General features: G+C 37.2%; 2 protein-coding genes and 1 long non-coding RNA gene across 3 annotated transcripts; all 3 read left to right on the top strand.

Annotated features, from left to right (window-relative positions):
- The first annotated feature begins 24838 nt into the window (after positions 1–24838).
- LOC114263228 (putative disease resistance protein At5g63020) lies at positions 24839–79899 on the top strand. The gene is made up of 5 exons (XM_082883898.1): positions 24839–25082; positions 48561–48613; positions 58023–60317; positions 60403–60741; positions 79720–79899. The coding sequence occupies exon 3, from the start codon at positions 58058–58060 to the stop codon at positions 60287–60289; it is 2232 nt and encodes a 743-aa protein (XP_082740024.1). The 5' UTR covers positions 24839–25082; positions 48561–48613; positions 58023–58057; the 3' UTR covers positions 60290–60317; positions 60403–60741; positions 79720–79899.
- A 16112-nt stretch (positions 79900–96011) lies between these two features.
- On the top strand, positions 96012–103470 carry LOC145797244 (uncharacterized). The gene is made up of 3 exons (XR_014338533.1): positions 96012–96176; positions 101948–102416; positions 103168–103470. It is a non-coding gene; the product is annotated as an uncharacterized LOC145797244 (long non-coding RNA).
- Positions 103471–120274: 16804 nt separating this feature from the next.
- LOC145798216 (high mobility group B protein 3-like) lies at positions 120275–121508 on the top strand. Its single transcript, XM_082885712.1, has 4 exons — positions 120275–120378; positions 120512–120569; positions 121201–121281; positions 121422–121508. The coding sequence occupies exons 1-4, from the start codon at positions 120275–120277 to the stop codon at positions 121506–121508; spliced, it is 330 nt and encodes a 109-aa protein (XP_082741838.1).
- The last annotated feature ends 22671 nt before the right edge of the window (positions 121509–144179 follow it).

Here is a 144179-nt window from a genome sequence, read left to right as displayed (position 1 = left end):
ATATACATATATAATGTAATTGCAACTTGTTATTTAAACAAAAAATTTATATTTGTGTCACGACCCAAACCCACCCCTATGGGTTTAGCGCCGTAATCGACCAGTAATCCTTAGATTACCAAAGGCCTCTGAACAGAATAACGTATAATTAGGGACTGTAGAAGCAAATATAGAAACATACATAGTCTATTGAGCTGTTGAGACATATATGAGACAGAAATTTAAAACTTCATACACATATACGCAACGTCATAATGTAGTCTTATGTCACATTCATTATTTATGTAGCCAAAAAGGGACTTAGCTCAATATACACATAACAGAAAACTTGTTCATAATTCAAAGAAGTCAAGGTCTTAAACGTGTGCCATTTAGACTTGACTTGCTCACAAAAGGAAACCTTTTTGAAAGCACAATGGCTGGCTGACAAAACAGAATCTTAAGCCATCAACTCTAAGCCTGGTCACGTGCCTGCTCACCTGCATACATAATAATAAATAGTGAGCTAGTGCCCAGTGAATAATAATAGAGTAAAGATTTTACTGAATGATGTCCATAAAGAAACAGAGTCTTATACATGATCAATCGTCAAAGCAGAAACAGATTCATATACGTAGTTGCATTCCGATGACCTATAAAGGGACCTGAAATACCACAAGATGCTATGGATGCCACAAGTACATTTCAGAAACTTGGACAATCATTCATTCATATAAAACATAGCATTTCAGAAAACTGATCATTTCATATCATCAGAAAATAATTAAAGTTAAACATAACTTTGCAGAGTTATTACTCACAGATAAACAGATGGCTCTAATTAGACGAACATAGGGCAATTCAGATATCTTGTGGCGCATGACCTATACAGATACAAAGCGAATACGTACTAAATTACACATCTGGAATCATTAACTTGGTTCTTTCTTGTCTTGGTGTGTTTCTACTTCTTATCCTCATTATGGTGTCTTAATCTTGGCCTAGGAATGCTTAGGATGCAATGAGGATGTTAAAATGCACTTGAAAAACACTTAACAAAATTTGCTAAAAATAAGGGTCTCGCTCAAGCGCAACCTTCTTCGCTCGAACGGACAAGAAAAATGTGAGTGGTCACTTGAGCGCAACTTCCTTCACTCGAGCGATCTGTAAATTTTGAAAAAGTACTAGTTGTGTGATTTTTAGGCTCGACGGTCGCTCGAGCGTGAGACTCAAGTTCTCACTCGAGCACAACTCTTGCCGCTCGAGCGGTCTGCGAAACATATGAACTTCTGAGCTCAAACTTGAGGAAACACATATAAACTTGTAAAATATGAAGTATTAAAGATCATTTCATGAAATCAAGGCCAAAAATTATGTCAATTGTGCAATATTCAACTTGAAATGTAAGAACATGATGTAAACATAACATGCATGTAGTCATTTGAGTTCATAGCTTCCACAACATGATAAAATGAGGTCCAATGGTGAGAAATGTCATGAATTCTTCAAACCATGCTAGAATTACAACATGCATGTGAGAAAAGCTTTGAAGACAACTTCAAAATGCTATGAAATATGTATGCATGTATGGAATGACTTAACTTCCTTCAATTCTAGCTCAATTCCCATATGAATTCACCTAATTCACTTGTTTTCATACATTAGTCAACTACATTACAAAGTCAAAGACCAAAATTCTTACCTGGAGTCTAAATTGCACAAGTGAAAAAGCTTCAACTCCCAAATTCTTTGTAAATCTCCAACAATTCTAAGCAATTCTCCCTATTCCTAGCTTTTGATCTCAATCTTCTTCTATTTCTCTCTTTCTCACGTTTTTCTTGTGTGTATGAGCTCAAATGTGTTGAGATGTAAAGAAAAGAATGAGTGTAGGCACATATGGGAGCCTTTATATAGGCTTGGCTAATGGCTTTTTTAAAGCTAATCATATGGGCATTAAATTAATCTAATTTAATTGTTCCGAATCGAATTTTAATTAAACCTACCATAAAATTCTAAAAATTCTAATTACCACAAAAATCAAGTCAATTTCTGAATCGGATGCCGATAAGGCCTTCAATTCGCAAACCGAAACGAAAACACGAACAGATTTTTCTACGTTAAACAAATATAAACACAAATAAGGCAACATATGATACAAAATTTCACTTAATTACTTATTAGACATGATTAAGCATGGATTAACGTTAAGCATGGGTTGGGGTTGTTACAGTCTTCCCCCCTTAAAGAGTTTGGTCCTCCAAACTCGAGTTACCTTCATTTTGGAAGAACACTAGATTCAAAGGAAACAATTTAGGGTATCTTCTTATCATATCTTCCTCCGTTTCCCAAGTTGCATTGGTCCCTCCGTGGTTTTGCCAATCAACTTTTACCAACGGTATTTCTTTGTTCCTTAGCTTTTTAATTTGGCAATTTACAATCTGTATTGGCTTTCTTTGTACGTGTAGTCATCCTTTAAAAGCACATGTGTCGGCTCGATAACATGGTACAAATCTCGTAAGTAATCACATAACATTGAGACATGAAAAACATTATGCATATGTTCCATAACTGGCGGGAAGGCTACTCGATACGTCACCGGGTTGATTTTCTCCAGAACCTTATATGGCCTAACATATCTTGGTGCTAACTTGCCCCTAACACCAAACTGTGTTTGTCCTTTCATTGGAGTCACTTTGTGCAGTTTTCAAGCATTGTTGGATCAATTTCACATTTTTTTCAAGCGTTGTTGGATCAATTTCCAATTTTCTGTTGTTTCTTGCACAAGTCCTGGTCCCAACAATGGTTTGTCGCCTACTTCAGCCCAACAGATCGGTGATCGACACTTTCTTCCATACAAAGCTTCGTACAGAGCCATTCCAATACTTGAATGATAGCTGTTGTTGTAAACAAATTCAGCCAATGGCAAGTAAGTCTCCCAATTTCCTTGGAAATCTAGCACACACATTCATAACATATCTTCAATAGTCTGATTTGTTCGTTCAGTTTGGCTGTCTGTCTGTGAGTGGTAGGCACTACTCAATTGCAATTCAATTCCCAAAGCCTGTTATAAACTCTGCCAAAACCTTGACGTGAATTTCGAATCTCGGTCAGATACAATAGATACTGGCACACCATGTAATCTCACAATCTCATTCATATAAATGTTAGCCACCTTGTTCGCATTATACATAGTTTTAACTGGTAGAAAATGTGCAGATTTAGTCAAACGATCAACTATGACCCAGATAGAATCCATACCTCGAGAAGAGCGAGGAAAACTCACAATGAAGTCCATGGTGATATACTTCCATTTCCACTCCTGCATTGGGAGCGGCTGAAGTAATCTAACAGGTCGTTGATGTTCAACTTTAACTTGTTGGCAGTGCAAACATCTAGCTACAAAGTCAGCAATACTCTTCTTTATTCCAGGCCACTAGAAATTCTGCTTCGTATCATGGTACATCTTTGTATTCCCGGGATGCATAGCAAATTTTACATTGTGAGTTTCGGTCATAACACGTTTTCTTAAATCAGAACAATCCGGTACACAAAGTCTATTCTGAATTCTAACACATCACTTTCAATTACGAACCTGGGCCTCGATTTTGAGTTATTTTCATCGAAAATTTTCTTTAAGTATTCATCTTCATGTTGTTTCTCTTCAATCTCTGCAATGATTGTAGGTTGAGCAGAAATGGCTGCTAAGATCCCACTTTGTTCATGTAACACAATTTCAATCTCATTCCTTTCCAAGTCACATAGCAATTCTTTCTGACCGGTGAGCAAACATGATAAATTTCCAATTGACTTTCGACTTAAGGCATCTGCCACAGTATTAGCCTTCCCTGGATGATATAAAATGGTGAAGAAATATTTCAGGCTTTTATGGTTAGTATACACTTCACAAGTTACTCCATATAGATAATGGCACCAAATTTTCAAAGCAAACACCACAGCTGCCAGTTCAAGATCATGAGTCAGGTAATTCTTTTCATGAGGATGAAGTTGCCAAAAGGCGTAAGCAATTACCTTCCCATTTTGCATCAACACATATCCCAAACCTTTGTAGAAGGCATCATTGTAAATTTGAAACCCACTAATACCATTAGGTAAAATCAAAATTAGTGCAGTTACTAACCTGGTCTTTAACTCTTGGAAAGCAGTTTCTCTTTGATCAGTCCAATCAAATGGTGTAGCTTTCTGTGTCAATTGAGTGAGTGGCAAAGCAAGTTTGGAAAAATCCTTTGCAAATCTGTGATAATAGCCTGTAAGTCCTAGAAAACTTCGAACTTCTGATACATTTGTTGGTCTTGGCTAGTCGACAATGGCTTCAATTTTCTGTGGGTCCACTGATACACCATCTTTGTTAATCACATGTCCCAAAAATGCTACACTGTTGAGCCAGAATTCACATTTGGACAATTTGGCATATAACTTCTTTTCTCTCAAAATTCGTAGACCAATTCTAAGGTGGTTCTCATGTTCTTCCCAGTTTTTAGAATAAATCAAGATGTCATCAATAAACACCACTATAAATTCATCGAGAAATTGTTTGAAAACCCTGTTCATTAGGTCCATAAAAGTTGCTAGTGCATTTGTTACCCCAAATGGCATGACTAAGAATTCATAATGTCCATATTTAGTTCTGAATGCAGTTTTCTCTACGTCTTCTGCCTTGACCTTTAGCTGGTGATGCCCAGATCTAAGGTCAATTTTAGAAAACACTTAGGCTCTTTGGAGTTGGTCAAATAGGTCATCCATTCGGGGTAGTGAGTACTTGTTCTTGACAGTTACTTTGTTCAACTCACGGTAGTCAATACATAGTGTAGCTCGACTTTTTTGAGCTCCTTTCGGAAGACGAATAAGCCCTACAATTTGGACTCTACTTGTGGTTCTAAATCTGATCTCACAAGTGCAATGTGAAATAGATAAGCACAAAAAGAGTCCAAATTCGACAATTCTTTTTGGAAAATCGATGTTTGAATCAAATGCCAAAAATAGGCTACTTCGCCAAATTTCAGAGTCACCACCTAAATATTTTTAGAAAATTTAGGAAACCCGAGACTCGTGCCAAAGGCCATTAGTCCGTCATCACCAAAGTGTCTCGGCTCGGGAACTTAGTTATGAGAGGGAAAGGTCATGAATTGAGCACCCTACTCACCCAATCAAAGATCGGCTTCTACTAATCATGATGTGTTTCTTATCTACATTATATGTTCTTGTTCCAATTTATTTAGCTATTTTTACTATGTGACGCACATACAAATATAGACTAGTTTACAAGAATTGAAACATTTGATTTCAATGTTTTGTTTTGAAATTGTTTTGTGAATTTGCCACTTGAAAAAGTGGGCTTAAAATGGAACATTTAATCAAACAATCCCAGTTCAAACAACTAGCCTTCATCCATACGCATTCAAACAATTATATCATTTAAGCACTTAGCCTCATGGCAAGCATGTTTAGACATGGCAACACTCACGCTCATATGATATGCTAAAGTGAATAAAGGCTCACCTAGTACTCCAAGCCAAACAACAACAAGCTAATTAGAAAACATGCATGTCCCTAATCAATGCACCATGACTAATGTAATACATGTGATATGCAACTGATAGGCTCGGCTACTAATTTATGACATGTGAATCAATTTGCTAACATGCGGTCTACGCACGTATTCAAAGAATTATTTAAATGATAATGCAAGTTTGAATGATGAACCGAGTCTCGGTGCATACAATACAAGTGGATGCAAGGCATGAGAATGCTAATGAAATGTGATGCTCTATACTAACCATCGTAAGCGAATAAATAAAAAGGAGAAAGATGTGGGATTGGAAGACATGCACATTATTACAACGTTTAATCCCTCACGCAGGAGGGTGCGAATCAATGTCCGAAAGTCCGAATTAAACTAACTATTACAAAATCGAATGAATGAATAAAATAGGCTAAGCTTATTAACTAATTAATTAGGCTATTTATGCTATTACAACGAATAACCAAGATTAATAAACTAACTCTCTAAGCTAAGTAATTATAATAATTATAAAAAGGACAATAATAATTATAACATGTTAATGATCAGATTAATTACAATAAACAATAATTAATTAATTAATTACAATAATCATAACATAAGCGAGGAAGCGCAAGAATTGCATGCATGCTCATGCATGGTGCTTAAGAACAGCTCTGTCTGCCCCAAGCTTGCCCTGTTTCACCTCAGCCACTTCCTTCTATTTTCTGCAAAAAACACTACTGACCAAACTTTGAGAGCTGACCAGCCCTTAATGCAGCCCGACCGGGCATAGAGAAGGCCGGCCATGCCTCAGTTTTGTGCAACTCTCTATTTTGTGTTCTAAAGTGGAATAAGTGAAGACAAAGTTGTTCAAGCTCTGTTTGTCCCTTTTTTCCTTGTCTGTCATGGGAAAGCCTTGAGAAAAGGTTGAAATTGATTCCAAAGCCATCAATGAGCAAATTGATTGCTTGATGATCTTGGATACAATCTTGGACCAAAATCAATGAATGCAATAAATAAGACCACCCATCCCTCTTGTCATGGAGTGAACTCAAAGAGAGTGGTAGAGACACTTCAAGAATCATCAAAATCCCATGAATTAGCGCATGATCACTCTTGACTCGATAAACTTGGCATAACGTCCGGCCAAGTCTAAGCAATATAAAGCCATTTTCTTTATGTGCGTTGATCCAATTTTAAACCAATTTGTTTAGTCATTGCCATTCATTAGTCCATTTGTCCAAAGTGATAATTAAGTCCTCTAAAAGGAGAGAAGCGTCAAACGGGAAGTAATTCTCAACATGAAAGAGAGATTATACCGTTGACAATGAATCTCCGTAGAGATTAAGCCATTAAGCGTGAATCTCTAGTTCATGTTTTGAACAACCATCAACCGGTTGAAACAACTCTCAAATTAAAGAAATGAATGATAGGTTACTTATTAAAATGAGGCTCTTCAACAAGGAAATTACTTAAAGAAAAGCTAGAACAAACATGCAATAACCTATGTATGTGAACATATGAGACAACAAGCAAGCTAATCAAAGCATACGCTATTTAAATAAATTAAAAAAGCCCTAAAACAGCCCCTAACATGCAAAATAACAGTAGCTAAAACCATGCTAAAAGAGCATAAAACATAGCCAAAAGCAAGAAGGTACAAAACTAGTAAGCATGACAAATGAGAGGTGACTAACCCCTCCACTTTTGAGACTTTTAAACCATGTTTTTTTCAGCCCTTTGAACCTCTGAAATCAGTTTGTAAACTAAGAAAAATAGTGATAAAACAAAGGGAATGAGCTATGGAGTAAGGTGCAAGAAAGGATGTCAACCCTCTCTATCTTTGGTAGCTTATTCAAACCCAAGTTTCAACACTTGAAATGGGCCCAAAACAGCACAAGAACACAAGAAATAGATTGAAATAAAAGCAAAAAAAAAGTGACAAGCTTATGCCTCTTGAAGAGAGTAAGCTTTGGTTGTTGATCAAACTTGATTCCAAACACCCTCAAGTTTATGAAATATGGTTTGAAACTCTAGCAAAAAGCTTCAAGAACAACCTCTAATGGTGTATGCATTGTGTATGTATAACTAAAGAAGGTTGAATATCAAAGGAAGCAAGAAGGATGGTTTTAGCTCTCAAAGCTTTTGGAAAATTTTGCTAACCTTGAATTCTGAAGGAAGAGGTTCTATTTATAGAATTTGAGCCAAAAAGGTCAAAAATATTTTCAAACAAAGATATTTGTTCAATTCCTACCAGTTGTCTGTTTGGCGCCACCGAGACCCAGCCAGGCCTCGAAACCCACGGCCAGGCCTCAATAATGCACGGCCGGCCTAAAAACCAACTCGGGAAAAGTTTTCAATAAGGCCCGGCCGGCCCTCAAAATCTACATTCAGGCCCAACTTCAAACGGGCATATCCCTCATCTGGACTCGGTTTTAGGTTATTCTTGAGTCTAAATTGAATCCTCGGAAGTCTACTTTTCAATGGTAGTGGCCTCACATCCAAATTCTAAGTGTGCAAATAAATATGCCTATTTTAGTGAAAGCTGCTCATTTTTAACTTAACCGGATCAATGCCTAACTTCTCCGAACTAGTTTTCTTCCCTCCCTTCCTATTTTCTTTAACTCCAAACCTATAAATAAGATGTTTTAAATATTTTTCAAAGAGTTCACCTCCCTTCTATTTATTTCCACTTTGTTCTTACTCGGTTTATCGAAAAGTGAAATGTTTTAAACAAAATGCAAAAATATTTTGAAAATGAGGGTTTTGAGGTCTAAAAATAGTTTGTCAAAATAGTTTTGGTCCAAAATGGGGTGTAAGGTTGGGATCAGAGCTTGAATCCAAATTTCTTCGCTGAGAATTCAAAAGATTGCACAGCGTAACTTTCATCATCAGGTGTTCGGAATAAAGCGTCTAAGTCTTAAGGGAGGTCAAAAATGGGGTGCCTACACATAGCCTCAAAGACCTATCCTTCTTTTTGACAAATAACATTGGAGCACCCCAAGGTGAAGTACTTGGGCGGATAAACTTCTTGTCTAATAGTTCCTGGAGTTGAGTTTTTAATTCCTTCAGTTTAGAAGTGGACATTCTGTATGGGGTTTTCAAGATTGGTTGCGTCCTGGGTACTAAATCAATGGTGAACTAAATCTCCCTATCAATTAACTCCCTAGGTAGGCCATTAGCAAATACATTAAGAAATTCACAGACCACAGGAATGTTTTCCACACTAACAATGCCCAATGACACAGTCAACACACTACACAAGTGACCCTTACAACCTTTCCTTAACAATATTCTGGCTTTTATAAATGAAATCAAGTATGGCGGAGGAAATACCCCATTTCTAGGAAAAACAAACTCAGACATACCGGGTGGTTGAAACACAATGGTTTTATTCACACAGTCAATAGTCGCACAATACTTTGTCAACCAATCCATGCCCAATATACAATCAAAATGGTCTGTGCTCAAAGGTAACAAGTCAACATATAATGTCAATTCACTAATCATAATATCACATACCAAATAAACATAAACACATTTCATAAAACCCCCAGACAGTATAGACACAGATAGTAAACAATTCATGGGTTCCAAAGGTCTAGTTAATTTTCGAGAAAAAGCACGCGATATGAATGAATGTGTGGAACCAGAATCAATCAGCACATAGGCATTCTGAGTAGGTATCATCACTTTTTGTATTTTCCATTGCTATAGGAAAAGAGGAGAACAATAAACACAGGCAAGTAGTTCTTTTTACAGTGTTTGGAACATTCAATCCTTGTTCATTCGTTCTAATTTCAATTTCATGTGTTCATGTTCAGGTGTAGTTTTCTCATAGACAGAAATTAACTCACACACTCACACATGCACATGAATGTCCCTACTTCTTTTCTAGGACATCCTATAGCTCATATGGACTCGTGTGTGCGGTATAACATGTGCTCTGATACCACTCTCTCATTACCCAAACCCGCCCTATGGGTTTAGCGTCGTAGCCGGCCAGTAATCCTTGGATTACCAAAGGCCTCTGAACAGAATAATGTATAATTAGGGGCTGCTAAAGCAAATATAGAAACATACATAGTCCATTGAACTGTGGAGACATATATGGGATAGAAATTTAAATCTTTATACACATATACGCGACGTCATAATGTAGTCTTATGTCACATTTATTACTTATGTAGCCAAAAAGGGACTTAGCCCAATATACACATAACCGAAAACTTGTTCATAATTCAAAGAAGACAAGGTCTTAAACGTATGCCATTTAGACTTGACTTGCTTACAAAAGGGAACCTCCTTGGAGGCACAATGGCTGGCTAACAAAACAGAATCTTAGGCCATCAACTCTGGGCCTGGTCATGTGCCTACTCACCTACATACATACCAATAAATAGTGAGCTAGTGCCCAGTGAATAATAACAGAGTAAAGATTTTACTGAATGATGTCCATAAAGAAACAGAGTCTTATACATGATCAGTCGTCAAAGCAGAAATAGATTCATATACGTAGTTGCATTCGTATTCAAGTTCGTGTATTTCACATCATAGTACGTGGCACATCCATTAGCATTAACAAATCCGATGACCCATATTTGAGATGACCATAAAGGCATTTTGTTGACTCATGTGCGCAGAGACGTTTCCGATGACCCATAAAGGGACGGCCATAAAGGCATTCCGATGGCTCATATGCACAGAGACATTTTCGATGACCCATAAAGGGACAACTATAAAGGCATTCTGATGACCCATAAAGGGACGCAAAGTATCACAGGATGCTATGGATGCCACGAGTACATTTCAGAAACTTAGACAATCATTCATTCATATAAAACATAGCATTTAAGAAAGCTGATCATTTCATATCATCAGAAAATAATTAAAGTCAAACATAACTTTACATAGTTATTATTCATAGATAAACAAATGGCTCCAATTCGACGGACAGAGGGCAATTCAGATATTTTGTGGCGCGTGCCCTATACAAATACAGAGCGAATACGTACTGAATTACATACCTGGAATCATTAACTTAGTTCTTTCGTGTCTTGGTGTGTTTCTACTTCTTATCCTCATTATGGTGTCTTAATCTTAGCCTATGAAAGCCTAGAATGCAATGAGGATGCTAAAATGCACTTGAAAAACACTTAACAAAATTTGCTGAAAAGAGGGGTCTCGTTCGAGCGCAATTTTCTTCATTTGAGCAAACATGAAAAATGTGAGTGGTTGCTCGAGTGCAACTTCTTTCGCTCGAGCGATCTATAAACTTTGAAAAAGTACTGATTGTGTGATTTTTACGTTCGACGGTCGCTCAAGCGTGACACTCAGGTCCTCGCATGAGCGCAACTTCTGTCGCTCGAGCGGTCTGCAAAACATATGAACTTCTGGAAGCATGCATTTCACGCTCGATTGAACTTCTGGTCACTCGAACGGAAGTGCAAGATCACAGAGTGGTCGCTCGAGCGGAGAATCTGTCGCTCAAGCAGAAAGGCAGAATCTGGGATTTCTAGAATTTGCTTTTCACAGCTTAAAACTCAAATCCAAGGCTAAAATTCATATCCTTTTGGGCTCAAATTTGAGGAAACACATGTAAACTTGTAAAATGTGAAGGATTAAAGATCATTTCATGAAATCAAGGTCCAAAAGTATGTCAATTGTGCAATATTTAACTTGAAATGTAAGAACGTGATGTAAACATAATATGCATGTATTCATTTGAGTTCATAGCTTCCAAAACATGATCAAATGAGGTCCAATGGTGAGAAATGTCATGAATTCTTCAAACCATGCTAGAATTACAACATGCATGTGAGGAAAGCTTTGAAGACAATTTCAAAATGCTATGAAATATGTATGCTTGTATAGAATGCCTTAACTTCCTTCAATTCTAGCTCAATTCCCATATGAATTCACCTAATTCACTTGTTTTCATACATTAATCAACTACATTACAAAGTCAAAGACCAAAATTCTTACCTAGAGTCTAAATTGCACAAGTGAAGAAGCTTCAACTCCCAAATTCTTTGTAAATCTCTAACAATTCTAAGCAATTCTCCTTATTCCTAGCTTTTGATCTCAATCTTCTTCTATCTCTCTCTCCCCCACGTTTTGCTTGTGTGTATGAGCTTAAATGTGTTGAGATGTAAAGAAAAGAATGAGCATAGGCACATATGGGAGCCTTATATAGGCTTGGCTAATGGCTTATTTAAAGCTAATCAAATGGGCATTAAATTAATCTAATTTAATCGTTCTGAACCGAATTTTAATTAAACCTACTATAAAATTCTAAAAATTCTAATTAACACAAAAATCAAGTTAATTTCTGATTCCAAAGGTTACCCAAACACAATTTGCGAAAGTGCCATTAATTGTTAGTTGTTAGCGATAATTTGAAAAAATCATCACAGAAAACATTACTAATTATCATTTTTTAACTATAGATTTAGAAAATCAACATTAATTGTCAATTTTTAGTGACAGAATCATAAAATCGTCACAAAAAGTTTTGAAGTAAGGTGTTGTTTGATAAAACTGAAAACTGAAGATTGGAAATTAAATATTAAAAAATGAATGCTGAATTTATGAAACTAAAAAATTATTTGATAAAAATTTAAGTGTTGAATTAAAAATAAATTGTTTGATAAGTAAAAGATCAAATACGAAATTTATTATTTTCAAATTATACATTTTGATTTTTATATTGTGATGGTTGTGGTGGTGGTTGTGGTGGTGGTAGTGGTAGTGGTGGCGGTGACATAGTGATGGTAGCGATGGTAGTAATCGTAAAATCATTGTGGTGTTTATGGCAATAATGATGAAAGTGATGGTAGTCGTAGTGGTAGCAGCGGTAGCATGATGGTGGTGGTGGCAGGGACGGTAGTGGTGGCGGTGGAGGTAATAGTGGTGGTAACGGCATGATGGAGGTGGTTGTGGTGGTGATAGTAGTAGCGATGGCAATGGTGGTGGTGTAAAAAGTTTATAATAATATATATCGATACTTATGTTTAATATTTATAAATTCAATCAAAATAAAATAAGTTTTATATGATTAAAAAATTTCTTCAATTTTAGTTTATATTTTAAGAAGCACTTAAATTTTTGAGTGATATCAATTGTGATTATCAAACGAACTTAATTGATTATCACTTACTCAATTTAGTTTTAAGTATTGAATCATGTTATCAAACACTCTTAACTATTAGGATTTTTTAATCTATACAAACACTTGTGAGATTTACTTGTGTACATGTCTTTACAACAGGACCAATGAGTAAATAACCCTTAATAAAATTTAGTTAAATTATCTCTATATATGTATATATAAACAAATATAAAATTATTTTTAAAAAATATGTTGTAACATATATGATGCGGAAGACTAATCTTAACCCTAATTATCCAGCTATAAAAGTATAAATTAAATAAATATATGTGATATTTAATTAAATTATTTATTTTAAAAAGTATACCAATATAGCTAGTGTAACTTGAATATATAATTTTATGTCAAATAATTATGTATAAAAGCTTCATATAATATTAAATTATAATAGAAAAATAAAAATGTATTAACTTATATGTAATTGATTAGTTAATTATTAACATTCATATTTAAACAAAAATTAAATATATAAAGAGTGTGAATATGGGCAAGGACTTTGGTCTATTGATTATATAACACTATTTTGCGATGTGAGGTTTTCAAGTTCTATTATTTTAGATAGTAATTTGATATCCTTTGACTTAATGATTGTGTAACGTCATTTTACGATGTGAGATTTTAATGATATTATTGGATGCAACTTATTATAAATTGAAAGTAAATCAACAAATAACCCCGATATATAAGACTATTTACAGTGTGACAAAAGAGATAAGAATTTGAGATAAATATTATTTTTAGTACCATATATTGAAAACCTTCCCCAAAATTCCTTAAAATCATTTGTTAGATTGATTTTTCTTTTTCCTATTCCCTAACCTTGGATCTCTATTGTAACATTACTGAAGCGGATTTGAAAAAAATTTAATATACTGTAAGTTTTTAAAATATTTACAAATAAGTGATAAATTTTATATACTTTCATAATTAAAATCATATATATATTTTTTATAAATTTATACTAATCTACATAGCTATAAAATGCTAACTTACATGACCGTGTACCATGGCTGACTCTAAAATTTTCAAAACTCAAAAGCGAAAATTTGAAATTGAGATATTTTACGTTTAAAAAAAAAATTATTCATAATTTTATCCCGAAAAAGTGTACTATGTATATTAAATTAATATAATATGATCTATGTTTAGAATAGATGTGATCCATAAATACATTTTTTGAATTAATTTAAGAGTATATAATATTATTATATATAATTATACACGTGAGTAAAATGGTAAATACATATAATTTTCTTGTATTAATTGTCACACAAATTATGCTTTCTTATATAGTTATTAAATTATATATTAAAATTTACTTACACAGATTAAAATATGAAAAAAAAATCATTATAAACTAAAAATATAAATAAAAAAAAAAATTTGTCAATCGTGTGACAAATAAGACAAAAACAGCTTAGGTACACGGAAGAAAACTAAATTTATTTATTTTTTTATTTTTTTCAATGAGACAATAAAAAGAACAAAAATATTTATTTATTGTTTTATCAATTGTGTGAGAAAAGAATCAAAACAGCCTGACCCACACAGTAGAAAACTAAAAATATTAATTTATTTTTCGTTAATCAAACAAAAATAGCCTGACCCACACGATAGGTAGATGAGCAAAAATATTTACTTATTTTATTTTTTTTGTCAATTGTGTGGCGAATAAGGCCAAGTTTGGCATCTACTAAATAATACAAAAAGTCAAAAAGTCACTATCTTATTTAAGTCACATCATCTTATTTAAATCACATCACCTCTCTAACACATCACATCAAACTCAACCCATATAAGCCAATAAATTAAAAAGTGCACTCTTTTAGACAAAAACAGCTTAGGTACACGGTAGAAAACTAAAAGTATTTATTTGTTTTTGTCAATTGTGAGACAAATAAATCAAAAACCGTCTGACCCACACGGTATGGTCTTATTTATTATTATTATTATTATTTTTTTTTGTTAATTGATTAGAAATTACGTATGAATTTTATCAATGACAGTTTTAAGGATTGTCAATAATAAATCCTAAATATCAAGATTTTATAATCTCAATACACTCTTACCTATCTTAAAATATTTTTACATATTTCAATAATATTTTTTACATATTTTTTCAAAACTAATGACAGCCTTTAAGACTGTTTTTAATGTTCCCAATATTTATAGCCAAAAAATAATTACAAATTTAAATAATCATATTCCAATAATTATAAAATCTTAGCAACCAACCACCTTTATAATAGTAAAAACAAAATAATTCATCCGACAATCAATCAAATGAAAAGTCTTATTAGAAAATAAACAATGCAAAACATAACTTAAGAAGAAATTATCAGTTTTCATAAATGGATTGATTTTTAATTTGTTATATCGAAATCTACACAGGTAATGAAATTAATAATCTGTGCAAGAAAGAAAAGAGAGAGGGAATTATTTGATAACAAAAGATGGAAAAACTATTTATAAAAAGTGGAAAGTGTAATTTTTTCTGTAAAAAAATTCATAAAAAAAGTTACATCCCCCCTCCTTATAATTACTTCTGGTAACCAGCCTTAAAAAATAAATAATTCCTGCTTTGTTTTCTTGTACAAGTTTCGCAGCCAGAAAAAAAAAAAAAAAAAAAGGGTTGTATTTTTATGTACACGATAGTCACTCATTATATCCTTTTCATATTTTTACTTTTATTTTTAAGAAAAATTATAAATAGAATTATTTAAATTTATTAAAAATACAGATTCCTTCATTATATTTGAGAAATTACATCCATTCTTTGATATTTCATATCACATAACAAATGGCTCTATGTTTATAGTTAAGTCAATTAAAATATGTTTCTCATATGTGGTAAAATTTTCTTAAAAAATACATATATTAATTTTTGTTCAGTTAAAAATTTTATTTATTTTATTTTTTATTTTTTACTATTTCTCTTTTCTTATTTTTTTGTTTTCTCTCAATTAGTAATATTACTCTACTTAACCATAGTACCACTCTTTATCAACACCATTGTTATTATTGTTTACAAGTATTTGGTCTATCACTGAGGAGGATTGAAAAATATTATGGTTCCGTCGCCCCTCGGTGTGGCACCCTTACTTTGCCTAAAACGGCTATAAGTTTCATTATATTTACCAAAGCCTCTAATGTAAACAAGTTACAAGAAAAATTAGAAATATTCTTTGATCTATAATCACTCACATCTATTCTTTAAAAAATTCTCTGAGAAGTGTTCTTCAATTTTTGTTTACACCCTCCCTCAGAAATTATACACTGAGCCTTATAGTATTAAGCTCATCTTTCCTGTGTGAGATTTACAGAAAAATCAAAGTTTCATTTTATATATCTATCTTTGAGAGATATTTATTGTAAGCTTTCTTTGAAAGCAAAAATACCATTTCATCTTGTAAAAATGTTGCAAACACTGTGTTCTTGAAATCTTGAAAGTGATTGTGAATCACTTAAGATTTGCAAGGGTTTGGGCTTGTGAAATTTATGTAAGATCCGTAGAGGATTGCTCCATTTGTAAAGAGGTTGCTAGCACCCCTGTGAAGTTAGAAGATAGTGAAAAATCTCAAGTGAAGCTTGAGAAGTGGATGTAAGCTTGGTTGAAGCCGAATCACTATAAATCTGTTTGTTTCCTCTTCCCTAATCTCTGTACTTTCCTACTACTGCTATAGCTATCTAATATTCATGTGTTAATCATTTGATTTACACTGTATGTTAGTTATACCTGATTGTTATTTTGCTTGATCATTTACTGCTAAGTTCATCATTGTGCTTGTTAATAATTTGTTGTACTAGTAGTTAATTTTATTAGAGTATTATTAATTTTAATTTGTAAAAATCTAATTCACCCCCTCTTAGGTTGCTTGATTATTTTTGAAACAAGGGGAAGAATTTAAACTTGATTATTTTTTAAAATCCCTTCAGTTTCTATTCTGTTTTTTATATCAAACTTATGGGCTTGCACCTTCACATGTTACTATTTTTTTTTGCCCATTATTGTCAAATGGTATGAGCTTCAATTGTATGATCATTATGTGCTATCATTTTTTTGGTATCATAGAGCTACCTTGATATGGATGATTATTTGTCTTATAATTAGACTTACATTCTTTCATCATATATGTTGTACCATACTCCCTCATTGTGCTTGATTTTGTTGAAAATGTCATCGAGGGGAGAAAAAGAGACTTGATTGTTTTAGTGTCTCTGCTTATTTTGGTATCTCTATGCTTTTGGTATCTTAATTCTTACAACATGACCTTTGAGCTAATTAGTTGTTGATAATATAAGAGGAAGATCGTTTTCCTCAAGGAACAGTGACTTGAACTTTAGCTCCATATTTATGCTCTTACTTAGCAACCTTGTTTGATCTATGCACTGTTATGTCTATTATAGTCTTGAGATTGGTATGCTCTTGCTAAGAAATTGAGAATTAGATCTTGCTCAAATGCTTCTCATATACTCATTAACATTTTGGTCTCTTATTATTATTTTTTGTTTGGGCTTAATTTTCTTTCTTTTTTTTCTCTGCTTTTTAATTTCATTTTTCAATACTTAAACATAAACACGACAACAAATCAAAATACAAATATTTACATAACAAAAAAAAAACACCCTTCATTTTTTTTTACGGCCACACACCGATCAAAATAAACATTAAAAAAAACTCTTCATTTTTTTCCGGCCATACGTCGATCTTACTTACTCGTCTCTTCCATCGTTTTCTTCTTCTTTTTATCACCTTGGGCGACCCTTGACGCCCCTGCCCCCGTACTTTCGTCGAGAGCGATGACTTCCCGATGACTATCAAAAGCAAAGAACGACGTTGCTCCAAATCGGGCCATGGAGGTGGTCTTCCGTTTAAGCTCTTTACTTTTGGCCTTCAGTGCGCCTATTTCTGCTCGCGCATCCTTGTGTATGTGCTGGAGCAGAGAGAGTTGGGCGTTGACCTGATGGAGCTCACTCGTCCTATTCTACAATCGGTGAGCCAATTTTGTGACTACCGTCACCGTCTCCATACAGGACGTCTGTGTGAAATGATTGGCTTCTATGTCAGATTGAGCTGCCATGATTTGCTCAATCGACATCATAGAAAGGTTAGGAAGAGGAATGATAGAAAGAGTAGGAGTAGGAGCACTCGGTCCAACAGAGCTTATGGGATCGTTCAGGTCCAGAAATAGAGTAAGGAGACGGGATGAGGAAACCATGGTTTAGAGGTGAGAGGTGTAAAAGAAATGAGCTGCAAAGAAATAGAAGAGAATAGACTGAGGTTTGGCCTCCTCCGTTCAGTTTCTTTTTTTTGTCTCTCGATGAGGAAGAAAAAACAGAAGAGAATGGTGAAGAAGAAAATAGAAGAGTGTGTGATTAAGAAGAAGGAAAAAGATAAGAAGACAAGGAGGGAGAGGGAGTCTAGGCACGTACAAATCGAGGCCTGCTTTTATCGGCCAATGACGCAAAAGTGAGGCCGCGTGTCAAACGCGTTTATCGAAGGCAAAAGAGAGGCACGAGAGAGTTGTATGTGTAAGCATATATGTATATATATGTTTTGAATTGTATAGATGCCATTTATCCCTATCATTTTCTTCCTCCTCCTCTAGATTCTGACCCATGATTTCCTTTTGATAATGTCACAGGGGGAGAAATTATATAATGTTATGTATTATGGTATTATTTGAAAACTAATATGATAATTATGTATTTATGGTTTGATATCTTAATCTCATATCATGTCTCTAATTAAAGCTTATTTATTACACATGTGCTAATCTATGTTTTTAGAAATGAATTCAGGGAGCATGACTTGAAGGAGAACTTTTCTTACTCTTAAATCAAACAAAATCAAATCAAAACATCATTGTATGACATCATCAAAAATGGGGAGATTATTAGACTTATTTATTTTGATGATTTATTTAATTATGTTTTTAATTTATTTGGAAGAGAAAAATAGAATCAAAATTTATTTTGATGATTTATTTGAAAGAGAAAGATAGAATCAACATTTATTTTGCCCCATTATTTCTCACCTAAACCTTTATCCTAAATGTTGTTAGAATATATTTAATATTTAATTAAATCAGGAGTTCAAATAGCCCAAAATAGAGGTTCAAACAGCCCAGTATAGCATTAGTTCAAAAGGTTCAAGTGGAAGATATTCAAATTTGTAATGGTGGAGTGAAAGATATTCAAATTAGTAATGATGGAGTACAACGGCTATAAACGGTTATAAATTCAACGGTTATAAATTCAAATGAATACAACTGTTATGAATTCAAATGAATACAACGACTATAAACGGCTATAAGTTTCATTATATATACCAAAGCCTCTAATGTAAACAAATTACAAGAAAAAACAGAAAATATTCTTTGATCTATAATCACTCATATCTATTCTCTGAAAAAACTCTCTGAGAAGTATTCTTTAATTTTTGTTTACATCCTCTCTCAGAAATTATACACTGAGCTTTATAGCATTAAGCTCATCTTTCCTGTGTATTTCACTACAACAAAATGGTTCTTTAATGACAAAATCACTTCGTCACCAATACTGAAATTTTCGTCACCAAATTTATCTGTGATGAAATAATTTCGTCACCACGTTCGTCATTAATTCGTCGTCACTAAAAGTACCTGATGACGAAAATTTATTTTGTCACCTATTATTGGTATTTGGTGACGAAATATTTCGTCACTAAATGTTAAATATTTTGTCACCTATAACGTTCATTTCGTCACTAAAATTAAATAAAATTTTATTATATTTGTTTTGGGTGACAAGATATTTCGTCGTTAAAAATAGCGATAGAATTTTTAGTGACAAAAATATCGTCACCAAAAGATGGGAAAAAAAAGACAGTTCAGTGACGAAAACTTTTGTCAACAAATATTTTAATTTAGTGATGAAATAGTGAATATGTGTGACGAAATTATTTGTTGGGATTAGAAAGTTTTAGTGTCAATTTTTTTTTGTCACCAATAATAAATAAATTTTAAAAATTGGGGGGAGGGTAATATTTGCAATTTATATATTTTTTTCAATAGACAATACCTGTACATTTTAATAATCTATTAAATAAAATATCTAATACAAATCAATACAAAATTAAACTGTTCATTATCATAAAACAACCCAAGCAAAATACATGTCTCATAGTATTAAGAAATTAATATATAACATCCAAACCATAACATCTATTCTAGTAAAATCAAGAACTACAACACAATCAAAATAACTTGTGCTTTTAATAACCTGCTGAATATAATACCCATTACAAATCATTACAAAAACCTGTTCATTTGGTAATATCAACAAAAACTTGTTCTTTTAATCTATTCAATAAAATATCAACAAAAAGATAAAATTCATCACAATATAATCATGACCCACAATAACATAGTCAAAATACATGTTTAGTAATATCAACAAAAAGTACAACTACACTGTGATGGATGTGTCTGGTAATATCAACAAAAAAACTCTCGCTATGTAGGTTACCAAATTCGTTCATCTCCAATCTGCCATTTAATTTTATATATCTATTTTTTAGAGATATTTATTGTAAGTTTTCTTTGAAAGCAAAAATACATTTCATCTTGTAAAAATGTTGCAAACACTGTGTTCTTGAAATCTTGAGAGTGATTGTGAATCACCTAAGATTTGTAAGGGTTTGGGCTTGTGAAATCTATGTAAAATTCGTGGAGGATTGCTCCATTTGTAAAGAGGTTGCTAGCACCCCTGCGAAGCTAGAAGATATTGAAAAATCTAAAGTGAAGCTTGAGTAGTGGATGTAGACTTGGTTGAACCCGAACCACTATAAATCTGTTTGTCTCATCTTCCCTAATCTCTTTACTTTTCTGCTACTGCTATAACTATCTAATATTCATGTGTTAATCATTTGATTTACCCTGTATGTTAGTTATACTTCATTATTATTTTACTTGATCATTTACTGCTAAGTTCATCATTGTGCTTGTTAATAATTTGTTGTACTAGTAGTTAATTTTATTGGGGTATTATTAATTTTAATTTGTAGAAACCTAATTCACCCCCCTCTTAGGTTGCTTTTTGGGTAAGACATAGTAATTCTCAGAAGTCCTAAGGTCATTGCCACAGGTATTTATTGCACAAATCTAAAGAGTTTATGAAATTTTGGTTGATGCGGAGTTTGATTTGGTCACAAAAAATTTAATGTGATTGATTGCGATGACCGGTTCCTTTTCTCCTTTCTTTTTTTTTTCTTCGCTTCGTTCTCTCTTATCCTCGTCGGATTTGAAATGTCCGGGAATGATTCTTTAGTTTGTATTTCTTTCAGTGTTGAATTTCGGTTGTTCCGGAGGGTGCGCGAGTGAATCCGGAGTGTCTGGGAGCGAGGCGAGAACTTTGGGTGGCTAGGACAGGGTCACACGTGTGGGGCCCTAGGTCGCACGAGTAGTGGGCTTGGCTGCACGAGCGGTGAGGACTAAATCGCCTAGGTGAGCATTCTGAAATTGCCGCACGAGCGGGGGAAATGGGCCGCTCGAGCGGGGGAAATTGGGCCGCTTAAGCAGAGGAAGAGGCTGCACGAGTGGAGGGGGGCCACTGCACGTACAGGGAGGGGCGCCACACGTGCGGCCAACTGGGCAGCCCGAGCCCTGTTTTTCTTATACACTTTGGTCCGAATATATATCACTTTTAACTCATTTTTCTCTCATTCTAAACCTAATTTCTCTCCTCCTTCCCTCTAGAAAACACCTCAATCACCCAAAACTCTTTGATTTTTGAGATTCTTGGAGCAAGATCATCATCATTTCTCTCAAATCTTGAAGCTCCAAGCTAGGGCTCCTCTTGGTGTAGTGAGGGTTCTTCATCCAAGCTAGGGTTTCTTCTCTCCATCTTCTCAAGCCTTGAGGTAGGGTTTTCTTCAGTCATATATACAAGTTTTGCTAGATTGATGTTGATTTAAAAGGGTTCTTGAAGTTTTGTGTTGATTTCTTTGATTTTGATTCAAAATGAAGAGGACTTTAAATGTGGGTTTGTATCCCCACCTTTTACTATTATCTTAAGGGTTTTCCTCTATTAAACTCATGAAAAATAGTGTGATGGAGTTTCTCTTAGAAAATGATGAAAGTTTGTTATTGATAAAAACCCTAGAAATTGGGGATTTTTGGTAAAATGGAAAATGTCTTTGAAATTTCTTATTTTCTTATGTTAAAAAGATGAATGGGAGGGGTTTCATCAATGTTTAACAAGATGGAAAATTTACTTGATGTATGAGAAGAAGGTGTTGTTTAAATATTATTGCTAATACTTGAATAAGCAAGCTTGTGGGTGATAAATTGTTGGATTTCATAAATGGTGGAAAAATTGTAAACATTGGGGATTTATATTTGAAATATGTCACTTGTAGTCAGGGAGAGACTAATTTGTTATGACATGTGAAATGAGAATTGTGGCAATATGTTGATGACACGTGTTAATTTTGTGGATGAATATTGAAAGGAGAATATGAGAATGTGAATGTTGACATTGTTGTAGAGATATTCAAAATGCAGAAATGTTTTGAGCTATGGAAAAGATCTTTCCATTGCATGCTACTTCATTTATCATTGTGCATTGTGAACTTAAATCAAAGAGATTTACATCATGGAGAAAAGTATTATTGTAATGAGAACTATGAAATTGTGTAAGGGGTAAATACATTGGTAAGTCCGGATAGGAGGTGTAGATGAACTTTGTAAGGTTGGCCTGTGTGTCCTTGGTGAAAGACCAGAAACAGCGTGAATAGGTGTCGAGCCTTCCGGTTAATAGCGGTAAAAATGACAGTTTGGTAGTACTTGTAGAGCCTACTTGCAGACATCAGCCTAGGGATTACCAGTGTCGTATTTACCACCCCTATTGAATTAATATTGGAAGTTTGAAATTGAGAGATTACATGATAATACTGAGAACGTAGTGATTTGAAATAGTGCATTGAAATGAATATTTTCCTCATTTATTAACCTTGGCATGGCATTTCATTCATGTTTACTTTTATGTTGAGGAAAGAGCATAAATGTATATACTTTGTGAGAATTTCTCTACTGGGCTTTAGGCTCACCGCTATGGGATTTGGTGCAGGTAAAGATGTGGTGATCCCGTCGAGTTGATGGTGTGGACATGAATGTGAAGAGTGCTTGCTCTTATATTTTTGTGTAAATTTTTGTAAAGCCAAGGGCTAATATGTATGGGTCCGAGAGACCATTTTGTGTAGCCGGGCTATTGCCTTGGAACTTGTAAGCCCTTGAGGGCCTTGTTCATTTTGATTTGATGATTTTACATGCTATATATTCATGTACTAGTTTACCAATGAATGTATAACCGCATGTGAGATTATTTTTGTAAAACATTCGATTTTATGTAAGGGATATGGTTAATATCTTATTGTGGAAGTGGGTGGATGTAACAGTTATGTGGATAGTTCATGCCTAATTATTTCAGAGCGTTACATTGATTATAAAAGTTTTAATTAGACTAAGGTTTAGAGATTCACTTACAACAAGTTGACTGGTATTTGTCAAAAATTCTAACTTTATAACTCAATTCAGATTCATACGAAAGTTGAACCCAATCGGAACGTTTAACAATTTTTAGTTTATGAAAAATATTTTCCAAAAGATGATTTCATAAAAACTTGATTGGTTCAACAAGTCAAAACTAGTAATTTAATTCGTAGAGAATTCTAAACATTCACTATACTTGGAGTTAATGATAAATCAAAAAATTATACAAAATAAAATATTTTTCTAAATAAAATAACCAATAAAATAAATAAAATCTTACATTAAAACCATAAAAAATAATTGGCAAAAATCAGACACTTGTTGTGACTTCACTCCTCACCTTAGCAAAATATTTAGCTACTCATAATTAAAATACACAGATGACAAAATATTTGACTTCCTTTGTCCAAAAAGAAAATATTTTACAAGGAATGCTTCCATCAAGAATGGAAGTTGAATCAAATCAGCTTCAGCAACCAATTAGTCTAGACAATGATTCATGTTTAAATGTCCCTTTTTAATGATAAATGCTCTTCTTCATTTATTTATCACCAAACTTTTGAAATATCCCAATGCATCAACAATGTAAAACCATCCCCATGTGCCAATTCATCATCCATGAACCGGCAAGAAAACAAATAAAATAAAATAAAGGAAAAGAATGGAGGGGTTGGTGACCAGCATCTTTCATCTTCTTCTTTCTTTTCCTTTTTCATTCTTTTTTTCTTTGAGCTTGGCTGATGGTTCAATCTTAAAGCCATCAATCTGCCAAAGCATCAATAATTAAAATAATAAAGAAATAAAAAGAAAGATAAATGGAAGGGTGGTGTGGGTGTGTGATGATTGTGTGTTGTCTCCCATGATTGTTTGTTTGTTTTATTTTTTATAAATTGTTTGTTTGTTTTATTTTTTTATTTTTATAATAAATATAATATAATATCTAAAATATTTAAAACGTATTATTTATATTAATTTATATACAAACGTACAAAATATGTACAAACACATAAAATCACACAAAATTATAAAATAGTAAAAATAAATAAATTAATAAAGTGTATATTAGAGACTAAATATGTAATATTTAGACAATGATCAAAAAGTATTTAGACAATTTCATATTTAATTGTTAGGTCAATTGTATGAATTTTTTTAATAAAATAGTATTTGTAATTTTCATAACGTGACACGGAATTCATGCTTTTCACAAACTTTGAGGGATATAATTGTAATTTATCTTTAAAATTAATTAGTAGTTAGAAATTTAGATATCAACAATCATGAATTTGAATAAAAAAATTTTAAAAAAATAAACGAAATATAGAATATTTTTTTTTTTTTTTTTTTTTGTTTCTTAATCATTTTGTTCCGTGTTTTAAATTCTTTACTTAGAGTTTGTTTGGATGTGTGTTGATTTTTTTATTTTTTGACTTTTAAATTATTTTAATTTAGGATTAAAAAGTCTCGTTTGGAATAGACTTTTTGACTTTTTAAATTTTTGTGAGAGAAAAAATAAAATGATTATGATTTAAATATCACATTTTATTTTATTAATTTTTTAATCTATTTTACCTTTTTATAACTAAAATAACTTTTTAACTCCAAAAATTGCTATCCCAAACGAGTTGCTAGTGTATAAAGCAAATGACAAGTGAAGGCACTAGATTCACAGTAACCCAAAATCAAAACAAGTCAACAACAGTGTAGGTCGAGAAATACTACAAATTTATTGGTCTTCTCGACCTTTCGGAAATCCATTAGTACTACTTCTCTCATCTGCTTCATCTTATGAATTAATCTGAATCTCATCCCCAATTCTTCGTATTCAAAGTTTGTTGGCTGTGTGGCTATGAATTGGTGACAGACCAAAAAATAAAAGGTAATAACATTATTTGCTTTTCTTATTTTACTGTAGATCTTACTGTTATCATTTGCTTTTTAGATTTTGATAACTCTCTATTTACTCATAAGAGTTTGGAGTTCAAATCTGTACTTGAGCTACTAATTTTTGAAAAACACAATCAATTTTCATATTTGTTCTTCTTAAAACTAGATTGTTTTACTATATGGTTAATGATCTGTTTCTTCTTCCTCTGTTGTTGTTCTTCTTGTGTGTGTGTACGCAATTCCTTTGGTTTAGATTTCAAAAAATTATTTTATGATATTTGGTTTTTTGATAAATTATAAATATATCTTGAAATTTATTTAAAATACTTGCCTTTCTTGGTTTTAAAAATTACAACTACTCTATTGTCAAAAAATTTATTTAACAGGATTAACAAGAAAAAGAAATTCCTAACTACTCTTCTATACAATAATAAAATTATTTGATTTGTTAATTGAAATATATTTATGACATCAATAAAAATTATTAATTGAGTTGATAATTTATGAATAAATTACAAATGCACCGCTTGTGGTTTGCTTAAAATACGATTTACTCCTTGTGGTTTTGAAAATTACATCACGTCTCTTGAAATTTTTAATTTCATAATAAATGATTTCTTTTATTAATAAATCATTAAATTAATTGACAGTTTTAAATGATGTAAGAAATTTATTTCAATTAATGATTTAGATAATTTTATCATTGTATAAAAGAACGATTAGGAATTTTATTTTTTAGTTAAATCTGTTAAATAAAAAATTTTGACAATAGAGTATTTATAATTTTTCAAACCACAAGGATTTATCTGTATTTTAAACAAATTTCAAGAGATAAAGAACCATTTATTATACGATTCGAAACTTGACGGGCGAGACGTAATTTTCATAATCACAAGGGAGCAAATTGTATTTTAAGTAAATTTCAAGAGATTATTTATAATTTATCCTTCTGTTTTATTTTTAAATTTTTTTTTACCTTTAGTGGATTTTTTTAATATTTTAATCAAAATTTCATTTAATTCACTTGAAAAGTAAAAATAAAATATATGCGAAGAAATTTTAAAAAATTCTAGACGAAAAAATAATGAAATATGCAGTTTTTTTTGCTTTTTTTTAACAGTATGTATGCTTTACTTTTTATGTGTTTCTAAAAAGTTTTTATATTTTTTTGCTAAAATATTAAAAAAATAAAACATCTGAATAAACAAAAAAAGTGATGGAACAATTTCTGAAAACCAAAAGCGAGCACGATGTTTACTGAAATTGGTATGTAGGCGCGGTGAAATCGGTTTGACTCATACAATTATTAGTATGGTAATATTAGATTTGATATATAAGATAAATTGTATTTGTCTGTGTATTAGTATAATTTACGAATGCAACTCGGGTTACAATTTGGGTAAAAAAACTCCAGAGTTGAGTTGTCCAAACTCAACTCAAGTTGTATTGGGAGTTGTTTAGGCCGATTCAAATTGTAATTCGAGATTGTCTACCAAACCTTACTCAAGTTAATTAAACTCGAATTGCACGCAAATTTTATTTTTTTCTTTTTCTTTTTTAAGTGCAATTAAGTTAATTAATCTGTTAAAATTAAATTATTTATAATTTTTTTATTATAAAATTATTAATAATATCAAAAACAAATAATTTATATAACGTATGCTGTTATAAAGACCTTTACAAGTTTTTTTTTTTTTTTTTGAAAAAAAAAATAAAAGAAACATTAGACTGAAGGCGTAGGCGCATCCGACAACAATGATTGAATCCAGATCATCACACAGCCCCTTTAGAAGTTCAAAACATGACATCATGTAGGTAGGAATCGGTTGAGTAATTTACTTGATCAACACCTGTCTCCCTGTCACTGAAAGTAATTAATTTGAGTAAATTATCAATGAATTCTAATAATTAAATTTAATTTTCATTAAGTCCTATTAAAAATAAATCTTGATAAAATTATCGTTAAAAATAATTTTTTTGTGATAATTTTTTATATATGTCGCTAAAAATTGACAATTAATAACTTTTTTTTATCATGATTTTATAAATTAACGCAAAAATTTACAATTAGTGACTTTTTTTATAAATTTTTTTTTTATAGAACCTATTAGATAATAAGTTCACAACCAACAAACGCTTAACCACAGCTGCTCTACATCTTGCGTATTACGGCTAAAGCAAATTCCATATTTATGCAAATTGACTTGTTGCCCAGAGGCTACCTCATGCCAACGGAGAAAAGTGCTAATAGAGTGAATACTCTAAGAGCAAGCAATCATCGGTTAAAAAATAGATGTCATATACATGGACACCCATGACAAACCCGAACTCTATTCAAATTGGCCCTCTCAGCTTGTGAATTAATGCAGATAATCCCTTAGCACAAAGCAAGAATACATAAGGAGTGATCCAAGATAGGATCACCTTGTCGAATATTGCAAGGTGTATAGAACACACGTGACGGCACACTATTGATCATCACCGAATATGAGACTGATGAAATACAATGCATGACTAGCTCCACATACCATTGTAGGAAACCCATTCGACTCATAACTGTTTGTAGAAATCCCCACTTCACTCGGTTATAGGCTTTCCTCATATCGAGCCTCAAAGCCAACTCCCCAACTACACCCTTGCGTTTATTCTTGAGATACTGAAAATTTTCAAAGGATGTTAACACATTGTCACTAATCAACCGGCATTGAATGAACGCACTTTGGTTGGGGGAGATGATGTCATTCAAAATCAATTTGAGCTTATTTGCAAGCACTTTCGAAACCATTTTATACATGACGTTATGGAGGCTAATGGACCGAAAGTCCGCCGGGGTACATGGGTTACTGATTTTGGGAACAAGAACAATAAATGTATAATTGATCCCAGCAAGATCTAAGTCCCCATTCAAGACACTCAATACTGAAGCATGTACATCACGCCCTATTGTCACCCAAAACTTTTGGAAGAATAATACTGGCTTACCGTTAGGCCTTGGGGCTTTGGTAGGATGCATCTAACTGAGTGCCTCAAACACTTTAGCCTGAGTAAAAGCCTTATCCAGATTTTGTTTAATGCCATCATCCACACACACTGGAATAGCCTCAGTAACCAAGTCAATCTCTTGGGGTTGGCCAGTCGTGAACAACTCCTTAAAATACGCAACAACCATTTACTCCATGGCCTTAGGGGATGTACACCAATTGCCCAATCCGTCGTGCAACCCCTTAATCGCTTTCTTCTTTTGTCATTAAGACGTCTTAGCATGAAAGAATTTAGTGTATTGGTCACCTTCTTGTAACCAATTAGCACGAACCTGCTAATGCCACATTATAAATTCCTTCTTAAGAAGCTTATCTAGTTCGTGCCAGAGAGTCATGGTAGACATCACCTCATTCGGAGAGAGAGAGAAGGCTTGGTCTCTAACTGCTTCAGCAACAAACATTTCTGATGTAGAAGTCTATCAACATGACCAACAACTTGCCAATTCCAATCAATCAAAAAAGAGCTAACCCTCGCAATTTTACAACTTAGGCCATCTATATATGTTGATGTACTTGAAACAGTCCACCCGTCAACAACAATCTATTCACAGCTTTCCTTCTGAAGCCACACAACTTCAAAGCGGTAAACGCATCGCCTTTTGAGACCACCATTGATCCTAGCTAGAGCACCATTCATGTCTAATAGAATCGGCAAATGATCAAATGTAGATCTAATGAGATGATGGACCAAAGCTTAAGGGAACAGGCGTCTCCAGTCCGTATAAGCCAAGTAACAGTTAAGCCGCTGTCAAATTAAGCCCTTATGATATCTCTTATTACTCCAAATGAAAAGAAGTCCCTAAAAGCTAAGGTCCAAGAAATCGCAAGCAGAAATGGTATCTCGAAATCGACTCATCTAACTCTGTTTTCTGACCAACAGCCCATCTTTCTCATGCCTATAAAGAATCTCATTAAAATCTCCTAAGCAAATTGCGAAGGCCCCACCAGCCTAGAGTGTAAGAGCAAGGATCTTCTAGAGTTTTTTTTTTTTCTAAAGTTTTCTAGAGTGGTGTGTTGTATGGTTGAGATTTAATGACAAGTCACATCAATTTTTTAGCATTAAATCTCACCCATACAACACATCACTTTAGGAAACTTTAGGGAAAAAAAACTCCTAGAGGATCCTTGGTGAGAGTTGTAATCGACGCAAAAGTTCCCACGATTCATAATGTCGAGCCACCTCTAGATTGCCACAAAGCCCAATAAGACGCCACTTACCAATCCCATCTTCAGATTTAGCTAAAGCATCAATGTGCCCTATCGAATAACTTTGAACAGAAATCGAAACCCTAATGGTCCACAGCAGAGCTGAAACCCCACAAAGACTCGCACGATCCACAGAAAGCGCAATACCAAAACCCAATTTACCACGGATTCGTTCCACACAAATAGAAGTATCCTTAGTCTCTATAAAAAAGACCAAGTCGGGCCCTTCTTCCTTCAGTAGGAACTGAAGAAATCGAACTATTCGTGGGTTCCCAAGCCAACAGTTCCAACTTAAGATTTTCATTGCGATCGGCAGAGCTGAACATCAACCACCGCCGTTGAATTAACGAGAGAGCAAACATCATCAGTATGAGGTTTCTTCATCTCGTCCCCAAATGACACCTCCACCTAATCGAGAAGTAGAACACGCTTACCACCCACTTGAATCGCAGTGCCCATAGTAGGCTTTGTGGCTGCTCAGGCCAATTTCTTCTAGCCGTAGCCATCTCCTGTCCTGGCCACACCACCGCCACCAGTCGGAACATCGTTAGCTAGGGCAACCTGTTTTTTTTTTTTCTCAACTACAAGAAGATCAGGGTCAAGTGCACCAGCGCTAGTTAGACTTGGCCTTGTTTGGCATGATCTAAGGCCCCGTTTGGGGACTTGCCTTTTTAGCCAAAAAGTCAAAAAAATACTTTTTTAGTCAAAAAACTAATAACTCATACCAAAAAGTCAAAGATTCTCTTTTCTCTCTACTTTTTGCACATCTTTTCGTAATTAGCCAAAATGTCATCCCAAACATATAAGTTTTTTTATCTACTTTTTTAGCCAAATAGCCAAAAAGTTACTAAATTAGCCTGTTCCCAAACGAGGCCTAAAAAAGTTAAAAAGTCAAAAAGTTAAAAAGTCACTATCATATTTAAATCACATCATCTTATTTAAGTCATATCACCTCTCTAACACATCACTTTAAACCTAATCCATACCCAACTCATATTTCATAAAAAAGTCAAAAAAATATACTTATTTAAATCATCCCAAACCACCCCTTGATCTAGGACATGAAAGCCCATCCAAAGTATTGTTAGGCAAAAGGCCCTGGCCAAGAATAGAAGTATGTCATAAGGCCTAACCATATCAGTGTCCAACCTTGTCTGCCCAATAACCAAGGCTAGTGTCATGACCCAAACCCGCTCCTATGGGTTTAGCATTGTAACCGGCCAATAATTCGTAGATTACTGAAGGCCTCTTAAACAGAAAACAAATAATTAGGGGCTAGCATACGCAAATATCAAAAATACAACGTCCATAGAGTTGTGTAGACATATATGGGACATAAACATTTTAAACTTTATTTACATATATTTTGACGTCATATAAACGCCATTATCCTTATGTCATTCATATACAGATTCAAAACAAAAGGGACTTAGCCCAATATACAAAATATACAGAAAGTTGTCCCAACAAATAAAAGAGAATAAAACTTGAGACTTAGAGCGTGATCACAATACATCGTTCCGGAAACCTCCTCGTGAGGCACAGTGATTGGCTGACAGAACAGATCCAGACTGGATGTCTCAAGCTTGGCTACGTGTCTGATCACCTACATACATAATATAAATAATGAGCTAGAGCCCAGTGAATAACAATAGAGTAAAGGTTTTATGAATGATATCCATAACAGATTAAAAATTCAGAATTCAGATCAGAAACAGATTCATATATATATTCAAATTTTGTAAATAGTCATACGTGGCACATCTATTAGCTAACAGATCAGATTGGTCATATAAGACCCACGCGCAGAGTGAATGGTCATAAAGACCCATAACCACATGAGATTGGGTCATAAAAGACCCACATGCAGAGTAGTTGATTATGCATAATATTAATAGATAGTTCCATAAATGGAACCCACATGAAACCCTGGTACCAGGGAATAGATAACAGATATCACATGAATCATATGATGCTAAGGATGCCACTATTACATTTCAGAAAGCTGGACAATCATTCATAATTCACAAAATAGCATTTCAAAAAATAGAGTGAATCATATCATTCAAAAAATACTTATAATTAAACATAACTTTATAGAGTTGTTACTCACAGATAGCTCCAAAAGCAAATCAGTCTTATCAGGCGAACAATGGAATGTGACCTACACAAACACGTGACAAATACACATTAAAACATATGTTTCGAAAACACTTAACTTATATTTTCCTATTAGTGTGTTTATAATTCTTATCTCATTATTATGGCCTAAACCATGGCATAAGAATGCCTAGGATGGAATGAGAATACAGTTATGCACTTTGAAACACTTAGAAAATTTTATAAAAACAGAATAGTTCGCTCAAGCGAAACTTTGGTCACTCGAGCGGACCCCTTGATTTGCAAAAGTACAAGATGCTTATATTTTAGACTCGACCCAACTTTTTGATTGCTAGAGCCAAGGCTGAAAATAAAAGGTGGTCGCTCAAGTGATCTTTTGGTCACTCAAGCCAACCATCAATCTCTGCAAAAGTACTGAGAGCTCACAAAATGCGCTCAAGCGAAGAGTTTACCGTTCCAGTGAACAGTGCAAAATTCTGAAATTTTCAGATTTGCTCTCCAAATTTAAAACACAATTTTAACACATCCAAACTCATTCTTTTGGGCCAAAATTGTAGAAAACACTTGAAAACTTGTATAAAAACATGAAAGGAAGGTTAATTCACAAAATCAAGGCCCAAAGATAAGTCAATTCTTCAAAATTATATTGAAACTTTATATATAAAATACATACATGACACAATGTGGATTCCTAGCTTTTAAAACTTAAACAAATGAAGAAATATAAGTGAAATCATATTGAATTCTTGGAATTAAACATAAATAACATGCATGCATGTGAGAATTCTTGGAAAACAATCTCAAAATGCAATGAAATATGCATGCATGCATGATTTAGCTCTTAATTAACTGATTTCAAGCTTAATTCTCATGGTAGAACACCCATTTCACTTGGATTCTTACAATTTATGACTTAAACCAACAATTTAGGAGTTGATTACGCACCTAAGATCTTGAATTGGTGGGGATTCTAAATTGTTCTTCAAATTTCCAAGTCTCTAGGTAGTTTCCAAGCTAATTCCGTTCAAATATTCTTCCTTTATAATGTTGATCTCAAAGTCTCTTCTTCTCTCTCTTTCTCCACGTTTTTGAGTTCAAGAAATGAGTAGAACCTTCATTAGCTAAGCTTATATCATGTATTTATAGGTTGGATTTGTAGATTTTAATTAAGTGTGATTAGAGTTAATCTAATCTACCTTATTAATAAATTTTTTCTAATTATTTAATTCTGAATCGAAATCTAATTAAATTGAAGTTACCATAAAATTGTAAAAATTCTAATTAACACTTTGATCTAGTTAACTTTACATTCGGATGTCGATAAGGCCTTAAATTTCCATATCGAAGCAGAAATTCAAATAGATAATCCTACTATCGACAGATAGAAACACAAATAACGCAGGAAATGCACATTAACCCATAATTCCATCTTAATTACTTATTAGACATTCTTAATTAAGGTTTAATAGCTAATCACGGGTCAAGGTTGTCACAGCTAGTCCATGTCTCATAGAATTCCCAGAGATGGGCCTATGTAGAACAAATAGTTCCCAAGTCTACCAAAGGAGGGGGTGGGTCCCAAAATACTCTCGCACAAATCCATTTTGAATTGAAGAGGACATTTGTAACAACTCCCATACTGTTTACTGATTAATGACCGATTGATTACCGATAATCACCGATTACTGTTAAACGGAACTGATAATGACTGATAACTGACTGATAATTGAACTGATTAAAGTACTGAACTGACTGACTGAAATTGGAAACCGAATTGATTGAGTATATGTTAGTTAAATTGCATTCTATCTGTTTGACTGTATGATTATCTGTTCATGCTTATATGTTTAAACTGCTAATTGAAGGCCTTATCGGCGGCCGAATTAGAAATTGATCGGTGTTTTATGATCAACATAATTTATGTAATTTTATGGAATATTTATCTGAAAATTGATTAGGTATGATTAAATTAGATTAAAATAAGCTAATAAAAGAGTTGGACTTATTTACCGTTTTGCCACATGAGTGGCCCACTACTTGAGTCATCTTTGATTCTCATTACACTCACATAACACATTTTCATCAGTCCTTGTGTTGCCTCTAACCGACCTAGAAGAGAGTTAGAGAGAGAGAGAATTGTTTTTGTTGTTTTAGCTTGAGAATCTTGAAGAATTGAAGGAGTTTTTGTACATTTGAGCTTCCCTATCCTAAATACAAGACTAAAGGTAGCTCCATTATCTTCTTGTTCATGTTTTGAGTTGATTCTTGCATGGTTCATGTTAATTTGTAGAGCTAAGTCATGATTTGGTTCATTAATGGTGGATTGAAGCTCAATCTTTGCATGCATGTTAGTATTGTTGGATTTTGAGTTGAGTTCATGGCAAAATGTTACATGCATGTCCATGTCTTGAGTGTAGTCCATGATTTCATCGTGTTTTGAAAAGAATTGGCTCTTTAGAGCATCAAATTGAAGCTTTGAAATGGTTTGAATTCATGCATGTTTGCATATTCATCTTGTGCTTGAAAAAAATGGTTTAAATTGAGTTTGAATTAAACACCCTTGGGCTTTGATTTCTTAAAATTGAGCTTTGAAACATGATATTCTATGTGTTTATAAATGTTTTCCAGAAAATGGGCCCAAGAGGATTGGTTTTGATGCTTTTGAGCTTGGTTTTGAACCTGGAGCTCGAATCTGGGATTTCCAGATTTCAGTAGTCCGCTCGAGCGGGGGAAGTGCCGCTCGAGCGGGAAAATCGAGCTTCCAGCATCTTGCACTGTTTTACAGTCCGCTCGAGCGGAGGATTGGGCGCTCGAGCGGAGTCATGTCTCAAGCTCGAGCGGGCGTCGAGCGGGGATTTCACCCATCCAGTACTTTTACAGTACGCTCGAGCGGGAAAGTTTACGCTCGAGCGTGTACCTTTGTTTGCCTGTACGCTCGAGCGGGGAAACCTGCGCTCGAGCGGGACTCTGTTTCTCTGAAAATCCTGAAAATGCTTTTAAATGTGCATTTTTGCATCCTCATCTCATCCTAGGCATTCTTAGGCCTAGTTTAAGACATCTTATTGAGGATATCGTTGTAGAACACACCAAGGCAAATTAGGGATTAAGTTATGATATTTCCCAACTGTGTAGCTTAGTGTGTGTTCAACCTGTGAACTGTGTAGGGTTGGCAACTGGGGAGACACGCTCTAGCATACTGTAGCCCAGAACTCTGTGAGTAACAATTGTGTAAAGATATGTTCACAAATGATTATCTTTTGAACAACTGAACTGTACTGTTTTCTGAACTGATTACTGTTAACTGAATGAATGTATGTCCTTTATTTCTGAACTGTACTGTGGCATCCTTAGTACCTACTGTTTACTGTTACTGTTACTGTTACTGTTACAGAGATCTCTGTCGGTTCCCTCGTGGAGCCACTACTGTTTACTGACTGATGGCCATCATTACTGTTCGGTCTTTCAAGACCTACTGTTACTGTTATGCTAATGGATGTACCACATATGACTGTTTACTGTACTGAACAACTGAAATACTGATTGAATTGAACTGTTTTCATTACTATAAGGACATTCATTCTAAACCCCTTTACGCTTTATGTTATTCACTGGGCTTTAGCTCACTGCTCATATATATATGTAGGTGTTCAGGCACCAGATCGGAGCTAGGAGCGTCAGGGTAACTCCAGTTTTGTCAAGCCAGCCTTTGTGCCTCACTGCGAGGTTCCGAGTTGCCATGTTATGGCTTTGGGGGTGTTTTGTTTGTTTTCCCCCGCCTGTCTTCATACTGTCTAACTGTTCTGTATAGACTGAGTGTTACTGTACTGTTATATAGGGTCGAGTCCCTAGTCTGAATGATTGTAAATATTGTGTATACTGTTCTGTACTGTTTATGTATAAATGTATGAAAAGCCTTTTTGCATACAGAATGTCACAGCTCAATGGACACTATTTATTTACTGTATTGGCTTCCGCCAGGCCCTGTACTCTGTTTTGCTGTATTACTGTTCTGCAGGCCTTCGGTAATCTCGGATTACTGGCCGGTTACGGTGCTAAACCCATAGGGCCGGGTTTGGGTCGTGACAACATCACACCACCTTCGCTCTTCACACCCACGATATCCTCCTCCATGATTGTGCCAGAAACGGAATGAAGCAAAGCAGTTCTGATAACACCAGAAATTGCCTTATTTGTCTGCTCACTTACCATGTCTACCTTTCGAACCAACCCTGGCACCGACATACCTGACTTTATGCCACGACCGCGGTTAGATGTCCCTCACCTACAGTTCATCCCCAAATTCTCAAAGGGATAACCATTAGAGTTTTTTCACATTTTACCACGAAAGGTCTCAACACATAACCATGCACCATATTGAGGTACATGGCTAGTCCTCTCCCTAGACCCAGCCAAAAAGCCCACACACTCCTTCTCCCTGTGGCCCGAAATCCCACTAGCAGAAGTTAGAAAGCTTTTCATACTTGAGGACCACTTACACAGCCTCACGGGTAGGAACCTAAATCTTCAAACCCCTTATTAACAATTTGGTAATGTCGACAGAGACCCGGATATGTAGGTAGCGACCCAAGCCCTGCCACATTCCTCAAAATTATCATCCACCACCTTACCAATACAACCGCTAATTAACCGCCTTACTTCCTCCATCATAGTACCTAATGGTAAATCATGCATTTGCACCTAAAAGAGAGCTTTAGAGAAGACAATCTTCGATGGCTTTAGGGACACGTCAAACTCCTCCAAAAGAACAAGATACTTGTCAAAACTCCACGGCCCATTCACTAGTACCCGCCTTTTATCCACAATATGATTGAAGTGAAAAAGAAAAAGGTTATCTCCCAACCTTGTCACCAGGATACCCTTGGGCGGCTTCTAAATGGTCTTAAGCATAGCCATGAAGGCATCATTGCTAAAAGGCTTGAAGGAGAGTAACTTCCCTACAAGACAAAGCCACGAAATATTTTCTATCAGCTTAGTGTGGACTTCCTCAACAATGAAATCATCCTCTTCCTCCTCCTCCGTAAGGACCAATTGTGAGACGAGATGATGGAGTCCATCACATACCTCCACTAACAAACCACCCAACCATTCTTACAAAGAAGAAAGACATTTACACAGTGAACCGGCAAGAAAAGGCCCCCTACCCAAGAAACCCTACACGGAGACAACTTGCAAAAGGAAAAAACCTTGATGATCTTTACAATTTATGAATGAGAAAAAAAAAAAAAGTAAAATTTTGTATTGTGTTACATATGTATATAATATATATTCAATATGATCTAACGATCTAAATTACTTTAATAACATCTAATGACTAATAATTTATATGTATATTCAATATTTTCATATATTTATGTATATAATTCGGATTTCAGGTTGTTTGATATGTTTGGTCAAAACTGTTCAAATTTAATTTGGGATTATAAATTTGCCCAAACCCGTATTAAATTGAAAAATATTTTTGTCAAGTCTTAAAAAATTTCAAGTTGGACTCGAGTTGCTGGGATTGAGTCAGCCCAAGTTGCACCCCTAGTATGATAGTATTAGTTGGTTGAGATTAAATTTAGGATAAAATTTATTTTAATTTAATTATTTTATATCACAATTAATCCTAAATATTTAATTATTTGCTGTAATTTCTTACTTTTTAATCTATTTTTAATTTAATTATATTTTATATCACAATTAATTTTAAATTCTTAATTATTTATTGTAATTTTTAACATGTTAATCAAATTTTAGTTTAATCATATTTTAGATCAATTCTTAATTATTATTTATTTTATATATTTATTTAATTATATTTTAAATTATATATTATATTTTAGATCAATCCTTAATTATATTTTAATTTATTTTCTTTTAATTAATATATTAATCTAATTTTAGGTTTAGAGAAAATGGGGATAAAATTATCTTTTTGTTGTATTAAATTCACTTTATCTTTTCAGAAAATCAAACTCACTCTAAAAAATGGTTTGTGATATATCTTCCGTTAGTTTGGATAGAAAATCTAACTGTGACACTTTAGTTCAAAATTATATGAGGACTTTTTGACTATATTTGAACTATAGAGGGATAAAGTGCTCCAGTTCCAAACCACAAAGGGATAAAATGAATTTAAACCTTAAATTTATGTAAATTTATGTAATTAACCATATATAAAATGGTAAATTTCATTTTATTCCTTGTGCTTTTGTCTATGTGCAGATTAATCCCTTCTCATTTGAAAATAACTACATAATTTCATTGTAGTTTATGGACTGAAGTATACCATTAAACATTTTGTCTAAGTTAACAGTAAGTGTAAAACACATGCCAAATATAAAGGTACCGTTTGGTAACACTTATGTTTTTAGTTTTCTGTTTATATTTACAAAAATTTTAAAAACTCAAATAAAAACTTGTTTGGTAAAATTTTTGATTTATAAATCAGTGGTCTCAGTTTATAAATTTGGCTAAAAAATGAAAACACAAAAAATGTGTTTCCATTTTGAGTTTTCAATTTTTTTTTTTTTACCACCCAACACTAGTCATCACCCGCCACCATTTTCCACCATCGTCTTCAACCACCCCCACCCATCACCCACCCCCACCACCACCTGCCACCACCACTCACCACCCACCTGCCACCACCACCAGCCGCCACCACCCACCTGCCACCACCACCCAACCCTCACTACCACCACCCACTTGTCATCCACCCGTCACTACCATCCACCGCCCGCCACCACCACCCGCCACCTACTTGCCACCACCACTTGCCACCTATCTGCCACCACCATCCACCACCTGCTTCCACCAACCACCCATCACCACCAGCCACCTGCTACTCACTCGCCACCACCACCCACCACCTACCACCACCACCACCACCATCACCCACCCGCCACCCAACTACCACCACCATCACCCATCTACCACTACCACCCACCAGCCGCCACCACCACCACCACCACCATCACCCACCACCCATTCACCTACCACCACCATCACCACCCACTCGCTACCGCCTATCACCCGCCACTGTCACCCACCCACCCACCCACTACTACTCGCCATCTATCCGTCACCACCTACCACCACCCACCATCCGCCACCCACCTGCCACCGCCACTCACGACCACCACCACCACCCGCCACCGTCACCCATCCACCCACCATCACCACCCGCTACCACCCGCCATCCGCCACCCATTTGCCACCGCCACCCACCACCCGTCACCACCATCCACTCGTTACCACCCACTACCTGCTACTGTCACCCACCCACCCACCCACTCACCACCACCCACCACCACCCGCCATCCGCCACCCACCTGCCACCGCCACCCATTCGCTACCACCCACCATCCGCCACTGTCACCCACCCGTCCACCACCACCACCCACCCACCACCACCAGTTACCCACCACCCACCGTCACTACTTTCTACCACCGTCTTTCGCCGCCACTTGCCATTTCTCACTCTTTTTTATATTTTTAAATTTTTTTAAACATTTTGTCAATTACCAAACGCGTTTGTAGTTTATGTTTTTCTAAAAATAAACAAAAACCAGTTTATAAAATTTTTATAAATATAAACTGAAAACGTAAACGTTAAAGGGATTATATACTCATTATCAAATTTAAAGTGAATAAATAATATATGGAATAAAGTGCAAGGAGTTAAAAATGTATTTTGCCTCCGAAACAAATGATGAAAATATATGTAGATCATAGACTTAGGTTTTTTATATATAAGAATATTTTAATATTTTTTTGTTAAATCGTTAACCGGTCTAATAGTGTAAGTTTATAAATTACAATAAGACTGATTATTTCTAATTGAGAAGGGTAATTTACACATAGGTCAAACTATAAGGAAGTAAAGTAAAATTTGCCTTATATAGAATGTATTTTTTTATTTTGTGAAGTGGGGATAATAAAGTATTTTCACCTAAATTCCATGAGATTGAATTGGCAAACTTAAGGCCTTCTTGGGAATGCTATTCTCTTGACTTCACATTTTTTTTTTATTACAAATATGATTTTTGTAGGCTTCATAGATTAACAATCTACCTAAACAAACAGGGTCTTAGAATTTAACAATTTCAATACTTAACTATTGTTTTGAGGAGTTGGTTAAAAGTTGATTTTTGGCTTTTTACCAAGCTTTTTGGCTTTTTTAGAAGTGATTTGGGAAGTTGGTAAAAAGCTGATTTTTTACTTTTTAGTTTAATATTTATTTATGGTGTCAAATCAAATTAAAATGATCAAAATACCCTTACCCAACATAAGAGATTTATTTTTTTATTTTTTTTCATAGGTCTTAATTTGTAATTTTATGACTGCGTTTTTGGCACTTGCCAAATAACTTTTCTGACGTTTTTGGCAACCACGTTTTTGAACATTTTGTCCAAAAACGTGAATATGGCCCAAGTGATCACAAAACATCACTTTGTAGTGTGAAGCAGTGGGTTTTATTTGTAGGAAGAAGACATTGATATTCCTTGTTGGTGCCCTTTCCCTATTAACATTTTAACTACTGATGTAAAGGAGAAAGTAGTATATTATGGTACACACTATTTGAAATATGTGTATTATATATATACCTTATAATTAAAAATAATAATAAAATATTTTTAATTTTTTGAGTCATAATTAAAAAAAAAATGTTATAATTAAACACAATATGAAACATAATTAAAGAAATCATAAATCATCATAACTAAAATAATATCATAATTAAAGAAGAAAATTAATCATAACTAAATAAAAAAATAATATTATTAAGATTGTATATGATATACTTTTTTTTAAAGGAGCGTGTATTAACGTTTCTCATGACCCATAAATGAAATAAAATTATTTGGGTGAATTATGTAAATAGTCCCTGTAATTTACACGATATGTCAATTTGGTCTCTGTAGTTTCAATTTGCTCGATTTTGCCCCTTAATTTAACGGATTGTGTCATTTTAGTCCAATAAATAACGGTTGTTAAGCTAATTTAATAGAAGGTGTGAAACCCCGTATTTTTTATATAATAAAAATAATATATAATTATTCACAATATTTTGAATTTAATATTCTGTATATTTTTATACTGAAAATTTATTCAAAACAAAATAAAATAAAATATTTTTGACTTTATATTATTACTCAATATTAATTTCTGAACCGTATGATATTTTTATTATATTTTTCTTTACATTTTTTTTGTAGTCAAATTACACTAGAACCTAATATTTTCTGTACTAAAATCCAATCAAAAAAAAAAAAAAAAAAAAAAAAACCATGGGCTTGCTCCCCAGGTTTTCTCACTTTCCACCTTCAACGTGCAACCATTTTATACATCAAAAATGTGGTGGACATGCAATACCACCAGGTGTTCAATTTCTCATTTTTATTTCTTTTCATCTTCCTCATTTTGCCCATAAATTGAGCCCAAGTCTTCCTCACCTTTCTTCACTTCCAGTTTCATCTCTCTCGGTTCTCTCTCCCTCCATCTCTCATTCTCAAAACTCTCTTTCTCCTTCTTTATCTATGTTTTTCCTCCTCCCCCAACCTCCATAGCCATGGCCTCAACCCATACTATCATCATCCGAAACACCAACCCGCAAACTTCACCACCATTGGCGCACCGTCGGACCGCCACCACCACCATCACCTATTTCCATTATCATCTAGAACCACCATTCACAAAGTGTTGCAGGTGAAGAAAGAGAAAAAGAAGGAAGATGGAGGAGAAAGAAACAAAGTTAGAGAAGTTTACTTTGAATTTCAAAAAGTTGGTTTTCGGCTTACTTTCGGCATGCCAAAACCATCCATTCCGGGAAGAATTGAGAAAAATGGATCATGTAAGATGAAGTACGGAGTAAGTTGAAGAGATTGGCGAAAGAATGAAGTAAAACCGTTAATAATTAAGAAAGTTATGGAGTCCGAAAGATGGTTCGAAGAAATGTCCGAGACGGTAGGAAAATAATCTTATTTTTGGTCAAATTTTGGAGGTCCGACGGCATGCAAAAAGAGACGGAACGAGGCGTGTGAGTAGTGAATCAAAAACTAGGCCGTGAGGTGAATCCAATGACAGAAAAATAAGATAAAACGGAGTTACGATGAAGAAGATACAAGTATTTGAACTGGGGACATTGAAACCAAATTTCTGGGTCTCTTCTGTTCGTGCATGCTACGGCTTTGGAGAAGATGAGCTTAAATTTTATCCTATGTTTCTCGGCCCATGCTGCTACGGTGCACCCTAGTACCTTTAGGTTAATCGAGTGGTCCTATGACTTTGGGGATGACCACCCTTAGGTTTTTCGACGTGTAGAATCCATTTTTGGGGTTAGATCTTGCAAATTCTGAGTCTAAGATGATGATCAACAACTAAAAGTTCTAAGAGAATCCAATGGCAGATCAACGGTGAGATCGCGTCCGATTGATGTGAAATTTTAGCAAGACGATCATGGAGCCAGGACAATCATATCTTACGATCAGAATCATAAATCAAATTCGGACGATAAATCGTTAACAACCTAACATAGTAAGAAAACTCTCATAACCATCTCATTCTTTTTAATTGTTAAATATTTAGATTTGTGTTCATATGTTAACATAGCTAAAACTTTAGATAAAATTTTGTTTATAGTTGTATGTGAATTTGTGATTGGTATGTTAAATATTTGAAGGTCATTTCTTTATTAGTAGCCTTAAAATCATGATATAATCTTGGATTCAGACTTGCATGTGTAATTTGTGCCATTAAAAAGATGATTAAAGATTTTATTTTGTTTGATTATATAACTCTTCAATCTGCTAGAAACTTGTACGAATTTTTAGACAATTTTATGCTCAAAATTTTGAAATGATTTTTTCTACAAAGTTGTTGAGAATGATGTCTAGTTCATCCAGGAATTTTCTTAACAATTATTGAGCTTAGTACGAATTTATACAAATTTATAATTAAATCTGCTACTGTAAGACAGATTTTAGTATATGTTTAAAAGCTTATTAAAAATTCTATATTAAGCCAAATCTGGAAATTTCTAACTAAAATATGAAATTTGAGAAGTCTAATTTCATACTAAATTTTTAGATTGTGGATCTGATTTATAAATTTAAGTATGGAATTAATTTAAGAAAATGTGATAAATCTGTGTCATAAAATTTCTGGGAATTTTATAGAATTATTTATAACTTATTTTTGGGAATTTATTTCTGAAAAATGACCCAAACATATTTATTGAATATTCTGTACATTTTCACGAATTTTAGAACTGTATAAATAATTTATTTATAATTTTTATTACCTAAGGTATAACCTGAAAATTTCTAGACAAGTTTAAGATCATGACTTCAATTATTTATTCGGATAAAAATCAGTTATTGTATTGGTCCAATTCATCAAATATAGTAAATTAGTAATCCATGTATGGGTGTATTGTGGTTTATTTAATATTGTGGTAGTCTAATCTTGTAAATTAAAGATCCATGCACGTGTGTGACTTTGGTTTATTTTCTCTGTATCTAAATTATTATTTCATACCATGGTTTAAATAAATTGTTTATTTAAATGCTGTACATTTATTTATTATTGTGTGACATGTGCAATATTTTATGTTGGGAATTTTAATGAGTTGATATAACATCAATTGTGATTAAAATTTGGAATTATTTGTGAGTAATATCAAAATTAACTGAAATGATTAACGGCATATACAAAGTTAACAATTGACGGTTAATACCAGTTGTTCGGAGTGAGTCTTGGTTTAAAGACTGTACGGAATTAAAGGTTGACGGTTAACACCGGTTGTTCAGGGTGAGCCCTGGTTTTGAGAATTCTCACGTAAATTGTGTTGCGAAACTCTAAGATGGCACGGGACTTATTTGAACCCTTTTCGGTATTTGGTTTTGGAATAAGGGTGGATGTGCTGGTGGTACACAGGGAGGTTACGTACCCCTGGCAGACCGTTTCCTTGGGGCAGACCACGGATGCCACTACTTGGGTATATAACTCCAGACGTGGGCATCCCTGGTAGTTACGGTTGGTAACACTTGAATATTTGACCAAGGGAGGGTTTCAAATTAACCGTTGCCATGCTTAGTGGTTGGTAAGTTAAATCTCTTTGGTGAGATTTCGAGTGTCACTTAATTTATTAAAATTATTGAAGTTATTTTAATGGTTGTAATTTATGCTTACAATTATATTGTCATCTCATGTTTATAATCTCATTAATTTTTCTCTTAAAAGGAATGGTAGGTTGGTTATGTTTTCTTACTGTGTTGCAAAACTCATGGCATATATTTTTGTTGCCCTGGCGTTTTATGCCAGGTCTTGGCGAGAAAATAATTGAAGCTGAAATGGAGTCGACGCTAACGTAGAGCCTTGGCTGACCTGAAACCCCGAGTAGAGCCGAGTAAATTATATTATGTTATATAATAGATATTAAGGACTTTGTAATTTCATTTGATGTTGTATTTGGATAATTTTAAGTTTTTATCTATTGTTATTTGGGCGTTTGGTTATGTACGAGAATTGGATTACCCTATTAAGATGTCAACTTTTTAGTTTATTAAGTCATTTTGTTTATATAATTTCCCTTGAGATTTAAAAAAAATTTGGGGCGTCACAGAAGGTCAAACAATGTGTCAATTTGGTCCCTATACTTTACACGATCTATCAATTTGGTCCCTGTAATTTTAATTTTCTTGATTTTGACAATGACTAAATTGACACATTGTGAAAAATACTGGGACCAAATTGACACATTGTTTGACTTTTCATTAAATTAACTTAACAATCGTTATTTATTAGATTAAAATGACACAATCCGTTAAATTAAAAAGTAAAATTAAACAAATTAAAATTACAAAGATCAAGTTAATACATTGCGTAAACTATAGGTACAATTTACATAATTTTTCTAAATTGTTTCAACACTTGCTTAGTACATTTCGGGTTCATTGAATCGTTGCGTTGGGTGAAAGTAGCTCTTTTAACCGTTTGCCAAATGCATCACCTTTTTAAGAAAATGCCTACATGTCACATTTTTTTGGAAAATGTTTAAATTATGTTTAAATCATGAATTAAGATAAAAAAAAAATTTAAAAAAAATTAATGAAATATAATATATTTTATTGACATTAAATTTATATTTTTTCTTTTCTTTTTTAAATTCATATCTAAATTCAAAATATAAACACAGCGTAAAATCTTTTCTTTTCAAACTTTTATTCTTCATTTAATCCTCTTTTTGAAAATGTTTGGGCTAAGAGTGTTTGGGATCTCATAAAAAAAAAAGGGTCACATCTTGTTTTGAATTTTTTTTTGTTAATATTTTTTTTTAATTATGCAAAACTTTTTACTTTTTCAGTTCATTTTGTGTAGACGAAACTAAAAATTGAAATTTTTTGAATTTTTTTTTAAAAAAAGAAGAAAAATCCAAAATAAACAAAAAATAAATAAATTTTTTTTGGTTATTTTTGTCTTTTTTGAATTTTTAAAAATTTTAATTTTTTAGTTCGTCAAGTCAACTGCAATCCAGAAAAGCTTTTTATTTTTTTAATCCAAAAAAGTTTTTAATTTTTTTTTTAAAACAATTCATTAAAGACAAAAATAAGCTCAAAAAAAAAAAAAAAAAAACACCAAATAAGAAAATCTCAAACATCTACTATGACCTCCCCCACCCACTGATTTCTGTTTAAAAATATTTATCCTTTTTTTTTAATCAACAAAAAGATAATGCTATTCTTTCAAAATTATCCACCAAAATGGCAGTGATTTTTTTTTTTTTTTTTATTTTTTTATTTTTTTTTTTAAAAGAGTTGTTTACATGAAATCCTCCTAAATTCTAGAGAGTGTCATTTTAATCTCTTAAATTATAAAATCGTACAAATAAACTTTCAAAATTATTAAAAAATATTACTTTATCTTTTAAACTTTGAAAGCGTACAAATAAATCCCATAAATTTTAACAATAAAAAAAAAAGAACGTACAAATTGGATCCCTAACAGAAGGGCTTAACATTAATAGTTTATGTAATCCATTTACACGGTTTTATAATTTGGAATGGAAGATCCTGTTGAGCCATAAAGTAGAGCTGGCTGCTGTGTCATTCAATGAGAGCTTCTCCCAAATCTATTTTAATGATCCGAACCATTCATATTGTAAGGTTCGTCAAATAAATTATTCATATAAAAAAATTAAGTTGATTGAATATTTGTAACCTCGTATGATCACATTTGTTTTTTAAAAAATATAAATGGTTAACATGATTTTTAATAATAATTTTTTTAAATCAATTAAGATCTAATCATGAGATTACGTATATTTGATTAATTTGATTGTTTATATGAATAATATACTCAACTAACTCTACAATATGAATAATTCAAATTATAAAAATATACTTTGAAAACACTTTCAAAACCACTTACAATAGGGCTATTGTGTCTTGGGACACAACAACCCTTACTCCCTGTAATTTAAAGGACAAAATGATACTTTTTAATAATTTTGAAAGTTTATTTGTAAGTTTTCATAATTTATAAAGTTAAAGTATTATATACTTTTTAATAATATAAGAAATATTTATTTAAATAATATATATATATATATATATTAATAAATAGAATATGGTTCCAGAATTATCCACAAAATAATGCTTGTCTTGCGTAAGATTATGATTAGACTGGATCTGAAGAAAAGATGATTAGACTGGATTAGGTGAGTTGAGGGAGGGGCATGACAAGAATGATATTTGAAAGTTTTAATTTGAGAATTTTAATGATATAAAAAATATATATGTCAAGATAAGATCGAGCAAGGATCCTCTAGAGTAATTTTTTCCTAAAGTTTCCTAGAGTGCTACATTGTGTAGTTGAGATTTACTGGCAAGTCACATCAATTTTTCTGATGTGACTTGCCAGTAAATCTCAACCATACAATGTAGCACTCTAGAAAACTTTAGAGAAATTTCACTCTAGAGGATCCTTAGTGGATAAGATCTACACTCTTCTTTCTATCTCTTTTTACTATCTTTCTTTTACTTTATTAGAGCTCTTACTACTAGAACTATTATTTTAAAACTATGTATCATTGTTGAATGTGAGAATGTCCCCAGTAATATTGATAATTAGACTTAATAATTCAAAAATTATTTAAAATTATCCTTCAAATTTATTCCAGCATATTATTTAAATTTAATTTCTATTACACAATTACTCAGGTAAAAAAAATAAATATGTTTTTTTTATCCGATGTATTTGTGTAACTTGCCTTAGGTGTCAATAAATTATTGGTCAATTGTAAAATTGATTTGCATAGCTCATCCGTTTTTAACTGGATATATTGATGGGTTTTTAATTGTTAAAATTAGGGTAAATTACATTGACATCCTTTGAGGTTTGATCCAATTACTACCCATCCCTTAGCGTTTTGAAAATTATATTTTCACCCATGTAGTTAATAGTTTCATTTCATAAACCCCCTGCTTATATAAAAGGTAACAACTCCTTATAGAAAAATAAAACAAATTACATTAAAAAAAAAAAGTTAAGAAAAGGGGAAAAAAAGAGAAAGTAAAGCAAATCAAAAAAAGAGAGAGTGTGTGAGTTTAATGTCTTCAATCCGTCTAAATAATTACAATGACAGAGGGGTTAGTGTAATTTCTCAAACGTCAGGGATAATATGTATTAAACCCAAACCTCAGGGGTGTAAATGTAATTTACCCTTAAAATTATAAAACCATAACTTAACACATAATTCTTCTGTATAATTGAGGATCATCAATGAGACATGTCATCCCGTAATTATTAGGTTCAAATTTTATATTTCAACGAATTTTTAAATTTTGACTAGTTAATAAATTGGTACAAATCAGATCTATTCAAAAAATTAAATTACATTTCACTCGTAAACTCAAATCTTACTGATCAAAATCAAATCAAACCGGAATATATATTTTTCATTACACTTATATTGTTGAGTTTTGCATATTTTTCATTTACTAATATTTTGATTAGTTTTTTATTTATTTATTTACTTTCCGACATAATTCAAGTATTTTAATTTTTTCTATACCATTTTACATCTCATTAATCAAAAAATATTTAACATATAATACCTACAAGTAGAGAGGGAAAAAATAACAAAAAAAAAAAATTAATGTGAGAAAAAAAAAAACATTAGAATGAAAAAATAAAATTAAACATTACCCATACGAGTTCTTACGGGCCAAGTTTATGGGCGGGTTCATGTTACAAATATTTGTTCACAATCTTAAATCATCTTTTACGGGCTAGGACGAGCTGGACACTCAAGCGGATTAGGACAGGCCATGGTTCGGGTGGGCCAAGTTAGGTAATATCGGGGTTTTTTTTATTTGCGGGCCATTTGTGACCCCTATATATAACCATTATATAGATTTTTTGAGTTTAATTTTTTAATTTGAATTAATTATTATTATTATTATTATTATTTATAGGACAAATTGCGACAATAGTCTCTATACTTTGGTCTTTGTGTTATTTTGGTCTTTATAATTTCAATTGACTCGACTTTGACCTTTAATTTATAATTTTGTTTTAATTTGGTCCAATTGATTACAACTGTTAGCATGTTCTTTATGAAAAATATAAATATAAGTGGCATGTGTCATTTTTTAGAGTAAAATTATAAATTTACTAAACTTAGTGAGATAAATTCAACCAATCCAGTTATTATTTTCCAACAAAAACACTATTAATTGGATCAAAATGACACAAAAATTTAAATCAAAAGTCAAAATTAAACTAATTAAAAATGAAAAGAGTAAAATAATAAAAAAGGGAAAAGCTAAACAAATAATAAAAAAAAAGTCAAAAATAACCTTTTGCTCACTTTTCAAATGACTTTCTAAAAAAAGTCAAAAAAATTGAATTAAAAGTCAAAAATTAATTTTTAACCACCTTTTTAAAACACCACAAAATATCAAACTAATGTATTTCCTTCTATTTTTCATCAAACAAATGTCAACAATGTATGAACTTCCTCGTATGTACTTTATTTACATTTTAACAATTAATTAATTTATTAGATGTGCATTTTTGAATTTGTTCCACAGAGCGGAGACAAGGCTGTTTGTCATCGAATCTCATCCTCCAATTTATTGACAAGGTGCGTTGCTCAGTCATGGTCATCTTAGCTTTGATTTGATTGTAATTATTAATAAACTAGTAGGGGACATTGTGCTATGCTCATGTAGCAGAAAAGTTAATAATATAAAATAAATTTTATCATGATGATAAGAATATTTGTGTAATTGTTATGTGAAATACTTTGATGATAACAATAGATAATTATTTCAAAATATAGGTTTCATTTGGGAAAAAAAAATTTAGTTGGATTTTTTTGGTTATTTTAGTCCGATTAAAAAAGTTCTGTTTGGAATAAGTTTTTTACTTTTTTTTTTTTTTGTAATTTTGCGAGAGAGAAAAAGTGAAATAATTATGATTTGAATGTAGCATTTTATCTTATTAATTTTTTAACTTATTTTATCTTTTAGTGAGCTAAATTAATCCCAACCATCTTATTAAACAAAGACATAATCAAGCATGCGTAAATAGAAGTCTAAATGGAATAACTTTATTTACACAATACCCATGTGAGATAGTTTGTTAAATTTTGGCATTTGAGAGAGAAATTTGCATGAAGTATTATGACTATAAGGATTGTCATTGTGTTAATATAGTTAACTATCTTTTTCTTTTCTTTTTTTGAAACAATTTTTTATTTTCAATTTAGCAATAAATAGGATTGTGCACAATAAATATTACTATAGGGAGGAATAGATCCACGTTTTGTATGAACATATAAAAGTCAAAATTCTCTTCATATAGTGGAAATATAGCATAGCATTTGAAGAATCATAATATAAAAATGAGACTATTTTATTTTTACCTTTATATTTTGTTATGATTTTCAATGACCCCCACTATTCTTATTTTCACGCGTAGCCCTATACTATTTAAGTTACTATCAATTTTGCCTCTACTGTCAGATTTGAAATGGAAAAAGTTAAAAAAATATATATTTTGGCCCCAAATTTCAAAAGAAAGATGCAGTCCATCCAGCAAACTGTCGCCAGCAACCACCATTTTAAGCCCTTCTATCTCCTTCGTCATAACTTCGTTTCATCTCATCTTTACGTTGTTGGATTCAACTCACGGTCTAGTTTTCGTATCACATCTCACACGTCTCGTTCTTCCTCTTTTTGCATGCTATCGGAGCTTTGAAAGTTAATAAAAAAAAATAAGACTTTTCTTCGAGCCATCTTTCGGACTTTATATTTTTCTCGATTCTTAACGGTTCTACTTCATTCTTTCGCCAACTCTCTTCACCTTACTTCCTACTTCACTCTACACTACCTTGCTTTCTCACTTCTTCATGTAATGGGCGGTTTTGGTATGCCGAAAATTGTCCGAAAACTAATTTCAAAAATTTTAAAACATTCATCTTTTGTTTCTTTCTTCTCCATCTTCCCCATTCTTCTTCTTCTTCTTCTTCACTTATAACATGATGTGGAACATGGTTCTAGATGGTAACAGAATTGGTGATGGTGGTGGTCCGGCGATGGCGGTGGGATTGGTGTTGTAAGATGGTGGTGATGGTAATGCTCATGGTGGTGGCAATGGATTGATTGTGAAAAATGTGGGTTTCGTGCTGTAAGGTGGTAGTGATGGTAATGCTCATGGTGGCGATAATGGAGTTCGGTGGCAGTAAAGTTGGTGGTTCGGGTGGTGATGTTGGTGAAGTTAATGGTTGAGATTGCATATGCCCTGAAGAATATCACTTTCAACAATATCATTCGAGACCTTTGTGTTGTGGGAAAAGTGCATGAGGCATTGTCGATATTAGTCCTCATGCGTCGAGGAAGTTCAGTCTCCACAAAGATTTCTTTCAACATTTTGATTAATGAGTTCAATCGACAAGACAAGCAGTTGAGTGCTTGTAATGTGTATGGTGCTAAGAAAATTCCATTAGGAAAGATGATATGTATGTATATAATTGAAGAAGAAGAAAAAGATCACTACCCGAACCATCAACTTCACCGCCATCGTTGGACCGCCACCACCACCATCACCAGTTTCGTTACCATCTAGAACTATGTTCCACATCGTGTTATAAGTGAAGAAGAAGAAGAAGAAGAATGAGGAAGATGGAGAAAAAAGAAACAAAAGATGAATGTTTTGAAAATTTGAAAATTAGTTTTCAGACAACTTTCGGCATACTAAAACCGCTCATTACACGAAGAAATGAAAAAGTGAGGTAGTGTAGAGTGAAGTAAGAAGTAAGGTGAAGAGAATTGGCGAAAGAATGAAGTAGAACCATCAAGAATCAAGAAAGATATGAAGTTCGAAAGATGGCTCAAAGAAAAGTCGAAAACGAGAAGAAAAATCTTACTTTTTTTAATCAACTTTCGAAACTCCGATATCATGCAAAAAGCGGAAGAACGAAACATGTGAGATGTGATATGAAAACTAGACTGTGAGTTGAATCCAACGACATAAAAATGAGGCAAAACGAAGTTATGACGAAGAAGATAGAAGAGCTTGAAGTGGTGGTTTGCTGGGTGGGTCTGCATCTTTCTTTTGAAATTTTGGGTTAAAATGTAATTTTTTTTAACTTTTTCCATTTCAAATCTGACGGCAAGAAAAAAATTGATAGCAACTTAAATAATGTAGGGGTACGCGTAAAAATAAGAGTAGTATAGAGGGTCATTAAAAATCATAACAAAATATAGGGGTAAAAATAAAATACTCTCTATAAAAACAAAAAAAACTCTTAGGTGCCGTTTGGTAACACTTACGTTTTCAGTTTTCTGTTTATATTTACAAAAATTTAAAAAGCTCAAATAAAAACTTATTTGGTAAAATTTTTGATTTATAAATTAGTGGTCTCAGTTTATAAATTTGGCCAAAAAATATAAACTCAAAAAATGTGTTTCTGTTTTGAGTTTTGAGTTTTTTTTTTTTTTTTACCACTCAACGCTAGCCACCACCCCGCCACCATTTTCCACCACCGTCTTCCGCCACCACCACTTACCACCCACCTGCCACCACCACCCACCACCCGCAACCACCACCCACCTGTCACCCACCAGCCACAACCACCCACCACCCACCTGCCACCCACTCGCCACCACCACCCATCCCTCGCCACCACCACCACCACCACCCACCACCCGTCATTACCATCCACCGCCTGTCACCACCACCCGCCATCTACTTGCCACCACCACTCACCACCCACTTACCACCACCATCCACCACCCGCCACCACCAACCACCTGCCATCCACCCGCCACCACCACCCACCACCACCACCACTACCACCACCCACCACCCACCTGCCACCACCACCTACTCGCTACCACCCACCACCCGCCATCGTCACTCGCCACTTACCCGCCACCCACCATCCACCACCCGTCACTACCACCATCAGCACCACCACTCATTCGCTACCACCTACCACCCGCCACTCACCACCCACCACCCGCCACTACCACCATCAGCTCCACCACTTATTCGCTACTACCCACCACCCGCTACCGTCACCCACCCACCTACCATCACCACCCACCACCACCTACTCGCTACCACCCGCCACCGTCACCTACCCACCCGTCACCGTCACCTGCCATCCGCCACCTACCTGCCACCACCACCCACCACCCGCCACCACCACCCACTAGCCACCACCCGCCACCGTCACCCACCCACCCACCATCACTACCTGCCACCTACCCGCCACCACCACCCACCTGCCACTACCCGTCATTACCCGCCATCCGGTACCCACCTGCCACCACCACTCATCACCCGCCACCACCATCACCGCCACCACCTGCCACCTACCCGCCACCACTTGTCATCCGCCACCCACCTGCCACCACCACCACCACCACCACCACCACCACCACCAACTCGCTACCATCCACCACCACCACCAACTCGCTACCACCCACCACCCACCACCGTCACCCACCCACTCACCATCACCACCCGCCACCTACCCGCTGCCACCACCCACCACCACCTGCCATCCGCCACCCACTTGCCACTACTACCACCACCACCACCACTACCCACTCGCTACCACCCGCCACTGTCACCCACTCACCCACCACCACCACCCGTTACCACCTGCCATCCGCCACCTACTTGCCATCACCACCCGCCGCCACCACCACCACCACCACCCACCACCCGCCACCGTCACCTACTCACCCGCCGCCACCCGCCACCACCCCTACCCACCACCCACCATCACCACTTTCCACCACCGTCTTTCACCGTCACTTGCCACCACTTGCCATTTCTCACTCTTTTTTATATTTTTAAATTTTTTTAAATATTTTGTCAATTACCAAATGTATTTGTAGTTTTATGTTTTTTTAAAAATAAACAAAAAATAAATAAAAACAAATTTATAAAATTTTTATAAATATAAACTGAAAACGTAAACATTACCAAACACACTCTTAATATCCATTATCCAACAATTTTTTGAAACAGATCACAAATGGAAAAGATCTAGGAAAGTGAAACGACAAAATTCTTTCTATCATTGTCATATCATTTTGGATTTATGTCAAAATTATTCAAAATTAATTTGGTTTATTTATTTTTTCGTGTTATTATATCATGTTACTTTTTTTTATGCTCAGTTTGTGTCGTGTTGGATTAGATTAATGTGTCACAACAAAACTTTTCAATTAAAAACACCAAGGATATGAAAAAATTATTCAGTGTGCTTGGTTTTAATTTTTTTGAATTTAATTTTTTTTAAATTAAGTTTTTTTGTTTTCGGTTTTTTTAATGAATATTTTTAAAATTTTAAGTTTTTTTTTTACTTTTTTAGATGCACCTTATTTAGATGTATCTAAAAAATAAAATATTTGTGAAAAAATATTTTAAAAAATTAATAAATATACAAAAATATGAAAAATATACCGAATTTTTGTATTTTTGGTATTTAGTTAATTTTGTAAAGATTCTTTTTCACAAATATTATACTTTTTAAGTATATTTATGTTAGGTGTGTCTAAAAATTAAAAAAAAATTACTCAGAATATTTTAAAAAATTAGTGAAAACAAAAAAAAAAAAGAAAAATAAAAAGGTAATATCTTCTGAAAAGTAAATTCTGAAAATCAAAATCAAACAAAGTGATTTTTTTTTCACTGATTTGTATAGTTTTAATATGTCCTGACAAAAAAATTCAATTAAAAACATCATATATATGACAAAGCTATTTTTTTTTCTCGGCAAATTACATTTTATGAAACTAATTTTTATTCATAAAAATGTTTAATTTTAGGGGCACTTTTTTATAAATCATTTTTCACCTACTTATGTTCTATTTAGTCTATATTATTTTTTTATATTCCAATAAGTCCTGTGAGTGGCATAGTTATCAAAATATCTCTAATAATATTTACATTTACAGTGTGAATGTTCCGTGATGTGAATGCTCACACCGTCAATGTGAATGTTAATATGTTAATGTAAATGTTCACACTATTAATATGAACATTCACACGTCAATGTGAATATTCATATTGAAAAATATGAATGTCCACATCACCAAATTGCTAATCGTTCAAAAAAATATTTGTAAGTATAGAAATGTCCATAAAATACTTTAAATATGAGAATTATGATTTGATAAATTAAATGTTCAAATAATATGACTTATTGGAATACAAGAATATCTTACGGACTAATTAATTTTAAATGAATTTCATATTTCCAATTTAAAAAAGCAATATCATTATATTTTGGTTAGATTGACTAAAAAATAAGTGACAAAATATATATTAGCTTAAATGAAATGGAGGAAAAAAAAAAAAAGTATTAACTTTAAAATCCTATTTTACGATAAAAAAAAAAAAAAAAAAACTAAAGGGTAAATTACAAATACCCTTTTTGATATTCACTTAAAATACAGATTGTCCCATATAGTTTAGAAAATTATAAATATTTCATTATCATAATATTTTATTTAACAGAATTAACTAAAAAAATAAAATTTTTTACTGCTAATGATAAAATTACATAAATTATTAATTAAAATAAGTTTAAAAGTTGTTAATTGACTTGATAATTTATTAATAAAATTGGTCAATTTGTTATAAAATTAGAAACTTGAAAAGATGGGTCATAATTTTTATAATTTATCCAAATAAACCTTAAAAGGTGTATTTATAATTTATCTAAATAGTAACTTTTAGTCAAAATAATATATAATATTAAAATTAAAAGATATAACTAATTTTTCATAATTTATATCAATTTTATGTTACACAAATTCGACACTAACTTAATTTTTGCGTTATCAATATATTTATATTTGTGCACAGTTGATAAACTTTAAAGAAAAATACCTTTAAAGATGTTTTAATTTTAGGGCAAATTACATATACCCCTCGAGGTTTGGCTAAATTACAAATACCCCCCTGAGGTTTGAGAAATTACAAATTCCCCCTTGAATGCTATATTTGCATAACAAATTAGGGGGTAATTTGTTATGAAATTTAAACCTCAGGGAGCAAATTGTTATGAAAATACAAACCTCAGGGGGCGGGATGTAATTTCTGAAACCTCAGGGGTATCTGTAATTTAGCCAAACCTCAAGGGAGGTATATGTAATTTTCCCTTTATTTTAATAAAGTGAATTTTATTACTCTTTTCGTCCTAAAATAAGGGTTCTTTTTAAAGAATTTAACTTTTTTTATAATATAATTATTACATTTTAAAAAATTATTTTTTTAAAATTATCCTTTGATAGTATTTTTTTTGAAATATATCAATATTATAATTATACTGTTTATGTTGTCTATAAATTTAAAAGAATGGCAAAATAAAAAATTTACATTATTTTTATATTTACTTTTTGAAAAAAAAATAATATTTTAAAACAATAAAAAATAAAATAAAAAATTAATAGATATGTTTGGTTTGTGTTTGAGAGATGTGTTTTAGAGATAAAAAGTACAAAAAGTTGTTTGGTTTGTTTTTTTTAAAAGATGTTTTGGAAAATTATTTTGAGAGAGAATTTTGGAAAAAGTGATTGATTTGATGTGTGTGAGAGAGAGATTTGTTTAAAAAACTTGTTTGGTTTATAAGTTTTGAGAAATTTTTTTGAAAAAATTTGTTTAATTTAATTACTTTTAAAAACTTATTTGTAAAAAAAATTTCTCAAAATTTTTTCAGAAATACAAACCAAAGGAACCCAATGTTTTTAGACGAATAGAGTCCTCTACGGTACATAGATTTTTTTGAGTGGATGTCCGAATACAAATGAAATGATCATGTTGATGTTGACGTTGACGTTGACGGGAAGAAAAGTATGCTTTCTCTTAAAAAAATAAAATAAATGAGAGTACTAATTAGTTCTATTATTAATGGTGTGATAGTAAATTTCATTATGAATGATTTGATATTTTAATTTTGATGTTATATTTTTTTTTATTAAGTGTTATGTCATTAGTGATCTTTTTAAAGTTTCAAAATTAGTGATCTTTATCATTATTATTCTCTTAAAATGAAAAATCAAGTGCAATTATCACCTACTAGTAGGCAACAGAAGACTCACATGTAACAAAATTGGGAGACCTAAGTTAAAAAAAAATTATTAACACATAGGACGTGTTTGATTCGCGGATAAGGGGTGGATTATTCACTATTTGGATTGTAATTTAAATAGTGTATCTTATCCGTCGTTTGAATTTTTTTTAGTTCGCCGGACTCCATGTCCGGCCGGACTCCTTATCCCCCATATGGGGGACTATTGTGTTCTAGGGGGTATGGAATTGTTTTGGGGGGACTAATCACTGTTTTGATTAGATGATGAAATGACCATTTTGACTTTCTACTATTTAATTATGTATTATATTTAATAAAATTTAATAAAATTTAAATGTCTCAATTTAAAAATAAAATAATTTTATTTAACTTTTAATTGATGTTTTATTTATTTAATTTTTTAAAATAATTTTTTATAGATATTTTATTGATGTTTTATTTTAAAATTTTGTTTATGTTTTATTTAATTTCATTATTTAAATTTAATAGATGTTTTTATTTAATTTCATTTTTTGATTATTATTATTTTTAAAAACAAATTTATTTAAAATTTTAATTAAAAAATAATATATATTTTTATTGATATTTTATTTATTTATTTATTTTTAAAAAAATAAATTTATTTAATTGTGTAAAAAATAAAATAAAATAAATTTTTATTTAATCTAGCTAAAAATAATTAAAATATTAAAGATATGTTTAATATTGCTATTAATTAGTAAACAATTGAAAAATGGTAAAATAGTCTTTTGTTCATTTATCCTATCCAGTCGGTCCAACCAAACGTTGGATTCACTAAAAATAGTCATTTCCAGACATCTAATCCCATGAAAAAACAAACACAGGATACATATCAAATCCAACCAAATAGTTCGGGGGATTCACAGTTTCAGGACTCAAGTTCGATAGATTCTAATTCCCCCTTATCCAGTCCGTCTAATCAAACACACCCATATTTGCTCCTTTATAACCTTTTATTTGCACATACATAATGTATGTTTGTAATTTTTTTTATTTTTTATTTTTTCCCTATCTGCATGTAGTTTTTCATAAAATTACAAAAGTGAACTTAAAAACGATGAATAAAAGGGAGAATTTCAGCCCATTGGGACAAACAAAAAATACTACAAAAATATATGATATGTAAATAATTTTGTGATGAGATGCAAGTGAAAGGTTGTGGGAGTGCAAGTATGACTTGCACCCCTTTATATTTGTGTAAAAAAAAAAATTTCTCCCACACATTGAGATGTTAGCTTATTTTGGCAACACAATTTAAAAGTCACATTTTTAACTTTTTGATTTTGTTTTTAAGTTACATAATTTCTCTATTTTTTAAAATATTTTTTAAAAAAATTAAAAAATCAAATTTCAATCTACTTTTCAAAATAGGCTGTAATTTCTCCAAATAAAAAGCCACTCTAATTTCAGTGTTTATAGCAAAAAAGTAATTTTATATCTCTTATCATATAAGAGTATTTTGACTATTAAAAAACAAGAGGGGCAAAATGGAAAACAAAAAAGAGAGCCACTTTTGAACGGTAAAAACACTGTTTAAAAGTGCTCAACTCCCATTCCCTTATATCATTGTGTATATAGATATAGATATACCGTATTTAGATAAATATAAATAAGCCAGTCTGGTTTGACTATTATTTTGAGGTTAAAAAAAAGTATAAAATGATAAAATAGGCTAAATAAGTTAATAAGATAAAATATCACATTCAATTCATAATCATTATATTTTTTTCTGGTAAAAGTCAAAAAAGTTAAAAAAATCTAAACCAAACAAAATTAAAAAAGTTCTAACACAAAAAGTTAACTATATTAACCAATAACAAATGAAACTTAAAAGGAACTCCTGAATCGAAAACTCTAATACTTTTTTTCACTGCAATTTAGTTTTTCTTACTGATATTGTGCCATCTGTTTTCAGCAATTGAAGAGAGACATAAGGAAGGAAAAACAAAAATGATTGGTTTGGACCAAATCCTTAGCAAATCTTTGTACCTAATCACAATAGGCTGCAAAATAGCCTGGCAGCACATTGGCTATGTGATTGACTACAAGAAGAACATTCAAAATCTCCAAGATGAAACCAAAAAATTTGAAAATGAGCTAACAAGGATCGATGGAAGGGTCAAGAGAGCCAAAAAAAATGGAGAAATCCCCGAGCCTGATGTTCTGCAATGGATAGAGTCAGCAAACGAGATCAAAGGAGATGTGGAAGCATTACTAGTAGACGCAAAAAGAGAAAACATGTGGTGCCTCAAATGTTGTCCGAATGTTTCTCGACATTACAAGCTAGGCAAGGAATCCAAAGAGAAGACAGCTCGTGTTATTATTCTCAAAGACAACGGCAAACAGTATATGACAATAGAAGTGGCACAGCGCGCATCTCCTTTGAAATTTGGGTACAATTTCTCTGAAGGTTACGTGGCTTTTGATTCAAGAGCAGAGATCTTTAAGGAGATCATGGAAGCGTTGGCCGATCCTTGCATTAAAATGATTAGTCTATGCGGACCAGGCGGTGTTGGCAAGACCACAATGGCAACAGAGGTTGGCAAGCTAGCAGAGCAAAATGGGCTATTTGATGATGTTGCGATGGCAACTATCTCCCAAACCCTGAATGAGAAAGCGGTTAAAGAAAAGCTTGCGCTCCAATTGGGACTAACACTAGATGGAAGCGCATATCAACTATATCATAGATTGAACAATGGGAAAAAGAACCTCGTAATATTGGATGACGTTTGGAAACCACTTAACTTGGCAGACATTGAAATTCCAATTACTGATGGTAATAAGGGATGCAAAGTTGTGATAACATCACGAAAAAAAGGTTTGTGCCAAAAGATGTCAGTGCCAGTTGATCAGGAAGATTTCTTGAATGCAGTCTTAGCAGAGCCAGAAGCATGGACCAAAGAGTTCCTAATGGGAGTCTTACGAGAGCATGAAGCATGGACCCTATTTAAGAAAGTCGCCGCAATTTCTGTGGACTCTAAAATCCCTTCTGAAGCAAAGGAAGTGTGCGACAGATGTGGAGGCTTGCCAGTTGCTATACGTGCAGTTGCAGCAGCATTAAAAGGCAAGGAAAAGCATGCGTGGAAAGATGCACTTCGACAACTTAAAAATTACAAGATAAAAGAAATTGCAGATATCGATCAAAATTTGTTAATCTCATTAAGATGGAGCTATGATCGTCTAGAGCCCAAGGATGCACAGTCATGCTTCTTGCTTTGCTCTTTGTTTCCGGAAGATGCTGAGATTTCAATTGACAACTTGGTGAGATATAGCTTTGGGATGAGGTTACTTGATCGAGACTTGAATACATTTGATGAGGTGACAAATAGAGTACTTGCGATGGTTGATGTCCTCAAAACATCTTGTTTGTTGTTAGGTGACACAGATGAAAGTGTGGTCAAAATGCATGATATTATTCGAGATGTCGCTATATCGATCGCGGAAGATGAGAAAAGATATCTAGTAAAACATGGTATCGAAAAGTGGCCAGTGAAAGGCAGATATGAACATTACTCAGTAATCTCATTAAGGTTCACTGCAAATATTCACGAGTTTCCCAATGAGTTGCAATGTAGAGGACTCCATACCTTAGTGTTAGCGTGCAGTAATCACTTACCAACAGATTTTCCAAATGATTTTTTCAATGGAATGGAAAACAATCTTGAAGTCCTAGATCTGAGTGAAATGCCTATAAAGAGCCTCCCATCATCAGTTTCAACATTAGTTAAACTTCGGATGTTATGTCTAAATGGTGGCAAACTGATAACAGAGATAGCTTTATTGTGGATATTAGGGAGTTTAAGGAACCTTGAGATACTTAGCCTTACAGGTATGGAAAAGGTTCTGTTTCACGACAAAGATGGAATGGGATTTTCTAAATTACAGTTTCTAAAATCTCAACCACAAATTCCGCCAGGTTCTTTTTGTAGCTTGTGTGAATTGCGTGTTGAAAATTGTCAATTTAAATTTCTCGTCACACACTCCATTGCAAGAGGTCTTAAGCAACTCCAATGTCTAAAAATAGGACTTTGTGAGGATATGGAAGAAATTATTAGAAATGAAAGACAAGGAGACGAGGAGGAAATTATTTTTCATCATTTAAAAAAAATGGTGTTAATGGACTTACCCAACCTTAGAAGCTTCTATGAAAAACACTTCAACAACAGAGGCAAACAATTCTAACCCTTCACGACCTCTCTTTTGTGAAAAGGTTTGTTTTTTTGTGACTTTTTTTCGTTGATTTGGAAATGCTTGATAACTGAAAGAACATAAGTTTGATCTATTAAATTTTGCAGGTGGCATTCCCTGTCTTGGAGGACTTGGTAATCTATGGTGTAGGAAACATATCAGGGATAATAGAGGATAAACAATTAAAACTCCCAGTCCAACAAGAAGAGAATGAATCCTTTTGGAACCTACCGCGTCTCCGAGATCTACATGTAAGCCATTGCTCCAAATTGAAAGCAATAGTAGTAGCTAATAAGGAAGGAGGGGCCCACGATAAGCCTCTTATTTTTCGTGAATTGCGTTCTATGCATCTTGCAAGTTTGCGGAATCTAAAGAGTTTCTACAGCATTTGTGGATCTAAAGTAAAAAAAGAAATTTCCAAACCACAACCTCTCTTTAATGAAAAGGTATGACTGTCATACGTTTTATGAGTTTTTAAAAGTATCAATACTACCATGTGATTAAAAATTCGATAGTGCTACATACCTATAATATTTACGTTATAAATTTACTCAAAAAATTTAATAAATGTCTAAATGCATTTTATATATGAATCCACAACACATAAGTTGAATCTATGCCATCTATCTTCATTTTGGATAAATTTCTAGTTCAATTTTTTTGAGTTCAAAGATTTATTATTAAAAATTTTCTACTCATATTTCCTTTAATCGTAAGGAAGTATATTAATTTTTGTAGTGTTAGTTATTATTAAATTTTGTGGTTATATTATAAACATTAAAAAAACTAAGATTTTTTTTTTTGGATGAACAAACTTATGTATTTTTGTGATTTTATTACGATTAAATGTGGTAAAGTTATGAAATATGGTACGGAGTGTGTATGAAAAATTTCCCTTTATTCATTCCCAACCAAAATAAGATTAATAGCACCTGAAAGATCTTGAGTTAAAACCTAATTAAAGTAGATTTTGAAACGGAAACATCAGACATAAAATTAACCACCTCGCGAAGATAATATTATTCTCTGACCATAGATCCTAATCACAAAACCTATGAATTCTTAGGTTATGTTTGGTTGTAGGATTTGTTTAGGGAATCGTTTGGGGTGACCTATATAATCCATCTTTTTATCTTTTTTTTTTATCACATCATCTCTATACTTTTCTACACATCTTTTCGTAAAAAGACAAAAAGTATACTTTTTTAGGACACCTCAAACCAACCATTAAAAATAAAAAAATTAGAAAAGAAAAACTAAGTGAGATGAACCGAATGTTTTTACTTTTGTTGAAAATATAAAGAAAACTAAATAGCTCTCCAATATGTCTATATATATTTTTCTTTTTCTATAGAAAAAATGAACAAGTACAAATACTTTCATTTTTAAATTCTAGATCTAAATATAACATAATTGTTTAAGCTTTTAAAAACAACACCTTAAAACATTTGGTATCAGAACCAAAAAAAAAAAAAAAAAAAAAATATTTATCCTAAACCTAAGACAATATTTGATAATATAATTATGAACTCTGTTTCAACTTCAATTTGGAGACTATGAATCATAAGCACTTATTAAGAACAATATTTACAATGACATGTTTTATTTTTTGTCATTTGATGAAGTTTGTAAGACGGGTTAACTTAAGCCCACTAATTAATTGGGCCTAGTCGGAGTCCAATTGAAATGCCCAAAATTAATGGGTCCGGAGAAATAATTGCCAAATGAGCCCAAGTGAAATCCATTGAAAAGGCCCACGAGAAAGCCAACAAATTGAGCCGAGAAAGACTCATCAAGTAGATATCTCTAAAGAGCGTCCAACAAGTCTATCCGAGGAGGCCTAGATCATATGGGTGTTCCAGAAAGTTAACCATTACTTTAAGAAGAGATGGAACTCTCGAAGGAGATCCATTCTGCGAGGTATTGGCTTAGTCTTGAAAGGGTTCAAAACCACTAACCTAGAGACCTATTTGAACTCGGATTCGAAATGGTTCAGATCCACGAACCTAGAGATCCGAAGCACTTGGCTTTGAACGGATTCAGACGCAATCTAGAAGCCACTCCATTAATGAGTCCCAGAACACTTGCGAACTCGAAGCTTTCCGGGATCCACGTATCAGAACCATGGGCGTAATGGAATCTGAACAAAGGACCCGATCCTGAGGACGGTGAGTAGAGATAAATTCACTCTTTAGTTTAACTAGCCTATACCCGGTTCGAGGTGGCACGATCTAGGGGGTCCCTGAGACTCGGCAATATTTGCGGTAGGGCGTTCTCTTGAACTAACCCTGACCCTTATGCGGTAGGACGTCCTCTGGGACTACCCCTGATCCCTTAGGATGATTGGGGATCATTGGTTAGGTGTGGTTAAGAAGAAGGGTTCACCGAAAGATTGATCTCCTCTTCGAGGTCTTTCTCATCTTCGGAGAGGTCACCTCTTCGGACAAAGTGGTTAGAAAGAATATTTCCCATGTGCCTTGCACATGGGCTCCATCCTACATCATGAGGTGCCTATAAATAGCACCCACCCATAGCTTTACAAGGGATGGATTTTGGAGAGAAAACTCTTGGGAAAGAACTAATTTCCCTTTCCCATTATCAACCTTGAGAGTGAAAGTAGGAGATCCATGGGAGAGCCTTACCATTATTCTCTCTCCAACTATTTTGCCTTCTTCTTCACCCAATCTCTTACCTCCATCATCTCTTTGGTTTTGTGTTCTTAGTTGAGACTATTGAAGAATCTATGTTTTTCATCATCTTCTAAAGAATTCGAATTTTTCTTCAAGGATCTTCGAAGATCTTCGAATTTTCTAACAACTTTCCTGAACCCTCTCATACATTTGGCGACTTCACTGGGGAGATGGATTGGTTAATAGTCTCAGCGAGATCTAGAATCTACACAACTTCGGTGAAGATGGTGAGAGAAGAAGAAGTTCATCAACAAGGCTCTTCCAACGGTGGTGATGAGAGGACTCAAGTTCAAGACACACCTCTCATCCTTGAAGCCATTCAAGGACTCCAACACACTCAACAAGAGATTCTCATGACCCTTCAAAATCTCACCCACACCATGTTGGTGATGAGTTTGAATTTCGTACCACCAACAACAAATGGAGGTCAAGTTGGCACCGACAAGCATCAACAACTTCATGGTAATGTTGGGAATGGTCAAAACCATCAAGATCCACCCCAAATTCTCTCTGAAGTTGTACAAAATGGTGTGCAAAGTCAAGTGCTAGAAGGAACAAGTCATGGCCAACTTGCGGCCCATGGAGTGCAAAATCACGCACCTGGAGGATCGAGCCATGGTCCAGCGGTGGTTGGAGGAGTTTCCGGCGCGATGAATGGTGTTCCAACGGCTGTGGAAGTTCAAGGAAGGCCTACAGAAATTTCTATACAAAATGGTGCTCTATCCATGCCTAATTTTGTTCCACCGATTATAAATTCTACTCATGTACCGAGTGGGTCTTCTTTGGCTCCAACGCCAAGTTTGCAAGTCCAACCCAGTATAATAGTGGCATGCAATGAACTTTATGGGACCCCAATGCAACGTCCCATCACTAAATGGCATGTCCATAGGTGCCAATGGCCAATATCATTATGTGTCTTCACTGATGATGAATTCTCAACACCCAAATGGCCAAGTCGCTCCAAGTTCAGTCTTCGGGTCTACAAGCCAAGTTCTAGGAACACCACTATCAAGTTCTCTCCCTCAACAATTTCTCACTCTCGTCGATGTGCAAGCCATGTTCGATCTCGAACGGGACAAGAAGACTTTACCCTCTTTGCCCAATCTGGATGTCAAGCCACCATATCCTATCGAGATGTTGAGTTATCCATACCCGGAGGGATACATAGTGCCGAAGTTGATCAAATTCGATGGCAAACAAGGAAACGCTCGAGAACATGTTGTTCGGTTCATTGAGACTTTGGGGATTCATGGTTCAAATCATGTCCTCCGAATAAGAGAATTCTCCAAGTCCCTCACCGACCGAGCATATAGTCGATACGTTAACTTAACTCCAAACTCTGTTCGGAGTTGGGAGGAGATGGTCAACAAATTCCACACCAAATTCTTTCAAGCGACTGAGAAGGTAACCGCACTTACCCTATGAAAGGAAAAGCAACAAGAGGGTGAAGACATTCTCGAATATGTAAAGAGGTTCCAAGACAAAGCCGTGGACTGTCATGAGGCTGTAGAGGAAAGCTACTTGGTCCAAATCTGTGTTAAGGGGGCATTGAACGGGTATAAGATGCTTCTTGTTAATCACATGCTACCCAATTTCTCGGCACTAATTGAAGCATCTCAGAACATCAATGTACCTCAATCTCAGGAGATCGGGTTCGAGACTAATTATAAAACCAGCTTCAAGTCGTCCCGCAGACCTTCTGTCATTGCGGCTTCCGTGTCTTCTACACGAAAGTCGCAGGGGGAGGAATTCAGAGGTCAGAAGAGGAAAAACTGTGAAGATGACACTCCTTTTCCGTGTAGTGTTGAGGAGGTGAAGGCCTTTGTTAAAGAATGGGTGGCAGACGGAAAACTGAAGTTGCCTCGTATTGAAGAGCTTTAGGCGAAGAAGGACCGCGAGGGTCCTAATTATTGTGTTTTCCACCGATCACTAGGATATCCTACAGAAAAGTGTCAGACACTTAAGAAGATCTTTGGAAAGAAAGTCGAAGCATATGAGCTAGAGTTCAAAGAACAAGGGCCCCATGATATCTTAGAAGACGTGGTTATGATGGTGTATGACGGCCACAGCCCGAGCTGCTGGTGAAAGCTTTCCAAATGACCTTACGACTCTAGGGGCAAATGTCAACATTCTGAAGTCTATCTATGACATTTACAATTTATATTTACTGCATTATCTAAGAAGTTTTATCTTTCTTATGTTATGAAGAAATTTATTTGCTCCATATTGTATATCTCCATTAGAAGTTTGTTTTCTCTATATTGTATATCTTCATTGTGCTATGTTGCTTGAGACATTTTTCAATTTTTGTTGCTCTTCAAAGAAGAAAGAGGAATAGCAAACTCAGTTACCAACCTAAAGGGACCTTTCTTGATATAGTAGAAGTGTACTCCCACTCTGACCTCCGAAGAGGAGCCATTGCTTCCATCAATGCAGGCTTCGAAGATCATTCTTGCTGAAGTATAGAGTGTGTGCTCCCACTCAGACTTTCGAAAAACAGATCTCGTTTCTGTCAGTGCGAGCTTCGAGGGATAGTATTTGCTTCCATTGATTGCCAAAGAAAAGAGTATGCTTCCACTGGGACTTCCAAGGGACAACCCTTGCTTTCCAAGGAATAAATCTCGTTTCTATCAGTGCGAGCTTCAAGGATCTTTCTTGTTGAAGTAGAGTGTGTGCTCCCACTTAGAATTTTGAAGAACAGACCTCGCTTTTATCAGTGCGAGCCTCAAGGATCTTTCTTGCTAAAGTAGAGTGTGTTCTTCCACTCAGACTTTTAAAGAGTGTCAAGGATCTTTCTTACTGAAGTAGAGTGTGTTCTTCCACTCAGACTTTCGAAGAACAGCCTTCGAGACTCAGTGGCCTATCAGAAAGGATCTTCTTGCCAAAGTAGGGTGTGTGCTACTATTCAAACTCCTGAGGGACAACCTTGCTTCCATTTGAACTGCCGAAGGACAACTCTTGCTCTCATTAGTACGGGTCCGAAGAACAGCCTTTGCTTTCATCAATACGAGCTCCGAGGATCTTTCTTTTCAAAGTAGAGTGGACTCCTACTCGAACTCCTAGGGGATAGCCTTTGCTTCCATTAGCTGCCGAAGTAAAAGTGCGCATTCACTTGGACTTTCGAGGGACAACCTTGTTTCCGCTCGGACTTCTGAAGGAGAGCCTTATTTCCGCTCGAACTTCTGAGGGACAACCTTGCTTTTGTTCGGACTTTCGAGAGACAATCTTTACTTCTGTTGGTGTAAGCTTGGTAGACTTGGTTGCCTTCCAGAGGGATTTTTCTTGCCGAAGTAGGGTGTATGCTACTTTCAGACTCTTGAGGGACAGTTTTGCTCTCATTCAGACCTCCGAATGATAGCCCTTACTCTTATTAGTGCGGGTGTAGACACCCCATTTTTGACCGACCTTGAGACTCAGACGTCACCGATTGAGCGCTTGGTGATGTTGCATAATGTGCTCGTTCAGAAGTTTCCGAGTTGCGGCCGTGAGCCCTGCCTCCGGACTTCCGGACCTTCTTCTGTGCCTTGTCTCGGTTTGCGAACCAGACTCGATTTTCTCTGTTTCTTTTCCTGAGGGGAGGGAGAGGTCCTGTAGACTATCTCTCAATGTCCGTAGGCTACATTTGGTGGCCGTAGGCCATTTTGCCCATTTCAGAGTCCGGTTCCCGGTTTTCGGGACCGTTGGCCGTGTGCCTCGGTTCGGGACCGCTTAACCATCTCCTATTGCTCTAATTTTTGGAATACATCCTATTTAATCCCTTTTGAGGGACACCGGGGTCTGAGAAACCCACTTCGAGGTCGAATACCATTTTCGGTGCTTAACAGCCCATTTTCGGGACCCCGAACTGCGTGTTTTGGCCCCGGAACATGTTTTGCAACGGTTTTCGTTCATTTTTGGCAGGTACCTCTGTTTTATCACTAGGAAGGTCACTGAAGGGTGGGAGGCCAGCAATTGTTGCAACAACCAGTTATCTCTCTTCCGGAGCCTCCCGGCGCCCGTTTTTCGCACTTCCGGGCTAATGTTGAATACCTTGGAGCTAGTGTTGCCAACTTTCAACCACATATCTGTGATCTACACACTTGGGAGGCCACTAAAAGTTGGTGGCCGGCCATTAAGGTTACCTGACCCTTTTGACCCCTTTCTTCCGGGCTAATGTTGAACCCCTTGGGCCCCTTTTCTTGAACTTTGAACCACATATCTGTGATGTACACACTTGGGAGGCCCCTAAAAGTTCATGGCCGGCCAGTAATTCAACTTGACCCTTTTGACCCCCTCTTTCCGAGCCAATGTTGAACCCCTTAGACCCACTTTCTCGGACTTCTAACCACTTGGTTGTGTTATACACACATAGGGGTACCTCTCCAGTAGCTGGCCGGCCAGAAAATCACATTGACCCTTTTGACCCCTAGCCGGCCGGCTAGGAGGTGTGGCCGGCCGGCCACCTCCAACAAAAGTGAGAGGCCGGCCGTGTTCCTCGTACTGTGCACTTTACAGCTGTGGGGCAATATCCCCCAGATATTATCTGTATCCGGGGGATATTTTGTGGGGGAGTTTTACCCTCCTTTTCCCCCACCTTTACACCCCCTTTTGAACCCTTATAACCAGCTGGTGGCTTCACTTACAAGGGTTAGAAAAATTGTTCTTCAAGTCTCCATACTCAACTCCATCTTCTTCCTTCTCAATTCTTCAAAAAACCCTAAGCCCCTAACCATCATTCCTTCTACACCACCAAGCTCTACCACCACAATCTCATTTCCAGCAACAAGGAAGGATTCTTGAAGGCTAAAGAAGCTGCAAATCCATCCAAGAAGCAACAAAAGTTTGAATCTTCAAGGGTAAGTAACACTTTTACCCTTTTGACCCTTTTTCTTGATCTATTTCTAAGCCCCACTTCTTTTTGGTTTCAAGCTCCGGCCCTAACTGAAAAGGGTCATCTTTTGAGCTCATCTTCACTTCTCATTAAGGGCTCAACCCTGTTTGAGCCCTCCATAATACACTTGCTTCATTGATCCTCTTGTATGTCATAATTTTGCATGCTATTTTTGGCCTATGAGTAATTTATTTTCGAGCATGTTGTAAACTGACATTAGGCTTATTTTGAGCCCCTCGTCAACATTGGAGAAGGGCTCAACATTGTTTGGTGCTTCCATGTGTCACTTGTAGTTATATCCCTTATTTGGCCCTATTTTTTGCATAAATTGGCAGCCCTCTTTGCTTCTGTTTTTGGACCTTGGTCCGAACTGAAAGTGGCCTTATTTTGGCCTATACTTCATGTTTCATTAACACTTTTTTTCTGTTTTATGATTATTTTGTATACTTCATGTTATAGCCATTTTTGAGCCTTATTTTGCCTCACATTTCTATCATATTTGTATATTGATTTTGAGGCTGCCATATACTGTAAATATTCATATTTTTGGTCCCTCTTCAGTGTTGTAGAAGGAAATTTTTCAGTTTGGGTTTTGCTTATACCACTTGCTTCATTACCTCTCTTTTGGCCCCTTTTCTTGCATGCTATTTTTCCCCTACCTATGCTTGCTGTTTGGCCATGTTTATAACTGTGAAAGTGCATCTTTTGGGACTGTCTAGCTTCTGTCTTTGCATTGCATGTCCATATTGTGCATGTTTAGCATAGCTATAGGCCATTTTGGGTGCCTAAATTCGCATTTCGGGACATTTCCTTGCATTTCATGTCATTTCGCCTCATTTCGGGACTGTTTTCCCCCATATTTTAGTGCTGAAATTCCATTAGCATGCTTGCATATCATTTTTGCCATGTTGCATCACATTTTATCATTGCCTCGATTTGCATGCCCGTGTGCACGCATTTCGAGGCACATCATTTTCATCCACCGGCATCCTATGTGAGTGCGGCTGAGGCTCACTCATGTTGGTATAAGCCCATTTGTCATTTTCATGTCATTTCATCACATTTTATCATTGCCTCGGTTTGCGTGCCCGTGTGCACGCATTTCGAGGCACTTCATTTTTATCCGCCGGCATCCTATGTGAGTGTGGCTGAGGCTCACTCATGTTGGTATAAGCCTATTTGTCATTTCCATGTCATTTCATCACATTTTATCATTGCCTCGGTTTGCGTGCCCGTGTGCACGCATTTCGAGGCACTTTATTTTTATCCGCCGGCATCCTATGTGAGTGTGGCTGAGGCTCACTCATGTTGGTATAAGCCCATTTGTCATTTTCATGTCATTTCATTGTATTTTGTCATTACCTCGGTTTGCGTGCCCGTGTGCACGCATTTCGAGGCATTTCATTTTTATCCGCCGACATCCTATGTGAGTGTGGCTGAGGCTCACTCATGTTGGTATAAGCCCATATCATGTTTCCATGTCATTTCATCACATTTTGCCATTGCCTCGGTTTGCGTGCCCGTGTGCACGCATTTCGAGGCACCTCATTTTCATAGCATTGTGCATACTAGGTTGTATCTTAGATTGCATTCTGTCATTTTCTCAGTTTGCGTGTCCGTGTGCACGCACTTCGAGGCATCTCATTTTCATAGCATTGTGCATACTAGGTTGTATCTTAGATTGCATTCTGTCATTTTCTCAGTTTGCGTGTCCGTGTGCACGCACTTCGAGGCATCTCATTTTCATAGCATAGTGCATACTAGGTTGTATCTTAGATTGCATTCTGTCATTTTCTCGGTTTGCGTGCCCGTGTGCACGCATTTCGAGACATATCATTTTCATAGCATGGTGTATGTTAGGATTGTATCTTAGTCGCATTTCATGCATATCGTGCATATTGCATCATGTTCGGAATAGGAGTTAGCCCGGGCATGGGAAACGAGGTGCATTTCGTACTCCGAGTGACGGAATGTGTCTCAATTCCCCAGTCACCGACACTCCGGATTATCCATGATGGAGTTAGGTTTTAGCTGTAGTTTCATGTGCATTCATCCTATATTGAGTTGTGCATTTCGACTCCTCGGCCATCATGCATCGACATGCGTGATTGGTGGCACGAGGATCGAAGCATGCATATATCTATGCAAATACATTGTTATGCCCCTTTCCTGCTCTCTGTTGCAGCAAAACGAAGAATCAGCAACTTTTTGGGGCTTGGCACGCATTTCAAGAAAAGGTGTAAACAGAGGCTAATTGGGGCATTCCGGTGGATTTCCGCGCAAGACAACCCGGACATGCATCATCCATCAGAAGCAAGGCAGTCCCTGGCTTGCACGCCAGTTTTACAGCTTTCTTAGTTAATTTGTTAATTAATTAGGAATTTGTACATTATTCGGACTGTAATATTTTGGACTGTAATATTCTTTTATTCGGGACTGTATATTTATTCGGACCCTCTGCGCGAGGGCACAACTGTAATAAGTGTGCGTGTGTGTGTTGTATGTCTTCCAACCCCACGTCTTTCTCCCTTTTATTTATCCTCTTTTGATGGTTAGATTAGGGCATGTTTAAATTAGCATACAGTATGACAGCATATTTGCATCATTCATCTGTATTGCATGCACCGGGCTCGGCGCATCATACTAACTGCATTGTATTTTTCAATTCTAAAATTGAATACATGATAGTTGTAGCATCTCATATGCCATGTTTAGAATAGCCGAGCCTGCTATAGTTGCATTTTGCATGTGTTGCATTAGGCATTTCTGTATATTTAGGATCATGCATGATTTCTAATAAACTTCTTTTTTAGCTTGGAGTACTCGGTGAGTTTTATGCTTTAGCATCCTTGCATGCGTGTGAGTGACTGCCATGAATAGCATGCTTACCATGAGGCTAATTGCTAATGTGATATAACTGCCTGAATGCCTGTGGGTGAAGGTTGGGTTATTTGAATTGGAATAATTCATCAAATGTGTGTTTTAAGCCCACTAGATAGTGGCAAAACCATCTTTTCTAAGCCCACCTGAGGGTGGCAAATCCACGTCTTAGCCTACCTGCGGGTAGCACCATCAAACCATTTTCAAATAAACAAGCATGAAATGTTTTGTTCCAATTCGGGCGACCCAGTCTATACTTATATGCTGTGTGCATCACATAGTAACCTAGGCTAATAACCGGAATAAGAACATACAATGTTTTCAAAAATTGATATCATGGTTAGTAGAGGCCGGTCTTTGACCGGGCGAGCGGGGGTGCTCACGAAGTGACCTTCCCCAATCGTACCCAAGTTCCCGAGCCGAGGCAACTTTGGTGATGACGGACACGTGGCCTTTGGCACCGAGTCAGGGTTTCCTAAATTTCCCATTAAAAAATATTTAGGTGGCGACTCTGTATCTGGCAAAGCAGTCCATGTTTGGCACTTCTTTCAAAAATATGTTTTTCTCAAAACGATTTGCCGGATTTGGACTCTTTGGTTCAGACTTAGAACCGTGACTACAAAGTCGAGTCCGAGCTGTAGCGAGGTCCCCCGCGGGCTTGTCTACAGCGGGTTCTGAAGGCCCCGAGATCACGAATTTCGTACAAGAATTCATTTTTTGAGTATACAAGATTCAAGTTGGTCATGTTCTCTCGAATTACAATATTCACAATTAAAGACTTAGTTTATACAACTCTGGACAGAGTAAGCTCGGTAACAAATTTCAGGACTCGAGATTCAAAATATTTTTATTTGAAGATTATATTTCCTATTTGTGAGCGAGATTCAACATATTATGATACAAATTGCAAGAATATCTCTTCCAAGTCAAGATTCATAGCTCAAGATTTCTTACAAAAATAAAATTCAACAAGAGTGGTGGTTATCTCAAGATCAGGAAATCAAATTTCAACCCCAAAACTCATATATATTTAAGCGAAGCCCACAACAGATATCAAATTCAGCATCAATGGGTTTTTAAAAGAGGTTCTGGAATGGGTTTTCACAAGATTCTAAAGTGGGTTTTCACCACAAAAAAAAAAAAAAAACTTCGTCCAAAATTTTTAAAATATATATATATATACTTACCCACAGATTTACAAGCAACAAAGGAAAATGAAGCTAATCAATGAAGGGTTTAAATCAACACAAACTGAAATTAGCAAGAGAGAGCTGGGCAAACCAGCACCGCGCTAAGTCGGCGGCGTGGTTGGTGTTGATTAATTACGGCCAGAACCAATGGCGATGAATTTCAGTGGGTGTGAAATCAAGACCAAGATTTGGGGGTTCGGAACTCCGAAGAGTATTGATAAGCTGAGATGGAGGACTGGTGATGAGCTAAATGGCGCTGGGCAAGGCAATGCCTGTCGCGTTGAACGGGCAACATGCGTAGTCGGCGTTGGACAATCCGAAGCCGGAGGCAGCAGTGGTGTCGCAGAGGAGTTGGCAACCACACATGTCACGTTGAATGGGCGACGGTGTGGTCGGCTCTAAGCAGTCGGGATCGATGGCGAAGTTACAACAGAGAGGCCAACAATGGTCGAGCTCGGCAGTCGAAGGAGCGGCAGTGACGTCGCTGAGGAGTTGGCGTCGGTGCTGGTCAGCGAGCTCCTGAATGTCTGGATCTGGGTCGTGACGTTCGCAATGTTTGGAGCTGGGACAGGTTAGTGGCGTTGCTTGGAGCTGCGACGACGGACGACATGTAAGTGGCGATGGTCTTCAACGTAGGATAGAGCCTCTGGTTTGTTGAAGAAGGAGAGCACCGCATTGAATCCGGATCCTCGGCAGCCCTACCCAGCGGCCCTACCCGACAGCCCCCCAAAACGACGTCGTTTTGGGGGTTTTTGAATTTTTTTTTTCTTTTCTTCTTCTTCGTTCTGGCTTTCTCTCTTTCTTCTTCCTTCTTCGCAGAACCAGAGCAGAAGGGAGGGGAGGGGAAGGGAGGGGAAGAAGAGAGAGAGGAAGGGGAGGGGAGGGTCGCCGTCGCAGGTCGTCCGATCGTCGCCTCGCCTCGCCTCCGCCTCGCCTCGCCTCGCCTCGCCTCCGCCTCGCCTCGCCTCGCCTCCGCCTCGCCTCGCCTCGCCTCCGCCGTCGCAGGTCGTCCAGCCGTCCGATCGTCGCCTCGCTTCCGCCTCCGGCCCGCCTCCTCCTCCTCCTCCCCCGGTGATTATGGCCCCCTCCAGTCCGGCCCATCGGCGGCTCCCCTCCCCTCCCCCTCTCTCTCTTCTTCCCTCCCCTCCCCTCTGGTTTGTTCGAACGAATAAGGAAGAAGAAAGAAAAAAAAAAAAAAATCAAAAAAACCCCAAAATGACGTCGTTTTGGGGGGCTACTGGGACGGCCGCCGAGAAGGGAGGCCGAGAATCCGGACTCCACAGCATTAGCCTCTGATTTGTTAAAGAAAAAAAAAAGTAGCCTGAGTTGGTCTCTGTTTTAGAGAGAGAAGGCTGAGAATAGGGTTTGGCAAAAAGAGACTGGGTCAAAAATTTATGGTCCTCGTAAGGATATATATATATATATATATATGGTGGCCGTTCAATATTCAATGGTGGGCCTTCCGTTGTTGCAGAAGCAAAAGAAGGCTTTGGTTCGTTGAGCGTTCAATATTCAATGGTGGGCCTTCTGTTGTTGCAGAAGAAAAAGAAGGCTTTGGTTCGTTGAGGAGGAATTTTAATTCTGGGTCACTGTTTCCTCAACTCACAGTGGAGGAAAAATGGAGTTTAAACAAAAAGAAAGCAAAGAAATGGGTTCATGCTCTCACTCTGCTAGAATAAGGATAAGGACAAGGGTTTTTGTCCTTGGCTTGAAAAAAAAAAAAAAAAAAAAAGGTGTACGGTTCTGTGATCTCTCAATTATTCTACGTGCACATTTATATATATACTAGTGGGTGGCACACACGATGTGTGTGCAATTAGTAGGAATAAGAAAAAATAATAATGAAATTAACATTATAATATGTATTTAGCTTAAGTGGTATGAGTCCTTATATTTAAACCCATGGTCATGGGTTCAAGCCTTGCCCATCTCTTTGTTTAACTTTTTTTTTTTAAATAAAAAATACTGCCACATGGCATGAGGAGAGTAGAGCTTCAAGACACCAGTAAAGCTTAAAGCTTCAGGACACCAAAGTTCCTGTTCACTTTATAATAGTATAGATAGATAGATATATATATATATATATATATATATATATATATATATATGCATAAATAAATGGGTCTTCAATTTCTTGGAGAGAGAAAATGTGAGCCCTTCTGTTGGTTAATTTTCTTTGACTTGAAGGAAAAAAGTTTGGATCGAAGACTCAAATAGTAACACTTACGTTTTTTTGTTATCTATTTATATTTATAAAAATTTTTAAAATTTAAATAAAAATTTATTTAATAAAATTTTTGATTTATAAATCAGTGGTCTCAGTTTATAAATTTGGCCAAAAAATGAAAACATAAAAAATGTGTTTCTGTTTTGAGTTTTGAGTTTTTTTTTTTTTATCACCCAACACTAGTCACCACCCGCCATTATTTTCCACCACTGTCTTTCGCCACCACCACCTACCCTCTGCCACCACCTGCCACCACCACTCACCACCTATCCACCACCACCACTTACCACCCACTCACCACCACTCACCACCCACCTGCCACCACCATCCACCACCCGCCGCCGCCGCCACCACCACCCGCCACCTACTTGCCACCACCACTCATCACCCACCTGCCACCACCATCCACCACTAGCCACCCACCACCACCAGCCATCTACAACCACTCGCCACCACCACCCACTATCACCACCATCACCCACCACCCACCCGCCACCCACTTGCCACCACCACCCACCACCACCACCACCCACTCGTTACCACCTACCAACTGCCACCGTCACCCACCCACGCACCACCACCACCAGCCGCCACCTACCCGTCACTACCCGCCATCCGCCACCCACCTGCCACCACCACTCGCCACCACTACCACCACCACTCACTCGTTACTACCCACCACGCGCCACCGTCACCTATCCACCCACCATCACCCACCCGCCACCACCCACTATCACCCGCCACCCACCTGCCACCACTACCCGCCACCACCACCGTTACCATCCACCACCCGCCACCGTCACCCACCCACCGTCACCCACCACCTACCCGCAACCACCCGCCACCACCCGCCATCCGCCATCCGCCTGCCATCACCACCCGCCACCACCACCACCACCACCCACTCGCTACCACCCACCACCCGCCACAGTCACCCACCCACTCGCTACCACCCACCACCCGCCACAGTCACCCACCCACCCACCACCACCACCCACCCGCCACCAGTTACCACCACCAGTTACCCACCATCCACCATCACCACTTTCCACCACCGTCTTCCGGCGCCACTTGCCATTTCTCACTCTTTTTTATATTTTTAAATTTTTTAAAACATTTTGTCAATTACCAAACGCGTTTGTAGTTTATGTTTTTCTAAAAATAAAAAAAATAAACAAAAAGCAGTTTACAAAATTTTTGTAGATATAAACTGAAAACGTAAACGTTACTGAACATACCCTAAGGGTTTGAAAAAAATATAGAATCAAAACAATGAGGAGTAGTTGTTTGGGCCAGGCAATACATAAGAAATTATCCCGTATATTTAGGGCATAACACTTACATATTTCACTAAAGCCAAGTGTTTAAATATTTATTTGGTAAAAAAATAACATATGGTTGACGCAGCATGATGCAGGTAAATATTTCTTGATATTGACAGAATATTCCTTGATATTTTGAAAATTGTAATTTGACCCCAAATTTTTTAGATAATTATGGTATGGCCCACCTCTTGGGAAAGTATTTCAGTAAGGCTCCCGAAAATGCAGCGAAGATTGATGCTAACTAAACGGACCGTTTTGGATGTGACTACGAGGTCGGAATGGTGAAATTCTAAACAATTTTTTTAAGATTTCAAAAGAGCCTAATAACACATACCCGAGGAAATGAAACGAAGCATAGCTGAAGCAGTAACAATATGCATGTCTAGAAAATTTAAAATTTCCCATACATGCAAAGGGAAAATGTAAGAGGGGTTAACTTAAGCCCACTAATTAATTGGGCCTAGTCGAAGTCTAATCGAAATGCCTAAAATTAATGGGTCCGGAGAAATTATTGCCAAATGAGCCCAAGTGAAATCCATTGAATGGGCCCACGAGAAAGCCAACAAATTGAGCCGAGAAAGATTCATCAAGTAGATATTTCTAAAGAGAGTCCAACAAGCCTATCTGAGGAGGCCTAGATCATACGGCCGTTCCAGAAGGTTAACCGTTACTTTCAAAAGAGATGGAACTCTCGGAGGAGATCCATTCTTCGAGATATTGGCTTAGTCTTGAAAGGGTTCGGAACCACGAATCTAGAGACCTATTTGAGCTCGGATTCGAAATGGTTCAGATCCACGAACCTAGACATCTGAAGCACTTGACTTCGAACGGATTCGGATGCAATCTAGAAGTCGCTCCATTAATGAGTCCCAGAACACTTGCGGACTCGGAGCTTTCAGGGATCTACGTATCAGAACCATGGGCGTAATGGAGTCTGAACAAAGGACCCGATCTTGAGGACGGTGAGTGGAGATAAATTCACTCTTCGATTAAACTAGCTTATACCTGCGTCAAGGTGGCACAATCTAGGGGGTCCCTGAGACTCGGCAATATTTGCAGCAGGGCATTCTCTTGAACTACCCCTGACCCGTTAGGATGATTGGGGATGATTGGTTAGGTGTGGCTAAGATGAAGGGTTCGCCGAGAGGTTGATCTTCTCTTCGGGGTTTTTATCATCCTCGGAGAGGTCACTTCATCGGACAAGGTGGTTAGAGTGAATATTTCTCATGTGCCTTGCACATGGGTTCCATCCTACATCATGAGGTGCCTATAAATAGCACCCACTTATAGCTTTATAAGGGATGAATTTTTGAGAGAAAACTCTTGGAAAAGAACTCATTTTCCTTCTCTATTATCAACCATGAGAGTGAAAGTGAGAGATCCATGGGAGAGCCTTGCCATTATTCTCTCTCTAACTATTTTGTCTTCTTCTTTACCCAATCTCTTATCTCCATCATCTCTTTGCTTTTGTGTTCTTAGTTGAGATTATTGAAGAATCTAAGCCTCTCATCATTTTCTAGAGAATTTAAATTTTTCTTCAAGGATCTTCGAAAATCTTCGAATTTTCCAACAACTTTCCTGAACCCTCTCATACAAAATTGTTCTTTTCTTTCAAAGGCCAATTTATAGCATGAGCGAAGAGTTCGAATACTATATTGTAATTATTGTGATTACAGTTTAATAGGTTTCCTCAAGAACTAAACCAAGAATCTTCTTCTTATCCAAAAATACAACATCAAATGCAAATTAATTTTAAAAAGAAAAAGAAAAAGAGAAAGAAGTCTGTAAATGATTCGTTCATATCATTTTGTATCCTTTGAAATTAAATTTGAGAAAAAAAAAATTATTGGTTTGTTTATTAATTTTGTGCCACTGGACTTGCTTAATTGCAAATTAGAGGGTGTGTGAGTGTGATAATTAATTAATATTCCATTGTATATGCATGAATCTTATGCTAAAAGTAAAGGAATTGTATAAAATGTATAATTTTACGCGAAAAATCAAATAACAAAAATTGTTAGACTATCTAGCCAACAATCTTACATTAGTAAGAATAAAACACAATTTTGAACTTATAACTCAATTTCAGTCGACTACACGTCTTAGTGTTTGTAAAATAATTAAGGGGTAATTAATTAAGCCCAACACTACAGAAAATTAAGGTTTTAGAAATCAAAATTTAGAGACAAGATTATTTTTTGGGAATCAAATATTTTTGTTGCGAAAAGTGTTGTCATTATATTTTTAGTAACGAAAATTGGACATTGATGAATTATTATCCTTTTAGGACCAATTTTTTTTTTGTCTGAAATAATAAACCATTTTGAAATCAAATTATTTTGTCCTAAAAGTCTATTTATTAGCGACTATCCTCACGACGATAGAAATTAGTCCCTAAATGTCTTTTACAACAAAATTTTCACTTTTAGAGACAAAAAAATTTGGTCTCTAAAACTCTTATATATTGTAGTGTAATTAACCAGACCAGTTTGAATTGATCATTTTTTTATAATTCTATATGGGGAGAAAAAATTTGAATATAAGGGTGATACCATGTCATTGGTATCAACAACTAATTATTTCTTATCTTTTACCCTCTCTGTATATGTGGCAAGGTAATTGTTGAGTTGACCCTTCACATAATGCAAATTTATTTGTTGGTGATACCACGTCATCAGTATCACTGTTACACTAAATTTTTACTCTAATTAGGGAGGTTTTTTTTTAAGATTGGGGAAGCACAAGACTTAATATATTACACTTCCGATAATAAATCGTCAATTAAAGTATATTGAAGTACAAAATAAAATTTTTACTCTGGTCTGGAAAGCTAAGAGTGTTAATTTTTACCAAAGACAGATTGATTATCTCTCCATCACTATATTGTTATTTATTGTTTCCATTATGGGCTTTTTACTGTGGTATTTGTTGGGCTTAAGTTGTTTCTTACTTTCTTGCTTTTGGGTTTTTTTTAGTGGTATTTGTTAAGTGTTTGAGAATTAATTTTTTTATAAAAGGACATGTCGTGAAGTGGAGAAAATGATTTGATAGGTTATAGTTTTAGCTAAAAATTAAGGTTCCCAAACAAATTGATGTAATTTGTTGAGTTGAGTTGTTGGATTATAATTGTTCAAATTGATCAATTGGCAAAATATAAAATAAAATAAATTAAAATTGTTCAAATTGATGCAATTATTTTCATATTTGTAATTAATCTTTTATCAATTGACAAAATATAAAATAAAATAAAATAAACCTAACTAAGCCACTATTAGAGACTCAAAATTAAAAAAAATAAATAAATAAAAAAATTGTCTAACGCAAAATTAACTAAGAGTAACTAAGATGTTTTTCCTCTTAATGTTATTCACACATTTTTTTTGTTACTCCCCTAGTTTTAAATTGTTCTATTTTCACAATTTCAAACGTCTCAAAAAATAGTCTATATTTTCTTATTTTTTTCAATGATTTTGAAAACTTTATCTACATGAATTAATTGATTTATTTTAATTTGTGAAAAAAATTTGAATTTATAAAAATATATTATTTACTCGATTAAGGTACACAATTGTAAAAAAATAAACAAACAAACAATTTGATATAGATAGAGTATATCTTAGATTTTAGTCAAAAAAAACTAAAAAGTTACTATAAGTTGTCACATTACACTCTCTACCTTTTTTGTATAATTTTTTGTAAAAAATCAAAAAATTATTAAAATAGTATGTTTACAAACGAGACTAATTTTCTACTTCATATTGAACAACCCTTTCCAATCCCAAAATTATAATGAGGTTGTTTCTCTATGACTAATAAGTGGGCATTTGGAGACTTTAAAAAAATTAATTTTGGTTACAAAAATTAAAAGTCAAAAAATTATTTGTTATGAATTAAAAAAATAATTAAAAAAAGGCAATCGCAAACCCACCCTATATATGAGTTGAGGAATTTAAAAAATGAAATATATTAAATATTTGTCTACCAAATTTATGGAAATTATAATGGAGATATTCATACTGATAGTAGCACATGAATCAAGAAACTTGGTAAAAAGACACAATTATGTTAACATATATTTGAAGTGATGATTACAACTTTGATAGCATTCATGAAAATGCAGCATCATAATGATACCAAATAATAGATTCATCTCGTTGTTCGGGTTAGAAAATTCAAATATACTTTTGTATACCTAAATTTTTTTTTGAAAAAAAAGTGAGTTTGATCTATTAAATTTTGCAGGTGGCATTCCCTGCCTTGGAGGACTTGACAATCGAATTTGTAGAAAACATATTAGGGATAATAGGGGACAAACAATTAAAACTCCCAATCCAACAAGAAGAGAATGAATCCTTTTGGATCCTACCGCGTCTCCGAGATCTACGTATAGACTATTGCTTTGAATTGAAAGCAATAGTAGTTGTGGGGACATATTTTCTGAATACCAACACGTGGCATGGTGACGCCGACGTGTCAGCCGAGGTGCCACGTGCCCTGGTAGTTAAGCCGAGGTAATCTCGGAGAAGCCGAGGTCATCTCCGAAGATGTCGGAATCCGAAGATAAGGGACAAGAGTCCTGAAGCAAAGAGGGGACTTAATTAAGATAAGGATAAACCTCTTAGGGAGTTTATCTCTATCTCCTAAAGAGTCCAGAGTAAGTACTAAGATTGGGGTACACAGAAGTCATATTTCTAGTTGGACTTGGATTAAGTATATTATAAAAGAGAGGCACCCCCGTGGGTCTAAGGTATGTAATTCATACTTTGAGTATTCAGTTTTGTTGGAGAAAATACCAGAAACTAAACAATATTATTGATAAATGATGCAAAGAAAATGAGATACAAATAGATCAGGCTGAGGCACGGATATCTCGTTTTCTTTAAGGAGATCAAGCCCACTGCGGTAGGAAGAATCCAAATACCGATGCAGCAGTCACAATACTATGACTTGTCCCCTCCAGGATACAACAGCCCGACCACTTGTCGTATGGTTCAGGCCAACTCTGCACAAGATGGTGAACCCAAAGCTCCACTAATAAAACACCCTTCTTTGCTAGTAATCTCTCTTGTATAGAAAATAGCTTATCTCTATAGATAGAAAAGAGTAGACTATATATATAGGCTATAAGGACCTTACAGTTACACCAAAAATAATGACCATTAACCAAGTTCATAAATTCTATTAAACCTCTATTTATGACCAAGAGGTTACCAAAGTAATAAAACCCCATTAATGAAAAAGATAAACCAATAAATAAATATAAGATATTAAAATGGTCCAACAATCCCCCACTCATTTTAATATCAACAAGGATAAAAGAGATTACCAAACAAAGATAGACTAATATGCATCATGAAGGTGTGCTCTGCATTGAACCTTCATTAGTGAAACAGCAACCTCTACTCCAGAGTCAGTAGTGGTCTCAGACTTGAACTATGACTGCTTAGGGGAAATAAAGTATTACTGCTCACACATAATAGTCCAGGTGTTGACATGAGCTTTAATAGCCAGCACATTACGGCCTTGTGCTAATCCCAGTTTTCATGAGCATATTTGAGAATAAGCCTAGTTCTCATAGAAAGCGGCCCCACTTTCATGCTCACATAGGTGAAATCTGTCAAGGATGTTCCTGTAATTTACACACCCCACTCAACAAGAGCTACAGAATTTCATTAAGAGTATAAAAACTCAACCCTCCAACATTACAGGACAAATGCACTTACATCATAGGGATGGATAACAAAATATTAAAGAGTGCATTTTTACAACCACCATATGATTCATTCTTCCCATTGAACCTAGTTACAGGATCTCTGGTCCCTAGGTTGGGTATCCTCATACATGGTTTTTGATTTTATAGGCTTCAAACCCATCCCCCTCGATGTATTCCAGACCCTATCTCTCGCCAAGGCCTTGGTTAACGGATCCGCAAGATTATCACAAGATCTTACATAATTCACAGTTATGATGCCATTACTCAAAAAGGATCTCACATTACTGTGTTTCCTTCTAATAGGTCTGGATTTACCATTATAAAAATGATTGTTCACTCTACCAATAGCAGCAGTGCTATCACAACGAATTAACACAGGAGGAATTGGTTTTTCCCAAAAAGGAATTTCATGTAACAAATCTCTCAACCAATTCGCTTCCTCACATGCTGAAGCTAACGCTATAAGCTCAGCTTCCATTGTAGAATTAGCAATTATCGTCTGTTTTTTAGACTTCCAACATATAGCACCACCACCCAAGGTAAAAATAAAACCCGAGGTAGAGAGAGAATCACCTGACAAAGTGTTCCAATCGGCATCACTATATCCCTCAAGTACCGCAGGATACTTGTTATAAAACAAACCATAATTTTTTTGTTCCAAATAAATATCTCATAATTCTTCCCATGGCTAGCCAATGATCTCGACTTGGTTTGCTAGTAAACCTGCTAAGTACTCCAACAGCATATGCAATGTCAGGTCTAGTACAGTCAATAGCATATCTCAAACTACCAATCATACTAGCATATTCCTTTTGATTAATCACTTCTTTTTCATTTGTTACAACAGATAAGTGTATGCTTGCATCAAAAGGAGTAGCAACATGTTTACAGTCTAGAAAATTATATTTCTTTAACATTTTCTCAACATAATGCGACTGATCAAGAAAAATGCCATCCTCAGTCTTGGTAATTTTAATTCCCAAAATAAAATTAGCTTCACCAAGATCTTTCATATCAAAGTGGCTATTAAGCATATTTTTAGTCTCATTTATAATATGCAAATTAGAGCCAAAGATAAGTAGATCATCCACATATAGACTAATAATCACATGTGCATTCTCACAAGTTTTATAATATATGCACTTATCACATTCATTAGTCTTATAGCCATTCTCAAGCATGCAGGAATCAAATTTCTCATGCCACTGTTTAGGAGCTTGTTTTAAACCATAAAGGGATTTAGTTAGCTTACACACTTTGCTTTCTTGGCCAGGCTCCACAAAGCCTTCAGGTTGGTCCATGTAAATCTCCTCATCTAGATCTCCATTTAAAAATGCTGTTTTTACATCCATTTGATGAATTTTTAAATCATGAATTGCAGCCACTGCAATCAACAGTCTAATGGATGTTACTCTAGTAACCGGAGAAAAAATATCAAAGAAATCAAGATCAACTTGTTGCTTAAAACCTTTAGCGACAAGCCTCGCTTTATATTTATCAATAGTTCCATCCGGTTTAAGTTTTTTACGAAGGACCCATTTACATCCAATAGTTTTACAACCTGGAGGTAAATCCACTAACTTCCATGTTTTATTTGAAAGTAGTGAGTCTATCTCATCATTTACAGCCTCTCTCCAGAAAATAGCATCAGGTGATAATAAAGCTTCTTGTACCGTATGAGGAATTTCTTCCACATTGTAAAGATAATAGTCAGGGCCAAAATCTTTTTCAACTCTAGCTCGTTTACTTCTTCTTGGTTGAATTTGAAAATTTTCTTTTTCTTGAAAAACTTGAGAAGGAGTAGAAGAGCTAGGCATAGATAAAATATTTTCAGATATTATTTGACCCCCACTATTTCTAGATTTGAAAGGAAATTTATTTTTATGAAAAATAGCATCACCTGATTCAAAAATAATATTATTTTCCATATCAAAAAATCTATAAGCTGTACTATGCAACGCATATCCAAGAAAAGCACAAGTGGTAGCTCGTTCACCCAATTTAGGTCGTTTAGGATCTGCAAGCCTCACAAAAGCTAAACAACCCCAAACCCTCAAATAACCTAAATTTGGTTTATGCCCTCGCCACAACTCATAAGGGACAATTTTAGTCTTTTTGTGTGGCACTCTATTTATCACATGGCAAGCTGTCAAAATAGCCTCACCCCAAAAATTTGAGGGAGCACCTGAATCAATAAGCATAGCATTCGTCAAGTCAATTAACGTTCTATTTTTTCTTTCAGCTACGCCATTTGATGAAGGTGAATATGGTGGAGTAGTCTCATGAATAATTCCCAATGACTGAACAAAAGAGTTGAATCCTAGAGATTCATACTCCCGGCCTCTATCACTTCTAATTCTTTTAATCTTTTTACCGAATTGATTTTCCACTTCAAGAAGGAATTCTTTAAATTTCTCAAAAGCATCACTTTTATTTTTTAATAAATATACGTTTGTATATTTTGAAAAATCATCAATAAAAGTGATAAAATATCGGTTACCACTCCGAGTTAAAATTCCTTCAAACTCACACAAATCAGTATGAAATAATTCTAGCAATTCGGTATTTTTTCAACACTTTTATGAGGCCTCTTGGTAATTTTTGCTTTACTGCAAACTTCACATTTCTCAAAATTTTTTGTCACTTTAGGAATTAATTCTAAACTACTCATGATTCCCACATATTTACTATTTATATGACACAAGCGAGCATGCCATAAATTAATAGAAGACAAAGTGTAAGTGGTGTCATAGTAATAATCATAAAATTAATCAGCAAGTAAATTTAAGAGATAAAGGCGACGTTTATACTTATCTGTATTATAGGAAGCCACTTTTGCTTCATGTGCCTCATAGTCTTCATCATTCATCTCCTCGGTTGGGATTTTGTTCGGATTCTTTTCTGTAAGAACATATGCAACTTTCAAAAGGCTAAGGTAAAAAAAGAACTTTTCCTTTCCACCTCTTAAAATGAACTCCTTTGAACTTGAAAGGTTTGTTGAGATCTCCAATTCCATCATTGGTTTTTTCTGGTACTTGTTCCATGTTTGATCTCCTTAAAATTGTTGGAGAAAATACCAGAAACTAAACAATATTATTGATAAATGATGCAAAGAAAATGAGATACAAATAGATCAGGCTGAGGCACGGATATCTCGTTTTCTTTAAGGAGATCAAGCCCACTGCGGTAGGAAGAATCCAAATACCGATGCAGCAGTCACAATACTATGACTTGTCCCCTCCAGGATACAACAGCCCGACCACTTGTCGTATGGTTCAGGCCAACTTTGCACAAGATGGTGAACCCAAAGCTCCACTAATAAAACACCCTTCTTTGCTAGTAATCTCTCTTGTATAGAAAATAGCTTATCTCTATAGATAGAAAAGAGTAGACTATATATATAGGCTATAAGGACCTTACAGTTACACCAAAAATAATGACCATTAACCAAGTTCATAAATTCTATTAAACCTCTATTTATGACCAAGAGGTTACCAAAGTAATAAAACCCCATTAATGAAAAAGATAAACCAATAAATAAATATAAGATATTAAAATGGTCCAACAAGTTTAATACTTGATTATCCTTGAGAAACATACTGACTTGAGCGTCGGAGTGCCCCCGGGTGGAAGAACCACCGCCGGAGCTTTTCCTTTCTGTTACAGGTTGTTGGAGCCATCTATTCTGCCGGTGCTTTGCTGCTGATCACTAAACGGGCAGTGTGGTCAGATTTTTACCCACACAATTTGGCGCCGTCTGTGGGAACGAAGGAAGAATAGATGGCCACTAACGGACAACAGGAAAATATTGGGGATGACGCTCCCACTGGGAGTGGCAGACCAATTGGCCTCGACATTGAAGGAGACAACCACAATTCAGAAGCCCGTGGCCAGGGCCACAGGGAAAACGACGTAAACCTGGAAGGCGACACGTCAAAAAGAACAAACCAAGGAACGTACTACAATGAAGATAACCTCCGGACATGGAGGGACAGGTGCCTACGAAGGGATGAGGAAGTAAAAGAATTGGCGGACAAGTTGGCAGACCTTCAGTCAGTCGTTAACTTCATGATGCAAAATAATGTAATGCAGCCACCATACCCGCTGCAAGATACGCCGATACCAGCGACCAATACCCAAAAGGGCGGAAGAAAAACAATCCCCGAGGTTCCTCAGCATACCAGGAGCGGAAGGCACTCTCACCGGCCTTCCAGGGAAGTCGGGCGAGAAAAGCCGAGGCAAGAAGAGTCCCGAAGGACGCAACACATGAAGAATCCAGACCCCAAAGAACATCGACATGTTCAGGGGCAAATACTCCACTTTGACACAACCCATGAAGAAAGACCCAAACGGACCCACCTCGAGGCCGAAAGCAGTGTGCCAAAAAGATTAAAATCCAGAGACAGCCGAGCTCCAGGGAGGAGCAAGGAAGACCTAAGGGACTACCTCAAGAGGAGGCAACAGAATGGAGAAGCCGAGGTAAACTCCCCAGTGAAACCAAAGACAGCCTTCTCGGCGGAACTGGACAAATTTGAACCACCCAAAAGATTCAGTATGCCGAGGTTTCAAATCTATGACGGTAAATCAGATCCGAACTTTCATGTTAGGTTGTACCTAAATTCAATGGCACTATATAGCGGAAATGAGCCGTTGCTCTGCAAAGTATTCCCCTCGTCCTTTGGGGAAATTGCATCTGATTGGTTCCACAAGTTACCAAAAGGAAGTATAAAGACATGAGAAGGCTTGGCCGAGATGTTTGTGGCCAGATTCGTGACCAACAAGCTGCAACCCCTGAGGGTTGATGCTTTGATGGCTCTACGAATCACCAAAGAAGAAGGCCTCAGGGCCTATGCGAAGAGGTACTACGAGGTGTTCAACCGAATACCTGAATGCAACCAGGAAGTAGCAGTCGTATCCTTCAAGAACGGCCTGAAAGATGACTGCCCACTACGAAAGTCTTTGGCAAAAACATTGCCAAAAAGCATGGAAGAACTCATGGCAAGAATTGAGAAATACTCCAGGGCCGAGGAAGATACGTCGGGAAACAAAGAGGTGAAGCAAGAAAAGGGAAACGGCTCGCCAAAGCGAGGCCGAGTCAACAATGGACCCACCAGGCAAGAAATAGAATTAAGAAATAAACAGGCGGTAACCACGGTATTCCGGATCCCAATCCATAAAATCTTGGATCGGATTCGAAATCAACCATATTTCAGGGTTCCGGAAAGAGCACCAGGGGAATACATGGGAAGAAACGTCGGCAGACGTTGCGCCTACCACAATGAAGAAGGGCATCCAACTCAAGGTTGCAGAGCCTTAAAAGCACACTTGGAGGACCTAGTAAGGCAAGGCCTCCTGAGGGACCTGGTCGATGAGGCCAGAACAAGGGAAGAACAGGCAAGGTTGCCTCAAGCACCAGCAGCACCCCCTCCCCCAGCACAGCTACCACAGGCAGGAGAACCAAGGGTGGTCAATGTGATCCACTCAAGGGTCAACGAAAACGAAGTCAGAGGAGAAACCCAGAGGGTAAGACATTTACAGCATATCTACCAAGTTGGGGACAAGAGACATCGGCCAGAAGAATACCAAGGGCCAATGATAGCCTTTACCGAAGCCGACCTAGAATTGGTCCAACATCCGCATAATGATGCCTTGGTAGTATCCCTCCAGGTTGGGGAGTGCCAAGTAAAACGCATCCTAATAGACCAAGGCAGCTCCTGTGATATCATGTACGTCAGATGTTACAAAGAGCTAGGACTTCACCCCGATGACCTAGAGCAATCCAGCGGCCCGATGGTCGGCTTTAACGGAACGCCGACATGGCCACTGGGTGCAACAAGCTTGGAGGTACAAGCCGGCACTAAGAAGATCAAGACAGAATTCCTGGTCATTGACACACCCTCACCATACAACATCATCCTTGGAAGACCGTGGTTGCATGCAATGGGGGCAGTTCCCTCGACGTTGCATCAACTACTCCGGTTCCCAACAGAGCATGGGATTGAAGAAGTCAGAGGGGACCAACTACAAGCCAAAAATTGCTCCATGGCAGCAATAAAGTCCACCTGTAGTATACGGGAGCCAAAGAAAGCAGAAGTTGAAGATGAGGACATAGAAGTCCTGGAAGATGTTGGGAAAGAACCAGCCGAGAAAAGCGAAGAGGCGCTAAAGAAAATCCTCGTCCAGGAGGGCGACGAAGAACGATTTTTTCTTCTCGGCTCTGGCTTAGCCAGAGAAGAGGAAAAGGAACTGGAAGATTTTTTAAGGGCAAACATAGAGGCGTTCGCCTGGACACCCTATGAAATGCCTGGCATTGACCCCGAGGTCACTTGCCACAGTCTGAACGTCGACAGATCGGCAAAACCAGTGATTTAACGAGCCAGAAGGCTGACGTTATTGCACGTCGAAGCAGTGGAAGAGGAGGTAGACAGACTCCTTGAAGCCAGGGCCATCCGAGAAGTTCAGTACCCGACATGGCTGTCCAACACAGTAGTAGTAAAAAAGAAGAATGACAAGTGGAGGGTTTGTGTAGATTTTACCAGCCTCAACAAGGCTTGCCCAAAAGACAGCTTTCCTCTACCCAAAATCGACCAACTGGTAGACGCCACCTCGGGACATGAAAGGATGAGTTTTTTAGATGCGTACAGAGGGTACCACCAGATTGCTATGTACCCTCCAGATGAGGAGAAAACCGCGTTCATCACCCCGAAAGGCCTGTACTGTTACAGGGTAATGCCTTTCGGGCTGAAAAATGCAGGAGCAACCTATCAGAGGTTAGTGACAAAGATGTTTAAACACCTGATTGGCAAAACGGTGGAAGTTTACATCGATGACATGGTCGTAAAGACCAAGAAATCAGAAGGTCATCTTGCCGACCTAAAAGAAGTCTTTGACATACTCAAACGATATCGGCTCCGACTCAACGCCTCGAAGTGTGCCTTCGGAGTTGGGTCAGGTAAATTTCTAGGGTACCTGGTAACAAGAAAGGGCATTGAAGCCAGCCCAGACCAAATCAAGGCCATCCTGGAACTACAGAGTCCAACATCGGCAAAGCAAGTTCAAGTGCTCATTGGAAGGGCCGCAACCCTGAACCGATTCATCAGCAGAAGCTCAGACAAGTGCAGACCCTTCTTTAACCTGGTAAAAAAAGCCACAGACTTCCTGTGGACGGAAGAATGTGAAGCTGCCTTAGCCGACCTGAAAAAGTACCTGACCACAACCCCAGTCCTTTCTAACCCAGTCCCAGGGGAGGAATTATTTTTATACTTAGCAGTCTCTGAGCACGCAGTCAGTGCAGTGCTAATCCGAGAGGAAAAAGGGGAGCAGAAGGCTGTCTATTATGTAAGCAAGACTTTGGCTAACGCGGAAACAAGGTACCTTCCACTGGAAAAATTAATGCTAGCCTTGGTAATGGCCTCAAAGAAATTGAGCCATTACTTTCAGGCACACAAGATTGTGATTCTAACAGAGCACCCATTGAAGTCCTTATTACATCAAGGAGACTTAACAGGAAGGATAGCAAAATGGGCAGTAACACTGGGCCAGTTTGACCTGGAATTCAGGCCAAGAACAGCAATAAAAGGCCAAGTTTTGGCCGACTTCGTCGCAGAACTCACACCTGAAGCCATCACACCTCAGGCTCCGTCGAGCCGAGATAAGCTTCACCCCGACAAACAAAAAGAAACCTAGTCAAAGACAAAACAGCAAGAGAAAGAAAAGCTCAGACCATGCAGCATCTACATCGGCGATTCATTCAGACTATTTGTCGATGGAAGTTCAAACCGCCAGGGAGCAGGAGCAGGAGTACTGCTGATATCTCCAGATGGAGAAATTGTAGAACAGTCCATCCGGCTGGGGTTCAAAGCCTCCAATAATGAAGCGGAATATGAGGCATTAATTGCAGGACTAAAGCTAGCAGCAGCAGCAGAGGCAGACGAGGTAATTGTTTTTTGTGATTCACAATTAATTGTTAACCAGTCAACAGGAGAATTTGCAGCCAGAGACGAAAGAATGTCGGCATATGCAAAGGAAGTCATCCGACTGGCGGCCCTATTCCAGAACTGCAGATTACTCCAAGTAAGCCGAGATGACAACACCCACGCCGACGCGTTAGCCAACCTGGCCAGCTCAATTCAAACTGGAAAAACAAGGACAATTATGATCGACTACATGTCGGCCCCGAGCATAGATAAACAGAACATCGAACAAGAAGCAATGTGCGTGGGATTTGGACCAAGTTGGATGGATGCAATCATTGCATTCCTAAAAGAGGGGAAGTTGCCAGCAGACCATAAAGAAGCACATAAAATTAGGCTGAAATCGGCCAGATTCAGTCTAACAGCGGAAGGCCATCTCTACAGGAGGTCCTTCACTGGACCACTTTTAAGGTGCGTACACCCTTTACAGGTTGAAGATTTTCTTTATGAGATTCATGAAGGAATTTGTGGAAGCCATACTGGGGGCAGATCGTTAGCCCATAGGGCCATTACCCAAGGGTATTGGTGGCCCTACATGCAAAAGGATGCCGAAGCCTATGTAAAGAAGTGTGAGCAATGTCAAAAGTTTGCACCTCTGATACATCAGCCAGCTGCCGACCTAAACCCAGTATCCAGCCCTTGGCCGTTTGCCCAATGGGGCATGGATCTGGTTGGACAACTTCCCCAGGCAACTGGGCAGAGAAAATACTTGTTGGTAGCAACAGACTACTTCACAAAATGGATAGAGGCAGAACCTCTTGCCAAAATCCGAGATGTGGATGTCAAGAATTTTATTTGGAAAAACATAATCACCAGATTTGGGATTCCAAGAGCTATAGTTGCCGACAACGGAACACAATTCGACAGCAAACTCATCAAAAACTTTTGTGCAAAATTCAAGATCAAGAATTATTTCTCAACACCAAGTTTTCCTCAAAGCAACGGGCAAGCAGAGGCGTCCAACAAAGTAATCCTGGATGGAATAAAGAAGAGGCTCCAGGCAGCAAAAGGAAAGTGGGTGGACGAGCTACCCAACGTACTTTGGGCATATCGGACTACGCCGAGAAGATCAACAGGAGAATCCCCCTTTGCCATGGCCTATGGCACAGAAGCAGTCATCCCATTAGAGATCGGCATCCCAGGGATCAGAACCCAGGGAGTAGAGAATGGCACCAATGACATACTCTTAGCCCGAGACCTGGATTTACTAGAAGAACGAAGAGAGAAGGCTGCAATTCAGCTTGCAGTATACCAGCAACAGCTTGCCAGAGCTTACAACAAGAAAGTTAATCCAAGGGATTTTCAAGTTGGCGACTTAGTCCTAAGAAAAGTCGTCGGGAACAAGAAGGATCCCAGGGAGGGCAAGCTTGGCCCAAACTGGGAAGGACCCTACAGAGTTACTTCAGTATTAGGCAATGGAGCATATCGGCTTGAAGACAACGAGGGCAAAGCATTGCCCAGACCTTGGAATACTTGTAATTTGAAATTTTTCTATCATTAGAAAAACATCATTGTTTAGCCGATGTTATCAATAAAGTCTTTTCCAGAATCCTTTCAACATGATCGATTGATAAAGTTATGCACGGATGTTTTTTGAAGACATATCAAACTCAGGCAAACTAAGCCGATGTTATTCCTTAATCCACTTGTTGAAATTTGTAGCAATTTACAAGTTGGAATTAAGCTGATTCCTTATCTTCACTTGTTGAAATTTGTAGCAATTTACAAGTTGAAGTTAAGCCGATGTTATTCCTTAATTCACTTGTTGAAATTTGTAGCAATTTACAAGTTGGAATTAAGCTGATTCCTCATCTTCACTTGTTGAAATTTGTAGCAATTTACAAGTTGAAGTTAAGCCGATGTTATTCCTTAATTCACTTGTTGAAATTTGTAGCAATTTACAAGTTGGAATTAAGCTGATTCCTTATCTTCACTTGTTGAAATTTGTAGCAATTTACAAGTTGAAGTTAAGCCGATGTTATTCCTTGATCCACTTGTTGAAATTTGTAGCAATTTACAAGTTGGAATCAAGCTGATTCCTTATCTTCACTTGTTGAAATTTGTAGCAATTTACAAGTTGAAGATAAGCCGATGTTATTCCTTAATTCACTTGTTGAAATTTGTAGCAATTTACAAGTTGGAATTAAGCTGATTCCTTATCTTCACTTGTTGAAATTTGTAGCAATTTACAAGTTGAAGTTAAGCCGATGTTATTCCTTGATCCACTTGTTGAAATTTGTAGCAATTTACAAGTTGGAATCAAGCTGATTCCTTATCTTCACTTGTTGAAATTTGTAGCAATTTACAAGTTGAAGATAAGCCGATGTTATTCCTTAATTCACTTGTTGAAATTTGTAGCAATTTACAAGTTGGAATTAAGCTGATTCCTTATCTTCACTTGTTGAAATTTGTAGCAATTTACAAGTTGAAGATAGGCCGAGGTTATTGCTTAAGTTTTCATAGCAATATGTGGGTTGTTTAAACCCTAGAGAAGATGCTTAACACTTGTTGAAATTTGTAGCAATTTACAAGTTTATGTTAAGCCGACGTATGATCACCCGCTGAGGTATACAGAAAATTGAGGGGTTGAAGCAAAGGTTAAGTATATTGTTTAGACACTTGTTGAAATTTGTAGCAATTTACAAGTAGATTAGAACGAAATCATTGTTTAAATACTTGTTGAAAACTTGAAAAAAAGATGGCAAAGGTACACATTGAGTAGTATATGATTTGTGCTTATCAAAATTTATACAAGGTTTGCAGGTCAGTATCTTGCCGAAGTAAAAGCTTTTCAGTTATACCCGAGGTATGTAACCCCGAGAAGATTGCACAAAGAAAGCAGAAAGCAAGAAAAAATTTCTAAGTATAGAACTACGCAGAAGCAAACAACAGAACATCATAAGATTGAAATATCCATAGCAAGAACAGTTGCAATTACATACTGAAAAAGGCACATCGGCCATAAGAAGGAATATGCATTGTCCGGGAATTGAAAGAAAAAACAAAGTCCAAAATCCAGAAAAGAAAGAAGGGAAAATCAAGACTCTTGAACATCAGCAGCAGCAGGAACTGGAACCTCGGATGATTCAGCTGGAATCTCCTCGGCCACCTTCTCCGCTTGTATTTCGGCATCTATCTCTGCCAAAGTTGTGTCAAGACTTCTTTCAGTCAGAAGGAGGTCCAATGATAGATACCCTTGAACAGACTCCCTGGGCACTTCCTCAGCATCATCACCCCCCTCATCTTGAGTTAAGTCCATAACTAGTTCAGCGGGAGGAGGGGACTTGACTTCGGCAGCATTCTTGGGTTTTCTTACCAAGGCCTCACCATCATCTTTTTCTTCATCTTCCTCCTCGGCCTCGGACTCTGACTCACCTTCAGGAGGAGGTGGAGGAAATGGTAACGGAATAGCATCGGCCTGACGCAATGGCGAGTCAGCAGGAAGGTCAAGCTTCTTTATCAAGGACATCCAACCAAGGGAAAATCCCCTGTTGCATGCCTGCCTGACTTGAAGCTTGTAGTCTTCTGCAACGTCGGCCATACCTTGAGCATAGGCCTTTTCATCGGCCTCTTTGATTTCGGCCTCCTTGGTGGCCAGCGCTTGTTGAAGTTCTTTTTGCGCTTGGACCTTCTGAGCCTCAGCCTCCCTTTTCTCGGCTTCAGCTACTTTTTTAACGGCTTCAGCAGCTTCGGCCTTTTCAAGAGCTAAGGTTTGGTTCTTCGTTGCAGCCTTGGCTTGATCCTCTAGTTTTTTCATTTTTACTTCAAGGGCCCTTAATTCTCTCTTCATTGAAGTTGCTTCCCTCTTCATATCAACCAATCTTTGACGATTCTCAAAGGATTGCATTGAAAATGAATGGGCATGTTGGATAGCCTGAATGAAAACAGAAGTATCAGAAAATTTTCTCAGAAAGAAAAAGAAGGAAGAAACATAAATACAAACAGAAATACTTACTTGAGCAGAGTGTTGGAGCATAAGAGCATAATTTTCATACTCACTAAAACTGGCATTTCGCTCCAAGTCATTCGGTAGGAGGAGAGCAGTGCTAAGAGCGACAGCAACATTAATGTCGTCAGCACTCTCGCTAGCCATAATGGGCCTGTCCTCCAGAGATAGATCAGGGGCCCATGGGACGTCGGGCTTCTTTGAAGCCGAGGTCGTCGCAGACGATGACCTTGGCCGCTTTGTTTGTGTAGACCCTGAGGGTTGACCCTCAGCAGATCTCTTGGTGGAGACAGAGGCTGATTTCTTGCTTTCTGCCAGCTTTGAAATAGGCACAGTATCTTCAGCTTCGGCATCTGTAGCCTTGGCCTTAGGCTGAGCCCTTTTTACTCTCTTTTGTTTGGGTGGGAGCATTGTTTGCGCTGGTGCGGCTTCGGCGTCAGTTGGAATGTCGGCAAGAAGATCTTGGACGACAGGCTCTGAACGAACCATTTCGGCTGTTTTTACAAGCTTTCTTCGGCGTCTACGTTCTGGAATTGGTATTAAGTAGGGGGCCGAAGTTGATGGAAGATCGGCTGGGGCAGATGTGGATTCTTGATCCGTTCGGGATGTAGAAGCAGTTAAGGTTGTGGCTGTAGGTGGAGAAAGGCTCTTTTTCCTTTTTCTTGGGACGTCGGGTAAGGTGGATTTGTATGTAGGGATGAAGTTTAGTAATACTGGGGCTTTTCTTTTATGGATTGGGAGGCCAAGAAGTGTTTTCAGATCTGTTCCTGGGAAGAAGGATTGGCGAAAATTTTTCGGTGGCTGATGAAGATCTGCAAAGAAACAGGCGTCAGAAATAAAGTATTAAGATCTTAAGTAAAAACAACTAAGTGTTGACTCAGGGCTCTTACTCTTGCCCTCTGTAAGTGTTCGAGCAAGAGGGTAGAGGTGGACATCTTCATCTGGGCCAAATTCCCAATTTCCAGAGGCAATAAGAAAGTCATCTCCAGCCCCCTTGTTGGAGTCTGGAAGGTCGGCTATAATCTTGTACTGAGTGGATCTTGGCTTAAGGTAATAGACAAAACCCCTATCCTTCAGATCGAGAGGACACATGGTATAACAATATTGAAGGTCGGCTAGGGTGATTCTAAGGTTTTCTTGCCTAGCTAAGGCAATAATACCGTTAATTACCCTATAGGAGTTGATAGTGAGTTGCATAGGGTTCAGCCTATAGAAATGGAGAACTTGACGAAAGAGGGGATCGAGTGGAAGCCGAAGTCCACATTCGGTAAAAGCAACTATTGGAAAGGGCATTGTATGATCTGTGGGCACGATGGTATCATTATCCTCAGCCAATTTAAGATGAACATCGGCTGGGATAGAGAATTCTTGTCTAAAGTATTCAAGTTTTGTTGGGGTATTCACTCTATGCCTCCACATACCCATTATGTCGGCTTAGACTAAGAGGAATATGTCTTAAAAGATGGGCGTTTTTCAAGTTTCCCTAAAAATTAAGGGTTCTACAGACAAATCCCAAATCTATGAACTATGAAGATAAAGATCGAGGGCACAGATCTGGGACAGATACAAAAAAGAAGAAAACAAAGACGAAGTTTCAGATTCAAGAACAGAGGTATAGTTCTCAGAAGCAATAGAGATACAGAAACAAATCAAGAAACAGCGGCAATGAGAATGATGAAAAAGCATAGAAGCTCAAAGTATAGCCACAAATTCAAGAGACAAATAAATCCCAGACCTCGAACAAAATCAGTAATGGCAGTAGACAGACAAAAGCACATAAAGAGAATTGAAGAATTAAAAGAAAGGGTCTTACCAGAACAAATGAAGCCAAGGCAGTGCTCACCAAACCCAGAAACCAGTTGCAACAACAAAGAGGGCTTTTGCAAGAATGAAGGATCAAAAGTAGTTCCAGAAGAAAGTTTGAAAGCAATGGCGGATTCAAAGAAGAAAAAGCTTTCAGAAAGAGAGAGAACGAGAAGACAGAATGAAAAAAGTGAAGGAAAAGAAGAGGCAAAAAAGAGTTTTGTCAAAAATTTGAAACGGCGGCAAAAATAGGGCAATTATTGCGCCTAGAGCAACGCACGCGTCAGATGGCGCAGACGAACGAACAGACAGCTTCAGGCGCGTCACTGACACGCTCCAATAAAGACGAAACACGTAAAAGAAACAGTTAGATATGCATGACAGCTCATGCGCGTGGGGGAGTGCGACCGAAGCCTCGTTCCCCGAAGAGAACACGTCGGCTGAAAGAAGATAATCTTGGCAAAATAGTTTTTTTGAGCCATTACTCAGAAAAGAAGTGACAAAATTTCGGAATAGATTCCATCACCTCAGAATGCCGAGGTAATGGAACCTAGGGGGCAGTTGTGGGGACATATTTTCTGAATACCAACACGTGGCATGGTGACGCCGACGTGTCGGCCGAGGTGCCACGTGCCCTGGTAGTTAAGCCGAGGTAATCTCGGAGAAGCCGAGGTCATCTCCGAAGATGTCGGAATCCGAAGATAAGGGACAAGAGTCCTGAAGCAAAGAGGGGACTTAATTAAGATAAGGATAAACCTCTTAGGGAGTTTATCTCTATCTCCTAAAGAGTCCAGAGTAAGTACTAAGATTGGGGTACACAGAAGTCATATTTCTAGTTGGACTTGGATTAAGTATATTATAAAAGAGAGGCACCCCCGTGGGTCTAAGGTATGTAATTCATACTTTGAGTATTCAGTTTAATACTTGATTATCCTTGAGAAACATACTGACTTGAGCGTCGGAGTGCCCCCGGGTGGAAGAACCACCGCCGGAGCTTTTCCTTTCTGTTACAGGTTGTTGGAGCCATCTATTCTGCCGGTGCTTTGCTGCTGATCACTAAACGGGCAGTGTGGTCAGATTTTTACCCACACAGTAGTAGCTAATAAGGAAGGAGGGGCCCATGATAAGCCTCTCATTTTTCGTGAATTGCGTTCGATGTTCGATGTATCTTGCAAGTTTGCATAATCTGAAGAGTTTCTACAGCATTTGTGGATCTAAAGCAGAAAAAGAAATTTTCAAACCACAACCCCTCTTTAATGAAAAGGTATGATTATCATACGTTTTATGAGTTTTTAGAAGTATCAATTTTCTAATTGGGTACCTACCAAAAATTTTCTAATTGGGTAAATTATAAATACATTATTTGAAATTTGTTTAAAATACGAATTCCCCCTATTTTTTTTTTTAGAAATTTCATTATGCTTCATGAGATTTCTAATTTCATAACAAATTGACTCTTTTATTAATAAATTATTAAGTTAATTAATAGTTTTTAATGGTGTTTAAAATTTATTTCAATTAACAATTTATGTAATTTTATTATATTGTATGAGAGCATAAGAATTTTATTTTTTCAGTTAATTATGTTAAATAAAAAATCCTGACAAAGGTGAATCCGTAATTTTTTAAAACACCAGAAGCAATTTATATTTTAAATAAATCTCAAAAAATACATTTGTAATTTACCATTTTCTAATCAATCAGTCAACTCATAAATCACTTTGGTAAAATTCACGATACAATACTACCTCATTTGATTTTATATTTTTTTCAGAGGGGTACTTCATGTGATTCAAATTACAAATTATTGTGATTGCGTAATGAATTTTATAGTTATATGCTATAAACATTAAAAAATTATGAATTTTTTGTGAGCAAAGTTATATATTTTTGTGATTTTGTTGCGACTAATTATGATAAAGCTATGATTGATAGCATCCAATGATCGCAAAATGTATTTAACCACCTCAAGAGATAATATTATTTTTTGACCCTAGCTCCTAATCACAAAACCTATGAATTCTTACATTATGTTTCGTTCTAGTATTTGTTTAGGGAAGTGGAAAAAAAATAGAAAAGAAAAACCAGGTGAAATGAATTGAATATTTTTAATTTTATTGGTTGAACTAAGAAAATGAAAAGAAAATAAATAGCTCTCCAATATATCTGTAACGCCCCAAAATAAATACATAAATCCACCACTTTAGACATGCAATGATACAAAAGAAACTAACCATTTCTATTCATCAGAGTAGTTCTTACAACAGTATTACATGTTAACAACAAAAGCAAATGTCCTATAGGCTTACAGCTTTCCAAGTCAACACTTGGTTACACAAAAGAAGAGTACTAACTCTATACAAAATAAGCCCTTGGCTTGATATACATGTAATACAAATGAAACAATCAAAAAGAGTCTTCAACTCTCATCATCATCCAAGCTATGTCCTTGGAGGTGGCATGCTACCTGTACCTGAAAGTAATGTCCCATATAGGGTAAGCCAACGCTCAGTAAAGATATGCTAAGCACAGTATGAACAATGACTAAGACATTAGCAATTGATAAATGTTCAATTTCCACCAATCAGTTCATAATCCGATTTCATTTCATATTTCATGTCATAACAATTTCACAACTTACGCCAACGGCTCAGAACCTGGCCATCCACTTGTATGAGACAGTGACTCATATTAAACATTTCCCATTTTACAATAGATAAACATATTAGTTATATCAACATCTCAACAGATAAGCATATAAGCTGTATCCACATTTCAACAGATAAGCATATTAGCTATATCAACACTTCCATAGATAAGCATATGAGCTGTATCATCACTTCCATAGATAAGCATATGAGCTGTATCATCACATTATCTGACAAGCATATGTGCTGTATCAGTGGAGTCCGTCCCCTATCTCCTCCCAAACAACATCCGGTTTAGAGGTCCATCCCCTATCTTCCCCTAAACTGTGGAGTACATCCCCTATCTTCTCCCACACATACAATGTATATACACATAAGTCATATACACAATCAATCAATACATAACGCTAATGTATTCTATCAACCGTCATACTCTATGACATAACCAATTGATTAGTTTCAGTTTGCCTAATCATTATGCATTGTCTACAACAATCAAAACTACCCTCCACCGGTAGCCCAAACAATTATTTCTAAACAGATAATAAAAGCTTCAACAGATAAAATATCAATGTTTTCAAGAGTGAGCGATTAATAAATCCAACTCCACCATTTCAACACATAATAAACCAATTTCAATTTCATAAATCCATAACTTTCCCAAATTAATTATACCAATTAATTTACATACAAATTAGGGCATTCTCCCCCATTTTTCAATAATGACCCAATGGTCCATATTTCATCAACCAACAACCATACCACTATTTTGAAACCCAAAATACTTATTTTAGAATCAAAATAATAAAACCCACTTTTAACATTTTGAAACCCTAAGTCCCAAAATCACCCAACTTCAACACTTTATCAAAATAACCAAAAATCTATGTCAAAGACCATAAGAGTGAGTAGGAATCCCTACCTCAAATTCGGAGCCCAAGAGAAGAAGATGAAGAAAACCAAAATGCTCCAAACTCCAAGATCCATGGATCAAAACGAAGCCCTCGACGATCAACACAACTTTTACAAAGGGCAAAGGGAAGGAAAGTACTTTAACTAGATCAAACCCTAGAGAGAAAGGAGTTCCTAGAGAGAGGAGCTCTCAAAAAGTCTTTTTAGAAAGTAAGAGAGAGAGAGAAAGTGTAGAAAGTGATTCAAAAGTGCCAAACTGCCCTCTGTTATACGACATTCCCGCTCGAGCGGAAAACACAACGCTCGAGCGTCAAGCACAAAAATCTGGACACGCTCGAACGCAAGAAGGCCCGCTCGAGCACCAAGACATAGAAATAAAGTACACCCGCTCGAGCGAGAAAACCAGTCCGCTCGAGCGTAGATTCCCCCTTCCCAAAACTTACACCAAAACAGAGCTACCCGCTCGAGCGCCAACAATCCCGCTCGAGCGCAAGAAACCCGCTCGAGCGTAGAAAACACATCTGTAGAAGTTTTGCAGGGACATGAAATACTGAGAGTGTGCAATCTCCGCTCGAGCGCCAAACGGCCCGCTCGAGCGGAACGACCAAAAACCTGGCAACAAAGATTTAGACCAAGGCTCGACCTACCTGCTCGAAACAAGTCCAACACATCCCATAACTCAAACATAAAGAATTAAAGGATAACAACGAGGTATAAAACCACCGACTCCACGGAACCAAAGTCCGGAATACAACAAAAACAAAAGGGAAAACCGGGATCGCTATAATATCTTTTCTTTTCTTTCTTTCTATCTTTTTTTAATGTAAAAAATTGAACAAGTTATTTTCATTTTTCTACTTTTCCTAAATTCTAGATCTAAACATAATATAATTATTTAAACTTGTAAAAACAAAGTCCTAAAACATCTGGTATTAGAACAAAAGCAAAAATTTATCTTAAACCAAGACAATATTTGTTAATAGAATTATGAACTTTGTTTAAACGTCAATTTGGGACTGGTGGTCAATTTGGGGACGGGTGGATCATAACCCCATATGGTAAACAATATTATAATAGCATGTTTGGCAGATCAAATATATAGATATTGAAATAGTTATATAATTATTTTTCGTCATTTGATGAAGTTGTTCTATTTTTTCAAAGGGAAATTACAGCATGAGTGAGAATCCTAGATTGCAATTATGGTGGTTACATTCCAATGGGTTTCCTCAGGAACTAAACCTAGAATCTTCTTCTTCTTATCCAAATATACAACATAAAGTGCAAGTAATATTAACCAAAAAAAAAGTGGATCTCACAGAATTGAAATTCTAGTTTATTCATTATGAATACTTAAAAATTAAATTTGAGAAAAAAAAAAATATTATTGGCTTGTATGCTGATTACGTAGGATTGGACTTGCTGAATAGCAAATTGGAGGTTGTGTTAGTGTGATAATTTGTTAATTAATATTCCATTGCATGTGGATGAATCTTGTGTTAAAAATTTAATTTTTATGTGGAAAATTAAATAACAAAAAGTTAATTTTTAGTCGAATGTACACGTCTATTATTTTATTAACTAAGGCATAATTTTTAGTCGAATGTACACGTCCACAAAATGACTAAGGCATAATTAACTAAGGTCTCATTTAAGAACATATTATTTTATTAACTTTTTGACTTTTTGGCTAAAATATAAGTTAAAAAAACTAGATGTTAGAATGACTTTTTAATTTTTTATGAAAATATGTATAAAAAGTAGAGAGAAAAGGAAATCTTTGACTTTTTTGTATAAGTTTTAAATTTTTAAATTTTTTTAGTAACTTTTTAATTTTTAAACTAAAATTGTTACATGTCAAATGAAACCTAAGCCTAGTTAACCAGGCTAGTTTAATTGACCATTTTTTTACACTTCTATCTAAAAAGTTAGGGGGTCAATTTTTATCAAAAACTCACGTTGTATTGTGTTGTTTATTGTTTCTATCATGGGTGTTTTATTATGATATTTGTTGAGCTTGAGTTATTTCTTACATATCAAATAGACTATTAGCCTAACAAGAACTAGACAATCAACAATCACCAAACCTAACACAGCCAATCCCAAGCCCGACAACTACTATCTACATTCAACCCCTATAACAAGGGACAAACAAATACCATCACAAAATGTATCAAACTCCTATTTATAAAAGTTGAAGCTGAAATCTCACATCACAAAAGGTGCCACATAATTAATAAGTAAAATGTTAATTAATCATTTATCAATTGGTAAAGTAGAAAATAAAATAAATAAGCCAAGCCTAACTATTACGCTATGTTTGGTTTGAAAATTTGGGGAGGGATTTGGAAAGAAAAAGAGAAAATGTAGGTGAAATGTGAATAAAATATATCTACATTTCACCTAATTTCATACACCTTTTCTCTTTCACTTTCTAAATCCCTTCTCAAATTCCCCAATCAAAGAGACTCGAAATTTTCCACTAAAATTGTGGTCTCAAAAATAACTAAGAGATAAATAGACATTTTTCTGCTTAATTCTATTTACCCATTTTTTATTACTCTATTTGTTTTAAATTGTTTGCTTATTTTCATTATTTCAGACATCTCAAAAAATCATATATATTTTTTAATTTATTTTTTTCAATGAAAACTCTATCTACAAGAACTAATTGAGATATTTTAATTTGTGAAAAAATATTACAAACCCACTCTAAGGCCCTGTTTGGCAAATTTCTTATTTAGTAACTTTTTGATTTTTCGGTGCAGTGAAAAAGTTAGTATGTTTGAAATGATTTTTTAGTTGAATAGAGAATTGTAAGAAAAAAAAGTGAATACTTGATATGCATATTGTGACGTTTTAACTTTTTTGGCTTTGATTTTTTTTGTGATTTTTTTACTTTCTTAACTAAAAAAATCAGTGACCAATTAAGAAATTTAAAATACTAATAAAATTCATTAAATATTTCTCTACCAAGTTTGTGCAAATCATAGTGGAGATACTCATAGTAGTAACGGAATTGGGAGACATGCTAAAAAGATGCAATTAGGTTGGTGAACTAGAAATTCAGGAAAATGCATGATAATAATACCAATAAATTAGCTGTGATTAGAAATTCAAATGTACCTTTTTATGTGAAAATTTCTATTGTGAGAGAGAGAGAGGATACTTACTCTTGCATTCAGTCGTGGTCCTCATTAGATAGAGAATTTTAACACTTTCAAAGGGTGACCAGTTCTAATTTGTTTGTTTGTATCTTGTTATTAAGCAAAAAAAAATCATTTCTATTGTTGATTGTGGTCAATGAGAGGAAAGTAAAAAAAATTAAACCGCTAGTAACAATTTTTTATACAACTTATTGTTCGTTCACTTGTTTGAGAGATCGAAGCTCTTTCTTTTTTTTTTCTCTCTTTTTTCTTTTTAATAGAAGTTAATAATTTTTTCTTTATTCCTCATGTTATTATCAATAATACAGGTTGTGTTTCCTTGCTTGGAAGAATTGACAATTTCGTATCTGAACAACTTTAAACAGATGTGGATTAGCACACCTCCAACCAACTCCTTTAATAAACTAACAAGTTTGTTTGTGCGCGGTTGTAAAGAATTACTGTATGTTGCTCCATCAGAACTACTTGGAAGTTTGCAGAATCTACAATCACTTGAGATAAAAAATTGTGAGTCCATAGAAGAGGTATTCAAAACCAGAGGATCAAATGCAGGGGAAGGAATAGTTTCAAGAGATGAAGGAACAAGCGAACAAGTTGAAATTATTCCCGTGCCCCCTCAATTACAAAGGGTTTCCCTTGAAAAATTACCACGCCTGATAAGCTTTTGCTCTGGGTATAAATTGCCACCATCAGTACAATTGTCAACACAAGAATGCCCTCCTTTAGACCCCTAATGTGAGAGAGAAAATCAAAAAATCTTTCCATTCCAATGAAGAGGTATGTCATTGACTCTTATTTATAGTCATCCAAAACCTTCATATTCATTATTATTAACTTTGTTTAACACATACTTATTGATTGATTTTAGTAATGTACAGTAGTAATTCGAACTTGTAATTCTAATGGTGAAATATAATTTGAAAGGGTTTCTATTAATTTATAGAATTTGAAATAGCACAAAAATTAAATTACATGAAGTTTGGTGTAGGAGACTAGTTTGCACTATAATACTGGCCGTCGACACACAGTATTGTGATTTTAGTGATTTGTTAGAAGTGTTTGCTACTTTTTCTCAACCTTATGTCATATGAACTCAACTATGACGTCTAAGTACCATATTCATGTAAATCTTATATTCATAGACACTGGATAGATTTCATATGTTTTAAACATTAATATTTTTATTATTCAAGTAAAATGGTATTTAAAAATTAATATAGACCATGTCTTATACATAGTTATATAATCAAATCAAGGGAAATGCTAGTTAAGTATTTTTTAAGTAAATGTTACGAATTTTTATACCAAATGTTACATAATTTGTTGGTTTACAATAATTTGTGATACAGTTACATATTTCATGGTAGTATAATAATCTTTTTTTTTATTTATCAAAATGTTTCAAAAAGAATTGAAATATAATATAATCTATTATTGTTGAGAAACATTTCGATGAAAAAGTGTAACACTATAAAAATATGTAACTTTATAGTTATTGACTTGGTTTAGTTGTTCAAATTGCTTACAGGTGATTCAATATTGTGATATGTTCAAACAAGATTGTGATATGTTCAAACAAGGTTAGCTCTGCCTTTACGTGGGAGTTCAGATTATCAAAGAAAATTTGGCTCATTATCATCTTATGTTAGCTAGTATGTCACAAATATACTGAATGATGGTTATTTGTTCATTTGGATGTGTCAAAAATGATTTTATTTTTATTTTTTTAATTTAAGATTTGCTTGGTTTGGGCTGCATAATATGTATGTAACTCTAAGAGACCATTTGATTATGTGTACTACTATATATTGTAATGAACCATGGTTGTGTACACTGCTGTTGGATTTGAAAAATATTATTGTGTGGACCAATATCTATCTATAATTGTTTTTAATATAGTTGGATGTCATGTCTTTTCCTTTGGTAAGGTTGTGATTGATTTTGAATTAGTGTATGTACAGTAGGATGTATATAGACTCTATGTGTTTAGAAGCAAAAATATATACTCTTTCATGTTAATAATTTATTTTAAAATCCCTAAATTGTTAAGGCCTTATTCTAGATGGAATTATCAAACCAGACAACTAAGCCCTTATTCTTGCCATTGAAAGCAAGAATTCTTCTAAACTATGTATGGACCATTCCCTCCTTTGTCAAAGCCTTGATTTTGGAAGGTTGAAGGATAAAGAATTACTTATCCTTTTTTTCCGACTATGTTTTCATTCTCTCATTTGTGTTAGAGTACGTTTAGGGACATAAAACTATATTTCACTGCATAAATCACCAATATACTTGGGGGATTTGCCCGCCATTTTTGTGAGAGAGATAATGGTTTATGCAATAAAATAATTGTGGAGGACGGATTTGTTTCCACAGGTAGGTAGTGAAAAGGTGAGTCCTAGGTTCTGTCTATCCTACAAAATAACCCAAAGTCAAATATCTTCTCAACTTACAATGGTTGGGAAGACTCTCCAACGATCGAGTCAAATATCTTGATCATACATAGGGCAACAAATGAATCGAGCTATTCATGAACAGGCTCAGCTTGGCTCGACTCAACTCATTTAGTAAACAAGTTGAGCTTGAGCTCAAATAAGTTCATATCGTTTATCTTTATTTAAATTATATATTAAATAATATTAAAAAAAAAACTTATTCAGACGAGCCGAGCTCGAGTCTAGTTATTTATCGAGCCGAGCTCAAGCTCAATAAACAAGCTCGATAAGCAAACGAGCCGAGCTCGAGCTCAGCAAAGCTCTATTCGACTTGGCTCGACTCGTTTGCAATAGGAAAATATAATGAATTGTTTGTTTTGTATGTCTGTACTTAGAATGCTACTTAGTTCTCTTTTTATAGTTAAACGATGTTCAACTTGCAATTGTCATATGCCGTTGGATATCTTTTCTTTCATCAAACAGATGGCCCTCATCAGAAGTCACTCTCTTAGAGATCGGCTAGATCGTGCCTCTTATGGCTGATCATAGTGATCGACTACATTGTGTTTCTTTTAGCCAATCATGCTTTGGGCTTAGCATTGTGCTAGGTCTTCTTCTTCTTATCGTATGACGTTGGATATCTCCTCTTTCATCAAATGGATGGCCCTCATCAGAAGTCACTTCTTAAAGATCAGCTAGATCGTGGCCCTTATAGCTGATCATAGTGATCGACTACATTGTGTTTCTTTTAGCAGATCATGCTTTGGGCTTGTCATTGCGGTGGGTCTTCTTCTTCTTGGGTTGTTTGGGCATAAGATATTTGGGCCAAACTTCTACTCCCCACAATAATAAACATTATTATGGGGGTGTATAGTGGGAATTATACAAGTAACTTATAACTTATTTTAATTTAAAATTTTGTGACAGACTGTTCGATGAGATTTCTATTTATAACTTATTAAGTAGAAATAACTTAAATAAACTAAAAAATTTGATTTTTTAGAAATTGAGGAAGAAGTGCTTTTAATTTTTACTTTCTGATTATCAGCGGTGAACTTAAAACAATCTACACTAAACACTCTCATAAGGTGCAGTAATACTATATTATTATATTGCTTATTTGTAATGTGACTCGTTATATTTATAGTTTCTTGGGCAAATAGAGAGATTTTAGTGAAAGAACCATGTCATGTATAAATATATTTTTTTTATCAATAGTCACAAAAACATAGCAATCACATCTGTCTATCTATCTATCTATCTATCTATGTATGTATTATATAAGAAAAAGGGGGTTTCTAACCCACAAGTCTTGTGGGAGTTCTAATATCTCAATCTTAATTTTCTAATTTTTTGATTTAAAAAAAAAATATTAGCATGTATTAATTTCGCTCAACCCACAAGCCTTTTTGGGAATTTGGTCAAAACATCCTCATAATAAAACTTTAATGCATTAAAAACAAGCATAAAAAAATTCATTGAAAAGTCCAACACATATGATTATTATCAATAAATATTAAACTTTAATATAATATAACTTTTGATGTAGATGTCAATTTGTAACAAAATTAGTATTTTTAGAATTTTCTCATCAAGATTTATCAAATAAAATCCATGTTGACTATGAAATTATTAAAATAAAATAAGAAATATTACCGTTAAAATTGATGTAAACAATAACAGTAATATATTACTCTGCTTGACAATAACTTGTTATTCTATCTCACAGTAACATGTTACTCTGATTTACAGCAACATGTTATTATGGCAATATTGTCCAAAAATATATATATATATATATATATATTTTACTTTGTCTTTGCTCAATTATGTGGTTTCTCCTTAAGAGGTTTATGAAGCAAAATAAATTAGGTTGTTCTTTTCACTAAACAAGGGTCCAATGGAGGGGTTTTGGCTAAATTTTTCAAACCTTTTTGACTTCTTCCATACCTACTGCCACACTCTTTTCAACTTCTCTCATACACTATGGTTAGTGATGAGATTGTTAAATTATTTTTATAAAAAATCTAAAAATAATAATTTGTATATTAAAAAATATCTAAAACAAATATAAATTATTATTAAAAAATAATAGGTTGCAATTGCAAAAAAAAAAAAAAAAAAAAAAGAAGAGAAAAAAAATTACACTGTGCATTTCATTAATAATGTTCAAAAATGTGCCAAGTGTTTGTGTAAAGGCTTGACATGTGTCCACTCTCAAATTATCAAGTGAATATAAATGAAACCAAAGAATTCAGTTTTAATGGCTAACAAATATTAGAAGCCTGACCATTGAAGCCTAATAACTAATTAATAGAATTCAACAATTGAAAGATCTCAAACAACATCTTTTTGTCTTCTCAAATGTTTCCTTTTTTTGGTTCATGCATTCATTTTAACATTGATAGAGAATTGGATGTATCGAAGAGTGAGAGACATTAAAATTATATATTGAGTTATGTAATTCCTATGATGAAAAATAAAGGTTGTCTTCCTTTTCTATGGTGATTTATCTGGTTATACCTCCAATTAAAACGTCAGGTGTGCTTCTACATCATCATTGAACGTTGCCTTTATTTTTTTTAGATATTTTGTCTCACAATTTTTTTGTGTTTTGTGTTACGAAATTTATTACATCTGTGTTTGCTAAAACTATTAGATGGACCTAATGCAAGAAGTGTTCCTTGAAAAGTCCAACACATATGATTATTATCAAAATATTAAACTTTAATATAATATAACTTTTGATGTAGATGTCAATTTGTAATAAAATTAGTATTTTTAGAATTTTCTCATCAAGATTTATCAATAAGATCCACGTTGACTATGAAAATTTTAAAATAAAATAAAAAATATTACTGTTAAAATTGATGTAAACAATAACAGTAATATGTTACTCTGTTTGACAATAACTTGTTATTTTATCTCACAGTAACATGTTACTTTGATTTACAGCAACATGTTACTCTGGCAATATTGTCCAAGGTGTAGGGGGGTTCAAGGTTAGGGAGGTGATTAGAGAGGCAAAACTATGCTAATGGTCCACTGATGGTGGAAGTGGCTTGAGAATGACTAGTAACAACTATCTGAGAATTGAAGAGTGTGTAACTGGATGAGGGTGAAGCAAGTGGCTCAAGAAGAAGTGTATGGCAGTACCAAATTGGGTAGCATCTCCCCCAATCCCCAAAATTCCTCCTTTTGAACCTTGGAAAATGGGTCCTATTTATGGGCTTTTCCTTGGTGCCAAGAGGACACCAAGTGGCCAAATAGAGAGAAGGCATGTGTCCCAGGGAATCACATGGAATATTCTGCCTTGAGCCACCAAGCTGAAGGTGCCATGTGTCCCTCTGCATGTACTGTGTACTATCTGTTTGCCTCCACAACTACCTTTTTTGAGCCTTAGTAAGCGTAGTTGCGACAGGAGTATTTGGCGCTGCAACTCCTTTTTGAGCCTCAGCAAGTGCAGTTGCAGTGCAAGTGCAGTTGCAGCGGGAGTTTGCCTTTGCACTTGCATTCTCAGCTTGAACCTCAGCAAGTGCACTTGCAGCGGTGAAACTTGCCGCTGTACTTGCCTTCTCAGTTCTATTTGGCCAGCACATGCCTTCTCAGGACTCCATTAGCCTGCTATTGGCCATGTTTGTGTTCACCTCAGTGAAGCCTCCACCCTTAGCCACCTAACCACAAACTCCCCAGCTTTCCAGGGCGAAGGCCATAGCCAAGCCTGCTATCAACCATGCTGTGCCATAGTACCAAGCCCAAGGGGGCTTCCTTAGTCCTGCATGTGCGACCAAGGTAGGTCTGTGACCTGGGTAATGGAAAGGGAGTCCCTTATACTCGGGCTGCCCTGCTCCCATCTTCGTGGGGTTGCCGCAGTAAACTAGCATTTCTGGGCCTACTATCAGCTCCAACCAGTAAGTCTTGGGCCCTGCTATCGGCACCAAGCTAATAAACCGTGGGGCCTGCTATCAACCCTAGGCTCGTAATGCTTTGGGACCTGCTATCGGCACCAAGCATTAGCCTCTATTTGTAGAGGGAAGCCTCTCCCAAAGGCTGCTATCACCTTGGTAGGATATTCCCTCTGCAACTTAGTTGTTGCGGTAGTAGTTACTGCGGCAATCATTTCCCGTGGCAAGTTCAGATGGCATAACCGAAGATATTAGAGATGGCAGCGCCGATAGAATGCCTCCGCAACTTAGTTGCCTTGGTCTTCCCTTTTCCTCGGTAGCTTCAAGTGGTCACGACACCGATATTACTTGGAATGGCGGTGGCACCGAAGATACTTGGTATGGCGGCGTTGAGACAAAGTGCCTCAGTAACTCTGCCGCTGCACATGTCCCCTCGACAACTTCACCGTTGCAGGCGTTGCCACTACAACTTGACTTGGGCATTTCTCCTCGCTGAGTCCATCTGGAGCCTTGGTGGGTCGAATCTGCCTCGGCCCACTTGTTGGCCCACTTCCTTTGGGCTTTGGCCCACGCTTCTTTTTATCCCTGGTCGCCTTCTCAAGGCGATCTTAGTGCTTGGGTCCATACTTAGTTTGGGGTTTAATTTCTGACCCTCTACACAAGGAAATATATATATATATATATATATATTTTACTTTGTCTTTGCTCAATTATGTGTTTTCTCCTTAGGAGGTTTATGAACCAAAACAAATTGGGTTGTCCTTTTCACTAAACAAGTGTCCAATGGAGGGGTTTTGGCTAAATTTTTCAAGCCTTTTTGACTTCTTCCATGCCTACTGCCACACCCTTTTCAACTTCTCTCATACACTATGGTTAGTGATAAGATTGTTAAATAATTTTTATAAAAATTCTAAAAATAATAATTTGTATATTAATAAATATAAAAAACAAATACAAATTTTTATTAAAAAGTAACAGGTTGCAATTGCAAAAAAAAAAAAAAAAAAAAGAGAGAGAGAGAGAGAGAAAAAAAAAATTAAACTGTGTATTTCATTAATAATGTTCAAAAATGTGTCAAGTGTTTATGTAAAGGCTTGACATGTGTCCACTCTCAAATTATCAAGTGAATATAGATAAAACCAAAGAACTCAGCTTTAATGGCTAACAAATATTAGAAGCTTGACCATTGAAGCCTAATAACTAATTAATAGAATTCAACAATTGAAAGATCTCAAACCACATCTTTTTGTCTTCTCATGTAATGCCCCAAAATAATCCATCATAATTAAAATACATCAACCAACATCCACTAATAAATATAATTAACAATTCTCCAACCTTTACATCATTAATCAACAAGGTTTATACAAAAGTTCCACATGCAAATTATACATTCAATGATATAGAAAAGCATAAATCTATAGCATGTAGAACACCATTTACCAAAAATAAATTAAAATGCCTTTGAGGACTTACACATTCCAAGGCTCAAGCCCGATTGCACAAAAATGGTCTCTCGGCCCCACACAAGAATAGCCCTTGGCTTACAAAATAAATCACAACAAGATAGAGTCATTTACTCTTCACAAAAAATGTCCACGCCTTTCAATTCGGCGGGTTCACCACATCTTTCCCTACACCAAAATCCCATAGGGGTGAGCATAAAGCCCAGTAGAGAATCTTTAACAAAGTATATACATTTATGCAAGATTTTCGTTATCAAATGCAAATGCCATGCAATGTCAATTAAAAGGGAATTTTTTTTACATGCCTTTTTAAAAGTCACAATGTTCAACAAAAGCTTGAAATCTCAACAATTTTGAAATCTACAACTTTATTCAATGGGGCGGTAAATACGACTTAGGTAATCCCTAGGTTGGTGTCTGCAAGTAGGCCTATAAAGCACTACTAAAACCCCACTTTTCTGGTTGCTAACAGGAAGGGAAGTGGTACCTCCTCCGCACCTGTTTTCTGTCTTTCACCCCGGACACTCAGGCCAACTTAATCAATTTCCTCTACACCTCCTCTCCGGACTTACCAACGTATTTACCCCAAAACATTTCGATAATTCCCATTTCAAACATATACTTTTCTCAATGTGAACTTTTCCATGACTCAAATTTAAAATGTATAGTTATCAATAGAGAGAAGATGTAATGCAATAATTGATAATGCTTCATGAAAATTCTCATCTTCAAGCATCACAACAACGACACAAGTTAACTAAAATTCCCATTTTTCCTCCCTTCAACATTAATTCACAAAATGCCACGCGTTTAATCAAGTCTAATAATGCGTGACAACCATTCCAATTCACCATTTCAATAATTCATGGAACTCAACAATGTACCAATTCATATCTACATGTGTATAAGCATTAACAAAATTTTCAAGTATAATCTCCAAAGCTCCATGCATCAAGTAATATTCATATTTGTAACAATAATATGAAATTCTCACTCACTCTTTCATTTAATTCAAGAAAAATCCATTAATCCCCACATTGTTTCTAAAACCCCCAATTTCTAGGTTTTTTTCACAAAAACCCCCGACATTTCCTTATCTCTTTACAAAACCTCATTAAATACCTCAATCTCAACCCATGTGGTTCAACATTTCAAGAAAAATCTTTAAAAAGAACAAAAGATGGACTTCTTTTACAATACCATCAATTTCTTGAACCCAAAAGCCATTTGTCAAAATCAACAAAGGAGAGTTCTCAAAAATCAATCAAAACCTTGAAAAACATATATATAACTCTAAGTACTTCCCTATCTCAAGATTTGAAGAAGAAAAAGAGATGAAACCCTAGAAATCAAGGATGCCAAAGCCCAATCTCCACCGTACACAATGTAGCTCTTGAGGAGTTCTTTAACATTGATGAAGAAGCTATGGATAATTTCAAATGGATGGAAGAAGATCAAGGATTTTGATCTTCTTTTGGGGTGGAAATGTATAGAGAATGGAGAGAAATATGTTTTTAGGGAGAGAGAAAGATATTTGAAAAAATGATATACAATCAGCCCCAAAAGAAAGAAAAGCAGAAAATTTCGGGCTGCCCAGAATCCTGCATGTGCGGCGTCCTCTCTCGCACGTGTGGAGCGTCTCTCCCGCACGTGCAGCCTTCACCCCCGCACGTGCAGTGGTCCCTTCCCGCACCTCACTTCGCACCTGCCTATTAGGCAGTGTGCAACCTTCCAAAGCTCACCCTTCCCGCACGTGCGTCCCTGGCCCAGCAGCCCAGAATTTTTCTAGTTCTCTCCTAGGCAATCCGAACTCGGCCGTGCACCCTCTGAAACAAGTGACGCTTAAGCCGAAATTAAACAAGAACCAGAGTTTGAAAGAAGGCTCTCGAACACCACAAACTCAAAGAGGACAAAAATGAAACGACACGTAATGAAACCGGCCATCACATCTCAAATGTTTCCTTTTTTTGGTTCATGCATTCATTTTAATATTGATAGAGAATTGGACGCATAGAAGAGTGAGAGACATTAAAATTATAGATTGAGTTATGTAATTGCTGTGATGAAAAATAAAGGTTGTCTTCATTTTCTGTGGCAATTTATCTGGTTTTACCTCTAATTAAAATGTCAGGTGTGCTTTTACATCATCATTGAATGTTGCCTTTATTTTTTTTAGATACTTTGTCTCATAATTTTTTGTGTTTTGTGTTTTGTGTTACGAAATTTATTACATCTGTGTTTGCTAAAACTATTAGATTGACCTAATGCAGGAAGTGTAGACTATTTTAATATTATTCTCGGGATTAGAAGTACAAAAAATATACATAAAACTATATGAATAGACAAGATTTTACAAAATTTATTTGTGAGTCTCACTTCTTGAAAATCCTATATGACATTTATTTTTTGTATTATATTTTATGTCTGATTTCTATACTTTTTTTTTATATAGTTTTCTTTATTTTCTTTAAAAGTTTATTTTTAAAAATTAATAAATAAATAAGTAAATCATTTTCTATTTCATACAATTTCATTTTTGTTTTTATTTTTTATTTTTTCTCGAAGTAATTTTTGTTTCGAGCAATTACTTACTTTTTTTTTTCTTTCTATATATTGTAATTTTGTGCATTTTAAATGCATGATATTTTCACTAATACACTTGGAGATGCACTATGAAAGAAGTATCATGCGAAAATCAAGCAAGAAGAAGAAAAATAAATAAAACAATACGATGAATGTGAAGCAAAGATCAAAGATCATAGATCAAAACTCTCAAAACAAGCAAGTAAACAAATAAACAAGTAGAATAGAATGTTTAACAATAGACATTTGAAATTTTGCAACAAAATTTTATACCTTTCTTTTTTGCTAAGAAAATTCTATTTAGTACTAGCTAAATAAAATGCATTTAAATATATATATATATATATATATATATATATATATATATATATATATATATTAAAATTTGAAATTAAAACTATAATAAATTTATGTAAGCATAATTGCTAATCACATTTTTTTACTTAATGTATAATATTATATTGACTACCTTTTGCAGGTTTATTTTTTAAGTATTTATATAGAAGTAAAAAAAAATGTCGTTAGGGATAATTTGTTCCTTAATTTAGTTATAAATTTGCCCATACATTATTTTTAAATTTTGAATAAAAGCAAACATAAAATAATCGATTGAAAATATGCTGGATTTGTTATATTTCTTTTTCTGTGTGCAAATAAAAAAAAGGGGAAAAAAAGAAAGAAGACATTTAAAAATCACAATTCACATATATACAAATAATTGTAAACACAACCCGTGCACAACACGAGTGAAACACTAGTTAATACAAATAGGGATAGACCAGGTTTTGATCATTGAAGGGCCCAGAAATAAGACATTAGGCTGATGCTAACAGGAAGACAGGTCTGGTCAGATTTGAAAGCAACAGATTTTCATTTAGTAACTTTTTTTTATATTTTATGAAAAGATGTGCAGAGAGAGTGATGCGATAATTTATAGTGAATTTTTTACTAAAACTGAAAGTTACTAAACGAGGCCTTAGTAAACCCTTAAATTTTTCATGCTATCAATTGGAAATTAATAAAATCTTGTTAAACTTTAATTAAATATTTAGTATAACGGTGGTATATGACATCACTAACAAATAAAAGTTCTTACATTGCAATAATAGGAAATAGTGGTTAGGTTAATGAGATTTTTCTGTTGCTATATATATATTGTTTTGAGATAAAAATTCAGAAGAGAGGATCAGAATCTTTGATGCATTTGAGACAACATGACTCCTTTGATCTTTCTATCCTACAAATTGATTTAATATAATCTTCTTCCTTTTCTTCTTTTTTCCCATTTTTATTTTCCTTTCTTTTCACTAAAAAAAATTAAGATCCAAATACAATCTAAGTGTTTTTAAAATAAATAAATCTTAACTAAATTATAGATTTTTTTTTTTTTTATCAACCACCCATATGATGTAGGGTTTGCATTCTATATCTATGTGTTTAGTTGATAAAAAAAAAATCAATAACAACATAAAAATGTGGAACAAAGTTTTGTTTTTTTTAATCTAGGCCACTGGAAGACTAAGGCCTTATTTGAGATGCAATTTTTTTGACTAAAATAATTAATAAAGATTAAAAAAATTAAAATAGTTAATAAAACAAAATTTTAAATACAAATCATAATCATTTTATTTTTTCGTGTCATGTCGTGTTGGGTCGTGTTCGTATCATGCCATCTCGGGTTCATGTCAGAATAACCCAACCCGTTTATTATTTTGTGTTATCGTGTCACGTCATTTTTTATCCGTGTTCAGCTCGTGTTGTGTTCACATGTCATATAGCGATCCCGTTTTTCCTCCATTATTTATTATGTTCCAGACTCGGTTCCATAGGTGTTGTTGTTGTCTTCATCTTGTTTCTATGCTTTAATTCCTTGTATTTGAGTTTTAGGATGTGTTGGATGAGTTTGCAACAGGTTGGTTTTGTTTTGAAACAAATGGTTGCTATCTAGATTTTTGCCTCTTCGCTCGAGCAAGGCTTTTGTCGCTCGAGCGAGCGCTGTGTGTTTGTCTACTCGCTTGAGCAAGCACTCTTGTGCTCGAGCATGCGTCTGCGTCTTAGAAAAACCTGAAGGTTGGTAATCTTCGCTCGAGCTAGCGAGGCTTATGTTTTGTGTTCCTTCGCTCGAGCGAACACTCTTGCGCTCAAGCGCGCGTCTGGGTTTCAGACCTGAAGCTTCTCTTTTTTTGCTCAAGCGAGGCTTCTTGCGCTCAAGTGAGGTCTTTTTGTATCTGGTCGCTCGAGCGACCACTTCTTCGCTCGAGCAAGCCACGAATATATCAGTTCGCAGCAGCGTGGTTTTTACCACTTTTTCATCATCCTTTTCACTCCAAAACCCTGAACCGACACACTCTCTCTGTAAGAACACCCTTCTTACTACAAATACACTTGATCTAGAGTGTCTCTAGCCTTGTCCCTTTGTTAAAAAGTAGAGTATTGTGAGGGCTTCACTTTGATTCGAAGAAGAGTTGGTTTAGAGCATCTTGGGTTTTCTTCTTCTTCTCCTTTGAGCTCCTAAATTCAAGGTATGGATAATCTACTCATTTTTATGAGTTTTAACATCAATGTTGGGCATTTGTATAAATGTAGTGATTTTTGGAAAGTTAGGGTTTGATTTGAGATTATAAAAGAAGGGTTTCTTGGTTTTGAATTCTATTGTGAATATGAGGTTTTGAAATGGGGTTATGGGTGTGCAATTGATGAAATTGAGCCTTAGAAGTGTCATTTGAGAAAGAGGGAAAAATGCCCTAATTGGGATTAGATGAATTATTTGTCAAAATAATGAAATTAATTATGGGAATACATGATTGAGTTGGAAATGATGAAATTGGAGGATAATGAAATTAATTGGTATAGTTGGATTGAAAATCGCTTACCTATGGAAAATGTGTTAATTTATCTGTTGGATAAATTTAATTATCTGTTTAGAAATAACTATTTTGGGCTATCGGTGGAGGATAGTCATGATTGTTGTAGCACTGCATGATGATTAGAGAAATTGAAACTAATCAATTGGGCTATGTCCTTGAATGTGACGGTGAAATTTACACATTGAATATGTGAATTGTTGAGTCATTGTATATGACTATGTGTTAAATACATTGTATATGTATGTTGTGTGGGAGGAGATAGGGGATGTACTCCATATGTTATGTGGGAGGAGTTAGGAGATGGACTCCACTGATAACTAAGTTGGCCAGAGTATCCAGGGTGCAAGTCCCGAAACTTTATTTACTTATGGGTGCCGGTTCCCTTGGACATAGTTCCGTAAAACGGCAAGAACATTGATGTGTTGCATGATGTTTGTTATTGAAGTGTTGATGTTTGAGTTGTAGTCTCATTTCACACTGTTGAATACTATTAAACTATGTCAATGAATCGATTGGTTAGATAATGAAAGTGGATTGAAATATAAATGTCAATGTTGGTTGATCATGGAAAGGATATGAGATGGTTTAAACTTGTTATTCATCTATCGAATGCTAATGTTTTAGTTAATTCTCATACTAGGTTTAGCATATCTCTACTAGGTTTTGACTCACCCTATGTAGGACATCATTTTCAGGTACAGGAGAAATGCCGCCTCCAAGGTCTTAGCTTGGATGGTTTTGGGAGTAAAAGTCTCTTTTTGGATTATTTTTGCTTGATATTAAATGTAAATTCAGGCCAAGGGCTAAACATGTAAAGAGTTAGCACTCTTCTTTTGTTATGACCAAGTGTTGACTTGGAAAGTTGTAAGCCTGTAGGGCATTTACTTTTGTTGTCAACATGTAATACTTTTTGTAAAGAACACTCTGATGGAAGCAAATATAATATTTCTTTTATTAAATTATGGATCTTATGCATGATTTATTTATGTATTATTTTGAGGGCATTACATGTCATGTCAAAAAATTTAACTGGTAACTAAAACTACCAAATATATGAAAAAAAATTGAAAATTTCTTCACATGTTAAATTTAATGAAACTAATTTCTATTAAATGAAATTATTTATAAAAATATTTAATTTCAACCTAATTTTATTTTCTTAATTTATAAAAATTATATTTTATTATTATATTTTTTACTAGATTAACTCAAATAATAGACAAAAAATACATTAAGTTCAATTAAAAGCAAATAGAAACCTATATTAAACTTTATTTTTATTTATTTTTAGATGGATAAACCTATCTTAGACTTAAAATCGTATTTTATATACTTTTTAATAAATTGTATATAATTACGTAAGAGATAAAAAAAATGTCATGATCCCCTTTACTGGAAGTAATATTATAATATGTAACTATTCTTCATTATACAGATTATTCGTGTCAATTTCGTATTATACAGAATTAACACTAACCCAACCTGTTTCATATTCGTGTCAATTTTGTGTTATACAGAATTGACACTAACTCAACTTGTTTCATATTCGTGTCATCGAGTTGTGTCATATACGTGTTCGTGTCAAGAAATAGTCAATCCTAATCCACTAATTTCGTGTACAATTTGAGTCATTTTATCGTGCCATGTCACAAATTCTCACCCCCACTCACAACCATCAAATCAACTACAAAAATTAAAAATAATAATCACCCCAAACATAATTTTTTTAACCAGACTAAAATAATTAAATAGTTAAAAAATCATACTAAAAAAGTGAGGGATTTGGTCAAAACTCCTTCATAATAAAATTTTAATGCATTAAGGATAAACACAAAAAGTTTTTCTTGAAAAGTCTAATAAATATCACTATTATCAAAATATTAAACTTTAAAATAATATAACTTTTGATATAAATGCCGATTTTTAATAAAATTAATATTTTTAGAATTCTCTTATCAAGATCTATCAAATAAGATTCATGTTGATTATGAAATTCTTTTTTTAAAAAAATTATTACCGTTGAAATTGATGTAAACAGTAACAGTAATATGTTACTATGTTTGACAATTACTCTATTTGATAATAACATGTTACTCTATTTCATAATAACTCTATTTCACAATAACATGTTACTCTAGCAATATTGTCCAACAAAGAAACAAAAAAGATATTTTACTTTATCCTTACTCAATTATGCGTTTTCTCTTTAGAGGATTTATAAAGAAAAATAAATGAAGTTGTCCTTTTCACTAATTAATGGTCTAATGGAGATATTCTGACTAAATTTCTCTACAACGGTTCATCCCAAACAAGGGATGAAACTTCTACTTTATAATCGAGTTATTAGAATATGTTTTTTGAAAAATTTACAAAAATTGGTTGGTGAAAAAATTAATAATTATTATTTACTATGTTTTTCCCTATTTTTTCAAGAGGAAAATAATTTAAAAAATATCTTGTTTAATATTTATTTATTTTTAAGAAATTAAATTTTAAAATTTTAAAATTCAATCAGTATTATCGTATTGGACATTTGATGCACCGGAGAGAAGCCATCATCGCTCGTTAGACGCTTATTGGAAAACCGTGTAATATGTGTATCAGAGCAATACTCACTCGCTGTCCTTCGTAAACTTCCACCACAACATTGGGGGCCTCTATTTACACACCATATTTTATCTCAAGGCAAATCATTACTCAAGGCACACCCTTAATATTTTGATAAATAAATATTTTACTTAATACACACCATAAACTTCTATATTTACTCTTACTCACACACCCCACCCATAATCTACTTCCATGTTTACCCTCACTCACTCACACACCCTACTCACCCACGATATTTCCATCTCCTCCTCCATTCTTTGCTCTTGAAAACCTACATGCCAAATTCACCAAAGTCGTTAAACATGCAAAAAGAAAAAGAAAAAGAAAAAGAAAAAATATTAATTTTCAACATGAGACTACCTCATTAGTAATAAATTGACTTGTGTATAGTCAACAAGACCCCCAGATCTAACATTACTGCATTTCATGGATGCACATGTCTAAAAAAAGCCCCCCAAAAAATGCTATAAGTGTTCGGCAGTACAAAGTCGAATTAAATAGAATTGTTCGACTGTTTCTAACCGAACAAATGGTGTTTGTTCGATACTTAAAAATCGAAGAATTGAATTATGTTCGACACCATAAAACGGAACACACACAATTTGTTCGGTTTTAGGTAGTCGAACATTGATATATTATTCGACTCTGGATAACCGAACTAATACAAACGGTTTACCACACAGCAAGTAAACGAAAACAAACAAAAAAAAAACAAGAAAAAATAACATTTTCCTTGCTCCATTGTCCTGAATTAGTATTGCCGGATGAATCCTTCATTGAATCCAATGAAAATGTTTAATAATACATATATTTTTGATTGTCTTTTTAAGGGTTTTTGATTTTTGTTTTAAGGTTTTTGAATCTTTGAGAGACAAGATACGTTATTATATTCATTATTGTCCTTTATGGTAATTATACAAATGGTGTGTATCATAACTTGTCCTTTGTAGTCCTTCTACTTAAGGTTAAAATTGTAATAAAAAATAAACTAATTAATAGTTTACGGGAAATTCTATTTACAGACCACAAACTCTCTCAATGTATACCATTTAATAGATATATTTTTAATTCCTGCTCTATCCCTCAGCTAAATTCCCTTTTAGACAAAACCAAAAAACTCACTCTCAGTTCACACACCATACTAGCCACCACCATCACTATCGGCACAGCCACAGCCTCCGTCGCCGCCTTCCGCCACATTCTTTTTCCTTTTCGTTCTTGACTTTCTTCGATTCAACCCCCTTTTGCCGGAACCCTATGGCCGGAGTTCTGAACTTCGCTCCATCTCTTATTTTCTAACAATTTCTGACTCAAAGAATACCTAAGACTAGAGTTTCAATCAGGTCATTTGCAGAATTCTCCGAAACACCTCCGAATTCCGCTTCAGTGAGCACCAAAGAAGCACCCGATTTAGGGTTTTCGTTGCCGCCCAACTTCAAGCCTCCGCAGCCGAAGCTCTTCTCGGTTAGACCTGATAAAATTGTTTGGAGCTGCTCTTGCTCTGTTTTTTCACCTTGGGACTGGTGTTTTTGTCTTTGGATGGGTATCAATTTACTCTCTCTCTCTCTCTCTCTCTCTCTCTCTCTCTCTCTCTCATTTTTAGGGTATGTATGGAATTGTTCACTATGGACTTTTTAGTTAGAGTTTTGTAACTTACTTGGATTCAAATTTAGCATCTTATATGTTATGGGATTCTCGTTATTTTTATGCGAATTTCTGGACTTCTGTTTTGATTTTTTGTTGAATCATTGCACAAAGGTAAAAGAATGGCTTCTCAACATTGGAATAGGAGACCAGACAACAGTTGTGCATGACAATGATGAACCTGATGATGGAGCTGTTCCCATACATCATGAAGATGGTGCAAAAACCAAGTGATTGCTAATACCATATTGACAGCATTTACTGCTGGACACCATGCAAATATTTGTTCACTAGAGAGAGGCAGCGATGAAATGATGTTCACAGGGGCGACCCCAGCGATGGGGAGATGCTAGGGGTAAGGTTAGAGTTAGGATAGTTTGGGTTGAGGAAGATGGGGATATTTTAGAAATTTTTGAAAATTGATGGGGTGTATTGAGCAAACATAGTTTTTATTAAATGGGTATATTTGGAATGTGGAGTGTGTGGATTGAGATAAATACTTAAGAATCAAATTACTAAGTGTGTGGAGTGAGAAAGATTGTGTACAGAGACAATGTAGAGTGTGGAAATAGAATTTCTCATAGTTTTCCTTGAGAGGAAAAGTGGTGTGTAAATAGAGCCTCCCTACAACATTGGATAAATTACTAAGATACCCTTACTTGACCACACGTCAATCCTCTAAAGCGAGTGTCTTCATTTTCCTACAACTGCAAGTGCTCTCGTTCTTTCTCTCCCTCCGTAACTGCCACGACCTCCATCACTCCTTCCTAGAAAAATGAAAAACAAAATTTGCATATGAATTTCAATTTCAATTTCAATTTCATTCCATTTCACAACCACAACCCTCCTCCCTTATAAATAGCCGCGACGCTTCACTACTTTCTAACGTTTCAAAACTTTCTGAGTTTTGAAATTTCAAATTCGTCTCACTCTCGAAGTCTCTCAGTTTTAGAAGATCACACCATGAAAGGACTGAAAGCCACCTCGATCGCTCACAAGAAAATTGACTCAGAGTACGATTTTTGTTTTCTGATTTCATTTTTGTTGTTTTCATTTTCGTTCTGGTTCTTTCCTGGTTGAGTTTCAACTGCTTTTGATTTTGCTTTTATGCTTGTGTTTCGAAGAATGGTGAAGAAATGTAAGGCTGATGCAAATGCGAAGAAGGAAAAAGCGAGCAAGAAGAACTCAGGTGCTCCGAAGCGTCCTTCTACTGCATTCTTCGTCTTCATGTGAGATTTTACTTCGCATTTTCGTATTGATAGATTTTCTCTTCGTATGGTCATTTTTTATGTTGTGTTCGTTGTTTGTTGATGCTGTATGTTTTTTTTTTCTTTTTTTCTTCTGGTGATGGTCGATTAATAGGGACGAGTTCAGGAAATCGTTCAAAGAGAATTTTCCTGATAACAAATCGGTTTCAGTTGTGAGATACGAAACTTTGATCTAGCTTTCGATTTATCAGCATCGTTTGATATTTACTGCATATTGAACTTTCTCACCTTCTGTTTGGTTACAGAGAAAACGAAGAAAAATTACGGAAATTGAAATGCAGGATTAAATGTTTTCTATTGTTTTGGTTTTGAAAACTTGATCTAAACTTGTTTGTTTTGTTGGCTCTGTACGATTGAATTTCAGTTCCAAGAGATGCATAAATCAAACAATTAGAATCAGAACTGGTTTCCTGTAATTTCTTTGCAACCAAACGGAAGTCTACTCTTCACTATTACAACTTTGTTTTCTGAGATCTGTGAGTTTCAGGTTGGGAAAGCCGGTGGACTGAAATGGAAAGAAATGTCTGAATCTATAAGATCTACTTCACTTATGATAACCAAAATGAATATTCAAAGTTGTGATCAATATTACTATGTTCTAAGTCACAATTATCCATGTTAGTTCATGTTTAGCTGATTAGTCAATTTCCATTGAAAATGTTGTAGGTTTGTTTTTTTTGTTTTTGTTGTGTATATATTGATATCGCAGTCTGAGAACTGTTTAGATGTTTTGTGTTTTCTGAACCTTTTGCTCTATAATTGCTAGTTTATTCTTGCATATAGGAGAAAGCTCCATACGTGGCAAAGGCTATGAAGAAGAAGGCGGAGTATGAGAAAACAATGGAAGAGTTTAACAGCAAACTCGTGATACTTTTATCACTGTTTTAAATCATCATTGTCCAGCTTGTTACTTCATTTCACTTCTTCAAATTCTGTTAAGTTTCACTAAATTGTGTGCTTATTTGGATTCTCTGTTTCTCCATTTTCTTTTTTTGAATTACTAGAATGGCAATGGAGAATTGAAGCCTGATGAATCTGGAAAATCATCTTCTGAAGTCCACGATGAGAGCGAGCAGGAAGCGAGCTCTTAAGTATAATGTGTATGATTGGAGTGTACAAATGATAATGGATCTGAATATATTATTTAATGCTTGCATGGTTACTTGTGTGTGATCAGGGAGTTTCACAGTATCATAAGTTAAGCTCATGTGGTGATTACAATTTTATACTACTTGAAAAGTTCTTTTACTTGTTGCTTTGTGCTTGGTTCTGACGTGTATAAGCCCATAAAGGCCATGAATCACTATGAACAACCCAAGCCCATCACTTGGAGCCCAATACATAACCCAGCTGGTGAGGTCCAGAACAGCTAGAATCCTACATGGTATAAAGAGCCAATGACATTCAGACACATGGCAGGTGAAGGACGAGCCACATCAGCAGACAAAGATCTGCAAAGTTATTGCCACTGCACATCACCATTAATGCAGCCCATCACAGCATTTATTACGACAACACCTCTCCGTCAGAACAGGATCCTCTTACCCTGAACAAGGTAAGCTACAGTATAGACTTTCGGTGAGGAGGGCAGGTCTGAAGGGACAGCGAAATGATTACCAAAGGATATAAGCAAACGTTGAAGACAAGAAGAAGGTTAAGCTTTCTATCTCCAATTTCTCTCTCTACACTCTACTTCTCTTCCTAACTTGCTCATCGGAGGGTTCACTGGGGGACTACCCCATTCCCCGTTGAACTTGTTTGCAGGTTATCCGGTGGGCTTGATCATTTGGACGTGGGCCTGAGGAGTCGATCCATTCACTGGAACAAACTGTATCATCAGTTGGCGCCGTCTGTGGGAAAGACTTTACTCCGTGTGCCAGTTGTGCTCATTGTCGCCGAAGACCCTATCCCAACAACCTTTTCCTCCTACCCATCAAAGTGTATGGTCACAACTAGATCCATGCCTCTCACAATAATGCTGCTGGCTATCAGGCCGACCCCCCCAATCCAAACAACCTACCGCAGTATTTTATCGAGCTTACCAACAGCATTAACCGCATTGTCGAGCAAAACCAGGCCCTGATAAATGCTTTACTCCAAAGAAACCTTCCGATGCCTCCTCCACCTCCTCCAGATATTCCACCCAACCAAGAAAGAGCCCCGAGCCATACTGTTCTGCAACCCTATCCACCCAACTTGGAAGGTTTGCAACCTCCTCCCCCACATATAAATCTACCACCTCCACCCCCACACCCGTCAGTCGTGGCACCAGCCCCTGAAGGGGAAGCCAGCAGCGTCCAGCCCCCTTTGACTGACCGTGGTGACAACATTCCCCTCTGGGATGCTGAACTCCGAGCAATGAAGATTCAACTCTAAGGGGTCATGCAGAACATTCAGCATAAACCCTCTACCACGGCAAACTCACCATTTGTTGCCGCCATCCGGGACAAACCTTTACCCGCCAAGTTCAAGATGCCCACCATTGATTCTTTTGACCCATTTTTGACCGTTCTAAAGACTTGGACGTCACCATTTGAACACTCGGTGATCATCTTTGTTCGTGTTTGTCTTGAGTTCCCGGAGGTCTCGGCTACGCGCCCTGCCTCAGGATCTCTCAACTCGACTGGTTTTGTGTCTGGTTTTGCACCAAACACTTGTTGTTTTGCTTCTTAGGATGGGAAATAGCTTGTAAGCCATCCCCACACCTCACCGGCCGTAGCATGAGGCCACCAGCCTTGTTTCCTTGCCACTAGCCATTGGTGATGGCCGGTCGGCACTCTTGATGGTCGGTCGGCATTATGTTTGGCTGGCCGGCCACTGTTTTTGATCAATTGGCCACTTGTCCTGACCGAGACCTTTTCTTGAAGAAGCTTGACCCTTTTGAACCTTTTTTTAGTTTCTCCAAGAAGCTTGACCTTTTTTAGCTTCTCCAAGAAGCTTGACCTTTTTTTTTTTAAAAGCTTCTTGAAGAAGCTTGAACCTCTTGACCCCTTTGCCTAGCTTCTCTAAGAAGCTTGGCCTTTTTGATCCAAGCTTCTAAGAGAAGCTTGACCTTTTTGGTCAAAGCTTCTAAGAGAAGCTTTGTCCCCTTGGTTTCTCTATAAAAAGAGAGCCTCTCCTCCCCTTTAGGAGGTTAGAAAAATCAGATATATGATATATATATCACTCCCTCTCTATATCTCCTTCTCTCTCTACATTTGTATTGGTTAGAGGGTCCAAAAGGGTCTAGCACTTGGCCATTTGAACTACACCTCCTAGCACAACACTTCCATCATCACTTGGAGGTCCTTGGGTCTTGTTTTCAGAGGTTGAGGGTTGCATTTTTGGGTCTAGAGGCTGCTGTCCCCTTTTGGCTACAAAGGTAACCCATTTTTCCTCTTTATTCCCCGTTTTTGCACCCCCTTTTAGCCTGTCTTGCTTGCTGGTTTGAGCTTTGTGTATAACATAAAAAAGTTCTGTTTTTTTGTGTTTAAGATACTTCATTAAGGCCACTTTTGTGTTTGGGGTCGTTTACCCCCTCTTAGGCCTTGTTTGGCTCCATTTTGTGCGATTTTTGGTGAGCTTCGGGACCACCTTGTTTGGGCCTCCTCACCACTAAAATCTTGAGGGATTTCAGTGGTGAGGATGGTGGTTTAAGGTTCTAAGAAGGAGAGGGGTGACCCTCTCCCTTGTTGCCTCGTTTGTTGCCCTTTTTGGCCTTCCAAAGGGGCTCCTATTTGCATGATTTCAAGCCTTGTTTCAAGCATTTTTCAGTGGGTTTTAGGACCCCCACAAGCCATTTCCAGAGTTGGTTTGGTCTTGTTGAATGTTCTTGTTGCATGTGTAGAGTAACCCTCTTGTTGGCCTTCCAAAGGGACACCCCATTCTAGCATGTGTGGACCTTGTTTCCATGGTTTTTTGGGGCTTATTTGACATACCATGTTACTGTTTTTGCTTGGTTTAATGGTCCCTTACATGCACCTTACACTTGCCTTGCATTCCTTTATTTTGCCTTGAAAGGCATCTTACATTTGGACCACCATGCTTGCATGTTTTGGCTTAGCTTTGTGAAGTTTTTAGTCATGTTTTAACATGTTTAAGTTCTGTTTGGTGTCATTTTGGTCATGCTTGCCATGCTTTGTATAGCCTCTTTGCATTCTAGCTTGTTAGCCTTGGATGTGTGTGTCACTGGCATGCTTTACTTGGCTTGTTCTCATGATTTGACATCATTGGAGACCATATTTCAGTCCATGTTCCATGCTTTCATACTTGCATTTTCCATCCCTTTTCATGCTTTGAAGAGTTGATAGCTTATGCTCCATATCTAGGCCTTTGTGCATGCATGCTTGTGTGTGAGTTTTCATGCCTTTGTTATACCATTTTGGCCACTGATTTTGGCATGCTTGAGAGCTACCTATATTAGTTTAAGTCCATCCTTGCATAATGTTGCATGCTTGTCTTTCATATTGTCACATCCTTGCTCCATTTTGCATGATTGTTGCATGCTATACATATTCACATGTTCATGTTGCATACTTAGCCTCCATGCCTAGGTTGCATTGTATAGAGCGTGCATGTTTTGCCTCTCGAATTGAGTATGATAGAGGTTGGGCTTTATGTGTTTAATTGGTTTGCATGTCATTTGAAATCAAAATGCACAACTTGGTTTCTTGGGCCATCACGCATTGAAATGCGCGATTGGTGGTCCAAGGTTCAAGCACCATCCTCATTTGAGTCATAAACATGATAAGGAGAGTGGTTGGTGCAAACATTGCTTGAAATGCATTGCCATGCCATGTTTTGCCCTCTGCTGCTGTCAAACAGGTTTCAGCAGGAAGAATTGGTCGGCCGGCAGTGTTTGGTGCCGATCGGAAAAACAGGTCTGGCCGAGAGCATAATGTTTAGCCGATGACCATTCTGAATGGCCGGTGATGGTCTCACTCAGCCGGTAGTGTCCCACAACACTCAGAGAAGCAACCTTGGAAGTTTTGCAATTTTCAGAGAAGCAGAACAGCCAAAGCAGAGGCAAACTTGTGCATGGCAGTGACTTTCCGAGCGGAACCGAGCGCGCATTGCATTGGGCCCTCTTCCCGAGGCTGTTTACTGCTTTCATTAGATTAGTTAATTTATTAATTAATTAATTGGTCTGTAATAATTAATTAGCTTGTAGGTTAATTAATTTGTATTATTCTTTTGGTCCCTCCGAGCGAGGGTAAATTTGTAATAAGTGTGGGTGCGTGTGTGCATGTCTTCCAACCCCCACTTCTTTCTCCCTTTTACTTACCTGCTTTTGATGGTTAGTATTAGGACATGTTTACTTTAGCATACCTTATGCTATGCATGCGTGCATCATTCATCAGTATTGCATGCACCAGGCTCGGCGCATCATACCAACTGCATAAGTATTTCAAATCTAACTTGAATACATGCTACTTGTCCATTTTCACATGTCATTTATAGACTAGCCGAGCCTACTCTAGTGACATTCCGCATGTGTTACATTAGCCATCTTAACATGAACTAGGATCATGCATATGATTACTAACTAGTTTCTGTTTTGGCTTGGAGTACTCTGTAAGTCCTTTTGGTGTGAGTGTTGCCATAATTGCATGATTACCATGAGGCTAGCTGCTTATGTGATATAACTGCTTGAATGCCTGTGGATGGAGGTTGAATTACCTAAATTGGGATAACGCATTAAAACTATGAGTTTTAAGCCCACTAGATAGTGGCAAAACCATCTTTTCTAAAAGCCCACTCAAGGGTGGCAAAACCTGCATTTTAGCCTACTTACGAGTAGCAAACCATCTTCAAAATGAACATGCAATGTTTTGTTCCAATTTAGGCGATTTGGTCTATACTTGTTTGCTGCGCGCATAACATAGTAATTCTAGGCTAATAAATGGAATAAGAACACATAACGTTTTCAAAAACGGATATCACGGTTAGTAGAGGCCGATCTTCGGATCGGGCGAGAGGGGGTGCTCATAGCTGACCTTCCCCAATCGTACCTAGCTCCCGAGCCAAGGCAACTTTGGTGATGACGGGCACGTGGCCTTTGGCACCGAGTCAGGGTTTCCTAAATTCTCCCTTAAAAAATATTTAGGTGGCGACTCTGTATCTGGCAAAGCAGTCCATGTTTGGCACTTCTTCTTCTAAAAATCTGTTTTCTCAAAACGATTTGCCAGATTTGGACTCTTTGGTTCAGATTAAGAACCGTGACACAAATCGAGTCCGAACTGTAGCGGGGTCCCTCGCGGACGTGCTACAGTTTCTGGCGACTCCGCTGGGGATTTTAGAGAGCTTGACTCGAACTCGTGATATCCTGTTTTGATTACACTTATGTGTTTCTTTGCATTGCATGTGCATTGGTGCGCCTAGGACACCGTGTTTGCCATCTGCCATTCCTGAACGGTTTGCCAGAGGCTTGTCTTGTCAAGGCACGACCATAAGGCTGACCGGTTATGGGCTCTGACAGTATGGGAACACAAACCCTGGTTTTACCGGGGCACCCTTTTTGACCATTCGACCTAGTGCATATTCGGAATCCATAGTGACCATTCCAAACTAGGACAGGTTGCTCACCCGATGTTAGGTTGTTTGAAACCGCTGTGTGCGTAGTGAAACCCTAGTTCCTGACAAAATAGGACAGGGAAACCCTACCCCAACATAGGGGTGTTTTGGCTCTCTCTTACTTGCTATGTGCTTTTAGAGTGTATCTCTACAGGAATGCATATACCAGTTTGCAAGTCTGGGTATCAGGCCTGCGGGCATCAGTGTTTTGAGAATCAGTTATATCTGCGAGTATCAGATTCAGATTTGGGGCAGCGATTTTTGGGAACAGTGATTAGTAGTAGAATACAGTTATTCAGTTATGCCTATGCCTGTTATGGTGAAATCAGGGTAAGATGCTGTCTGTTTTCTCTTTTGCAAGGTAGTCCTGGAACTATAGCTTCAGAAGGCTCCAATATCCCCTAGGTACATTGGACTTGTGCTGATAGACTTTGTCGGGTCAGAGATTTAGTTCAAGGGCAATCAGTGCTCCATTGCCAGAGACAGGGTAAAAAGGCCAGTCAGGCACAGATCATCAGTCTTCGGATCAGCAGTCATTATCCATCTCACCTGTGCGCAGTTGGGTTGAGATATCTGTTTTTACCTCAGGAAGGTATACCGGTTGCTCAGTTAGATCAGAACAATATGTCGAGTCTAGAAGAGATGGTGCGCCAACTCCAGGATAGTATGAAAGCCATGCAGCAAGACACTGTCCGTCAAGCAGAATTCGCCAAGCAATAGGCTGTGGTCATAGCCCAACAGGCAGAGACAATTGCCAGATTGGAGCAGCAAACTGGAGTATCTACTTCGCACCAGGCTCCTCCCCCACCAAGAGTTCCCATACTCGGGGAGGCAACCCACGTCCAGGATGATACGGACATTCCAGTCGGGCCAGCTCCGCCCCCGGTTCTACCCCAGCTATCCAAGACACCCATCAACCTACCAGACTCCCCTTTTGAGTTAGAGACGGAACCAACGACGCTAAAGATGAGCAAGCTTGAAAGGTTGTTCAAGAAGGTTCAAGGCATGAAATCCGTCCCGGACATCGAGGATGGGTATACCGATGCAGCTGTGACGCTGCCAGACAGATTCAAGATGCCACATATTGACCGTTTCGATGGGTCCGGGGATCCCATGGTGCACTTGCGGCTGTTTTCAAACATTCTAAGGCCGATGGGCCTCACTAGATTACAGAAGCTATCATTGTTTGGCCGGACCCTGTTTGGGATAGCCGCAATCTGGTATGCAAAATTAGAGAACTCTGTGAAACAGAATTGGGAAGAGATGGCTGAGGCCTTCAGTGATCAATACTCCTACAACGCACAGATTGAGGTCACAACTCGTGATCTTGAAGTCACCCGCCAAGAGCGAAAGGAGGGTTTTTCAGAGTTTGTGGCGAGGTGGAGAGCAATGGCCTTGATGATGGCTACAAGGCCTTCTGACAAAGACCAGATAAGGATGGTGTGCGCAACCTCCAACCCAAACTAATGTAGAAAATGATCGTGCTCCCCTTCCTTACCTTTTCAGATTTGCATGAGATGGGGGTATAGATCGAGGATGCTATGAAGCAGGGCCTTATTGATCAGGAGAAGGAGCAGCCCAGGAGGGCATTTACCCGCAGTTCGAATGCGACCACCAGCGGTGACGCAGCTGCAAGATCTTCTGAAGTGGGCATGGTCGCCACCACCACACCAAGAACAACCACCCCTTTTGTTGGTGCATCCAATCCAAACCCCCGAACTTCGGACTATCTACCCCGAGGCAAGAGGGTTTTTACCCCACTCTTTATACCTTTGTCTAAGGCCCTGGGGGTCCTACTCAGGAAAGGACATCTGAAACCGTTGGAATAACGGCCTCTACCCGATCCTCTCCCTCCAAAGCATGACCTGACTAAGTACTGTGCTTTTCATCAACAAACCGGTCATGACACCGACAGTTGCGTCCGTCTCCGCCACGAGATACAAAATTTGATTGACAACAAGGTCATCCCCGCACCAGGTCCTGCAAAGTCTATCGGCACTTGATCGGTGAACTTGTGGGGGATAATGTGATGTGATCGAGGGATGAACCACCCGTGGGCGGCGTTCAGTTTATTCCAAGATGTGGCGTTTGGCACGCATTGTTTTGAGCATTTGTGAATGTTAGTTTTGTACTTTCCGACTTTGGTATTGGGTTAATCTTGTCATTTTGTATTGAGTCGATCTTTTCATACTGAGTCAGTCGGGTCTGTCTTGTTGTGTCGAGTCAGTCCTGTTTTGTTAGAGTCGGGTGATTTCGGGGGTGTTACCTCGGACATCACTATCTTGTTTTGTGTTTGTCTTTTTGCTTTCTTTTGAGTCTGTTTCTGCCTTAGAGCCAGTTATGCCAACCGATTTGAATGGAACAGCAGTGATTTTCACACTCTTGTGTTTGCTTCTGCCGTGTGCCAGTTGTGCCAGGAGTTTGAATGAAATGACAGTGCTCTTCGCCTGCCTTTTCTGTGCCTTTGAAGTCATTGTAATGACCTAAGTTTTTCAAAACTTTTTTTTCTAAACATTGTGATAAAAACGAAGAGGAAGGGATTCCTTAGGTTTTGCAAAACTTGATCAATTGAGAGAAAGAGAGGCATGCTAAGCCCTTAATGATTGAGATCATGCTTGTTAATGTGAGTACTAAGAAGGACCCTGGCTTGATCCAGATTGGTTCTACACTGTCTTCGACGCGAGCGATTTGTCGCTTTCTTAAAAAATTTCAAAAAATATTTTGCGCGGTCCTGCGAAGACTTATATGGGATCGCTCTTGAGATTGTGCAACTCAGGATCGCTCTCTGCCTCGAGATTCGACCCCTCACTTTCAAACCTTGAACCTGAGTTCAGAACGTTCAACAGTCAACCACAACGTGAGGCCTGTGTGGCCATTTTGAAGCAGCCCTCGAACAAGAGGCAAGAAAGTCAGATCAAGAAGACCAGATTTCATCAGAAGAGGCTTGCGAAGCTAGAACAAAAGCACCCCTCGAACTAGGGGCAAAAATATCCGATATGCTTGAAGAGCCGAAGATGGATCCTTCAGTAAATCAATGCAATGGCCACTCTCCTGGATACGGATGGCTGCAAAACCCTAAAACCATTTGGCATGGACTTGTTATACTTTTACCCTTTGAGAGGCTCGCTGGGCCGAAAACCCAGAAGGGCGACCCAGGCAAAAGTTAGAGCAAGAGAAAAGAACAAAAAAAAGGAAAAGAAAATAACAACAAGAATAAAAAAAAAAGGAGAAAAGAAAAAAAATGAAAAAAGAAAAAAAGAATGAAAAAGAATGAAAAGATACAAAAATTGAAAAAAAAGAAGAACAAAGCTCGCAAGGTCGAAAACCCACAACGGGCGCCTTGGCAAAAGTTAGAGCCTAAAAAGGAGAGGTTAATACCCGAGTGTACCTTAACCCCGAACTACGTGAGGCTTGATTCCCATCTTTGGGATACGTAGGCAACTTCATTCTGAAGTCCAGCCGTAAAATACTTTAAATTCAACTGTGTCCATGTGATGGTTCTAGTCATCTTTGTCTTTTCTGTATCCGGGAGTTCGGTTGCAATCATCGCTCTGAGGACTGATTACAATACACTACGGTGCCATTCAGACAAGGGGCAACTTTCCGTTGCCATTCAATGCGCTGCGGTGCCGTTCAAACAAGGGGCAACTTTCCGTTGCCATGCAGCTCTTTTCGAGCAAGGGGGCAATTTTCCTCCAAATCTGAGGTTGTGCGTCTCAAGAGTAAGTTCCGTGCTTGTTAAGCATCGACCGTTTGCAAAAATAGTTTTTGAGAATTTTTACTGAGGTTGAGTAATTTTCTCGAAAATTGTTTCATCTTTTCCAAAAACTGGACCATTTCTTGGACCCAAAAAAGGAAAATTTTCAGTGCTCATAGCCTGACTTGCATGATTTCAAATCAAAAATCGAACAAGCGTGTTAATCTAGCTCTCATGTTGGTCAAAATTGTTTTAATAGAAAACCAAAACAAAAAATGGTCAAAATAATGAACTAGGGGCACAGTTGAGTCAGGCTTCCTGTCTTTCCCCTGTTGTCAATGCATTTGCCAGAAAGGGCACTCTACTTGCCAAAAAGGGCACAACTGAAGTCAACAACAAAGGGCTGAAAGCTTTCTCATCCTCCAAGCAACGAGGTATCAAGACAAGTGCGAAGCACGAACTGGAATGGATCAAGATATTCCACCCCCTCATCTGGACAGATCTGATCACGTCCAAACTCCCCAGCAGAGCATCGTCAACCGATGTCAACTGCAGATTTGCTACACACCCAATTGTAGCACAGCCCCTCTGTGGAAGAAACTCACTGTTGTGAACAAGAAGAAGAATCTAGCGGAATGCTAGGGGCAAGACCCCGCAACTTCCTGTTTATTCATCAACCACCCTGGGGAGGGATGAAAAATGAGAGATTAAAAAATAGAGAGATGTGCACTGAGAGAAAAAGTGAGAAGAGAGCTTTTTCAGAAAAACAGAGGTTGAGGGCCGAGTGATGTGAGAATCACAAATGAGAAAGGGTGGGAAACAATACCCGGTGAAACAGGCTCCCTGTGCACGTCTGTGTATCGTGTCTTTTGTTTTGTTTGTCTCAATTCTTGCTTTGAGTCGTTCCGAGCGTGTCTCGATGTGTTTAGGTTGTTTACTTTTTGTTTTTCGTTGTTGAGTCTTTTTCGCTTTGTTCTGTCGTAGGCTCAATACCTGGTCGAGAACTCATTTTCTCAATTTCAAAAAATGATTTGTTGTGTGCTTAGAGTGCTGTGCCATTCTCCACATTTGTGCAAAAAAGGGAATTTGTTCTTTCGAAAACTGCAGGGTTCAACCCAGGTCATGTGAGAACAGTAAAATCAGGATCTATCTAAAGCTATATAGGTTCCGGACTGCAAAGCAAAAGAAAAGAGGGAAAGTCGAAGCATCTGAGTGTGTTTCACCTTCAGCAAATTCCGTGATTGTACTCCGGATGTACCTCTTCAGGCCTTGTCACTACCTCGAAGTATGGGTGTGCCTCTACCTCAAGCTCAAGATTAAGCCTGCTTCAAGTCAGAATGGCAATTAAAGCAGCAACAAATGTCATCTCTCGCCAATGTAAATAGGGTGTCCCTTTTTCGAGCAGAGTTGTGTTGCCAACTCCTCCGAAAGGTAAATCGGAGGCACCAGAGTACGTGTTTGATGCCCTTCCATTGCATAGAATGTGAACTTTCATATACACTTCGGTTGCATGCGTGCCGCGCATCGTTATGTTTCTGCATAGAATATGCTTTCAATGTTGCATAGAAAATGCCCCCATACTTGCATAGAAAGTGCATATTATCATTGCATTGTTTTGCACGCTCTTTTATTCGGAAACACTGGGATACGTCCCTATGTTTTCCCTTCTTTCTGGAACATTGGGATACGTCCTTATGTTTCCCCTCCTTGTTCTGAAACACCAGGATACGTCCCTATGTTTCTCCTTCCTTCCGAAACACCGGGATACGTCCCCATGTTTCTCATTCCTTGCGAAACACCGGGATACGTCCCTACGTTTCTCTCTTCTTTCCGAAACACCGGGATACATCCCTACGTTTCTCCTTCCTTTCGAAACACCGGGATACGTCCCCATGTTTCTCATTCCTTGCGAAACACCGGGATACGTCCCTACGTTTCTCTCTTCTTTCTGAAACACCGGGATACGTCCCTACGTTTCTCCTTCCTTTCGAAACATCGGGATACGTCCCTACGTTTCTCTCTTATTCGGAAACACTGGGATACGTCCTTATGTTTCCCCTTCTTGTTCTGAAACACCGGGATACGTCCCTATGTTTCTCATTCTTTTTCCAAAACACCGGGATACGTCCCTACGTTTCCCTTTTTCCTTCTTTTCCGAAACACCGGGATACGTCCCTATGTTTCTCCTACCTTTTCGAAGCACCGGGATACGCCCCTATGTTTCTTCTTCCATTCCGAAACAACGGGATACGTCCCTATGTTTCTCATTCCTTCTGAAACACCGGGATACGTCCCTATGTTTCTTCTTCTTTGTCGAAACACCGGGATACGTCCCCATGTTTCTCCTCCTTGTTCGTAACACTGGGATACGTCCCTAATCTTTGGGATACGTCCCTAACCTTTGGGATACGTCCCTAATCTTTGGGATACGTCCCTAATCTTTGGGATAGGTCCCTAATCCTTGGGATATGTCCCTAACCTTTGGGATACGTCCCTAACCTTTGGGATACATCCCTAATCGCTGGGATACGTCCCTTTGTTTCTCCCTCTTCGGTTAAAAGCGTTCGGAATACGTTCCAATGCTTTCACCATTCCGAAACACCGGGATACGTCCCTATGTTTCTCTCTCTTTGGTTAAGAGCATTTGGAATACATTCTAGTGCTTGAACCACTCTGGAACACTGGGATACGTCCCTATGCTTTTCTTTCTTTCCGAAACTCCGGGATATGTCCCTATGTTTCTCATTCCTTCCGAAACTTCGGGATACGTCCCTATGTTTCTTCTTCTTTTTCCGAAACACCGGGATACGTCCCTATGTTTCTTCCACTTTTTCGAAACACTAGGATACATCCCTATGTTTCTTCCGCTCTTCCGGAACACAGAGATGTGTCTCTATGTTCCTCCCTCTTTGGTTAAGAGCATTTGGAATACGTTCCAATGCTTATGCCTTTCGGAAACACCGGGATACGTCCCTATGTTTCTTTGCATTGATCATTAGTTATGCTCGGCTTGGTGCATTGTCTTGCATTTTGCCCCTGCCCTCGGGCGCATACCTTTATTTGTAGCTTGTATGCTTTGTCAAAGTCTTCGGCCTTGTCAAAAATGGGTCGTCTCTGGGCTTTGACACTCACTCTCGTCATTGTTATGACTTTCGAGTTCTGTCAAAGAGGGGCAACTGTAGACACCCTATTTTTGACCGTTCTCAAGACTTGGACGTCATCTTTTGAACACTCAGTGATCATCATTGTTCGTGTTCGTCTTAAGTTCCCGGAGGTCTCGGCTACGCGCCCTGCCTCAGGATCTCTTGACTCGACTGGTTTTGTGTCTGGTTTTGCACCAAACACTTGTTGTTTTGCTTCTTAGGGTGGGAAATAGCTTATAGGCCATCCCCACACCTCACCGGCTGTAGCATGAGGCCACCGGCCTTGTTTCCTTGCCACCGGCCATTGGTGATGGCCGGTCGGCACTCTTGATGGTCGGTCGGCATTATGTTTGGCCGGCCGGCCACTGTTTTTGATCAATCGGCCACTTGTCCTGACCGAGACCTTTTCTTGAAGAAGCTTGACCCTTTTGAACCTTTTTTTAGCTTCTCCAAGAAGCTTGACCTTTTTTAGCTTCTCCAAGAAGCTTGACCCTTTTTTTAGCTTCTCCAAGAAGCTTGACCTTTTTTTTTTAAAAGCTTCTTGAAGAAGCTTGAACCTCTTGACCACTTTGCCTAGCTTCTCTAAGAAGCTTGGCCTTTTTAATCCAAGCTTCTAAGAGAAGCTTGGCCTTTTTGGTCAAAGCTTCTAAGAGAAGCTTTGTCCCCTTGGTTTCTCTATAAAGAGAGAGCCTCTCCTCCCCTTTAGGAGGTTAGAAAAATCAGATATATGATATATATATCACTCCCTCTCTATATCTCCCTCTCTCTCTACGTTTGTATTGGTTAGAAGGTCCAAAAGGGTCTAGTTCTTGGCCATTTGAACTACACCTCCTAGCACAACACTTCCATCATCACTTGGAGGTCCTTGGGTCTTGTTTTCAGAGGTTGAGGGTTGCATTTTTGGGTCTAGAGGCTGCTGTCCCCTTTTGGCTACAAAGGTAACCAATTTTTCCTCTTTATTCCCCGTTTTTGCACCCCCTTTTAGCCTGTCTTGCTTGCTGGTTTGAGCTTTGTGTATAACATAAAAAAGTTCTATTTTTTTGTGTTTAAGATACTTCATTAAGGCCACTTTTGTGTTTGGGGTCTTTTACCCCCTCTTAGGCCTTGTTTGGCCCCATTTTGTGCGATTTTTGGTGAGCTTCGGGACCACTTTGTTTGGGCCTCCTTACCACTGAAATCTTGAGGGATTTCAGTGGTGAGGATGGTGGTTTAAGGTCCTAAGAAGGAGAGGGGTGACCCTCTCCCTTGTCGCCTTGTTTGTTGCCCTTTTTGGCCTTCCAAAGGGGCTCCTATTTGCATGCTTTCAAGCCTTGTTTCAAGCATTTTTCAGTGGGTTTTAGGACCCCCACAAGCCATTTTCAGAGTTGGTTTGGTCTTGTTGAATGTCCTTGTTGCATGTGTAGAGTAACCCTCTGTTGGCCTTCCAAAGGGACACCCCATTCTAGCATGTGTGGACCTTGTTTCCATGGTTTTTTGGGGCTTATTTGACATACCATGTTACTGTTTTTGCTTGGTTTAATGGTCCCTTACATGCACCTTACACTTGCCTTGCATTCCTTTATTTTGCCTAGAAAGGCATCTTGCATTTGGACCACCATGCTTACATGTTTTGGCTTAGCTTTATGAAGTTTTTAGTCATGTTTTAACATGTTTAAGTTCTGTTTGGTGTCATTTTGGTCATGCTTGCCATGCTTTGTATAGCCTCTTTGCATTCTAGCTTGTTAGCTTTGGATGTGTGTGTTACTAGCATGCTTTACTTGGCTTGTTCTCATGATTTGGCATCATTGGAGACCATATTTCAGTCCATGTTCCATGCTTTCATACTTGCATTTTCCATCCCTTTTCATGCTTTGAAGAGTTGATAGCTTATGCTCCATATCTAGGCCTTTGTGCATGCATGCTTGTGTGTGAGTTTTCATGCCTTTGTTATACCATTTTGGCCACTGATTTTGGCATACTTGAGAGCTACCTATATTAGTTTAAGTCTATCCTTGCATGATGTTGTATGCTTGTCTTGCATATTGTCACATCCTTGCTCCATTTTGCATGATTGTTGCATGCTATACATATTCACATGTTCATGTTGCATACTTAGCCTCCATGCCTAGGTTGCATTGTATAGAGCGTGCATGTTTTGCCTCTCGAATTGAGTATGATAGAGGTTGGGCTTTATGTGTTTAATTGGTTTGCATGTCATTTGAAATCAAAATGCACAACTTGGTTTCTTGGGCCATCACGCATTGAAATGCGCGATTGGTGGTCCGAGGGTCAAGCACCATCCTCCTTTGAGTCATAAACATGATAAGGAGAGTGGTTGGTGCAAACATTGATTGAAATACATTGCCATGCCATGTTTTGCCCTTTGCTGCTGTCAAACAGGTTTCAGCAGGAAGAATTGGCCGGCCGGCAGTGTTTGGTGCCGACCGGCAAAACAGGTCTGGCCGAGAGTATAATGTTTAGCCGATGACCATTCTGGATGGCCGGTGATGGTCTCACTCAGCCGGTAGTGTCCCACAACACTCAGAGAAGCAACCTTGGAAGTTTTGCAATTTTCAGAGAAGCAGAACAGCCAAAGCAGAGGCAAACTTGTGCATGGCAGTGACTTTCCGAGCGGAACCGAGCACGCATTGCATTGGGCCCTCTTCCCGAGGCTGTTTACTGCTTTCATTAGATTAGTTAATTTATTAATTAATTAATTGGTCTGTAATAATTAATTAGCTTGTAGGTTAATTAATTTGTATTATTCTTTTGGTCCCTCCGAGCGAGGGTAAATTTGTAATAAGTGTGGGTGCGTGTGTGCATGTCTTCCAACCCCCACTTCTTTCTCCATTTTACTTACCTGCTTTTGATGGTTAGTATTAGGACATGTTTACTTTAGCATACCTTATGCTATGCATGCGTGCATCATTCATCAGTATTGCATGCACCAGGCTCGGCGCATCATACTAACTGCATAAGTATTTCAAATCTAACTTGAATACATGCTACTTGTCCATTTTCACATGTCATTTATAGACTAGCCGAGCCTACTCTAGTGACATTCCGCATGTGTTACATTAGCCATCTTAACATGAACTAGGATCATGCATATGATTACTAACTAGTTTCTGTTTTGGCTTGGAGTACTCTGTAAGTCCTTTTGCTTTAGTATACCGCATGCGTGTGAGTGTTGCCATAATTGCATGATTACCATGAGGCTAGCTGCTTATGTGATATAACTGCTTGAATGCCTGTGGATGGAGGTTGAATTACTTAAATTGGGATAACGCATTTAAACTATGAGTTTTAAGCCCACTAGATAGTGGCAAAACCATCTTTTCTAAAAGCCCACTCAAGGGTGGCAAAACCTGCATTTTAGCCTACTTGCGAGTAGCAAACCATCTTCAAAACGAACATGCAATGTTTTGTTCCAATTTAGGCGATTTGGTCTATACTTGTTTGCTGCGCGCATAACATAGTAATTCTAGGCTAATAAATGGAATAAGAACACATAACGTTTTCAAAAACGGATATCACGGTTAGTAGAGGCTGATCTTCGGATCGGGCGAGAGGGGGTGCTCATAGCTGACCTTCCCCAATCGTACCCTAGCTCCCGAGCCGAGGCAACTTTGGTGATGACAGGCACGTGGCCTTTGGCACCGAGTCAGGGTTTCCTAAATTGCCCCTTAAAAAATATTTAGGTGGCGACTCTGTATCTGGCAAAGCAGTCCATGTTTGGCACTTCTTCTTCTGAAAATCTGTTTTCTCAAAACGATTTGCCAGATTTGGACTCTTTGGTTCAGATTAAGAACCGTGACACAAATTGAGTCCGAACTGTGGCGAGGCCCACGCGGGCGCGTCTACACGGTACGACGGACCCAATCGACCATCTGGAGACCTACCGTACCCTTTTGATCCTCCATGCCTTCCCTAACGAGATCATCTGTCGGGCTTTCCCCGTGACACTGAAGGGGTCAGCTCGACTGTGGTTCAGCCAGTTACCAGCAGACTCTGTCTCCACTTTCCAGCACCTCAGCGACTCCTTCCTTAGCCATTTCATTGGAGCCCAACGCCAACGCCAACGCCGCCCGGCAACCCAACTCCTCAACATCCGTCAGACCGAGGGGGAGTTGCTGCGCAGTTTCGTTACCCGCTTCAACACCGAAGCCCTGCAAGTAGCGGAAAGTGATGACAAGGTCATCCTTACGGCTTTCATGGCCGGGCTACGATCGTCCGATTTCTTCTTCTCCCTCTCCAAAAACCCCCGACCCCTATGGCAGCCCTACTCTCCAAAGCCCAGAAATACATGAATGCGGAAGATTCACTAGCCGCCCGGCAGGATCCAGTAGCTAAAAACCCGATCCCCAAAGAAAAGAGAAAAGACTCAAAACCCAGAAACACCCAGTATAATAGCCAAGCACCCCACTATACAGATCGACCCTCCCGCGCTGATCGGTCGGCACCAGCCCGACCGCCCGGTCAGCACCAGCCCGACCGCCCGGTCGGTTCGAGCGGTACACTCCCCTTAATTTTCCCATGGAACAAGTCCTCAACCAGATCCAACGAGACTACCCCCTCAAATGGCCCCTACCTTCACGGACCCCTTCCAATCGGAAAGACCAGTCCAAATATTGTCGTTTCCACTAGGACCATGGCCATAACACTGATGACTGCATCAATCTCAAGGATCAAGTCGAGACCCTAATACGTCAAGGGCGTCTCAGCCGGTTCACGAACACCCGCCCACAATAGAGGCAAAGAACCGAGCCCCTCAGAAACAACCGCCGGCGCACCCCATCCCGGCTGTCGGCCCAACCTAACCAAGGCCATGATCGCCCCCCATAACAGCCTCGGCCGCCAGGTAATCCCCCTCCGCCAGTTGGTGAAATCCAAGTCATTTCAAGTGGTCTTGCTTGTGGGGGACCATCCCGCTCGGCTCAGAAGGCAGAACTCAGAAAGATAAGGCAAGGCTCGGACAAAGCAGTTGCCATGGTAGACCGACCCTCCAAACAGCCCAAGCAGTGGACAGAGCCCATCACCTTCATGGACGCCGACTGTGTAGGCATCCGTTATCCTCATGATGACCCTTTCGTCATTTCTGCCCTCCTCTCTAACTATAAGGTCAGACGGGTTCTCATCGACAACGGCAGTTCTTCAGACATCATATTCCTCAATTGCTTCCGCCAGCTCAAGATTGGAGAGGAAAGTTTGTCCCCCCTCCAAACCCCTTTGGTCGGTTTCACTGGCGACCGGGTGACCTCCATCAGCTCCATTGATCTCCCCATCACCATCGGCGAATACCCACGGCAGACTACCAAGTTCCTCACTTTCCTTGTTGTCGACTGTCCCTCTGCCTACAACATCATCCTTGGTCGCACCGCCCTCAACGCCTTCCAAGTTATCACTTCAACTTACCACCTCGCCATAAAGTTCCCTACCAACCTGGGCGTCGGGACAGTAAGGGGAGAGCAGACCATAGCCAGGGAATGTTATGTCACCTCACTCAAGGAAGTCAAGCTGAAGGAGGCCATGATCATTGAAGGACTTGACGTCCGAGATGAGGACGAGCTAGTCAGAGGAGAACCGGTGGAGGAGCTCGTTGAGATTCCCATCGATCCCACCAACCCAATAAAAACTGCCAAGATCGGCAACCAACTATCCCCCCAAGATAAGGCCGGCCTTACTGCCCTTCTGACCGAGCACAATGATGTATTTGCCTGGACTCATTCAGATATGCCAGGCATAGACCCTTCTTTCATAACTCATTGCCTCAGTATTGAACCTCATTTCCGACCTTACCGCCAGAAGCAGCGCATCTTTCATCCGGAGCGCAATACTCTTATAGCCACAGAGGTTGACAAGCTCCTTGAGGCCCAATTCATCAAAAACGTGGACTACCCTAAATGGTTGTCAAACGTGGTCCTAGTCCGCAAGAACAATGGCAAATGGAGACTCTGTGTCGATTACTCTGACCTGAATCGAGCTTGCCCTAAAGACAGCTATCCTCTTCCCCGCATAGATCTGCTGGTCGATGCCACGGCCGGTCATCAAATGCTTAGCTTCATGGATGCTTTCTCTGGTTACAACCAAATCCTGATGCACCAGTCCGATCAGGAACATACATCCTTCATTACCGACCGAGGTACCTACCACTACCGTGTGATGCCATTCGGATTGAAGAACACTGGAGCTATCTACCAACGGTTGGTCAATGCTGTCTTCCATCACCAGATAGGTCGGAATATGGAAGTATATGTCGACGACATACTAGTCAAGAGCAAACTCTCCACTGATCATCTGACCGACCTGCGAGAGACCTTCGCCACCCTACGCAAGTACCAAATGAAGCTCAACCCAGAGAAATGCGCCTTCGGTGTAGGATCTGGGAAGTTTCTGGGTTTTATGGTCAGTCAGCGGGGCATTGAAGCTAACCCTGAAAAGATCAAGGCCTTGATTGAGATGCAGTCACCCAGAACGGTCAAGGAGGTTCAAAGGCTCACTGGCCGAGTTGCGGCCCTCAACCGCTTCATTTCCCGCGCAACAGTTAAGTGCCTACCATTCTTCAAAGTTCTTCGGCAAACTTTTGAATGGACAACTGAATCTGAAGAGGCTTTTCAGCAGTTAAAGCAGTGCATGGCCAATCCCCCCTCCTTTCACAAGCAATTACGGGCGAGGCCCTTTTCCTCTATTTAGCCGTCTCAAGCACCGCAGTCAGTGCAGCTCTTATCAGGAAAGACGACTCTGTCCAACGGTCGGTTTACTACATCAGTCGGGCTCTCAGGGGAGCAGAGCAGAATTACCCGCTGTTAGAAAAATTGTCCTTGGCCTTGGTCACCACCTCCAGATGGCTCCCTCCTTACTTCCAGGCCCATTCCATAGTGGTTCTCACCGACCAACCCTTGAAGAAGGTCATGCAACAACCAGAACTTTCCAGCAGACTCATGCAGTGGTCAGTGGAACTCAGTCAGTTTGACATCTCCTACCGGCCTCGAATAGCAATTAAGGGATAGGTTGTCGCGAATTTCATCATAGAATTCACTAATCCTATCCCAACCATTGCCCCTCCACCCCCACCCACCCCTACCGAACCAGAAGACCCGCATTCTTGGACTCTCAACGTCGATGGATCATCCCGCAGGGAAGGTAGTGGGGCTGGCCTCATTCTCACCGCCCCTGAGGGTGGCTATTTCAAATGTGCTCTCCGTTTCTTGTTTAATGCCAGTAACAATGAGGCCGAATATGAGGCATTGATAGCAGGACTCCGCCTCACCAAGGACATTGGAGTCAGCCACATCCGGGTGTTCAGCGACTCCCAGCTCATTGTCGGCCAGATTACGGGGGAATTCGATGCCAAGGAAGACACAATGCGGGCTTACAGGGATACGCACTCCCCCTTGTTCGCCTCTTCAATACCTTCCACATCAAGCACATACCTCGGGCGAAAAACTCCAAGGCAGATGAGATGGCTCAGTTGGCCTCTGCAGACCAGTTCGACCTCAGCCACGGTGTCCGCCTCGAATAACTAGCCCACCCAGCCATCTCACCCGACCTACAAGAAGTGCAGCTCCTTCAAAACGAACGCATCCCTTGGGCGTCCGACATCTTCCTATTTTTGACAACGGGGGAACTTCCAGATGACCAACCGCAGGCCGCCAAAGTCAGGGCCCGGTCGTCCAATTACACCCTGGTCAGTGGCATCTTATACAAACGTGGTTTTTCACGACCATACCTGTGATGCCTCAATTCGGCTCAAGTAACCTATGTAATGCAGGAAATCCATGAGGGAATTTGTGGTAATCATTCGGGCGGCAGGTCTCTAGCCCACAAAATACTCCGTACTGGTTATTTCTGGCCAACTCTCAATCAAGATGCGACTGATTTCGTGCTCAAATGTGATAAGTGTCAACGTTTTGCCAACATCCCCCATGCTCCTCCTATAGAGTTGATCACAATTTGCAGCCCTTATCCGTTCGCCAAATGGGGGATCGACTTGGTCGGTCCACTTCCCACCAGCCGAGGCCAGACCAAGTTCGCGATTGTCACCATTGATTACTTCACCAAGTGGGTAGAGGCAGAACCCCTTGCCACCATTACCGAGCGGAACACAACCAAGTTCATCTAGCAGTCAATCGTTTGTAGGTTTGGCATCCCTCAGGCCATTGTCTTCGACAACGGCAAATAATTTGACAATGCCAAGTACAGGAAGTTCTGTGCCGACCTCCAAATTCAACCATGTTTCTCTTCCCCCGGTCATCCCCAGGCCAATGGCCAAGTTGAGGTCACCAACCATTCTCTCCTAAAGATCATAAAAAATAAGTTAGAAGTTGCCAAGGGACTTTGGGCTGAGGAACCACCGAATGTACTCTGGGCATACCGAACTATAGCTCGGACTCCCACTGGGGAAACCCTTTTCCGCTTAACATACGGCGCTGAAGCGGCCATTCTAGTAGAAGTCGGTCTGCCTACTCCCAGGGTTTTACATCCGGATCCAGTGCTAACCGAAGAGCTCCGTCGGTTAGACCTGGACCTAATCGAAGAACTCAGAGAGACCACCGCTATCAGACTGGCCTCATACCAACAGAAAATGAGAACACACTATATCCGCAAAGTCCGACCAAGGGAGTTCGCCATAGGGGACCTTGTCTTGAGAGAAGCAACTCTTGCCACCAAAAATCCGGGTAAACTGGCAGCCAAATGGGAGGGACCTTACGTTGTGAAAGCCCGACCACGTTCGGGCACCTACTGACTTCAGGACATGGAAGGTCGAGACCTCCCCCACCCCTGGAATGCTAAACACTTGAAGCGCTACTTTCAATAAGTTCTTACTGTTGTACCGCTCAGTTGTTGTATTTTCTTTTTGATGCATAATGTAAACTTTGATCGATTGGACTACACTGTCCAGGACAATAATTCTATATCTTAGCTATCTGTGTGTTGTCTCAATAATATTCTCATTTGTAGCACTTATTAACAGCCTTAGCCAAACTGAGCACCAGAAGCCTCGGCTAGTACGACTGTCAAAAGCCTCAGCCAAACTGAGCACTAAAAGCCTCAGCCAGACTGAGCACCAGAAGCCTCAGCCAGACTGAGCACTAAAAGCCTCAGCCAGATTGAGCACGAAAAGCCTTAGCCAGACTAGGCACTAAAAGCCTCAGCCAGACTGAGCATGGAGCACTCGGCCAGACCAAGCCTCAGCCAGCCTAAGCATAACAAATCTCAGCCAGACCGAACGCCACAATTTCAGGTTCAGACTGAGTTACGTACAACGTCAGTGAATCATAGCTTAGCCCCAACTGAGCACGCGTGCAGGGCTCGGTCAAGGCCACCCATGCAAACTTCATGCTTGTGGAATTAGTAGACACACTTAGTCACAATTCCAGGTCCAAGTCTTTACACCACTCTTTGCTTAGTTAAATTCCAAAGACGTTCTTACACGTTTTCTTTACAAGTCAGGTTATTTTCTTCTCACTCAAGCTCTTACAAGTCAACCTATTTCCTTACAAGCCAAGCCTCACTCTATACACCACTAATCTACTTGAGCAGTGTGGCCAACACAAACTTATAATTTTATTACATTTTAAATTTCACTCTGCATTGAGGAGTTCTTAACTTTACTCTGCACTGAGTTTTTATTACAAGTTCAATTTCACTCTGCATTGAGGAGTTTCTAACTTTACTCTGCGTTGAGTTTTTTACAACTTCGATCCCACTCTGTCTTGAGGAATTCCTAAATTCAGTTTTTATAACAAGTTTAACTCCACTCTGCACTTCACAATTATTCAAAACAATCAAATGCAAAACACAACTGAAATTTTATTTATTCACAACTTTGTACATAAGTTTATTACAGCAATTCAAAAAAAAAAATAAAACAAATAAAACAAAACAAAAACAACCACACAATGTCTGTGCAAGGTCTTCTTCTTCTTCTTCTTCTTCTTCTTCTTCAATTACTTCTCTTCACTGGACACAAGGTCTTCTTCCTCAATACCCTCATCCAGGGGGGTTTGGGCCACATCGTCTTCACCAATTGTTACACTACTGAGGTCTAAGTCTGGGAACAGTTCTTCAGCTCTACGTTTGAACATCTTCCAGCTACTGTCCCAGAACTCAGCCATTTCGTGCTTATAAAAGTCTGACTGCTGAAAGCTCTCAATCACTTCTACCTCAGTCCTTCCTCCAGCAGTCGTCCTCAACGGACCCGACCCCCCAAACTCCTCCCTCGCCAAGCTACTGCCGACCGCGACATCCACTGCCATTTGAAATTCAGCAAATCCCTTGAACTGGTCCACTGCTACCACATACAGATCGGGATAAGCCGCCCTTTCAGAGGCTGCCTTGGTCCTCTTCTCGTCTAGATCCTTCTGCAGGGTCGCCCTTTCAGAGGCCGC

Source organism: Camellia sinensis, chromosome 8 (assembly GCF_055761805.1).
Source record: "Camellia sinensis isolate YWXY chromosome 8, ASM5576180v1, whole genome shotgun sequence".
Taxonomy (NCBI): Eukaryota; Viridiplantae; Streptophyta; class Magnoliopsida; order Ericales; family Theaceae; genus Camellia; species Camellia sinensis.
This window is presented reverse-complemented; position numbering and strand designations above follow the sequence as displayed.

What these genes read in the sequence shown, in the direction of transcription:
- LOC114263228 (XM_082883898.1), top strand. Translation starts at nt 58,058, where the DNA reads ATGATTGGTTTGGACCAAATCCTTAGCAAATCTTTGTACCTAATCACA.
- LOC145798216 (XM_082885712.1), top strand. Translation starts at nt 120,275, where the DNA reads ATGGTGAAGAAATGTAAGGCTGATGCAAATGCGAAGAAGGAAAAAGCG. An exon ending in ATAACAAATCGGTTTCAGTT is followed by an intron (nt 120,570 to 121,200) that starts GTGAGATACGAA and finishes TCTTGCATATAG; the next exon opens with GAGAAAGCTCCATACGTGGC. An exon ending in AAGAGTTTAACAGCAAACTC is followed by an intron (nt 121,282 to 121,421) that starts GTGATACTTTTA and finishes TTGAATTACTAG; the next exon opens with AATGGCAATGGAGAATTGAA.